The sequence below is a fragment of the Delphinus delphis genome, chromosome 6 (genome assembly GCF_949987515.2).
Source record: "Delphinus delphis chromosome 6, mDelDel1.2, whole genome shotgun sequence".
Taxonomy (NCBI): Eukaryota; Metazoa; Chordata; class Mammalia; order Artiodactyla; family Delphinidae; genus Delphinus; species Delphinus delphis.
In genome coordinates, this window is record NC_082688.1 from 36,290,061 (window position 1) to 36,429,454 (window position 139,394).

The window sequence follows — 139,394 nt, forward strand, 5'->3', positions numbered from 1 at the left end:
ATTTAACCAGTCTCCTGGTGAGAGTTATTTAGGTTATCTCCAATTTTTTAAAGGTGCAATGATCGTAATCGTATATATATCTTTGTACACAGGTATACATGTATGATAGATGACTTGAAGTGGAAGTGAGTCAAAGAGTATGTACATTACAAATTCTGATAGATGTTGCCAAATTGTTCCTCCAACCATTTATACTCTCATCAACAGAGTATGAGAGTTTTCTTCCCCAACACCATCACCATTATTATACATTATCAGTCCTTTTAGCTTTGTAAGATTTGATGGACAAAAAATAATTCCTCTTTGTTTGTTTTCATGTATATTTCCCTAAGTGCTAGTGAGGTTGAGCATCTTTTCAAATATTTATAGAAATATTTCTATTTCCTCTTCTAAGAATTATGTTTTTCTCCCCTGCCTTTTTTCTCCATTAGCTTGCTTATGTTTTGTCACATCTCTGTAGGAATTCTAGATATATATTACAGTTATTAAGCATTTGTCTGTGGTATATGTTGCAAATATTTTTCCCAGTCTTTTGCTCTGAGGAGTTTTAAATTTCTGTTTAATAAAATTTGTCTGGTTTTTCTTGACGACTGAGTCTTTCCCACCCCATGATTATAAACGTATTGTCTGGTGTTTTCTTCTATACTTTTGTAAATGCAGATCTTGAGTCAATCTGGATTTTTTTCTGAGTATGGGATGAGGAAGTGATTCACTTTATTTTTTTTTCCTTATGGTTCCCACTGTCCTAGTACTATTTTTAGAGTAATCTTTCATTTTCCCACTGTTTGGAAATTCCACCTTTATCATACACTAAATTCCTTTGAATACATGGGTCAATTTCTGGACTCTATTCTCTTTCATTAATCCATATGTTTATTTGTTCTCTGACACTCCATTGTTTTAATTACTGTAGTTTTATAGATTGTTTTCATATCTGGTAGGGCAAATTCTCCACCTCATTTTTTTCCTCAATTTCTGTTTTTTGGTTATTTTTGTTTATTTTCTATTCTAGAAGAACTTGATAAGCAGCTTTTCATGTTCAATTAAAAATCTTGTGAAAATTTTCATTGGGCTCCCCACTGAATGTGTAGATTATTGGGGAAGAATCAACATTCTTCCAGTAAGTTTTCCTCATATAAGTCTTGCACAATTTTTATTAGGTTAGTTCCAAGTACTCAGCTGTCTTTGTGGTTCTTGTGAATGGGATTTCTTTTTCCAGTTACATTTTCTTATTCATTATTACTAGGGATTTTGTATCTAGTCACCTCAGTAACCTCTCATTCATTATAATAGTTATTTTATTTGATCCTCTTGGGATAGATAGGTAGACAACCACATAATCTACAAATAATAATAGCTTTAATTCTTACTTTCCAATATTTATATGTCATATTTTTCTTGTTGCACTTGTTACAACCTTCAATGCAATGTGAATAGTGGTGGCAATAGCATGAGAGGTTTTTGTTTCACCATCACATGTGAGGCTTGCTACAGATTTTGGTAGTTGTACTTTAGTGAGTTAAGGAAGTTTCCAGATATCCTACATGACAAAAAGAACTTTTGTCTTGTTTTTTTTTTCAATTAGAAATGGGTGAAGCAAACTCTTTTTCAAAGTCTAATTTATTTAGTTTTTCTTTTTTGTTAATATAACATATTATATCAAAAGACTTCTAAAGCTGGATCATCCTCACAGTCCAGAGACAAACATTATTTGGTCATTTAGGTATTATTCTTTTCATACATAGTTAGATTTTATTTACTAATATTTTATTTAGGATTCTTTAAGTCAATTTCATATTTTGGTTTGTGCCAGCCTGTGCTAGTTCAGTAAATGTGTCAGCCTGTGCTAGGCTATATGCTCCCCATTCTGTTCATTAGTTTTTAAAAACGGCAGTATAGCATGTTCTCTTCCTAAAAATGGGTAACTTTTTTTTTTTTTTTGTCCAAGAGGCTTGTGGGATCTAAGTTCCCCCATCAGGGATTGAACCCCGGCCCCCTCAGTGAAAGCACCGAGTCCTAACAACTGGACCACCAGGGAATTCCCAAAAATGGATTACTCTTATTTTTTTAACTTTTTTTTTATATTGGGGTATACTTGATTAACAATGTTGTGACAGTTTCAGGTATACAGCAAAGTGATTCAGTTATACACATTACATGTATCTATTCTTTTTCAAATTCTTTTCCCATTTAGGTTGTTACATAATATTGAGCAGAGTTCCCTGTGCTATACAGTAGAAAATGGATCACTTTTTTTTTTTTTTTTTTTTTTTTTGCGGCACGCGAGCCTCTCACTGTTATGGCCTCTCCGTTGCGGAGCACAGGCTCCGGATGCGCAGGCTCAGCGGCCACGGCTCACGGGCCCAGCCGCTCCGCAGCATGTGGGATCTTCCCGGACCGGGGCACGAACCTGTGTCCCCTGCATCGGTAGGCGGATTCTCAACCATTGCGCCACCAGGGAAGCCCATGGATCACTTTTAATTTTAGCTTTCCTTAAGTAGAATGTAACGTTATGTGGTAGAAAAGGCTAGGATGGTGATGTGTTCAAATGAACATATATCAATGAAATCAAAATAAGCAGATTATCAGCCTATATCCCTTGCCACCAATCTGGCTGTGGGGTCCCTGAGCACCAAAAGTATAAGGTTCCTCCTTTATAAAATGTAGCAACAGTTTTCTATCCTAATGTAGCTTAGATAAAGTGCAACAATATTGATTTTTCCTTCAATCTCAAGAAACTAAGGGTTCTAAGTATGTTGAGGCCTGTGACTATTAAAGAACCTTAAATCCTCTAGTTTAATCTCTTTTAGTTCTTTCCTCTAAGTAGCATATCAATAAATGTTTTAAATGAACCTGTGTGAAAACAACGTGAAAAGGACTATTGAGATTTTGATTGTAGATTTTTGTTTCTACCTTCAAGAAACTCAGAAGAAAATAATTTTCCTGGTGGAAAATAAAATTATCAGGTAGAATTGTGTATCAAAGACCGGAAAGTAACACTCAGACACTGACTGTCCTACTTTCAAGCTACTGTCCAGAAATACAGGAAGAGTTTAGAGTCATCTTTTTTTTTTCTTCCTTTTCAGAGAGCCGGGGCTGAAGATTTAGTCTGGAAATCAGATGCCTATTTATCACTGCTCTGTGGCAATTAAACCAAGAGAACAAATAGCTGCCCTCCTCATTGATTCGAACAACACGAGGTACGGAGCTTGTGCCACAGGATGGAAATCAATGTGTCTCCTCACCGAGTATTGTGCTTTCCAGGCCCTCATGTAAGTAACTTAGCAATCAATAGACCTTTATCACTGAAATTGCAATCAGGAAAAAAGGAGAAAATGACAAGGAGTAAGAGGAAAGCTTTGGTTTTAAATCTGTCACATCTGCCATTTTTTTCTAATGTCATTTTTTTTACTGCTAACTACTGGTAGTCACTCTCTGGGTGCTATTTGTTTCTCAGTGATGCTTTCACCACATAAAGAGGGTTAGCTTTTACTTTTTGAATCTTCTGCTTCATAAATGTAGTTTATTTCCGGAAATGCAGTGTTTACTGTGACTGTTTTTATTTTTTCCTTTGCTTCTGAAACATACAGAGCTGCCTGGCTTGGAGTACTTTTTCTCCCAGCTATTTACCTATTGACTTACTACATTGGTGAGGGGAGTGCATTTATTTTGAGTTAATTAGTATCTAAGCCAAATTAACTGGAAATTACCATGTTTATCAATATATAAATATGTCATATAGTGTATTATATTATAACAGAGTTTATTTAGCCTAAAATTTTTATTGAGGCATATGGAAATCCAGATGTTTTAGGAAATCATCATTACATTTCAATTTGGTGAGTTTTTAAAAATTTATTTATTTTATGTATTTATTTTTGGCTGCATTGGGTCTTCGTTGCTGCGCATGGGCTTTCTCTAGTTGCGGTGAGCGGGGGCTACTCTTCGTTGCAGTGCGCAGGCTTCTCATTGCGGTGGCTTCTCTTGTTGCTGAGCTCGGGCTCTAGGCACACAGGCTTCAGTAATTGTGGCATGTAGGCTCAGTAGTTGTGGCTCGCCAGCTCTAGAGCACAGGCTCAGGAGTTGTGGTGCACGGGCTTAGTTGCTCCGCGGCATGTGGGATCTTCCTGGACCAGGGCTCGAACCCGTGTCCCCTGCACTGGCAGATGGATTCTTAACCACTGCGCCATCAAGGAAGCCTGGTGATTTTTTTAAAAGGTGTCTATATGTATTCGATTTTAAAATTATTTACAGTTAAGGAATTGGCTTATAAGCACTTTTCAATCAAATGATGTCATTCTTGCACTTATTTTCAACACAGTCTACTTCTAGTTATATCACTAATGAGTAATTTCAATTTGTCTTCTTCAAAGAGAACTTATTATTTTTATTTTTTAGTAGCACTTGTACTTCATTTAAATTCAGGGTCAGATTTTCTGAGCTTCTAGTTGTAACTTCTTTGGGTTTTTTTCCTCATGTCGTCAATGAAGTGTAAGAAATGGTTGTCTCCTAGTTACAAAGGTAATAGTTGCTCTGACTCCCTTTTTTCAAGTGACTGACTTTTTAAAAAATGCACCTTGAAATTACCATTTCATCCATCTGCCTAATATTTGGTGGTTCTCCAACCACATCAACTCTGAAATATTCTGTGCGGCCTTAATGTTACCTTCCAAGGTACTCTCCCACTTAATAATCCAACCATTTTCCCCAATGTTTCTCAACAAAACTTCTCCCACGAGGCTAGTCTCACTCCCTTTTTGTTATCTTCAACCACACTGTGTTCTCATCTAGGAAAATGCTCATTTAAAATGTAAAATAGGCAGATTTCCTGGCAGACTGAGTTTGAAAGAGAAAGGAGGAGAAGTCAGGGATGGCTCACAGGTTACTGGGAGGGTGACAATACCATCACCGATACAGAAGAGGAAGAAGAGGAAAATTCACTGTGGCAAGTTGATTTGAAATGTCTGTGGAACACATCCGAATAAAGGTGTCCTAAAAAGAGCTGGATATTTGGGTTTGGACTGAGAAGACTGGGCTAGACATTCAAATTTAGAAATAATATTAGTGGTTGTTTGTTAAGCCATGCAAGTGGATGAGGTCACACTAAGTGTGTACTAAAATGAGACGAAGGGAAGGCTTAATAGGGAATCCTAGGAAACATTAACTTTTAAGTGGGCATTTGGGGAAGTATAGCAGCCAGAGAGGTTGGAGGTAGGCGGGAAATTGGGAGATGTCATGAAGCCCGGGAAAAAGAAAGTTTTGGGCTTCCCTGGTGGCGCAGTGGTTAAGAATCCTCCTGCCAATGCAGGGGACACGGGTTTGAGCCCTGGTCTGGGAAGATCCCACATGCCGCGGAGCAGCTAAGCCCATGCGCCACAACTACTGAAGCCTGCACACCTAGAGCCCGTGCTCTGCAACAAGAGAAGCCACCGCAATGAGAAGCCCGCGCACCGCAGCAGAGTAGCCCCCGCTCACTGCAACTAGAGAAAGCCTGCGCATGGCAATGAAGACCCAACGCAGCCAAAAATAAATTAATTAATTAAAAAAAAAAAAGAAAGTTTTAAGAATAAAGCAGTGGCCAAAAGTGTAAAGAAGGGGTTGAGAGCATAGAAGCTGGAGGGCAGAAAAGATTATGTGCATGAGCAGTTGGATGAAGTGAGCTGGAAAAGGGGGAACATGGCCAGGAAACACCATGGAATGTTTAACATAAAGTGCAGTAAACTGAAGTCCCTGAGCTTCCACAGAACTTCACTCTCTATGAAATTAAATTAAGTGATGTCTAAGAGTCTGATTGTCTAAGACTTAGATAACTACTATACGTAAAATATTATAAAAAGAGTTCTGAACTGGCCAAGAGTAAAAGTATAACAAACTGGGAGCCGGGAACATTATAAAAATCTGGTGAAACAGGTAGGACAAGAAATGTAGTTGGATGCCTCGGGCTAAGAGTGAGCAGGGTATTTCAAGACAGATATACATTTTATTGAGTGAGTTGTGCCTATCACAAGTCCGTCTCTCCAACCCATATCCCCATGTCCCCAATCTCATGCAAATGTCCTTTAGAGGCTACAAATTCAACATATGCAAATCAGGTCTCACTGTCTTCTCACCTACTCCAGCCCCTCCCCAACCTGCTTCTCCTCTATTTCAGGGAATAGCACTGGAGCCACGCTGTAGACTGAAGTGGAAACCTCTGTCACTCATTCTCTTCCATCGTCATCCCTCCGGTCTCATCTCTGTCATCAAGTTCTGTCCATTCTTTCTCCACCTTCTTTTGATTCCATCTTCTTGCTTTTCATTCCCACCACCACAGCTGCCACTGTATCCAGGTCCTGAAATAGGATTCCTAACTGGCCTACCTTCTTCTAGTCTCTCCTCCTCTTCCCAGTCCACCTCCACAACTCTAAGAAAGCAAATCTGCTCACGTCCCTCCACTGGTTAAAAAAATCTCCCAATTCCAGTGAGGAGAAAGAAGGTCTGACCTCCTTAGCATGACATCATGCGAGGCCCCTGCCAACCTGGCCTTGTCCCCTCACCTTCGCTGCATCGCAGTGACCTTCTGCCTCCACACATCTGTCTTAGAACACCGCGAAGTTTCTCCTTGTTCTTCAACCCACCCGCTCCTTGACGCTTGATTCACTCTAAAGCCTGAGCAAGTCTTGTGCTACTACGATCATAAGCTTGGGTGCTGGAGGAGGGCAGATGGGAGAAGTTGAATATAAGTGATTTGGACCAGCCATAGAGAAAAGAATAGGGGTAGCGGTGCCTCTCTGATGAGAGGTGTGATCCCCCCATTGAACTCAGTGCTTAGTAGACTATATTTCTTTTTTTTTTTCTTTTTTTGTAGTACCCGGGCCTCTCACTGTCGTGGCCTCTCCCATTGCGGTGCACAGCCTCCGGACGCACAGGCTCAGCGGCCATGGCTCACGGGCCCAGCCGCTCCGCAGCATGTGGGATCCTCCCGGACTGGGGCACGAACCCGTGTACCCTGCATCAGTAGGCGGACTCTCACCACTGCGCCACCAGGGAAGCCCTATATTTCTTAAATAAATCACAATTCAAGGGAGACAAGTATACCTAATAGAGCTAACTGCAAGGAATTTATGATCTGATGAGAGAAATAAGACATATAGAATGTGAACTAATGTGATTGACTTTTTCCCATTCATTATAAAACATCGGATTCATTGCTTTACACTCATAAACATATACAGACATTCAAAGATACCAGATAATTAATAATAAGTGTGAAATAAGTAGTCAAGACAAGTCCTACAGGAATTTAGAGGAGGAAGAGATTACTTCGGGATGGGGTGTTCAGATAACGTTTCACAACAGACATAGGACTTGAAGCCTGAGTAGGGTGTACGTAGCAGGAGGAATAGCCTTCTAATTGTGGGGAATGACACAAACAGAGGCAGAGGAGGATGTGTTCACGGCAGAAAGATCTGGGTAGGGAAATAATGTTGGTAAGGACAGGAAGACATCAGGGTGTGATTGTGGTGTCCCTTCGATGCCCAGCTTGATCCCCTAGGCATACTTGCATACTTTACCTATCAGGGAATGGGAACCACTGAAGTTGTTTGTTCTTGTTTTTGTTTTTGCTGCATCGCACGTCATGCGGGATCTTAGTTCTCCACCAGGGATGAACCCGTGCCCTTGCAGCGGAAGCGTGGAGTCTTAACCACTGGACACAATGAATGCAGTCTTTTAAGGAGATTAATCAGGCAATAGTGTGCAGGACAGATTAGAAAAGCAAGGGAATACAGGCCAGAAGAACAAGTGGAAGCAGTTATCTGGGTCTGAGATGCCATAGATTTTGATTCTAAGACTATTGACATGATAGATTTTTTTTTTGAAGATGTTGGGGGTAGGAGTTTATTAATTAATTAATTTATTTTTGCTGTGTTGGGTCTTCGTTTCTGTGCGAGGGCTTTCTCTAGTTGTGGCAAGCTGGGTTCACTCTTCATCGCGGTGCGCAGGCCTCTCACTATCGCGGCCTCTCTTGTTGCGGAGCACAGGCTCCAGACGCGCAGGCTCAGTAGTTGTGGCTCATGGGCCTAGTTGCTCCGCGGCATGTGGGATCCTCCCAGACCAAGGCTCGAACCCGTGTCCCCTGCATTAGCAGGCAGATTCTCAACCACTGCGCCACGAGGGAAGCCCAACATGATAGATTTTTGTAATAAAAAACTCACATTAAACGTATACACTGATTATAAAACAAATCTTTATTTTTAAGTATGTAAAATTACAAAAATGTAGGCATCTTAGAATTAAGGAAATAAGATGAAGATCTGAACTAAGGTGGTGATGGTGGGAATGAGAAGGGAAGAGTAGATGCAACAAGAAAAAACAAATCTTGAAGAATTTGAGAATTTGGATGTTAAAAGTCAGAGAGAGAAGATTAAAATATGACTCCATGGTTTTGAGTCTGAATGAAAGTGCCAAGTTGGTACCATTAAAAGAAATGGGGAAGTCAAGAGGTAAAAGAACCAAACTAAATTTTATGTATTGAGTTGGAGGTGAGGAAATATCTAATAGACAGTTGAAGATATGGGCTTAGAACTAGGAAGAAAGATCAGGCTAGATCTTTCTAGATAATAGATCTTGGATCTATTATCCAAGGAATTAGCTACACACAAGTCGGAATGGAAGGTCTGAGAGTGAATGACATTCTGAAAGGTCAAGCACGTAGAGAACCGGGGCAGAGGTGTAATCGCAAGGGAGTACCCACGTTTCGGGACAGGAAGCAGGGTAAGGAAGAAAAACAGAAATGTTCTGAAAGGTTGAATTAGATTCACTCCATAGTAGGGGCATGAAAGCCACGAGAAGAGGGAGGTTGAAGCCTTATATTCATGCTTAGGATTTACGGGTGCTCATCACGTGCATTTGGGTGTGCCTTAAGCCTTCACACTGGTGTGAAGAAGCCCACTGCAGTATTCCAAAGCAATGCTCGCTTGGGCCCCCACCTTCAGCCTTAGCTGGATGCTGACTACTAACTGTGGGCTATTCCTCAGCTCCAGGAGTTCTCGACCAGTACCTTGGCTGGTTCCTCAGCCTTTGTCGAGCAATCATAAAATTTCTCCAAAGGCTTGTTGCTAGTATCATGTGCAGTTAATCTTAGCCAGATCCTATAAAGTCCCAAAGAACGTACTTCCCACCTAGCTCTTTAATGAGCAGTTATTTAAGAATGTAGTTTTGTTGACCCAACTGGTTTTTTTTTTTTTTTTTTTTTTTTTGCGGTACGCAGGCCTCTCACTGTTGTGGCCTCTCCCGTTGCGGAGCACAGGCTCCGGACACGCAGGTTCAGCGGCCATGGCTCACGGGCCCAGCCACTCCACGGCATGTGGGATCTTCCCGGACCGGGGCACGAACCTATGTCCCCTGCATTGGCAGGCAGACTCTCAACCACTGCGCCACCAGGGAAGCCCCGACCCAACTTTTTATAACAGAGTCAAAGTTAAAGGCAAACTAGTTTTTAGCACTTTACCAGTTCAGCTGGAATAGCTGTGCCAGTTAAACTTTCTGAACCCCTATTAGTCAGGGATGACTTAGTTCTCTCTGTCTTACCTTATTTCCCTAGCAGACAGATAAGAAATAAAATTATTTATTGGTTTAAAATGTGATTCTTTCATAGCCCATAAAAATACATTTAAAAATTGTCCAATGAAGGGCAGTATTTCACAGAAAAAAACACATAGTCATTGAATTTTTTTGTAGTTTTCTTCTATAATTGGGAGAGCTAGCACAGGCATGTCTCACCATCACAGGAGCTCTAAAAAGCTGATTGGCTGACATGATTAGTAATTGGGAATATGAATTGTGATATATGATCCCGAAATACAAATTTCAAAAAGGCTTCTCTTCTTGTCATGAGTATCTTAATCAGGACGTTTGTAAGCATATCTTTCAATCTCATGCTCTTACAAACCTGAAGTTGACCCATACAGTTTAGATTGTTACTGAATTATTTTCACCTAGTGTAAACTTAATCCTCACATGCCTTTCCCAAGAGGAACAGAAGTGCTTTCCCCTCTGTGTAGTGAAGCCTCATCAGTTTAACAGGAGCAATTCTCTCTCTTGTGGGGAAGTGCCCATATGACTTGGCTAGGCTGTAAAACATCTGGCTTATGCAGTCATATCTGGTTTGTAAGATGTGCCTTACCTCTTTATATGCTCAAGAGACTGGCCGTTAAACATGTTGTGGCTGGAGAGTCCGAACCGACAGTCAGGAGCCCGCACGCACCTCGCACCCTGAGACGGCGACGCGCCCCGCACCGCTCCGGGACGACCGGTCACTGGGTCACGCGCCCCGGCCCCGCGCCCCGGCCCCGCCTCTGCCGCTGCTGTGGACCGCGGCCGTGGCGCCAGGGGGAGGCCGCCGGCGAGGAGGCGGCTCCCGCGGGGGCCTCAGTGTGCTAGGCGTCCCCGCCCAGCGTGGGCTCGGTGCAGGAGCTGGCTCAGCGCGCCGCGGTGGTGATGGAGGGAAATGCGCACCCGCCGCGGCGGCAGCAGGGGGCACTCGACAGGAAGGGGGCGGCGGGCGAGGCAGGGGCGCGGGGAGGCGAGCGCCAGCCGCCAGCCGTGGGCCCAGGACCGTGCCCTCCTTGCCCACGGGCCCCGCGCCCAGCGCCGCCGAGGCCGGAGATGAGGCGCCCTATCTGGTGAAGGTGCACCAGGAGTGGGCGGTGAAAGCCGGGAGCTTGAAGAAGAACTCGCTGCTCAGCGTGCGCCTGGGGCCACCCCGCGTTCCCCTCCTGCGGGCGGCTCAAGGAGGACAGCAGGTATATCTTCTTCATGGAGCCCGATGCCAACAGCAGCGGCCGCCTTCCGAGCATCCTTCCCCCCTCTCGAGACGGGCCGGAACCTCAAGAAGGAGGTCTGCCAGGTGCTGTGCAAGCGGTGCGCCTTGCCTCCCCGTTTGGAAGAGATGAAAAGTCAGGAGTCTGCAGCAGATTCGAAACTAGTGCTTCGGTGAGAGACCAGTTCTGAATACTCCTCTCTCAAATTCAAATGGTTCAAGAATGGGAATGAATTAAACCCAAAGAACGAACCACAAAACATCAAGGTACAAAAAAGGCCAGAGAAGTGAGAACTTCGCATTAACAAAGCATCACTGGCTGATTCTGGAGAATGTATGTGCAAAGTGATCAGCAAATTAGGAAATGACAGTGCCTCTGCCAATATCACCATTGTGGACTCAAATGAGATCATCGCTGGCATGTCTCAGCTTCAACTGAGACAACGTGTGTGTCCTCAGAGTCTCCCATTAGAATATCATTATCAACAGAAGGAGCAAATACTTCTTCATCCACATCTACATCTACCACTGGGACAAGCCATCTTGTCAAGCGTGCCAGAAGGAGAAAACTTTCTGTGTGAATTTAGGCAAGTGCTTCATGGTGAAAGACATTTCAAACCCCTCAAGATACTTGTGCAAGTGCCCAAATGAGTTTACTGGTGATCCCTGCCAAAACTACGTAATGGCCAGCTTCTACAGTACGTCCACTCCCTTCCTGTCTCTGCCTGAATAGGAGCATGCCCAGTCGGTGCTGCTTTCTTGTTGCTGCATCTTCTCTCAGATTTCACCTAGAGCTAGATGTGTTTTACCAGGTCTAACATTGACCTCCTCTGCCTGTTGCATGAGAACATTAACAAAAGCAATTGTATTACTTCCTCTGTTCATGCCTAGTTGGCTCTGAGATACTCATAGGTGTGCGAGGCTCCGATGTTCCTGAAATTTATCTTGAATAATGTGATACAAAATGATCGTCTATATCATACAGTACAATGATAATAAAGGCATTTAAAAGTCTCACTTTTATTGATAAAATAAAATCATTCCACTGGACAGTCCATCTTCTTTATAAAATGACCCCATCCTGAAAAGGATGTTTGCTAAGTTGTAACCAGTACACACTTGAAATGATGGTAAGTTCATTTCAGTGTTATTTCTAACAAATAAGCAGAATAAAAAGAAAAAAATAAAAATGTTGTGGCTGAGATATAGAGTGGGCGAGGGGAACAGCTAAGGGAAGGATATTTATTAAACTGAAATATCCAGCTTAATATGGTGATTAATTACTCAGTTTTTTCCATCTATTGATTTCTTCATCATATGGGCTAAGAACAGGAATAGCAAGTTCATGGCACCATCCCTGCCTCTCTTCCACACACACCCCCGCCCCCACCAAAAAAAAAAAAAAAAAAAAAGCCCGCATGGCAGACACCACAATACTCTTTTCCATTGAACTCAGCCTCAGAGTCATTTTCCATGGTTCTCCAGGCAGCCACTACCAGTTGGTTCCAGTGGGGAATTGAAATTATGAGGTTGGGGATTCTTTGTGGCTTACAGTTTTGGTGTTAGTATCTTCTGATTACAAGGAACAGGGAACCTTAAGAAAAAGAGGATTTATTTTAAGGATACACATAGTTTGGAGTCAGAGAGTTGTTCAGGATCCAAGGCAAGTCAGAGACTGGATTCTCACCCTATGGTCCACCTGCTCAACCTCTCATAACATATCTGTGTCTCTGTTTTTAATGTGCCCTCATTTCCCAACTGGCCAATCCTCTTTGTATTCCACAGTCTAAATGCTTCAGAGAGCTAATTTAACATGCTTGGTTAATTACCATTGTGTCTATTACTAAGCGTAGCCTTGGTGCCAGGTTTTGTCATGGGTCATGAATAGGCAGCCCTTGGGTAGGCAGCCCATGGATACTGGTAATGCTTTCTTTATCTTAGTGGTAGTTATCCAGGTGTGTTCACTTCATGAAAATTCAAAATTCAACACATGCTTCTTATGTGCAAGTTTCTTTGCTATATTTTAATAAGTTTATTTTTCTAAAAATAGTTGTGGCAAACTGATCTCATTTTCTTTTTTGAAGGCTTTATCAAACTAGTACATCAGGAGGATGTCATAGACATATATGTTCATCTTAAAGAAGACATCTTTTAAAATTTCCTAAGACCGTATGTGCAGTTCAGAGAGATGTGGGCTGGATAGTAGAAGAGTTATGTGAATTCTTAACTAGTGAAACAACTTATCCAAAAATTGACAATCAAGATCAACCTGAAGATAGGTTTCTGTCATAATGTGTGAGGGTTCTGTTTAGTATAGAGAGGAAATACAGGCTAAGCATGTGGGATCAAGGGCTGGGCTCTTCTGCTTAATAGCTGTTTGACCTTAGGGAATTTTCTTTCCGTGCCTCAGTTTTTCTATCAATAAAATGGGAGTGATAGAGTCTGCATCTTAAGATGGCTTAGAGTACTGAGTGAACACAGTGTTCAGAAAAGTAGGCCACTAATATGCAGGGAGAATTTGTAGAGTGGCAGAGTACTTTATAATTAAATCACCAAGTTAAAGAGCAAGACAAGTCCCTGTTAGAAGAAATGTCCCCAGAGTGGCCAGATGAACATCTATCAGGGATGCTGTAAGGAGGTCCCTTCCTTTAATGAGAAGGTTGGATTAGATGATCTCTCAAGGTCTAGGATTCTTTGTCAGTTTAATTGTTCCCTAAATACTTGAAGTTATAATTCTGCTTATGGAGTAATTCTATAGAATTACTTGCCAAGAGGAGATGGGGTCACCCATAACAAAATGGGCATGCTTTGGAAACATCTGAGGACTTGGAAAGCCAGTAGCTCATCTTTCCAATGTTGGGTGAAAACATGAGAAAGATACATAGCCACAACCTAGAGAAAAACACCGACCTGTAAAACTGAAGAAAGAAGAAAGAAACAGAGATTTGGCTGCTTCGTTTGGTCTTTAAAACGAACACCTGCCTTTACACATCATCTGAAATATACATTAGGCCCAATAGGAATATACACCTTCAGTAATCTGCCAACAATATCAAGGTAACTTCCTTGCTTTGTTTGCAAGAAGTTGTTTGCTAATTTTTTTAAAATCTGATTTTATTATACTACAAAGCCATCAGTACTTTTTTTGCAGCCTGTACAGCCCTCAGATTAAAGCCAAAGGCAATCAAACCAAATGAACAAAACTTAATGACTTGAGGAGTGGCCAAGATGGTGGAGCAGAAAGACCGTGAGCTCACCTCCTCCCAGAGGCACACCAAAATTGCAACTATTTATGGACAAAGTATCCATGAGAGCAACCTGAAGACTAGCAAAAAAGGTCTTTTAAGAGCTGACAGTTACAAAGAAGGAACCACAATGAGAAGGGGAGAAGGGACAGAGATGCAATTAGTCAAGACTCATGCCCACCAGGTAGGTGACACGTGAATGGGAGGATAATTACAATTGCAGAAGTTCTCCCGCAAAAGCAAGGGGTCCAAGCCCCACACTGGGCTTCCCATCCCAGGGATCCTGCACTGGGGAGACAAGCCCCTGGAACATTTGGCTTTGAAGGCCAGTGTAGGGAGACCCAGAGGTCTGTGGGAAATAGAGACTCCACTCTTAAATGGCACACACAAAATTTCACACACTCCAAGACCCAGGGAAGAAGCGGTAATTTGAAAGGAGGCTGGATCAAACCCACTTGCTGACCTTGGAGAGCCTCCTGAAGAGGCAGGAGGCAACTGAAATTCACCCTGGGGACATAGATGCCAGCAGCCGCCATTTTTGGGAGTTCAACCCACCATGAGGACACTGGCACTGGTAAGCACCACTGGAATCCTCCCTCTAGCTTATTAGTGCTGGAACCTACCTGCCCACCAGCCAGTCAGCATCCTCCTAGGAGGCCCCAGGCCAGGTGTCCCAGATGGGCAGGGACACGACCTCACCCACCAGCAGAAAGGACCCCCTGAGGCCCCAGCCCTGCCCCAGGACACACCCTCACCTACCAGATGGCCCAGGACCCAGCCCCACCCAACTAGTGGGCCTGCACCAGCTCTGGAACCTCCAGCCCCTCAGTCAGAGACCCCAGGACCCAGGTCCACCAGTGGGCTGACACTAGCCTTGGGAAGAGGCCTCACCCACCAGTGGGGGGACACCAACCCCATGAACACCAAGACCCTCCAGCCAGCTGTGTCAGGACCCGGTGCATTCACCAGCAAGCTAACACCAACTCCAGGAGCACCAGGGCCCTGGCCCTGCTCACCTGCGGGCCAGCACCAAATCTGCAACCCCTGGCCCCCACAGCCAGAGACCCCAGGACCCATCTCCACCCATTAGTGGGCTAGCAGTAGCCCCAGGACCTGGCCTTGCCCACTAGTGGATGGGCATCAGCCCTGGGACCCCCCTGGGCCCAAACCCCACCCACCAGTGGGCTGACCAAACCCCAGGACCACACAGACCCACTGCCAGCCATGTCAAGACCACACCCACCCATTAGCAGGCCAGCGTCACTCCAGGATGCCCTGGGTCCTGGCCCTGACCAATGGGAGGACAAAAGCAGCTCCAGGACACTTTGGGCCCCTCAGCCATCCATGTTAGGATCCGGCCCCACCAAACAGTGAGCCATCACCAGCGCTGGGTCACCTGGGACCCTCAGCCAGCCATATCAAGAAGCAGCCCCACCCACCAGCGTCCCACACCAGCCCCAGGACACTTCTGGGCCATGGCCCCGCCCATCAGTAGGCCAACACTAGCTCCGGGACCCCCAGCCCAGCATTCAGCCACTCTGGGACCGAGCTCCACCCACCAATGGGCTAGCACTATCCCTGGGACCCCCAGGCGGGATCTGTAGACAGTTGCCTCATGACCTGGGCCTGCCCACTGGTGAGCTGGCACCAGGACCAGGACACCCCTCCCTGTGCAGTCAGCCATGCCAAGACCCAGACTGAACAAAACAGAGCCTTACAACCAACTGGAATGACAACCAGCAACACCTACCAGCATGTCCACAGTAGTCAGCCAACCACAACAGAAGGTCCTAAGCAGCCCACATAAGAGGGCACCCCTAAAGCAAGTAGCTCTGGTAACCACAGGAGAGTGTGCTGCCAGGCCCCATAGGACGTGTCCTGCATAAGGTCACTTCTCCAAGATTGGGAAACATAACCAACCAACTAAATACATAGAAATAAAAACAGGAAATTAGACAAAATGAGGCAACAGAGAAATATATTCCAAATAAAGGAAAAGAAAAAACCTCCAAAGAACTAAGTGAAGTGCAGATAAGCAAATCTACTTGATAGAGAGTTCAAGGCAATGATCATAAAGATGCTCAAAGAAGAGCCTCCTTCTGTCTCTCTCATCCTGTAAGACCCTTGAAACATCCTGCAGGTGGCTCCTATCTTGTGGGAAAGTTATTCACAGAAAATCATATCACCTTGTAAGGCCCTCCTCTGGTCTCAGGGAAGGTATAAAGGAAAGCAGGAGGGGCCGGACAGAGGGGTCAATGGTTGCCTGGAGAGGTGGCTCTTGACAGAACCACAGGTGGGGAGGAAGCTGTGCTAATTAACTGGATCTGGCTCTACAGCTTCCTTGGTCTCCTAAGCCCAGGATGATACCTGCCTCCCTCAGTGTGCTCTGGCTAAGCTTAGAAATGCTTCCTTAGGAGGAGACTGAATAAATTTGAGTTTTGAAGTCAGAGGCCCCAGATCTGAACACCAGTTAAGCCACTTCCTGGCTGGGTGATTCTACCAAGTTAACTTATCCTCTCTGAGTTTCAGTTTTCCCATCTGAAAATGTGTGTAAAATCAGAACCTCTCTCTGTGGATTTTTGGTGAGGATTAAATGAAAAAGTTCTGAGAACTGTGAAAATATAAAATGAGTACTAAATAAATATCATTAGTTGCTGTGGGGGAAAAAAAGATGCTCGAAGAACTTGGGAGAAGAATGAATGAAAAGAGAGAGAAGTTAGAAGTTTTTAACAAAGAGTTAGAAAATATAAAGAAGAACCAAACAGAAGTGAATAATTCAATAACTGAAATTAAAAATATACTAGAAGGAATCAACAGTAGATTAGATAATATAGAGGAACAGATCAGTGATTTGGAAGATAGAGTAATTACTGTCTGAAATTACTGAAACTGAACTGAAAAAAATAATAAAAAGAAATGAGGACAGTTTAAGAAACCTCTGGGACAACATCAAGCATACTAACATTCACATAATAGGGTTTCCAGAAGGAGAAGAGAGAGAGAAGGGGGCAGAGAAATATTTGAAGACATAATAGCTGAAAACGTCCCTTCCTGGGAAAGGGAAAAAGACATCCAGATCCAGGAAGCACAGTGAGTCTCAACATGATCGACTGAAAGAGAACCACACCAAGACACATTGTAATTAAAATGGTGAAAATTAAAGATAAATAGAAAATATTAAAAGCAGCAAGGGAAAAGCAGCAAGTTACATACAAAGGAACTCCTGTAAGGCTATCAGCTGGCTTTTCAGCAGAAACTCTGCAGGCCAGAAGGGAGTGACACAATATATTTAAAATGATGAAAAGGAAAAACCTACAACCAAGAATACTTCACCCAGCAAGACTCTCATTCAGATTTGATGGAGAGATCAAAAGTTTTACAGATAAGCAAAAGTTAAAAGAGTTTGGCATCACCAAACCAGTGTTACAAGAAATGTTAAAGGGACTTCTCTGAGCAAAAAAAGAGAAGGCCACAACTAGGAACATGAAAATTACAAAATGAAAAAGCTCATCAGTAAAGGCAAATAACTACTTTAAATATAATTGGACTAAATGCTCCAATCAAAGACATAGAATGGCTACAAAAACAAGACCCACATATATGCTGCCTACAAAAGACTCAGTTAAGATCTAAAGACACACACAGACTGAAAGTGAGGGGATGGAAAAAGGTATTTTATACAAATAGAAACAAAAATAAAGCCGAGGTAGCAATGTTTATATCAGACCAAATAGACCTTAAAACAAATATCGTAACAAGAGACAAAGAAAGACATTATATAATGATCAAGAGATCAATCCAACAAGAAGATATAACAATTGGAAATATATATAGACTCAGCACAGGAGCATGTATTTACTTATTTTAAAATTTATTTATTTATTATTTTATTTATTTTTGGCTGTGTTGGGTCTTCATTGCTGCACATGGGCTTTCTCTAGTTGCAGTGAGTGGGGGCTACTCTTCATTGCTGTGCACAGGCTTCTCATTGTGGGGGCTTCTCTTGTTGCAGAGCATGGGCTGTAGGCGCGTGGGCTTCAGTTGTTGTGGCACATGGGCTCAGTAGTTGTGGCTAGTCGGCTCTAGAGCACAGGCTCAGGAGTTGTGGCACATGGGCTTAGTTGCTCCGTGGCATGTGGGATCTTCCCAGACCAGGGCTTGAACCCATGTCCCCTGCACTGGCAGGCAGATTCTTAACCACTGTGCCAACAGGGAAGTCCCAGCAGAGGAGAATTTAAATACAAAGAGCAAATATTAATAGACATAAAGGGAGAAATTGACAGTAAAACAATAATAGGGGACTTTAACAACCCACAGATAGCAATGGACAGCTCTTCCAGGGAGAAAATCAATAAGGAAACACTGGCCTTAAACAACACATTAGATTAGGTGGACTTAATAGATATACATAGAACATTTCATCCAAAAGCTGCAGAATACATATTCTTTTCAAGTGCACATGGAATGTTCTCCAGGGTAGATCATATGCTAGGCCACAAAACGAGTCTCAGTAAGTTTAAGAAGATTGAAGTTATATCAAGCCTCTTTCTGATCACAAACCTATGAGACTAGAAATCAACTGTAAGAAAATAAGTACAAAAAACACAAACACATGGAGGCTAAACAAATACTACTAAACAACGAATGGCTCACTGAAGAAATCGAAGAAATAAAAAAAAAATCTGGAGAAAAATGAAAAGACAATGACCCAAAATCTACAAGATGCAGCAAAAGCATTTCTAAGAGGGAAGGTTATGCTGATAAAAGCTTACCTCAGGAAACAAGAAAAATCTCAAATAAACAACCTAAACTTAGACCTAAATGAACTAAAGATCAAACAACACCCAAAGTTAGTAGAAGGAAAGAGATCATAAGGATTTAAGCAGAAATAAATGAAATACAGACTAAAAAACAATAGAAAATATTAATAAAAACTAAGAGCTCATTCTTTGAAAAGAAACAAAATCAATAAACTGTTAGCTGTTTCATCAAGAAAAAAAAAAAAAAGAACCCAAGTCAATAGAATCAGAAATGAAAACAGAGAATTTACAATCAACACCATAGAAATACAAAGGATCATAAGAGATTACTATGAACAATTATATGCCAATAAAATGGACCACCTAGAAGTGTACAGTCTCCCAAGATTGAATCGGGAAGAAATAGAAAATATGAACAGACCAATTACCAGTAATGAAATTGAATCAGCAATTTAAAAAAATTCCAACAAACAAAAGTCCAGGGCCAGATGTTTTCACAGCTGAATTCTACCAAACATTTAGAGAAGAGTTAACATCTGTCCTCCCAAGCTATTTCAAAAAATTGAAGAGGAAGCAACACTCCTGAACTCATTCTGTGAGGCCAGCGTCACCCTGATACCAATACCAGACAAAGATATCACAAAAAAGAAAATTACAGGCCAATATCACTGATAAACATAGATGCAAAAATCCTCAACAAAATATCAGCAAGCCAAATATTAGCAAACCAAACCAAATTCAACAATATATTAGAAGGATTATACACCATGATCAAGTGGGATTTATCCCAGGATGGTTCAAGATCTGCAAATCAATCAATATGATACACTACATTAACAAACTGAAGAATAAAAATCATATGATTATCTCAATAGATGCAGAAAAAGCTTTTGACAAAATTCAACATCCATTTATGATAAAAAACTCTCCAGAAAGTGGATATAAAGGGAATCTACCTCAACATAATAAAGGCCATATATAACAAACCCACAGCTAACATCATACACGTGGTGAAAAGCTGAAAGCATTTCCTCTAAGATTGGGAACAAGAGAAGGATGCCCATTCTCACCACGTTTATTTAACATAGTATTGGAAGTTCTAGCCACATAAATCAGATAGGAAAAAGAAATAAAAGGAAGCCAAATTGGAAAGGAAGAAGTAAAACTGTCACTATTTTCAGACGACATGGTACTATACATAGAAAATCCTAAAGGCACCACCAGAAGACTACTAAAGCTCATCAATTTGAATTTGGTAAAGTTTCAGGATATAAGATTAATATACAGAAATCTGTTGCCATTCTATATGTGAACAGCAAACTATCAGAAAGAGAAATTAAGGAAAACAATCCCATTTACCATCACATCAAAAAGAATAAAATACCTAGGAATAAACCTACCTAAGTAGGTAAAAGACCTGTACTTGATAAGACACTGATGAAAGAAATTGAAGACGACACAGATGGAAAGACACACTGTGTTCATGGATTTGATTTTTTTTTTTGGCTGTGCCACACAGCATGCAGGATCTTAGTTGCCCGACCAGGAATCGAACCTGTGCCCTCTGCAGTGGAAGCGCAGAGTCCTAACCACTGGATCGCCAGGGAATTCCCTGGAAGAATATTGTTAAAAGGACCATACTACCCAAGGCAATATATAAATTCAATGCAAGCCCTATCAAAATACCAATGGTACTTGTCACACAACTAGAACAAAAACTTTTAAAATTTGTATGGAAACACAAAAATACAAACACAAAATAGCCAAAATAATCTTGAGAAAGAACAAAGCTGGAGGAATCATGCTCCCTGACTTCAGACTATACTACAAAGCTACAGTAATCGAAACAGTATGGTACTGGCATAAAAAAACAGACATACAGATCAATGGAACCAAAAAGACAGCCCAGAAATGAACTCATTCTTTTTTTTTAAGATTAAAAAAAAATTATTATTTATTTATTTATGGCTGTGTTGGGTCTTCGTTGCTGTGCGTGGGCTCTCTCTAGTTGCAGTGAGCGGGGGCTAGTCTTCATTGCAGTGTGCAGGCTTCTCATTGCGGTGGCTTCTCTTGTTGCTTCTCTTGTTGCAGAGCATGGGCTCTAGGTGCATGGGCTTCAGTAGTTGTGGCATGCAGGCTCAGTAGTTGTGGCACACAGGCTTAGCTGCTCCACGGCATGTGGGATCTTCCTGGACCAGGGCTCGAACCCACGTCCCCTGCATTGGCAGGCGGATTCTTTTTTTGTTGTTTTTTTGGTTTTTTTTGCGTTACACGGGCCTCTCACTGTTGTGGCCTCTCCCGTTGCAGAGCACAGGCTCCGGACCCGCAGGCCCAGTGGCCATGGCTCACGGGGCCAGCTGCTCCGCGGCACATGGGATCCTCCCGGACCGGGGCACGAACCCGTGTCCCAAACCCGTGTCCCCTGCATTGGCAGGCGGACTCTCAACCACTGTGCCACCAGGGATCCCGGCAGGCAGATTCTTAACCACTGCGCTACCAGGGAAGTCCTCAAGATTTTTTTTGATGTGGACCATTTTTAAAGTCTTTATTGAATTTGTTACAATATTGCTTCTGTTTTATGTTTTGGTTTTTTGGCCGCTAGGCATGTGAGATTTTAGCTCCCCTACCAGGATCAAACCCACATCCCCTGCACTGGAAGACAAAGACCTAACCACTGGACCGCCAGGGAAGTCCATGAACCCACTCTTATATGGGCAATTAGTCTATGACAAAGGAGACAAGAATATATGATGGAGAAAAACAATGTCTTCAATAAATGGTGTTGAGAAAATTGGGCAACTACATGCAGAAGAATCAAATGGGACTACTTTCTCATACCATATAAAAAATAAACTCAAAATGGATTAAAGACTTAAATGTAAGACCTGAAACCATAAACTCCTGAAAGAAAAATAGGCAGTACTCTCTTTGACATTGGTCTTAGCAATACATTTTTTTTTCATATATCTCCAGGCAAGGGCAACAAAAGCAAAAATTTAAAAATGGAACTACATCAAACTATAAAGTTTTGCACAGTGAAGGAAACTATCAGCAAAATTAAAAGGCCATCTACTGAATGGGAGAACCTACTTGCAAATGATATATTCAATAAGGGATTAATATCCAAAATACACAAAGAACTCATACAACTCAACATCGAAGAACAAACAACCCAATTTTAAAATGGCCAGAGATCCTGGATGGACATTTTTCCAAAGAAAACATACAGATGGCCAACAGGCATGTGAAAAGGATCCTGAACTTCACTTGTCATCAGGGAAATGCAAATCAAGACCACAATGAGATATCACATCACATCTGTCAGAATGGTTATTATATAAAAGATAACAAATAACAACTGTTGGCCAGGATGTGGAGAAAAGGGAACCCTCATGCACTTTTGGTGGGAATGTAAATTGGTGCAGCCACTATGGAAAACAGTAAGGAGGTTTCTCAAAAAATTAAAAATAGAGCTACCATATGATCCAGAAATTCTACTTCTGTATATTTATCTGAAGAAAATACTAATTAGAAAAGCTATATGCACCCCTATATTCATTGCAACATTATTTACAATAGCCAAGATATGGAAACAACCTAAGTGCCCATCAAAAGATGAATGATTAAGAAGATGTGATACACACACACACACACACACACACACACACACACACACAGGACTATTACTCAGCCACAAAAAAAAAGAATAACATTTTACCATTTGTGACAACATGAATGGATCAGAGGGTGTTATGCTAAGTGATATAAGTCAGACAGACAAAGACAAATATTGCATAATTTCACTTATTGTAGAATCTAAAAAACAAATGAAAGTGAGCCCATGCACTCTGGAACCCATGTACCACAACTAGAGAGAAGCCTGTGTCGCAACAAAGAGCCCACCTGCCGCAACTAAAATAAAAATAAATAAATAAATAATAAAAATAAATAAATATTTTTTAAAATTTAAAAAATAAAAAACAACATTTTTCCATTTTGAAACAGCGGACTGAACATCTTTTCACACCCCAGAATCTCACTGAAAAGGCAGAAGAAGAAAAAGAAAAATACAATAGAAGATTATCCAGGAATCTAAATACCAAAAACATCCAAATAAAGGAATTTCTCTAAAAAAAACAAAAAAACAAATGAACAAACGTAACAAAACAGAAACAGAGTCATAGATACAGAGAACAAACAGGTGTTGCCAGAGCGAAGGGGGCTGGGGGAGGAGAGAAATAAGTGAGGGAAGATTAAGAGGTACAAACTTTCAGTTACAAAATAAATGAGTCATAGGTATGAAATATACAGCATGAGGAATATAGTCAATAATTAGGTAATATCTTTGTATGGTGACAGATGACAACTAGACTTATCATGGTGATCGTTTTGAAATGTATAGCAATATTGAATCACTATGTTGTATATCAGGAACTAACATAGTGTTATAATTCAATTATCCTTCAAAAACAAACCAACCAACAAACAAACTCATAGAAAAAGAGATCAAATTTATGACTACCAGTGGTGAGGGGAGGGGAAATTAAATGAAGACAGTCAAAAGGTATAAACTTCTAGTTACAGGATAAATAAGTACTAGAGATGTAATGTACAACATGATAAATATAATTAACACTGTTGTATGTTATAAATGAAAGTTGTTAGAAGAGTAAGTCCTAAGAGTTCTCATCACAAGGAAAAATGTATTTTTTTCTATTTCTTTAGTTTTGCATCTATATGAGATGATGGATGTTCACTAAACCTATTGTGGTCATCATTTCATGATGTATGTAAATCAAATCATTGTATTGTACACCTTAAACTTATACAGTGCTGTATGCCAATTATAACTCAGTAAAACTCGGGAAAAGTCAGCAAATTATTATTTAAAGTAAAAATAATTAAAACTTAATGGCTTGAGATTTTTGATATGTATTCATACTGTTAACTAGCAAAGTAACAGAGATCCAGAAATGTAATATTTACCCATAGAAAAGTGATCTTAAAAAGTCAGGAGGGGGCTTCCCTGGTGGCGCAGTGGTTGAGAGTCCGCCTGCCGATGCAGGGGACACGGGCTCGTGCCCCGGTCCGGGAAAATCCCACGTTCCGCGGAGCGGCTGGGCCCGTGAGCCATGGCCGCTGAGCCTGCGCGTCCGGAGCCTGTGCTCCGCAATGGGAGAAGCCACAACAGTGAGAGGCCCGCGTACCGGAAAAAAAAAAAAAAAAAAGTCAGGAGAAAATGCCCCCTACAGCTCCTTGCTACAACTTCATCTCAGGAGAACATAGGAGAAAATCCTAAAAAGGGGTCACTTTATTTAGAGTTAAATGATTCTATGAACACAACCATTCAACTATATATGGAAATATAAAATTCTCAATATTGGTCAAACAAACACAAAATCTCCAAGTGGCTTAATAAGTGTACAAATTCTCAAAATTGTATTTCCTATTATTACCAGTATTTATATTTCTAGTTATTATTTTCCTAGCTATAATCTTAAGCATTAAATATTTTAGTTTTTTTGTTTTTTTTTCATTACGCGGGCCTCTCACTGTTGTAGCCTCTCTCATTGCGGAGCACAGGCTCCAGATGCACAGACTCAGCGGCCATGGCTCGCAGGCCCAGCCGCTCCGCGGCATGCGGGATCTTCCTGGACTGGGGCACGAACCCGTGTCCCCTGCATCGGCAAGCAGACTCTCAACCACTGCGCCACCAGGGAAGCCCAAGCATTAAGTATTTTAGAAACATATTATACTTACAATATACATACAAAAAAGTGCACATATCTTAGGTGGACAATATGAATTTTTACAAACTACACATACCCATGTAATAAGCCCCTAGATAAAAACTGAACATTAACACTGTTTTGAAATTTTTTATTCACTTTCAACAGGAAAAAATTAATGTTCTATTCTGGATACTTGGTGGCATGCCATGTAACTTTAAAAGCAACATACCCATCTTGAACATCTTCTGGGACTTTCTATTTTTTGTTTGTTTGTTTTCACATTTATTTATTTATTTATTTATTCGTTTTGGTGCACAGGCGTCTCTCTAGTTGTGGCTCGCGGGCTCCAGAGCACGCGGGCTAGGTAGTAGTAGCATTTGTGCTCTCTAAATGTGTTGCGTGGGCTCTAGAGTGCGCAGGCTTAGTTGCCCCACAGCATGTGGGATCTTAGTTCCCAGACCAGGGATCAAACTCACGTCCCCTGCATTGTAAGGCGGATGCTTAACAACTGGACCACCAGGGAAGTCCCCCGTCTGGGACTTTCAATATCACTTGTGGTAGACAAAATAATAGCTTTCTAACGATATCCGTGTCCTAATCCCCAGAACCTGTGAATATGTTTCCTTACATACCAAAAGAGTCTTTGCAGGTGTGATTGAATTAAGGATTCTGGGATGGGAAGATTATCTTGAACTATCTGAGTGGATCCAATGTAATAAATTATAAGGGTCTTTTTAAGTAAAAGAGGCAGGCAGGAGAGTCAGAGAAGGAGATGTGACAAGGGAAGCAGATGCCAGAAAGAGCATAAGGCAAGGAATGTGGGTAGCCTCTAGAAAATGGAAAAGGCAAGGAAGCAGATTCTCCCCTGCAGCCTAAGGAAGACAAAACTACTGATACCTTTGTTTTTTTTAATTGAGAAATAATTGACATATAACATTATATTAGGTTCAGGTGTACAACACAAGGGTTTGACATATGTATATCTTATGAAATGATCACCACAATAAATCTAGTTAACATTGATCACCACACATAGTTATAAAATTTTTTTCTTGCGATGATATCTACACTGCTTCTTTGATTTTAGCCCCTCAAAACCCATTTCAGACTCCTAACCTCCAGAACTGGAAGATAATACAATTGTATTTTTAAGCCACTAAGTTTTATGTAACTTGTTACAGCAGCAGTAGGAAACTAATACACCATCTGGAGTATGGTGAATCTGTGTCCAGAATCATATATCTTATTGCCTATCTAATAGCTTCATGTGGCTATCTCATAGGCATCTCAAACCTAACATCACAAATTAAACCTTTATTTTTTAACTCCCCAAACCTGATCACTCCTTCAGCTTTTCTCATCTTGGTAAATGGCACCAATCACCCAACTACTAATGCCAGACATCTGGAAGTCAACCTTGTTTCCTTCGTTTTCTGTCATCGTCTCATACCCAATCTATAATGAAGTTGCAACAATTCTACTTCCAAACTAAATATCATATCGATCCACTTCAAATGAGTTTCACTGCCACCATTTTTTTACAATTACTTTTATTTTATTCTCTTTAATATGGAATGTGTGCATATACTACAAAATACAAAAGATATAAGTAGGAATTCAGTGAAAAGTCTATCTCCTCCCAACCCTTCCAGATGCAATCAGTGGTACCAGGTTGTTTGTATGTGTATGTTTGTGTGTGTGTGTGTGTGTGTGTGTGTGTTATCTTTCAGAGGCTTTTTTTTTTCTCCACTGCTACCATTCTTGACTCTCACCCAATCCCTTCTCCACAGAACAGCCAAAGTGATATTTAAAAAAAGAAATCTCCTGGCACTTCCTTGCACGAAACCCCTTAATGTCTGTCCTTTTGTGGCTGATATGATCTTTTGGTGGCTCCAAGCTAGCTGCAGGGGAACTAACAGTTCACAACTATTCTGCAAATTAAAGCATCATTAACTGAAATACATCAAGTGCAAAAGTTTGATTGGACTTGAAGTTCACTTTATAGCAAGAACCGTCAGTGAATTGTTAGGCTGTTTAAATAGTTTCGCCTGCGATAAATTCTTTAATGGTTGTAAAAAAAATATTTTAATGTTCTGTATCACCAATTCAAAGCTTCTTGTCAATGGTGACTAGGAATTCGAAACGATCATTAGAAAGTCTTCATCAGGAGCTGTGTGAGGCCTTTCCCGACAGTTTCTTGGCCACCTCTGTGCTCCTCCCTGGAGCAGGAAGGCCTGGGTGTTCCCTGCAGGGGAGGCCGAGGCTGAGCTCATTATAAGGATCAGCTGGTCTCTGCCTTGCCTGGGTCATCATCAGCACTCCACTGAGCCCTCTAGCAGACACGGTTCTGGAGTGGCACAGCTTCACTCAGGACAGGGCTCTAGGTCGACCCCGAGACGACCGTATTGTTTTGGTCATGCCTATGAAATGACTGCGTGGCTGGAAGGCGTTAAGAAATTGCATCTCGGGCCCAAGGCCAAAACAATTGCCTCGTGCGGCGCTCGGCTTCCGAACTTTTGCGTGGCACGCAAACGAGCCCCTCAGGGGCGGGACACTGGCCGGCCGCCCGGGGCTGTGCCACGACCACGGAAGGCGCCACCCCGCCCCGGCCTCCTCGCACAGCCAATCGCAGAATTCGTCCCCGCTTACGTAAGGCACGTCGGCAGATTCGGGTGGGAACGCAGGGCGCGCGGGGTGTGCGGGGTTGGGGTCGAGGCGCGTCATCGCCCGCGGGGCCGAGTGGCGGAAGCCAAGGGGGCGGTCTCACGCCAGCCTGCTTTACGGCGTGGCGCTCAGCTCTTGTCCACGAGGCCCGGCGGCGGCAGCGGCAACGCGGGAGGAACGGCGGATCGGCGCCTGGTGAGAACCGCGCGCCCGCCGGGGACTCGGGGGAGGCGGGCTCGGGGAGCGCAGCCTCCGGGCCCGCACCCTGAGGCCTCAGCTCCCCGGCCAGAGGCTCCGCACCCGGCCCGGGCCTGGCTCTGTCTCCCGCGGGCCTGCACGCCAGGGCCGCTCTTTAGTTTCTATGTGGGCTCAGCCTTTGGCCCGTGGAGCAGACGGGTTGAGTGCGGGCTCCGGGCGAATAACCGGGAGTGGGGCGCGGGGTGTTAGAGGGAGGCCAGCTGCACTCCATCCCACCGGCTGTCCTGAAAGATAGCAAGCATCCCGTCACGGAGGTGTGCAGGAGAGGGCGGAGAGCTCCGTGACGGACAAGTGGCCCCGGGGTGTAAAGGGTTGGACTGAAAGATCATCTTGAGGGTCTGCGCCCCACCCTGACTGTATTCTGAGTCTGGGCTTTCTTGGAAGCTTGATATGCGTTTATTTTCCCTCCAAGCCGGAGCACACTTGTAAAAAAGCACGAAAAAGTTTTTTTTTTTTTTTGGAATTCTAATGGAGAAGAGGGGTGGGGTACAGCTTGGCATTTAGAGATAACTGGTTAACCCGGTTGTGGGAGCTCAGGAAGAAGTCACACCAGAGTATAGCTCAGGATAGAGTTGTGAATTTCAGACCCTCCTGATTCCTGTGTCATCCCGTCTGCACTGAGGGAAGAGAGTGATACATCATATGTTCCCTTCATTTCCATGGTGCCTGGCAGGACCAGGCATAAGGAAGGTTCTCACTCATGGGTGTTTATGAAATGAACAGACACAGGCAAACACTGGATATGGGCACTATCTTGAATGCTGATTTGGTGTTTGGTTCTGGTAATTGTTAACTGTGATTTGGGGCAAGTAAATTGGTTTTCACTGTACCTCATTGTGCCCATTTGTGAAATGGGGCTAATAAGATAGGGCTGTGAGGATGAAGTGAGTTAATGCTTGTGAAGCTCTTAACACAGTGCCTGGCAATTGTTTACTTTGATGGTTTCCTCTGCTCAGAGACTGCTTGAGCCAAGTGTTTGTCTTTTTCTATAGTTGAGTGGGACAACAGTATTTATTTTTCTGGACAGGGTCACTCACCTTTTGTCAGTATTAATAATGGTCAGTCTTGAGTTGAGAGAATGCAGGTTCTCAGAGATTGCCAGTGAGATCAAGGTGAAGTTGTATTTTTCGGGTATTTTTCTGGTTTTAGTGGCTCTGGTTACTAACTATTAGGGAATTGAGTGAAATGGATGTAAATATCCAATCCATCTGCTTTCTGAGCTTTAGGCTTTAAGGACTGTGGACAGTGCAGCTTCAGTGTCCATTTAAAAGATTTCTTGTTTTTAATAAAATATTTCAAATATGCTGAAAAGGGGGCTTCCCTGGTGGCACAGTGGTTGAGAGTCCGCCTGCCGTTGCAGGGGACCACGGGTTCATGCCCCGGTCCAAGAAGATCCCACATGCCGCAGAGCGGCTGGGCCCATGAGCCATGGCTGCTGAGCCTGCGCGTCCGGAGCCTGTGCTCCGCAACGGGAGAGGCCACAACAGTGAGAGGCCCGCGTACCGCAAAAAAAAAAAAAAAAAAAAAAAATGCCGAAAAGGACAGAACAATACGACACTCTACCAATCATCAAGATTGAAGACATATTAACATGTTACCATGTTAGTTTCAGACCTCTACTTATGTTATTTTAAAAATGTTTACATAGACAACAAAAACCCTTTAGGCCCTCTTTTCCTTTCCCTTCCCTCCTCCTTCAGACGTAACTACTTTCCTTAGTTGCTGGGTAATTTTATTACAGATCAATAAACAACATACAGTAATGTTTTACATATTTTAAAAAATGGCCCTTTTTTATCTAACTTTTTAGAATTTTCTGTTTTCCTCTAATGTTATGTTTTTGAGGTTTATCAGTATTGACACATTTAGACATAGTCCATTTGTTTTCATTGCTGCCTAGGATTCCAGTGTGTAAAGAAGCTAGTTTTATCTTGTTTTACATTGCACTTTATGCAACTTAAATCCTCCTATCATAGTTTAAGTCCATTATGTCACATTTATTCATTCCATACTGATCATGGAGACTTTGGTTACAGTTCTTAGTATAAAAATAGATCCTTGGGGGGCTCCCCTGGTGGCGCAGTGGTTGAGAGTCCGCCTGCCAATGCAGGGGACACGGGTTCGTGCCCCGGTCCGGGAGGATCCCACATGCCGCGGAGCGGCTGGGCCCGTGAGCCATGGCCGCTGAGCCTGCGCGTCCCGAGCCTGTGCTCCGCAACGGGAGAGGCCACAGCGGTGAGAGGCCCGCGTACCGCAAAAAAAAAAAAAACAAAAATGGATCCTTGGGCATGACATTTTAATGGGTTTTTTTTGTTTTTTGGGGGGGGATCTTCCCAGACCGGGGCACGAACGCGCGTCCCCTGCATCGGCAGGCGGACTCTCAACCACTGCGCCACCAGGGAAGCCCAGGCATGACATTTTATACAGAACAAATAATAATGTATACTAGGCGGAGAAAGAAAATTTGTTAATTTTGTTCCTGGTGCTTCTGTTTGGGAAAGTGAACTGGTAAAGATCTATTATGTGGCCAGGTGTCATGTACTAGATTGTAAGTTCCTAAAAATCAGAGGTGAGGTCTTTCTCAGCTCTCTCAGTTTTTGTTTTGTTTTGTTTTGTTTTTTGGCCATGCCACGTGGCATGTGGGATCTTGGTTCCCCAAGCAGGGATCAAACCCCCGCCCCCTGCATTGGAAGCGTGGAGTCTTAACCACTGGACTGCCAGGGAAGTCCCTCTCAGTTTTCTTTACAGTGCTCTGCACAGAGTCAGTTCTCAATAAGTGTTTGTGACATTGGTCATTTTTACTTCCAGGGCTCTCATAACCCTACATATATTTGAAAAGTTGATGGCCAGCAATTTTCAAAATTGCACTTTTAGGTTTGATATTTCTAATGCCTTTTAACTTTCCCATTTTACCACTTAATTCAGAAACATAATTAAGAGCAGTTAAAAAACAAGGTATGCAACAACAGTGTAGTATAAGTTACTAATTGCATGATACACACTCTATGTATTTATAAAATATATTTGTATTTATATGTGTGAAGAACTGTGTATTTATTTGTATACGCATAGTTTATCTGCAGAAGGATAGATAAGAAACTAGTAATTCTAAGCATTCAGGGAGAAGAACTACATGTCTGGGAACACAGATGAGAAGACGTTTTGCTCTATAGCCTCCTGTGCCTTTTCAGTTTTAAACCATGTGAATGTACTACCTAATAAAAAAAAGTTAAATAAAATTTTTTTTTTTTCTTTTTGCTGTACGCGGGCCTCTCACTGTTGTGGCCTCTCCCGTTATGGAGCACAGGCTCCGGACATGCAGGCCCAGTGGCCATGGCTCATGGGCCCAGCCGCTCCGTGACACGTGGGATCCTCTCGGACTGGGGCACGAACGCGCGTCCCCTGCATCGGCAGGCGGACTCTCAACCACTGCACCCCCAGGGAAGCCCAAGCATTCTCCTCTTAACAAAGGATTTTTACCATTATTATTTTTTTTCCTAAGATTTAACTTTATTCCTTAAAAAAGTTTTGGCCTTAGTAACATTGTTTTATTTTTCATAGTTTGTATATATGGCTACCTTACTTTCAGTTTTGGTATAATAACCTTTGAGTTACTTGGTAAATACTAAACATTTTAGAATTGCCCAATGGAAAGTTTACTATTCTCTTAAAATAAATACAAATTTATCAACCATGAATGATTTGCTTTGCCTCACCCAGCAAATTAAATATCACCAACAATTTATTCAGATGACATTTAATGATGAGTGGGAAAAGATTTATGTACAAGAACACTTAGGACAACTGTTTTTGGAAAAATATTTTTGTCTCTTTGGTTAGGTAGTGCTTAGATCTCACAAATACAACTCACTTGACAGAATGCTCGCTTCACTATCTTACAAATGCTTTCCATTGGGTGGAATTAGCTCTTACTGGAGATTATAAATTCTGAATGGGCCTAATGATGGGCAATTTGTGTGATTATAGAAGTTCTAGCCTACGAGAGATGAGATATCAACAGCAGAAGGCTACTGACGAGATTTCCACTGAGTTTCAGAGTCTGCCCTGATTGAAAAGGCAGCTTCCCTTTTATTGGCATCCTTACTCAAGCTTCTCTGGATTCCTGATTGCAAATTCTAAATATTGATACACTTCCAGAGACATAAGCATTGAGATCAGTCCGTGAAGTGAAATTTTACATTGATATAAGGAAGTTTTAAAAGCTCCTTGAAACATAGCTCTTATCCCTTGCCCCTGGTTTTTACTTTTTGAAAGGAGGGTATAGAATTGTGGGGGGATGGGTGGGCAAAGGAGTTGAGCAATAGTATATGTGTATATTATGGGACCACAGTGCTCAGAGGGAGGCAGCCACGAAGAGGGGTAGAGTAAGGAGGAACTGAGGTTTACGCGAAGGCTTTCCAGAAGAGATGACACTTAGCCTGAGTTTTAAAGGATGAGGAAGAATCCAGGCAAGAGGGAAAGGAAGTTTTAGGTAGAGGAGCTTGCATCTACAAAGGCACAGAAATATGGAGACCCACTGGTTGAACTGCAGGCACTTTGGCATGGCTTTGGTTCAGAGTGAGGATAGTTGTAAGGGGACAAATGGTTGGAAGGATGAACTAGGTCCAGATCAGCAATTTGCAATTTATCCATAGGTGGTATATCCTGTTTAGCAATGTAATCAGATTTATAAACTTTGGAAAGATCACCCTGGAAGTTTTTGGGAGGCAGGGCAAGACTAGAGACAGGCAAACCACTTTGACAGCTGTTAGAATAGCTCTGACCTAAGATCAGGGATTGGACTAGGGGATGTTCTGGTGGGTGGGGATGGAGAGGAGATTGATTTGAAAGATATTCATTCCGGAGGTTGAACTGACAGGACTGAGGAGGTACAGGGTGAGGAGCAGAGAAGACAAGGAATGCAAGGCATTTGGATGAATGGAAGTTCATAACAGAGTTAGAGAATAAGGAAGGAGGAACAGATTTGGAAAAGAAAGTGAGTTCAGTTTGGGACAGTGACTTTGACGTGCCTATGGGACCGGAGATAGCTGGTAGGTATTTGGAGTTGTCAAGTGTGTAGGTACTGGCTATGGATGCTAATGAGGCCTTGAAGGTAGGGGTTTTTGTTTCATCTTACTCATCTTTTCCTTAGCACTAATCACAGTGCTTTGTATATAGTGTGTAGCATGAGGGTGAATAGCTCACATTGCTTATAGGATGTGATCTTGAATGTTGGGGAAGTAATTTCCTCTCTTAAGACTTGTGTTTTTCTCTTTCTGTAAGTGGGGGAGTTGAACTAGATCAGTGGTTCTCAACCAAACTTTCGCTCTAATCTTGTATGTTGGGATCAATTGTGAGGAATGGCAAGTAATTTTTAGTTAATAATAAAGAGCTGATGTTTGCTTGCCTTTTAAATGAGAGTTGATTTATATTAAACTGTTTTTAAATTGCATTCCAGCATGCTTTCTTAAGAGAAAAGGGTGGAGTCATAGTTGGTCTGCTGGAATTTCATAACTTGATATACCAGTGGGTGTGTCACACAGAAGCGGGGTGGAAAAGTTAAGAATCACTATACTAAATGGTGCTTAAGGACTTAAGACGGCAAAATTTTACGTTTGTATCTAGGACCTATCATTCTGATTATAAAGAATTTTTATTTTTTGTGTCTATAATGTCTTTTAAATTTATTTTTTACTGAAGTATAGTTGAACTACAATGTTGTATTAATTACTGCTGTACAGCAAAGTGACTCATTTATACATATACATTCTTTTTCATATTCTTTTGCATTATGGTTTATCATAGGATATTAATTTTTATTTTTGCAACTTCAGGAACTCTATTTTAAGAACCTCTCAAAAAGAAAACAAGTCATGGAGAAGAAGGAGAATAACCGAAAGCTTCGGGTTTGTGTTGCTACTTGCAACCGTGCTGATTATTCTAAACTCGCCCCAATCATGTTTGGCATTAAAATGGAACCTGAGTTCTTTGAACTTGACGTGGTGGTACTTGGCTCTCACCTGATAGATGACTATGGGTAAGATGAAAGCATTTTCTTACGATATTCTTCATTGCAACACGATGTACCGGTGAGAACTTTGGTCTTGGAGCTGTGTGGACCCGGCTTCAAATCCCAATTCTACCACTTAGTTTTTAGGTAGCCTTGGAGAAGTTGCCCAGCATCTCTGAGCCTCAGGTTCCTCAGTTATAAAATGGAGTGAAAACTTGTGTTGTAGGTTATTGTGAAGAATGGAGATAGTGACATAAAGTATCTATACAGGGATGCTGCCTGTTAGATGGTTGGTAAATTATAGCTATTATTATTATTACTTTTATTTGGTATTACATCCAGAAATGCCATTTATAAATATATGTTGTGTGACTATAATGTGATTCTATGTAATCTGTTTTGTGAGTTCTAATGCTAATCCTATATTAAAAATGCATATAAAGTAGTAGATATGGAACAAGATTTTAAAAATCTAATTGATCCACAAGATAAAGTAGAATTTTATAATACCGTTACCATTAATTCTTACTTTGGTGACATTAGGTTTGTTATTGATCACACTCTAAATATGAAAAACGAAACTTGGGAAATCTTTGAGGGAGCAGGTGTATAAACCAAAGGTGAACATTTTGTTACATGTAATAAAGTGGCATTTAGTACACCCTTGTGGCATGAAAACATTAATGCAGCCTCCAAAGTATTAAATATGAAAGAAGCTTGTGTTAAGGTAAAATTGTCTTTTTAAATGTCCTTTAACAATAAGATAATAACAGCAAAAACAAATAAAAACCTGCCCCCCAAAACCAGTTTAGCAATTTGCTCTAAGAAAATACTTTTAAAGACAAGAGAAGAAACTTATGGAGAGCTCAAAAGTTCACAGATTTTTAAAATGTGAAATGAATTCTGGCTGTCTAAGAAAATCCACTTGGGTTTTCTTACATTATTGAACAGAGATAGGACAAAGTAAAGGAGAAATTTTAGCTAGAGCCTGAGGGGAAAGTCTATGTGTGTTCTTTTACTTCTGTGAGAAAAGTTTGGCAGAAGACTAGTCGGGGAGAGGCTTTCAAGGAGATTGTGGTAGGTTTCTTATCTGCCTACCACAGTAATTAAGCGGGGAAGGTAGTATTTGTCAGGTGAGACTGCTGAAATGGAAACTTGACTAGTACTTAATGGAAATGTATGTCTACAGTGCATTCTAGCACAAGAAATTGGTTGCTTCTGGGGAGAAGAACTGGATAACTGGTAAAACAGAAGTGAGAAGTAGCCTTTTCACTGTACAAGCTTTTGTATCTTGAGTTTTGTTTTATTTATCTATTTATTTGTTTATTTATGGCTGTGTTGGGTCTTCGTTGCTGCATGCGGGGCTTCTCTAGTTGCAGCGAGCAGGGGCTACTCTTTGTTGTGGTGTGCGGGCTTCTCATTGCGGTGGTTTCTCTTGTTCCGGAGCACGGGCTCTAGGCGCGCAGGCTTCAGTAGTTGTGGCACGCGAGCTCAGTAGTTGTGGCTCATGGGCTCTAGAGCACAGGCTCAGTAGTTGTGGTGCACGGGCTTAGCTGCTGTGGCATGTCCATTCTAAATGTCATAGTTTGCATCTACTAACCCCAAACTCCCAGTTCATCCCTCTCCCTCCCCCCCCACCCCCTAGGCAACCACAAATCTGTTCTCTATGTTTGTGAGTCTGTTTTTGTCTTGTAGATAGATTCATTTGTGCCATATTTAATTTAATTTAATTTAATTTATTTGGCCACACCATGCGGCTTGTGGGATCTTAGTTCCCCGACCAGAGATTGAACCTGGGCCGTGGCAGTGAAAGTGCCAAGTCCTAACCACTGGACCACCCGGGAGTTCCCTGAATTATCTATTTTTTCTTGATTCAGTTTTGGTGGGCTGTATGTTTCTAGAAAGTTGTCCATTTCTTCTAGGTGGTCAAATTTGTTGGCAAATAATTTTTCATAGTGTCTCTTACGGTTTTTTGTATTTCTGTGGTATCATTTGAGATTTCTCCTTTTTCCTTTCTTATTTTGTTTATTTGGGTTCTCTCTCTTTTTTTCTTGGTGAGCCTGGCCAGAGGTTTGTCAATGTTGTTTACCCTTTCAAAGAACCAACTCTTGGTTGTATTGATTTTTTTCTATTTTTTAATCTCTATTTTATTTATTTCCTCTCTGATCTTTATTATTTCCTTCCTTCTGCTGACTTTAGGTTTTGTTTGTTCTTCTTTTTCTAATACTTTTAGGTGGTAGGTTAGGTTGTTTATTTGAGGTTTTTCTTGTTTTTTTGAGGAAGGCCTGTATTGCTATAAACTTCCCTCTAAGAACTGCTTTTGCTGCATCCCGTAGATTTTGTATGGTTGTGTATTCATTGTCATTTGTCTCACGGTATTTTTAAATTTCCGTTTTGATTTCCTTATTGACTCATTGGTTTTTTAGTAGCATGTTGTTTAGTCTCCATGTAATTGTTTTTTTCTCATTTCTTTTCCTGTGGTTGATTTCTAGTTTCATGCCTTTGTAGTCAGAGAAGATGCTTGAAATAACTTCTATACTTTTAAATTTGTTGAGGTGAGTTGTTTTTTGTTTTTTTAAAATATTTATTTATTTATTTTTGACTGTGTTGGGTCTTTGCGGCCGCACCAAGGCTTTCTCCACTTGCAGTGAGCGGGGGCTACTCTTTGCTGTGGTGCGCGGGCTTCTCATTGCAGTGGCTTCTCTTGTTGTGGAGCACAGGCTCTAGGGGTGTGGGCTGCAGTAGCTGTGGCATGCGGGCTCAGTAGTTGTGGCTCATGGGCTCTAGAGTGCAGGCTCAGTAGCTGTGGCACATGGGCTTAGTTGCTCCACGGCATGTGGGAATCTTCCTGGACTAGGGCTTGAACCCGTGTCCCTTGCATTGACAGGCGGATTCTTAACCACTGTGCCACCAGGGAAGTCCCGAGGGGAGTTTTGTGCCCTAGTATGTGGTCAATCCTAGAGAGTGTTCCATGTGCACTTGAAAAGAATGTGTATTCTGGGTTTTTTGGATGTAAAAACTGTCCTGAAAATATCAGTTAAGTCAAACTTGTTCTATTGTATCATTTAGGATCTCTGTTGCCTTATTGATTTTCTGTGTAGAAGATCTGTGCATTGATGTGAGTGGGGTGTTAAAGGCTCCTACTATAGGGCTTCCCTGGTGGTGCAGTGGTTGAGAGTCCGCCTGCCGATGCAGGGGACACGGGTTCATGCCCCGGTCCGGGAAGATCCCACGTGCCGCGGAGTGGCTGGGCCCATGAGCCATGGCCGCTGAGCCTGCGTGTCTGGAGCCTGTGCTCCGCAACGGGAGGGGCCACAACAGTGAGAGGCCCACGTATCGCAAAAAAAAAACCCAAAAGTCTCCTACTATTATTGTATTCCCATCAGTGTCTTCCTTTATGTCTGTTAATATTTGTTTTAAGTATTTGGGTGCTCCTATGTTAGGTACACATATGTTGACAAGTGTAAAATCCTCTTCTTGTATTGATCCTTTTATCATTATATAGTGTCCTTCTTTATCTTTCTTGATGACCTTTGTTTTAAAGTCTGTTTTGTCTGATATGAGTATTGCAACTCCTGTTTTCTTGTCATTTCTGTTTGCATGAAACATCTTTTTCCATCCCCTCACTTTCAATCGATGTGTGTCCTTTGCCCTAAGGTGGGTCTCTTGTAGGCAGTGTATTGTTGGCCCTTGATTTTTAATCCAGTCTGCCACTCTGTGTCTTTCAATTGGAGCAGTCAGCCCATTGACATTTAAGGTAATTATTCATACATATGTATTTATTGCCATTTTAAACCTTGTTTTCCAGTTGATTCTATGTTTCTTCTTTGTTCCTTTCTTTTTCCTTTAATGGTTTGATGATTTCCTTTTCTTTTATGCTTGTGTTTTCTTCTTTTTGGTTTTGTGAATCTGTTTTATGTTTGTGATTTGTGGTTGCCCTGTTTTTCAAGTATGTTAACCCCTTCCTATATTTGCTTGCTTTAGACTGATAGTCATATAGGATCAGACACATTCTTAAAAAAAAAAAGCAATCTACATTTTCTTACTCTCCTTCCCCACATTTTGTGATTTTGATTTCCTTTTTTACAACTTCACGTTTATCCTTTTGCCGTTCCTTGTGTTTATTGTCACTTTCACAAATAGGCTTTTTAAAAAAAATCTGTATATTGGCTTAAGTGATTTACTTTCCTACTGTGATTTCCTCCTTCCTATATCTTCTTGCTTCTTTTCTATTTAGAGAAGACCTTTCAATATTCCTTTTAGGATAGGTTTAGTATTGCTGTATTCTTTTAGTTTTTGCTTGTCTGAGAAATTCTTTATTTCTTCTCCCAAATGATAATCTTGCTGGGTAGAGTATTCTAGGTTGCAGATTTTTCCCTTTCAAGACTTTGAATGTACTTTGCCACTCCCTACTGGCCTGCAGTGTTTCTGTAGATAAACTAGCTGATAGCTTTATGAGGGTTCCCTTGTAATTAACTCTTTGTTTTTCTCTTGCTGCCTTTAGAATCCTCTCTCTAACTTTTGCCATTTTGTTTTGTTTTGTTTTGTTTTTTGTTTTGCGGTACGGGCCTCTCACTGTTGTGGCCTCTCCCGTTGCGGAGCACAGGCTCCAGACACGCAGGCTCAGCGGCCATGGCTCACGGGCCCAGCCGCTCCGCGGCATGTGGGATCCTCCCGGACCAGGGCACGAACCCGTGTCCCCTGCATCGGCAGGCGGACTCTCAACCACTGCGCCACCAGGGAAGCCCCAACTTTTGCCATTTTTATTATGATATGTCTTGGTGTAGCTCTGTTTGGGTTCATCTTGTTTGGGACCCTCTGTGCTTCCTATATCTGGATATCTGTTTCCTTCTTTAGGTTTGGGAAGTTTTCAGCCATAATTTCTTCAAATACATTTTCAATCCCCTTTTCTCTTTCTTCTTCTTCTGGAATTCCTATTATACATAGATTGGCATGCTGTATATTATCCCATAGGTCTCTTATATTGCTTTCTTCGTTTTTTTGTTGTTGTTGGCTTTCTGTCTGCTGTTTTGATTGGGTAATTTCCATTATTCTATCTTCCAAATCACTTACTCTTTCTTCTGCATTATTCATCCTGCTATTCTTTGCTTTTAGCTTAGCTTTCATCTCGGCAAATGAACTTTCTAATTTTTCTGGGCTCCACCTTATAGTTTTTAGTTCCTTTTTACAGTACTCTGCATTTCTGTGATAGCCTTTCTTAATTCCTTCAGTATTTTCATTACCTCCTTTTTGAACTTGGTGTCTGTTAGACTGAAGAGGTCTGTTTCATTGTTTGTTCTTTCAGGGGAATACTCTTGGTCTTTTAACTGGGAGTGCTTTCTCTCCTTCTTCATTTTGCTTATATTTCTTTTACTCTGTGAGTTTAGGTGGAAAATTATCTACCCTGGTCTTGGAGGGCTATTTATATGTGGCAGCGTCCCTGCATAGCTTGTGTGGATTTAATTTTTTTTGGCGTGAGGGCTGTTTTTAGTTTGGATGCTTGCCATCTCTTTCTTCAGCATGTGCTCACTGTTATCCCCTTGATAGGGGGTGTGCAGGTGTACGGCCCGTGTGCGCTCCTGGGAAGGTGGGGGCAGCGGGTGGCACCTGGTCGAGGGATTCTTGGCAGCAGTGGCAGCAGGCCACGCACGCTCCCAGGAAGGTGGGGGCAGTGACCAGCGCCTGCTCACAGGACCCTCAGTGGCAGCAGCGGTCTGTGCCTGCTTCTAGAGTCTGAGATGGTAGTGGAGGCTCTCGCCTACCCCTGGGGCTCATGTAGGCAGTGCCCTGCTGCTGGCTAGTGTGTGAGCAGAGAAAGAAGCTCCTATGGTGGTCCCGCCCGTCTCCTTGTGTGCCACCCAGCAATGGCACCCTGCCTCTCTGGCGGGCCCAGGCCTTCTCCCATACGACACCCTAGTCCCCTCAGGCTGTCTCCACGCAGCCAACCCCAGTCCTCTCCCCGGGGAGTGACCTCTGAATCCTGAGCCTCAGCTCCCAGCCCCCACCCGGCCCAGCAGACCAGCGTCTCAGGCTGGGGAGTGTCGGGCAGCAGCACTGACATTTGGTGCAGGTCTCTCTCCCTTCTACCCTCCACAGGCCGGTTGCTGCGCTCTCTTCTGAGGCTCTAAAGTTCCCCCTCCCATCCCGGCTGATCTCCCCACCAGTGAGGGGACTTCCCAGTGTGTGGAAACCTTTCCTTTTTTTACTGGTCCTTCCCAGCAGCGCAGGTCCCATCCTGATTCCTTTCTCTCTTTATTTTTCTTTTTTCTTTTGTCCTCCCCAATTACATGATTTTCTTGCCCTTTTGGAAGTCTGAGGTCTTCTGCCAGCATTCAGTAGATGTTTTGTGAGAATCGTTCCACATGTAGATATATTTTGATTTAAACATTTTGATATGTATTTTCTGTAATATCTTCCATAAGATGTTACGGAAAAACCCAAATGAACTTTTTGGCCAATCCCATATTTGTGGAGAAGGTGAACTCCACATCCTACTCCTCCAGTTTGATCCGATCTCAGCACATTTTTTTAAGAGGCTAGGGATGTTTCTAAACATCCTACAGTTCATGGGTCAGCCCTCCACGACAAAGAATCTGTCTGGCCTAAAATGTCAATACTGCTGACATTGAGAGACCTTGCTCTATGGTATTTCCCCCACAGAAACATGAAGAAAATGATGGGAACAATGTTGTATTTTGGTCTGAAAGGTTGGCTTAATCATTAGCTAAGTGACTTGCTCTCCTAGTAAGGTTAATGTCAAATAGGTGGGATTCAAATTCATGCTTAGCAAAATTGCACATGACTTCATGACTCCATGACTTGGTATTTCAGGAATGCTTGAGAATTTTAAAGTCATGCATGCAAAAATCTGCTGTACTTTCTTTTCTGTGTGTGTAAGTAAATAACCTTCTTTCTCTCTCTTCTTTCTCTCTCTCAACACACAGTATTTAACACAGATAGAGTGCCCTGCACTGTGTGCTCAACTGGTGCTCATTGCATTGTGAAGACTTTCCCAGACCAACTAGTTTCTCATTTAGAGAGGGTTAAAAATGACTGTCGTAGACTCAGAAGGATTAATATTCTAATAACTAAAGGAAGTTGTGCTGGATAGAAAGTGAAAATAAAAACAAATTAAGGTGAAAAACTTAGAATAAGACTGTCAAACATGCCAATTAATTGTGGAGGTGGGAGTATCTTCTCTGGAGGAATTGAGTAATTTTTAAGTCTAGTTGACTCTAACAGAATAAGTATCTTCAGCACAATTATGCATAACTTTGGTATCTCAAGACAGCAGATAGTTGGCACTCTTTATGCAGCTGTCTGAGCATTTTTCTGCAGGAAGAGACATGGTAGGGGGACCATCCCAAATGTAAAAGCTGAGGAGAAAACTTAAATCCCTCAAGGATCAGATTCCTTCTGCTATTGGAGAGGTGAAGTTTGAGAACTGCTAATCATATTTCTTTATACTTTTAATATGCAACAGCACAAAGAAAAATAATCAGAAAACAACAACCGATAGATCATTCAACTGATTTTCATCTAAGAATGATGCTTCCAAATTAGAGACAAGGTTATTTAAGAGGAGGAGGAGAGATACTATCAGTAAAGATTAATGAGAAGATTGGTTGTGGTGGTGTGGGTACCATGACAGCCCCTACTGCTGTGAAGAGGTTCAGTTTGGGGACTTAAGACAAATGCACTGGATCAAGTCTAATTTCATTTAGAGATTATATCGGTGGCCTAGTTTTGTTACAGTCCCATAGTTTTTGAAAATGTTCAAGTTTGGCAGCAGTTCAGACTAAATACTTAAAACATGTTTGTTTAATACATGTTTAATACAGAACTTAGTTTAAAAATAAACTCAATATTTCAGTTTAATTCAGGGCTTAGCAAATTCTTCAAGTATATTTGGTGTTATGGGACATAGTGTTTTGTTTTTTGAGATGCTATTTCAAGGGAATTCTGATTCTGGTTCCTGATTCAAACAGTTAGGTATGAACATTCTGTAGGCGGGACAGTCTCAGAATTAAAGCTATGTTGCAATCTTAGAAGAAATACTGGCCAGAGGTTTCCAAATTTGGTAAAAAAACAAACGAAAAAACATCGATGTACAGATCCAGAAAGGTCAACAACCCCTAACAGATAAATACTAAGAAAACTACCTGTAGACAAAATCATAGTCAATTTGCTGAAAACAAGAAAATCTTGAAAGCAACAAGACAAAAATTACATTTCTTACAGGGGAACAATGATATGAATGATAACTAACTAACTCACTGTCTGACAGTGGAGGCCAGAAGACAGTGGAGCATCTTTAATGTGCTCAAAGGGGGAAAAATAACTCCTGTTAACCCAGAATTTTTTATCTGTGAAAATATCTTTCAAAAATAAAGTTGAAGAGAAAAGCTAAGCAAATTATCACCATCAGGTATATACTACAAAAAAATGCTACGGCAGATTCTTCAAACTGAAGAGAAATGATACCTGTTGGGAACTTAGATCTACAGAAAGGAGTGACTAGAAATGGTAAAGTACATGCATATGTATAAAAGAAAGAATGTCTTTAAAAAATAGACCTAATTTTTTAGAACAGTTTTAGCTCTAACAGCAAAATTGAGCAGAAGGTACAGAAGTTTCCTGTATACCTCTCTTCCCCTATACATGCATAGCATCCCCATTATCAACATCCCCTACCACACTTCAGTGGTACGTTTTTTACAATTGATGAACTTCCACTGACACACTGTTATCACCCAAAGTCCATAGTTTACATTAGGATTCAGCTTGGTGGTGTAAGTTCTCTGGGTTTGGACAAATGTATAATGGCATGTATCTACCATTATAGTATCACACAGAGTCATTTCACTGCCCCCCAAGTCTTCTCCTCTACCTATTCATCCCTTCCCCCCAACAGTCTCCTGGCAATCAGTGATGTTTTCACCATTTCCATAGATTTTTGCCTTTTCCAGAATGTCATATAGTTGGAATCACATATTATGTAGCCTCTTCAGATTTGCTTCTTTCATTTAGTAATACGCATTGAAGTTTCCTTCATGTATTTTCATAGCTTGATAGTCATTTCTTTTTTCACTGAATGATATTCCATTGTGTGGATGTATGATAGTTTATTTCTCCATTCCCTTACTGAAGGATATTTTGGTTGCTTCCAAGTTTTGGCAATTATGAATAAAGCTGCTATAAACATTCATTTTGCAGATTTTTGTGTGACATAAGTTTTCCGCTCGTTTAGGTAAACGAAGGAGCATGATTGCTAGATCGTATGGTAAGAGCATGTTTACTTTTGCAATAAACTGCCAAACTGTCTTCCAAAGTGGCTGTATCATTTTGTATTCCCCGCAACAGTGAATGAGAGTTCCTGTTGCTCCACATCCTTGCCAGCATTTAGTGTTGTCAGTGTTCTGGATTTTGGCCATTCTAATAGGTGTGTAGCAGTATCTCGTTTTAATTTGCATTTCCTTGATGACATATAATGTGGAGTATCTTTTCATATGCTTATTTGCTATCCTTATATCATCTTTGGTGAGGTGTATGTTAAGGTCTTAGGCCATTTTTATTTATTTTTAAGTAAATTTATTTTTTTTCATTTTTGGCTGTGTTGGGTCTTCTTCGCTGTGCGCGGGCTTTCTCTAGTTGCGGCGAGCGGGAGCTACTCTTCATTGTGGTGCGCGGGCTTCTCATAGCAGTGGCTTCTCTTGTTACAGAGCATGGGCTCTAGTATGGGCTTCAGTAGTTGTGGCACTCAGGCTCAGTAGTTGTGGCGCGCAGGCTCTAGAGCGCAGGCTCAGTAGTTGTGGCGCACAGGCTTCATTGCTCCGCAGCACATGGGATCTCCCCGGACCAGGGCTCGAACCCATGTCCCCTGCATTGGCAGGCGGATTCTTTTTTTTAAAGTGAAATGTGATTTATTTCAATGTTTTTTTAAATTTATTTTTTAATTTTTGGCTGTGTTGGGTCTTCGTTTCTGTGTGAGGGCTTTCTCTAGTTGTGGTGAGCGGGGGCCAGTCTTCATTGCGGTGCGTGGGCCTCTCACTATCGTGGCCACTTTTGTTGCGGAGCACAGGCTCCAGACGCGCAGGCTCAGTAGTTGTGGCTCACGAGCCTAGTTGCTCTGTGGCATGTGGGATCTTCCCAGACCGGGGCTCGAACCCATGTCCCCTGCATTGCCAGGCAGATTCTCAACCACTGCGCCACCAGGGAAGCCCGGCAGGCGGATTCTTAACCGCTGTGCCACCGGGGAAGCCCTTTAGCCCATTTTTATTTTTATTTTTATTTATTTATTTATTTTTGCAATACGCGGGCCTCTCCCTGCTGTGGCCTCTCCCGTTGCGGAGCACAGGCTCCGGACGTGCAGGCTCAGTGGCCCTGGCTCATGGGCCCAGCCACTCCGCGGCATGTGGGATCTTCCTGGACCGGAGCACGAACCCGCGTCCCCTGCATCAGCAGGCGGACTCTTAACCACTGTGCCACCAGGGAAGCCCCTTTAGCCCATTTTTAAATCGGGTTTTTTATTGTTGAGTTTTAAGCTTAGGGGTCAAACAAGAAATCCTAAGGGAAATTAGAAAATGTTTTGAATTGGATAATAAATATTGCAGTATATCAGACTTCCCTGGTGGTGCAGTGGTTAAGAATCCACCTGCCAATGCAGGGGACATGGGTTCGAGCCCTGGTCGGGGAAGATCCCATGTGCCACAGAGCAACTAAGCCTGTGTGTCACAACTACTGATCCTGCGCTCTAGAGCCCATGAGCCACAACTACTGAAGTCCGTGCACTGAGAGCCCATGCTCCGCGACAAGAGAAGCCACTGCAGTGAGAAGCCTGCGCACTGCAATGAAGAGTAGCCCCTGCTCACTGCAACTAGAGAAAGCCCGTGCACAGCAACGAAGACCCAATGCAGTCAAAAATAAATAAATAAATTTAAATTAAAAACAAATATTACAGTATTTCAAAATTTGTGGGTATAGATTAAGCAGTGCTTATGGGGAAATTTATAGCTTTAAATACTTACGTGAAAAAAGAGAAATTTAGAGTCAAGGATCCATTTCCACTTTAACAAACAGGAAAAAGAAAATTAAGCCCAAAGTAAGTAGAAGGGAGGAACGGTAGAGTGGAAATCAATGAAATGTAAGAGTAGATTAAACAGTAGAGAAAATTAATCGAGGCAAAAGTTATTTCTTTAAAATAATAAAATTGACAAGCTCCTGCAGAACAAGAAAAAGGGAACACAGTATTTACCAATATAGGATAACAAAGAGGATATCATCTTGATGTTACAGCCATTAAAAGAATAGAAGGAGAATATTAGGCCAGTAAATTTGACAGTCAATTTAGATGAAATGGACAAACTCCTTGAAAAACACCACTTACCAAAATTGACAGAAAAAAATAGAAAATCTCGATAGCTCTATATTAAAGAAATTGAATTCATTATCAAACACTTCCTATAAAAATAACTTCCTACCAAGTTGGCTGCACTTTTGAATTCTATCAAACTTTTAAGATCCTATATAAACTTTTTCAGAAAATAGAGGAGCCATGGGACTTCCTAGATTATTTAATAAGGTCAGCATAATCCTGATATCAAAACCTGAGAAAGACATTATAAGAAAATTCAGATCAGTATCCCTCATGAATTAGACATAAAAATTTTAAACAAAAAATTAGCAAATCATATCCAGCAATATACAAAAACAGATAATACGTCATGACCAAGTGGGTTTATCTCAGGAATTCAAGATTGATTTAACATTTGAAAATCAATTAGTGTGATTCACGTATTAACAGAGTAAAGTGGGAAATCAAATGGTACAGATGAACCAGTTTGCAAGGCAGAAATAGAGACACAGATGTAGAGAACAAACTTATGGACACCAAGGGGGGAAAGTGGGGGTGGGATGAATTGGGATATTGGGATTGACATATATACACTAATATGTATAAAATAGATAACTAATGAGAACCTGCTCTATAGCACAGGAAACTCCACTTCACTGTACAGTAGAAACTAACACAACATTGTAAAACAACTATACCCCAATTAAGAAAAAAGGCGGTGGGTGGGGGGACCAACACATTCATCTCAATAGATATTAAAAAAGCATTTGACAAAATTCAACAACTAGTTATGGTAAAACCTTTAGCAAACTTGGAATAGAAAGGAAATTCCTCAGTCTGATAAAGACCACCTGTGAAAAACCTATAGCTAACATAAAATTTGTGCTTTTCTCCAAAGATTGGTAACAAGGTAAGGACATCCACTTTCACCCTTCTCTGTGTACTGCATGTAACAGCCAGTGCAATGAAACGAGATATAAATAAAGGCACAAGATTGTCTTTATTTACAGATGACATCATAGCTTTTGTAGGAAAATCCAAAGGAATCTATAAAATGACTACTAAGGCATCAGTATGATGTATGTAAAGAATCCTTCATGATCTGAGAAAATATAGTGTTAAATGGATTAACTAGATTACAGAATTGTACTATGATGTGTTCTCAACCATGTTGAAATACTATGCATAAAATGGCTAGAAAGAAATCAAAATGGTAATACTGATATTGCCGAGTGGTAGGTTTATGCATGATAATTTTCTGTGTTTTCCAATTTTTAAACAATAAATGTATATTTAGAAAAAAAAGTCGGATCTTTTAAAATCTAGTCATAACAGGCAGGAAACTTTAAGGCATTGAGAATTGCTGTTGTTACTGAAGCATGAAACAGACCTGAAACTGCATTTCACAGCCAATTTAAAAACCTACATTTTCACCCCAGTCAGAATTATGCTGCATTAATGGTAACATACAAAGAGAATTCAGGAGATAATTTCCATCATTCAGAAATTTATATTATAGTGACATGTCAGGTATCCTGGTTCCATACTACTTTTTTTAATGAGCTCTGCTTTTATAAGTAATTTTTTTCTATTAAGTAGCATATTTCTTTTTAAAAATTTATATATATTTTAAAAAAGAAAGAAATAGTTGTGACCACTGTAAAATTTACTCTCTCTTTTCCTGATAAAAACATTCTCCCTCCAATATTTCTCCCTCCAGGTGCTCACTGAAGGGGGCACAAGTGAGACCTCCCAGGTGCGGGATATGTTGATCTGGGTGGTGGCTAGAGGGGTGTTTGTGTAGAAAAATTAATTAAGTGATCTGTATATTTATGGTCTGTGCTTTTATTTTTGTGTGTAAGTTACACTTCAGTTCATTTATTTTAACAAGGAAATTTTGTGAAATCTTTCTCCCTTCAGGGTTAATGTTGATGTTTTTATAGCCCTATACTTAAGAACATGCTCTCACATTGTTATTTCTCTCCTGCTTTAGAAACACATATCGCATGATTGAACAAGATGACTTTGACATTAACACCAGACTACACACAATTGTCAGAGGGGAAGATGAGGCAGCCATGGTGGAGTCAGTGGGCCTGGCCCTTGTGAAGCTACCAGATGTTCTTAACCGCCTGAAGCCTGATATCATGATTGTTCATGGAGACAGGTTTGATGCCCTGGCTCTGGCTACGTCTGCTGCCTTGATGAACATCCGAATCCTTCACATTGAAGGGGGGGAAGTCAGTGGGACCATTGACGACTCTATCAGACACGCTATAACGAAACTGGCTCATTATCATGTGTGCTGCACCCGAAGTGCAGAGCAACACCTGATATCCATGTGTGAGGACCATGATCGCATCTTGTTGGCAGGCTGCCCTTCCTATGACAAACTTCTCTCCGCCAAGAACAAAGACTACATGAGCATCATTCGGATGTGGTTAGGTATGTATCAGACTTCATTCAGTCTAATGGTTGCTTTTGTCCGAAAGTTCGGGTATGCTTCTGTCCTTTGGAAACTACTGTGGGTAGAATGTTCCATTAGCAATCGGAAGGCCAAGGTTTTTAGTTCATAGATCTCGCCCAATGGTATGACTTCACCTCTCTGAGACTCACCTTTTCTATAAAATAGACTTAATGGATTGAATTTTTTAAATGGAATGCTTTTAATCCATTAAATATAATGTTATAGGTGAATATTAGTTACAGGGACCGATCCTGATATATCAAAAAGGAAAAAAAAGCAAGCTATAAAATTATACGTATAATGATACATTTTTATAAAAACAGTAACGTAGAAAGGTCGGTAAGTATGTGCACCAAGTCATTTATAATATTCACTTCTGGTTAGTAGAATTAAGGTTTTTTTCCCTTTATTTTGCTTTTTAGCTCAATGAAACAAATTGTTATTTTTAATTTTAATGCCTTTCTTATGGGCTTGTTGGAATACTCAGATGAGATAATGGATGTTGAAAGCAGTTATAAGGGATTATGATTATTATTAAAAAGCAGAAGTCATAGTTGTACCATTAGAGATTGTTACCTCTGTAAGTAAGCCTTAAGGTCTGAAATCTTCAATGTTCAATGATCTAGATTCCTGGAAATTATTTTTGCTACTCAGAGGCAAAGAAAATAGGTTTACACACAATGTCTATTAGTTAATTTATAGTGAGAGTACTATTTAGAAGGCCAATCAGGACTAATCGTCTATTTAGGTATTTAGGACTTTCCTCTGTGAAGAGGTAGATCTGTTGAATAATGAAGTTAATAGTAAATTAATTTGGTGATTGTGTAATCAAAGTGATTGTGTATATTTTAAATCCAGATCACATTAGAACAGGAAATAAATTGGGTTTTTCTACTATATAAGTTAATCCATTCTATATATTTCTTATCCTTGGACAGATTCATAGCTATCAGGGAACCTGTCAAGATAATGCTGATGGAACAGGCTTCTGTCTCTTCAGTCTCCCCTTTCTGCATGCTTCTAAGTAAACATTCTTGCATTCTGTTCTGATTATAGTGTTAGCTCACTATGTCTTCCGAAAAACTTTGTATTTCTGAAAAACTTGTAATGAATAGAAAATAACCCTTATAAAGCAGAATACAGCAAAATTGTACTTGCAGGGCTTAAGGTTCTCCTTGGAACCTTTTAAGCAGTTTGTGAAAAGAAGAATGACGAAATAGCAAAAACTAGATTTTTTTTTAAACCAGTGGGGGGGAAAAAGACATTGAGCCAAAGCCACCTGTCCCTGGCAATAATACCTTTTGTGCAAAGCCTGTACCTGCTTCTCAACCTGCAATTTCTGACGTTATCCTTCTGCTTATAAGAAAAATAGTATTGAGTCAGCCACTCAGAACATGCAGCTTTGTAACCAGAACATTAATAAATAACAGTCCTAATAAAAATATTAGCAAAGTTAAAAAGACATGTTACATTCCTAATATTGAAAGAAATACCACAGTAAATATAGAACTTTTTGACCCAAAACCAAGTAATGGTACCGTAATGGAAACGGTTGTGTGGAAGGGCTGAAGCTGCTGAGTTCTGGAGACAAAGGCAGATAAATGTCAGAAGTCATACATCGAGGACCAGGTGCAGGCTTTGCACAAAATGTATTATTGCCAGGGATGGGTAGCTCCAGCTCATCGCTCTGTGTTTTCTTTTTCACTGTTCTTTTTTACTACTTTGAACAAAAATTTAGTAATTATATCCCCACCCCACCCCCAGTTTAGAACATGATATGGGACCAGTCATTTTTTAAAATAAAATTTTGGAGCCTGTAGTCTTTTAAATCAAATACTACTGAAGATTCTTAGTAAAAAATTTCTGTTACCATTAAATCATAAAAAGTAACTGCTGGGCTTCCCTGGTGGCACAGTGGTTGAGAGTCCGCCTGCCGATGCAGGGGACACGGGTTTGTGCCCCGGTCCGGGAAGATCCCACATGCCGCGGAGCAGCTGGGCCCGTGAGCCATGGCCGCTGAGCCTGCACGTCTGGAGCCTGTGCTCCGCAGCGAGAGAGGCCACAACAGTGAGAGGCCCATGTACCACACACAAAAAAAATTAATAAATTTAAAAAAGTAACTGCTACTGATTGAATTTGGATTAATGATAAACATAATTCATGATAAAGTTGATCATTAAAATTAATATCACAAATAAATATATTCTTTCATTAAAAATAAGTGAGTAGGGGGCTTCCCTGGTGGCGCAGTGGTTGAGAGTCCGCCTGCCGATGCAGGGGACACAGGTTCGTGCCCCGGTCCGGGAAGGTCCCACATGCCGCGGAGCGGCTGGGCCCGTGAGCCATGGCCGCTGAGCCTGTGCGTCCAGAGCCTGTGCTCCGCAACGGGAGAGGCCACAACAGTGAGAGGCCCACGTACCGCAACAAAAAAAAAAAAAAAAAAAAAAAAAGAGTAGAAGAAAACAACAAAACAAACAAAAAAATAAGTGAGTAGAGCTCATCTTCAGTTTTATAGGATAATATAGGCCCTGTTGCAGAATTCTTTGTGTTATTTGGCATGGCACTGTCCATCCAAATCTTTTACACTTTACATTTTTGCTGAGGAACTGTCCTTGGGATCCCAGCCTGGGGATGAGTGAAGCCTTTCTAGGCCTTTGAACAGAGTTAGAAACACTGGTGGTTTGTTGAATCTGGTGGGCGATAGTGGGGAAATGCCTATGCATTATACGAAATTTATTTCATGCTCAATCAATCTCTAAATGCCCTGATTTGCAACACATTATTACTCATTAATATTGCTGATAATTCATTAGAAACACTAGTTAGAAATTGGGAAGAGTCACATTTTTCTAACGCTTTGAAATATTGTGAACTTTAAGACAATGAAGTCTAGTGTCTACTATTTAAAATTATGTATTTTGTTTGTGGTAGCAAGCACCTTTGTAAAACGTTAAGTTCCCTGAAGAATCCTTGGACTTGTTGCTGTAAGTTCTTATCCTTTGATCCGAATTTGGATGCCCTGCTTAGAATGTGACAAATTGTTTTTTCCTCAGAATTTTAAAACATAGACTTTGGGGTCTTGTTTTTTAGAATTTGCTTCTTCCTCCTTTAAGATTCTTAACTAATGAAGCAATGTGGTTTGATTTTTCTTTAAACAGGTGATGATGTAAAATCTAAAGATTACATTGTTGCACTACAGCACCCTGTGACCACGGACATTAAGCATTCCCTAAAAATGTTTGAACTAACATTGGATGCACTTATCTCATTTAACAAGCGGACCCTAGTTCTGTTTCCAAATATTGATGCAGGTAATTTAACTTGAAAATGAAAGTATGCCACCTACCTTTCCAGTTTTATGTTTCTATTATGTCTTCTTTTGACCGACCTTCCTATCTTGCTCATCTTATCATTGAAGGCCATTCTATTCTGAAATGCATTCTGATTTTCAAAGGATCACCGATTTTGCAGTAGATTGAGGAGTTTGTGATATTATTAAGTCTAGTAGAAACTTAATAGGAAAGAAATAAATACTTAAAAAAAATCTCAAATCTCCATTCTAGTTTCATGTTTAGTCTCTTCCCTCCAGTTTCCATCAACGAGAAAATGCAATAGCCAAAACTATTTTTTTTTTTTTTTAGATTCCATATATATGTGTTAGCATATGGTATTTGTTTTTCTCTTTCTGACTCATTTCACTCTGTATGACAGACTCTAGGGAGGGAGACACAAGAGGGAGGAGATAATGGGGATATATGTATATGTATAGCTGATTTGTTATAAAGCAGAAACTAACACACCATTGTAAAGCAATTATACTCCAATAAAGATGTTAAAAAAAATGCAATAGCCAAGAGATATAAACCTTAGAAGCTGAAAGAGTGTCTCTAGGAAAGTAATGATCCTACTGACTGCAGTAAAATAGCCATTATTTTTATTTCTTGTTCTCTTATTTATGTTAGCTATACCTTAATTTAATCTTGAGCTTAAGCAATTTCGATCTCTAGCTCCCAACCAGTTGATCCTTAAGCCTAACCTGATTGATCACCTACTGGTGGATGGAACCAGTGCTAGTAAGACCTTAGGTTAATGGTAGGGATATATAAATGGGGCCTGATACTGAGGGATTTTCAGATACTGGTTATTATTAGCTGATACCACTCATTGCTGAGCTCTTAGGCATTTTTTGGTAAAGGAGGCAGGATCCCTTCTCTGCAGTGCCAAGATGTCACCATCTTACACTGAAAGAATCCTTCCCTTAGTGTGTCTTGAATAATCTTTTCCGTTAGGGGGAACAAAGTAGGGTGTTAGTAGGAAAAAAACTTTAAGACCCCCAACCCAGATTTCATCCAGGTTATGTATCAATATTTCAAAAACCTTAATATTTATTCTTTTCTAATCCCTTAAATTTTTGCATAAATATTTATAATGTAATTATATCTCTTCTTCAGTATTGTCAGTGATATTGTTTGTAATATACCTTCCTTATTGTATATACTTTAGAATTTGAGATTTTTTACCCCTATGAAAGGAAAGGGTCCCAGGAATGCCTAAATCATGTCTGCCACTCGCCTCTCCTTTTCACAGGGTTTTTGATAAAATATACACAAGGAACAAGAGGGAAATAAGAATCAAGGCATCACTTTCTCATTATCTGACTTAGTGCCCCATTCCCTAATGTAGGCTTTTCTGGAAAACAGGTTTAGTGCCTGTCGTATAGGGCCAAAGAGAAGCCTTCAGTTGAACCCAAATCTGAACCTTGGAATAGTAGCAGCTTCTGGCGTGCCCTGCACTACACGAGTTCTAGGTAATGACTGGCATGTTCTGGCAGGAGAGAAGTGGCCGGGCCTGCTCTAAGGAGTTAGCCCCTGAGTCTGTTGCCTGCCTTGCCATGGAGAAAGTTAAAAGGAGAACACATGCATGCCCAGCTTCTGTTAAATTCGCGGCTCCTGCACACCAGTGGACACAGTGTGGTCGTCGTCCTGCCTTGTAACTGATCAGATTAGCCTCCTTGCCCACCTTGGTCACAGCCACTAGGAAAGGGTGAGTAGAGAGGCAAGCAGAGGGACACTGAATATCGTCTCCCCCTCATACATCTGTAACTTTTCAAAACAAAGTCATGCATGTAAAGTAAAATATCAGCCACAGTTTCAGAATCTGTATTTGCTTAGAGCTTGTTTAGTCCACGTAAGTGGGAGCGCTTGCTGTCCCATCGAGCTGTCGTTACTGTAGATGTGAGCATAGCTGAGGCAGAGGCCCTCTGGTCGGCTTGGTACGTGGAGCCCGAGACCTTTCCATTTAGGAACTCCTGGCTTAAGAGACAGAGACTGTTGGCCTGTCTTGAGCCTCTTAATTGGTAAGGTAAGAGCTTTTACTGGGGTGTTAGTATTTGCTTTGTGGAGTGCTGTTTGAAGAGACCCACTGCTGCTGTTTAAAGTTTCTAGACGAGTTGAAACACAGGGCTGACCAGATGTTTTGGATGTTCATCATTCATGAAAAGATCAGTAATTAAAAGGACTGTTTCCCTAATAACTGTTATGAGTTTTTATGAGGGATATTTCTTTAAGTGGGGCTATACTTGCCGATGAAAATTGTTCCTTTATCTCGTAAACCATTTAACAGTTGGTTCTTTTCATTTTCACAGGGAGCAAAGAAATGGTTCGAGTGATGCGGAAGAAGGGCATTGAGCATCATCCCAATTTTCGTGCAGTTAAACATGTCCCATTTGACCAGTTTATACAGCTGGTTGCCCATGCTGGTTGTATGATTGGGAACAGCAGCTGTGGGGTACGAGAGGTTGGAGCTTTTGGAACACCTGTGATCAACCTAGGAACACGTCAGATTGGAAGAGAAACAGGTATTTACCTTTGCTTATATTTCAACTGACTAAGCTTAATACATTTGTATGAGTTATTATAAAGTATGCACGTATCAGTGCTGGCATGTGTGTTTATCAGTAAGTGAGTGAAGGAGGTTAATGACCAATTGTAGCTGAAACCTATAGGTAGCACACATTGATTACCATATTTTTTATTGTCTTTGTAATATCAGAGCTAAGAGTTTCTTAGTTAATTATGGTCTTTGATGGCTGTGTTTCAGAGAGAATGTGGTTGAATGTGTTATATGAATGCCAGTCTTTCGTTTTCCTGTGCCCAGTAAAATGAAGAAGGGAATCAACAATAATTCTTACACTTTTGGTTTGAGTAGTGGGGGTGTTCTTTCCTGATACGGAGTACCCTGAGGACGGAATAATTTGGGAGTGGGTAGAATTAAGAGTTCTCTAATGGCCATGTTAAGTTTGAGATGCCTATTAGATATGAGTGGAGATGGCAGGTTGGCAGCTATGTTGTTCCAGGGAGAGTTGAAGTTGAAGATACAAATTTGAGAGTGATGGCGTATAGATGGTGTTTAGTTAGGATATCAGTTCAGCTGCTGTAACAGAGAGACCCAAAATAAGAGTGCCTCAAATAAGTTAGATTTTCTTTGTTTCTCACTGTAAGTCATCAGAGACTTAGCCTCCATCTATCTTCTTGATGGTTGCTCCATCTCTTGCTGTCAAGTGCACATTTTAGCCACTGGGAAAGGAGGAGAGGGGAAGATGTCCTTCCCTCTAAAAGCACAACTTGGAAGTTGCAAGTATTTCTTCATACATCCTATCAGAATGTCGTCACATGGCCACATCCAGCTGCAAGGGTAGCTGAAGAATACATATAGCCTTTAGCTGGGTGATTAGATGCCAAGCTAAAAATTCTGCCACTGTACAAAGGATATTGAGGATAATGACACACTGTGCCAGAAATGGTATTTAAAACCAAGGGATGAAATGAGATTACCCAGGGGGAACATGTAAATAGGGAAGAGAATGGAGCCTAGGACCAAACTCTGGAGCCCTTCTGATGAGGAGGGAAGGGCCAGGAGGGAAGACTGAAAAGGAACTGCCAGAAAACCGGGAGTGTGATATTATTAAAGCCCAGAAAAGAAAGGGTTTCAAGGAGATGGTGTTGAATGATGCTGAGAGTTCAAATAAGATGTGAACATTGGATTTGGTACCAGGGTCTTCTAGCAAAAGCAGTCTGTCCTGGGACTTCCCTGGTGGCGCAGTGGTTAAGAATCTACCTGCCAAGGCAGGGGACACGGGTTCGATCCCTGGTCCAGGAAGATCCCACATGCCGCAGAGCAACTAAGCCCGTGCACCACAACTACTGAGCCTGTGCTCTAGAGCCCGCGAGCCACAACTACTGAGCCTGCATGCAACAACTGCTGAAGTCTGCACGCCTAGAGCCTGTGCTCCACAACAAGAGAAGCCACCGCAATGAGAAGCCTGCGCACCGCAACGAAGAGCAGCCCCCGCTCACCTCAACTAGAGAAAGCCTGCCTGCAGCAACAAAGACCCAATGCAGCCAAAAATAAATAAATTTATTTAAAAAAAAGATTTCTCTTAAAAAAAAAAGGCAGTCCTTTCTGCCACCACACTTACACAAACACATGCCCCTCTATCCTTTCCTTCTTACCTTCTTTACATTGGAGGGTGTGGGGTCACCCCTGCCTGTCCACTGCTCTGCCTTCTACCTGTGTTCTAAATCCCCACCCCTCTTGGCTTCTCAAGGACGTTTCTCTTCCATGTATCTTTAGCCTCCTCGGCATTTAAACATGCCTAAGTCTCTGGTATCTTCAAAACAAAACAGTACAAAACAACCTCTCCCCAGCCACCACCCTTATGCTTTTCTCCTCTTCATAGCCAAGTCTATTGAAAAAACATGTCATTGTCACTGTATTTACTCCCTCAAATTGGTCAGAAAATGTATGGAAAGGAAGTGACTGCATCAACAGCTGACTGGCCAGTTGACTAACTGGCAACCTGGCCTGACCAGTTGATCCCACAACTGGCTGAGTAGATGTAAGGTAGGACAGATGGAAAGAGTGGACACGCTGGATGAACAGATGAGTGGCAAGTGGATACTGGATTAATTACCTTATTTATTCCAGTAAACAAACAAGAGCTTGATTTATTCTCTTTGGGAATAAAGGAACCTACGGCCCCTTACTTATCTGATATATGGAGATCTTGCTGAGAGTGCTTTAAAAGGTATAAAGTAGAAAAGTTCGTCTCTCTAATAGAAGACTTGTTTGAAGCCTTCTGGGTTATAGGGCTACTTATGAGCACGACACACTGCTCATTTCTATATTCTTTGGTTTCTCCCACTTCCGAATCGCTATACGGCACTGGATTTACCTAGGGGAGAATGTCCTTCATGTCCGGGATGCTGATACCCAAGACAAAATATTGCAAGCGCTGCACCTTCAGTTTGGTAAACAGTACCCTTGGTGAGTGTATACTTTTAAAGTGATTTAAAACAGGAGCTGTTTTGGGCACCATTTTCAAGCTGTGTAGTCGCCCTAATGGTGCTCTCATTCTGCACCCTTAGAGGTCCCTATCTGCTGGTGAGACAGGGCTTGCTAATCTACCCCCTGTTACTCTACCAAGGGTTCCAGTGGAGAATAATTTGTCTCAGTTAATACAGCACTTCTGCTAGGAACTACTGCTTTAGCCTATTTTGAATTTCTGTAAGTATTAGAAAGTAATGTAACGATTTTCTTTAAAAATAGTATAGTTCAGCATTTTAATTTAGACTATCCTTTCTGTTTCAAATTAATCAGATTTTCCTTTATTTGATTCTTTTTTTCTGAAAATAATTTTTTCCTTACAAAAGTAAAGATGAAAACCAAAAAAGCAAAAAAAATTTTTTTACTGTCCCAAACTATGATATATTCTGAAATTGGCTTAACAAAGATAATTTTTCTTTGATCTTACAGGCAATTTGTTAATGATATCTCAGGAGGAAATAGTTGTATTGCAATCAACAATGGTTTTAGATATTCTATTGATAATATGAAGGTATTTAGTTAGAGTGTGGCTGAAGAGATCCAGATGTTGTTATTTTAAAAGAAGAAGCCCAAACTATTTATTACCCGAAATTTCAGATTCCAATAATACTGTGTCCTCAATATAATTTAATATGTACAAGAGAAACAATTTAATTGACTTTTTGGACATTGCAGTTCAAAGATATATGGGGATGGAAATGCTGTTCCGAGGATTTTGAAGTTTCTCAAATCTATTGATCTTCAAGAGCCACTACAAAAGAAATTCTGTTTTCCTCCTGTGAAGGATAACATCTCCCAAGATATTGACCATATTCTTGAAACTCTAAGTGCCTTGGCTGTTGATCTTGGTGGGACGAACCTCCGAGTTGCAATAGTCAGCATGAAGGTAAAATAACTCCTAAGGTTTTAACTTTATATCCCATACGAGTAGTTGATTTTTAAAAAGTGTGGTTGGAAGGTAGGACTAGAAACATACACAAGAGCTTGTAATCATTTGCCCACAGTATTGACTTTTGGTTCCATTACAATGTGTGTCTCACTATTTTACTAATCACTAACATTTTTTTTTTTTTTCCTGGTATGCGGGCCTCTCACTGTTGTGGCCTCTCCCGTTGCGGAGCACAGGCTCCGGACGCGCAGACTCAGCGGCCATGGCTCACGGGCCCAGCTGCTCTGCGGCATGTGGGATCTTCCTGGACTGGGGCACGAACCCATGTCCCCTGCATCGGCAGGCGGACTCTCAACCACTGCGCCACCAGGGAAGCCCTCACTAACATTTTAAAGAAGTAAAGTTCTCAGGGAATCCAAGTTAGTAGACTTGAGTTGACAATGGGAGACCCATTAGGCATCAGAGAGAGCATCTGCCACCCAGGAGACCTGATATTCTATACTTGGTAACAGCTTGGAGCATGGAGTATGTTGATTACTCTCACTACCCAGGGGAGGGCGTCTGCAAATGGTGAGGGGAATTGCTTCTCCTCTAGATCATGATTTCAGTTGCATACAGCATACCTTCAATCTCTTAACCAAACCATCACCACAGTGTTGACAGAACCTTTATAAAACACCAAACTGTCCATGTTAAAATGATCTCTGGGGCTTCCCTGGTGGCGCAGTGGTTGAGAGTCCGCCTGCCGATGCAGGGGACACAGGTTTGTGCCCCGGTCCGGGAAGATCCCACATGCCGCAGAGCAGCTGTGAGCCATGGCCGCTGAGCCTGCGCGTCCGGAGCCTGTGCTCCGCAACGGGAGAGGCCACAACAGTGAGAGGTCCGTGTACCGCAAAAAAAAAAAAAAAAAAAAAAAGATCTCTGATGACTTAACAAGGAAGAATAAACCTAACAGAAAAATCTTTGTTTGAAGCATTGTAGATGTGTGAAGTTTCAGGAATCCATGAGAAATACAGAGGACTTTAAACACAAAGTTGTTTAGATCAAATAAAAGCAAAACAAAACATAATTTTAGTGAAGACAAAGACCTCCTTTATAAATACTCTTTAAAAAGTATTAATAGAAAAATATTTTCTTAACATAAAGATATATTCCATATCAGTGGTGAACACCCTCTGTAGCGGCATTTCTAGAGGTATTCCTATTAAAATCAAGTGGAAAAGAAGGATGTTTTCTGCACCATTTAACATAATTCTCAAAGTTAGGAAGGGAATAAAGCAAGGAACGAATAGCAAAAATGGCGATTGTGGACAGGGTAAAACAAAAAATGTTATTTATAGACAATATGAATAAACCAACAAGCTTGTAGAATAACACAATTGAGTAAAATGGCTAGATATGATAAATATATAAATATCAATACCTTTTTACTTATATGAAATTGTAGGTAAAGATTTGAATTTTTCTGTAGGTGATTATTTGTCAACCCTGATTGCACATTAGTGTTACCTGGAAGCTTTAGAAAATATATGGATGCCTGGCTCCCACCCCAGACTAGTTAGATGCCAGTCTCTGGGGGTAGGGACTAGGCATCAATATTTGTTCAAAGCTGCCCAGGTGATTCTGATGCACAGTGAAGGCGGAGAAGCACAACTAGGTTTATTTTTAATGACAGTCATTAGTGACAGCTTTAACCCTTGTAAATGGACAAAAATCCATTAATAACAGAAGAATGGAAAAAGTGATCCTATTTAGAACAACAGAACTTATAAAATAAAGTCTTCTGGTTTCCTAAACCAGAAAACTATATGATCTATAAAAAGAAAATCTAAAAACTTTAAAATATAAAGGCTTGAAAATTATCCTGGTTAGGAGTGCTGAGTATTTTTTAAATGTCAGCACTTTCCAAATTGAATTATGAGTTTAACATAATTCTAGTCAATTTCAGTGAGGCTTTTTAAAGTTTAACCACATTATTCTGAAATTTACTTAAAATAATACACAAGTGAGAAGAGCAAAGAAATTTAAAAACAAGAATAATTAGGAGGGACTGTCCCTGATTGGTATTAAAACATATCACTAAGCACAGTAATTTAAACATCATGGTTCCATACCATTATTGACTTCAGTTATGGCAGATGATTAAAGCTTAATGACTTAGGATATTTATTTAGTTGCTTCAGTATTTAAACAAGGAAATTTTGTCAACCTGAAAGAGTTAAAAATGACCTTCTAATGACGATTCAGATTAGCCAACATTCACCTTATGTTTAAGAGAGGGCCCATCTGGTTGGCTGTGGAGTTGTCATTGCTTCAACGGCCACATGCTAGGTTGTCTTCCCAGGAAACTACCTGAGTGTATCCCAGGGCTGGCCCAAGCCAGACAGTGGATCCCTTCCCCAGCAGTCATCTGACTCTGCAGTACTGTCCTAGAGTAATGTCTGATTTATTGTGAAAAAGGTCAAAGATTCAGTGTATGCTCCTTAGCTGAGACCCATGAGACAGATCTGTTTTTTCTCTTTCAGGGTGAAATAGTTAAGAAGTATACTCAGTTCAATCCTAAAACCTATGAAGAGAGGATTAATTTAATCCTACAGATGTGTGTAGAAGCTGCAGCAGAAGCTGTAAAACTGAACTGCAGAATTTTGGGAGTAGGTGAGATTGTAAATTACATACCTAAGCAATGTTCATTTTAATGTACAGTTTGCTGAGTTCTGATGCATGATGGAACATCAGGTCACTGTCTGCCCTGTGTGTAGATGGTTCCAGGTCCTGTCTGTGGGCCCCAAGCATGGGGCCTTCCTGGGACCCCAACAAACATTGTGAGAGAAGCATTGATGGAACTGTCAACCTATGGGGAGCCACAGATTTAGCTCAGAACTGCCTTACATTTCCTTGCAGTCCTTGGTAATGTTTGTTTTAGGAGATCTTGGGTGAATTAGTGTTCCAAGCCCAGAAAGTCAGCACACTTTTCTGAGATTGCTCATTAGAATCATTTTCCTTGTGTTTGTGGTGGAGCCCAGGCATTTCCACAGGTGGCCGTGTAAATCCTCGGGAAGGAATTGTGCTGCATTCAACCAAACTGATTCAAGAGTGGAACTCTGTGGATCTCAGGACCCCCCTGTCTGACACTTTGCATCTCCCCGTATGGGTAGACAATGATGGCAACTGTGCTGCCCTTGCAGAAAGGAAATTTGGCCAAGGAAAGGGCCTTGAAAACTTTGTGACACTTATCACAGGCACAGGTAAGAGGAGTAGAGACGGCTGCTTCAGGAGCTAGGGTGTGTGTTGGGGCACGTGCCTTTACCACTCAGCCAGGCAGTTTACAAGTCAGCTTTCACCTTCACTTCCTGCTTGAGTAGAGTCTGAAGGTGAGAGTGAGGGCCCGCCCAGGTCTTTTCTGAGCATGTGCCCCGCCCTGTGCATGCATTGGCCTTCTAACTTCCCAGGAATCGTCTGAGCTATTCAAAGCCCTTATTCCCCAAAGCTTCTCATTGCTCATTCTCCAGGATTTCCTCCTACTCTCTTTGGTTAGTATATTGTTTGTCACAACTGTTGTCCATTGCCCTAGGCAGTAGAGACTAATAACTATATTTTGCCTTTAAATGTTTTTGGTGAGTGCCCCCTGGATAGCCCCCTCAGCCCTGGGAAAGTTCTGGGGTAGGTGAGATAAAGGCAAGCCCTTTGAGCTGGTCCTCTGGGAGCCACCAAGCAGGTCAAAACAAACCACCACAATTCTTTGAGAAGAAGGTTCATTCTGCTCTCTCCATATTGCCATCTGTACTGGCAATGTAGGCTATTATTCTAGGCCATCGCCAAGCTGGGGGGTGAGGGGTGGGTGTGATGGGACCAGAAAATGCCAGAAATCTCTTACTAAGATTCAGCCGGTTTTTTCTTGATTAATTGTTCCCCTGGTTGTTGTAAGGTTTTGGTTAGTTTCCAGAATTCCAAAAAACTCGATTCTGACAGTTTTTGCCAGTTTGTTCATTGCTTTAGTGAAGGGATGGGCTTTTGGAGTTCCCTACTCTGCCACTTTTGCTGATGTCTCAATTTGTTTTTTTTTGTTTTGTTTTGTTTTGTTTTATTTTGTGGTACGCGGGCCTCTCACTGTTGTGGCCTCTCCCGTTGCGGAGCACAGGCTCTGGACGCGCAGGCTCAGCGGCCATGGCTCACGGGCCCAGCTGCTCCGCGGCATGTGGGATCTTCCCAGAACTGGGGCACGAACCTGTGTCCCCTGCATCGGCAGGCGGACTCTCAACCACTGCGCCACCAGGGAAGCCCCCAATTTTTTTTTTAAATGAGAAGACGGGCTCAGGTAGTCAGTGTTCGAGGCAGCACTTGGTCCCACATATGCCTAACTTCAAACCGTGCGTGCTCTTTTTTTCGTTTTTAATTAGGGTATAGCTGTTTTACAATGTTGTGTTAGTTTCTACTGTACAGTGGAGTTCCCTGCGCTATCCTAATATGTATAAAACCGTGTGTGCTCTTAAACTCCACGTTATACTACCTCCCTAATGCTGAGCTCATGCACTTCTCTTAGTCTCGGACACAGTTTTAGCAAGCTTGGATATCATTTCCTAGTTCAGAGCAGTAATAACCTGCAAATTAGAGGAGTGAGGGTTGATGAGTAGGTGCCACAAGAAGTAAGAGATGGCAGGACAACTCTAAAATGCAGACCCTATTAAAGCAAAACGCCCTTTACCCCTTACTAGCTCCTCAACTCCATAACAAAAAGTACTCATCGATATTCAAAATTATTGAATCATAGATTTTTAGACATGGTGGCATTATGAAGAGGCAAAACCATGTTTCATATTCTCTGTTTAAGAAAGCAGGTGGGGGCTTCCCTGGTGGCACAGTGGTTGAGAGTCTGCCTGCCGATGCAGGGGACGCGGGTTCGTGCCCCGGTCCGGGAAGATCCCACATGCCGTGGAGCGGCTGGGCCCATGAGCCATGGCCGCTGGGCCTGTGCGTCCGGAGCCTGTGCTCCGCAACGGGAGAGGCCACAACAGTGAGAGAGGCCCGCGTACTGCAAAAAAAAAAAAAAAAAAAAAAGCAGGTAGTGTATGAAACCTTTCAGAAAGATTGTCTTATCTTGGGTTTCTCCCACAGCAGAGCCTGAGACAAGGAGTTCAGTGTGGGTATTTTATTTTGGAGGTGATCCTGAGAAGCAGGAGTGAGGGAGTGGGAAGAGTGGGACAGAGCAGGGGAGCCATTAGAGGATGTATTATCAAAGTTGCCTTGAGGACAGTGGGGGTTGAAATCTACCCAGAGTTGTCCACTTAATCTGCTGGCTCCTGTCTCTCCTTGGTTGACAGCTGCTTCTGGGCAACTGTGTGTGCATGGCTACTAGGCTCTTACTTGAGTGTTGGAGAAGGCCTTGGTGAGAACCAAGTTGAAATCATAGTGAGCCAAGCAAATGCAACACAGGGCATTGGAGGATCAGCTAAAAATATTTCCATACAAAATGATTCCAGGTAAAGCTTTGGTACTTAGTAAATTTCAGCTATCTAGGAAAGTAGGCACCATATAGAACCTCACATTCCAAAGCTTTGCTAAACAGAGGAGGCGTTGCCATAGCAGTTTTCTGTTTCAGGTGCAGAGCCACTTCAGTGATTGTCATCTCTCACTATAGGAATTGGCGGGGGGATCATCCATCAGCATGAACTGATCCATGGCAGCTCCTTCTGCGCTGCAGAGCTTGGCCACATTGTGGTGTCCCTGGATGGGCCTGACTGTTCCTGTGGAAGCCATGGGTGTATTGAAGCATATGCCTCTGGAATGGCCTTGCAGAGGGAAGCAAAAAAGCTACATGATGGTCGGTTTCTTTCACCTGAGGAATTAAATAGCCAAATGGTAGACAAGTACTTCAAAGTAGATATTCCAAAGAGAGCTGAACGCTGACACCAGAACTTTTAACCTTTTCACTCCCTAGAGGAAAATCAGGGCTCCACATACTGCAGCTCAAAGTCTTCTTGGTCCTGACCCGTATTAATACCTTTCCTCTCCAGCACTGGGAGGGCCGGGGTCTTGAGCTCCAGGATAGCAGGGGAGATGTCTTTCATTTTTGCCTTCTCAGCCCCTAGCACAGGTTGGGTACTTAATAGAGATTTTAATGGAGAATTAAATGGATGAACATATTACAGTTTTTCAACTGAGAGGTTTATTTGAATTACACCTATTTCTGGACATGTTATTAATGTCAGGATGGTTTCTAGTCTAATTCAAGAGGGAGTCGTTTAATATCATTACAACATGGTGTGTCAAGTGGAATGAGAACGATGGCCAAGGAACATAGATGCATATAGGAAGGACACCAGTGTTCCCTCCCCGCCCTCTCCATACAGGGAAGGGAGCGTTAGGGTGCTGTCCTGGGAGTTGAGAGTCAAGAGGGTAAACAGAATTATTGAGGCAAGTTTGGATGAGCCAGGGAGCATTTCCAAGCATAGGAAACAGTGGTGTTGGTGCATAAGGGCAAGGCAGGGTATAGTGTAGCAAGAGGTAAGCCAGGACCAGCAGCTAATGGAAAAACCACTGAAAAATTTTAGGGTAAAGACATAGATCCAAATTTTAGATTCTTCACCACACTTTTTTTTTCTAGCGGGAAAATGGTAGTTGAATGGAGGTTGGCTTTAAGGGGGACAGTTCTAGAGTGACTTCCAGTTTTCTGGGTGGACACCTTTGGGGGTGGGGACATGAGAGGAGGAACAGGGCTTGGCAGAAGCTGACGGTTGGGAACCAGTGGGACATGCAGGTGGGAGCGTGCAGGAGGCAGCTGGCTGCAGGGGTCTGATGCTCAGGAGAGGGGACAGGACTGAAGTCAGGATTTGGAATCATGGGCACTGAGGTGGCCATTAAACCTGTGAATGAGACTTGCAGTGAGATGAAAGTCCAGGGTGGAATCCTGTGAAATGTCAGCACTTGAGGGCAGGGAGGAAAACCAGGAAAGGGTAAAGTCACAGGAACCAAAAAGGGAGTGTTTCAGGGAGGGTAGTGGGTAGTGTCAAGTGCTGAGTAAGAGGAAACCAGAAAGTTAATTGGCTTTGACCCTGAGGAAGGACATCATTTGAAGCCCTGAAAACAGTGTTTATTTTTCAGTCTCATTTTTATCAACACCCCCCCCCCACTAAGGAGCCTAAATGTTTAGACAATTTTTTCTAATCATTCAACCCCATGAAACTTTAATACCACAGATACATTGTTTATCTGTTGTTACTGTCTGTATAAAAAGAGTAAGAATTTTTTTGCCCACAAGAACCAGTTTTTGCCCCCATGGGGGTAAATGCATATCTTAAAGAAGTTCAGTCAAGTGGGAGCAGAAGCCTAACTACCCTGAGTAGGAGCAGAAGTGAGGGTTGAGAACGCAGGAGGGGAAGGGTGGAGGAGCCCTTACAAAAAGGCCCCTGGGGAGAGAGGGAGAGATGAGCTGTGAAGCCCTGGTGGAGGGGCGAGAGAGGGAGAGCAGCGGGATTTGCGAACACAGACCTGTTTATAAGCCGGGGCAGAGGAGTAAGGGAGTTCTACCTGGAGGCATCCTTTATCTGAGAGGTCAGAAATGGGGAAATCTCTTGGTAGAGGGAGCTGGGATAGACGGTCTGAGGAGATGAAGGCTGAGAAGGGCAATGAACGGGAATGGGAGAGAGTGGCCAGAGCAGCTGTGAGGGCCCCTGGAAGACAGGAGACCACCACTTGGTGTCTAGGTAACCGTCTGCTTGGTTGGGATTTTCTCCCATCAGAGCCCAAGTAATAGCAGATGAGGAAGGAGTTTGAATCTGGGTTGGTGGCTGGCAGTGTGAGGGGCAGAAAGTCAAGGACTACAGATAACTACAGAAATATCTACCATTCATTTAGCATTTACTCTGGCCAGCACTTAACTTGAGTACTTAAGTCCATTTTCTCATTTAATCCCTAAAGGGATCCTGCTAGGGTAGGTATCATTACCCCAGTCTTAGAAGAGAAACACGTGGAGGTGACATGGGCAGGGTAGTGCAGCCCGTGGTGGTAGAGCTGACAGCTGAACCCAGGTCTGTCCGTTTCTGAGGTGCTGTGCCTTCCTGCCACTGTGGGTCACTGGCAAATAATGCAGCCTTGCATCTGGCATAGATAAGGGAGGAGATGAATGCAGAGGAGTTCTGGTAATTTTGGGGAAAAAAAACACTTCAAGATTGTTTAATATGGAAGGGGGAAGTGAAGGAGGCTCTGGTCAGAGTTGAGGATTTCCAGTTAGAGAAGTTCTGGATGATGTATAAGCAGGCAGCAAAGCCCTCTGGCAAATGTATATGGATATTTACGAATGATAAAAAGCTTTGCAAATGTGAAAAGAGATTATCATCTTCCCACTTGGAGGCTTGCCGCCCACAGGCATAATTATGAGCTTGGCCTTCCGAAGCTCATGAATGACTGCTTCTCCTTCTCACCTCTGCTCAAACAGAAGACCAGCTCTTGGTGGAAGGGATGTCAGTGCCAAAAGACGAAGCTGTGGGCGCACTCCATCTCATCCAAGCTGCGAAACTTGGCAATGCAAAGGCCCAGAGCATCTTGAGAACAGGTGAGCACGCGGGTCTGGGCAGCTCTGACAGCCCAGGGCTCCGACAAATGCCCAGCCCTCAGGACCAGTGCAGAGGTAATTTTCCTACTTACTGTTCAAGGTATTTGGCAGTGTTGCCTTTTTAAACAGGTTTTTGTTTTGTTTTACAACTATGAAAAAACTACTTGTTCATTTTCTGGAAATTTAGAGAAATACAGGAGAGTAAGAAAAAGTATCTTTTAGTTTTACTGTTCAGAGATATCAACTATTAACATTTCCTTCCAGTCTATTTTTTTTTTACATAGTTGAGATCATATAGTATAGTATATGTACAGTTTTATACCCAGCTCTTTTCATTTCAAAGTATCACATAATCATTTTTTCATATTAAGGATAAATCATATAAACAGCTTTAAAAGTACTGCTTCCATGAGGTAGTGTGAACGAACTATTCCTGGCTGGTGCTCTTCTCCACCTTCCTCTTTGACTTTGGATTTGGCTCTCTCCCCGAAAACTTGTTTTTAATTTTTGTTTTCCTGTAGCTGGAACAGCGTTGGGTCTTGCGGTTGTGAACATCCTCCACACTATGAATCCTTCCCTTGTGATCCTCTCTGGAGTCCTAGCCAGTCACTATATCCACACTGTCAAAGACGTCATCCGCCAGCAAGCCTTGTCCTCGGTTCAGGACGTGGACGTGGTGGTTTCGGATTTGGTGGAACCCGCCCTGCTCGGCGCGGCCAGCATGGTTCTGGACTACACGACTCGCAGGATCTACTAGTCCTCCGAAGAGTGGACGTGGACCGAGATTCAAGAGCTCCTTGGCAGAATCAGGTTGTCTTCTAGATGAGCATTTCTTAAAAGGCAAATTTGGTATTTCAATTTATTTGGCAGGTGACTTTGGCAGAGTTTTTGCTTTTAGTCTCTTCCAGAGTCACTTTTCCCAACCCGTTTTTGTAGATGCTGCTCCTTGTGCGGTCATTTCAGCTCAAACCTTGTCACAATCTTCTGTGCCAAAAGGAGCTACAGTAGTAGCCGAGGAAGCCTTAGGACTCTGCTTACTAGATGTACCACTTAGACCTGCAGGCCTTGCTTGGGGTGTGACCTTGATACTGGAGTTTGGATTATTAATCCTTCCTCCTCTGACCCTAAGTTCAGAACACAGAAAGGGATCCAGTCAGGGAACAGAAGGAAATCTCACCATGAAGGGCTTAAGTAAAACCTTTTTAAAGCAGTTTTATTGAGGTATTTTTTAAAGTGCACAACTTGGTTGAGTTTTGACATATATATACCTATGAAACCATGGCCACGATCAGGACATCAGGTGTATGTATCTCTCACCCCCAAACATTACTTGTTGAAAGATGTTATTTGCTATTACTCTCTCAGAATCTTGAGCAACTTTAGATCAGGGATCTGAATTACAGTGGCCTTAGTGACCTTGTCCTTATCTTCTTAAGGCCAGCTGAGAAGCCACTAGGACTTACAGCCTCTGAAAGATTAACCATCCCAGAAGGATCCTTGCTACTGACAAGCAGACACCTCTCCCTTCAATAGCTTTTCATACTATGTTGAATATGACCCTGGAGTGTTGATTAAGGCAGTGTTTGTTGTGTGTCATACCTAGAGCCCACATCTGTGAAATCTGGATTCTGGCTAAATAAGATTCCACGCTCGAATTGGTGTCAAGATAACAAAGGCCAAGGTTCTTGCTATTAATTTCAACCTGGAAGAAATACTGATAGCCACCATTTATTAAGTGCCTACTGTGTGCCAGGCTCTGAACTTGGTGCTTCATATGCATTATTCTAAATTCTCACAACCAGTAAGGTAGGTGTTTTAATTCCCATTTTATAGAACCCCAAACTAAGTCAAGTGGTGTGCCTAAAGCCACGTGGCTAATGAGTCTTAAAGACAGGGTTTGACCCGGGTCCCTCTGTGTTTTTTCTGCTAAGCCACACAAACCTCTCTTCATATCAAAAACTTCCAAAGTGCAAATATATTCTAATTTATTCCAGGCTACCAAGAGCTTTCACAAGAATATCTTATTAGCAAATGAATCGATTCATCCTTGACACTATCTCTCAGTGGTGAATTTAATAAAATATTCCTGTATGCTGTGGTAATTTTGCCAGTACAGTATTTGGTCTAGTGACAGGTTTTTATGGGTACTTTTAGATGACCTTAAAAAGGACATGCATATGTTTTTCAGATTGTTTATTATTTTAGGAAAACCTGAAGGTTTCTACAGCATTATTTCTGTGTTCACATATAAAATGAAGGAATCAAGTTTGCATTTGAATTACTTCCTTCCTGGTGGGTTAATGTGAAAAGCTAGGTTGGCTGATTCTTAGAACTCTGTCAGCTCTGAAATAATCTCCAGGTCCTGGTTGATTCCTGGGAAGGAAGCTAGTTGGCTTGGCCATCAGTGTCTGGGGCGGGTCGGTATACCGTGAAGGGGCATCAGCTGTTCTTTGATAAAACCTACAACCACTGCATACACCAGACAGTTGCACTGCTACCAAGTTTCATACCAAATATTTGGAAGGATGGTATTGAATCTAAAACCAAATCTTAGTTTTTATTAAATTCATGGAAAGGCTAATATATTCCAACATAATTATTACATATAGCTAAATGATCACATCTTAATTTATTTTAATGTAAATATTTTTATTTTACTGTTCTGAGCCAAATTCTAAAAAAATAAATGTATTTCCTTGTGGAAATCCTGCCATTTCTGTATTTTGTTTTGTTCTTAATTAGCTCATTAGCTAAAAGCATTCCCCTTCCCAAAAGAGATTTGTTGTGCTCCTTACTTTCTGAAGGTCATATAACTTCTTTAAGGCATTTAATATTGATTTAACAACCACCCCACCAAAAAACTTTGTTAATAGAAAGCAGTTATATAACTTTAAAATATATATTGCAAAATGATCACCACACTGTCTAGCTAATATCGTCACAATACATAGTTAAGAGTTTTTTTCCCTTGTTAAGATCTACTTTCATAGCAACTTTCAAATATGCCATATAGTATTATCAACTATAGTCGCCATGCTGTACATTACATCCCCCTGACTTATAACTGGAAGTTTGTACCTTTTGACCCTCTTCACCCACTCCCCACCTCCCAACCCCCCACCTGTGGCAACCACCAATCTGTTCTCTCTGAGCTTGGTTTTGTTTTTTTAACATTCTACATATAAGTGAGATCATACGGTATTTGTCTTTCTCAGTCTGATTTATTTCACTTAGCATAATGCCCTCAAGGTCTAGCCATGTTTCACAAATGGCAAGATTTCATTTTTTTTCTAATGGCTGAATACTATTCTGTCATATATATTTACACATTTTATTTATCCATTCATCCACTGATGGACACTTAGGTTGTTTCCATTACCTTGGCTATGTAAATAATGCTGCATGTAAGAGTGCATATATCTTTTTGAGTTAATGTTTGTGTTTTCTTCAGATAAATACCCAGAACTGGAATTGCTGGATCATATGGGAATTTCATTATAATTTTTTGAGGAACCTCCATTCTGTTTTCCATAGTGGCTGCACCAGTTTACATTCCCACCAGCAGTGCACAAGGGTTCCCTTTCTCCACCTCCTCTCCAACACTTATTTGTCTTTTTGATAACAGCTATTCTAAGAAATGTGAGGTGGTATCTCATTGTGGTTTTGATTTTCATTTTCCCTGGTGATTAGTGATGTTGAGCACCTTTTCATTTACCCATTGGCCAGCTGTTTGGCTTCTTGGATAAATGTCTATTCAAATCCTCTTATTTTTAAATTGGATTGTTTTTATGCTATTGAGTTGTATGAATTCTTCACATATTTTGGATATGAACCCTTCACTGTATGTATGATTTGCAAATATTTTCTCCCTTTTAGTAGGCTGTCTTTTCGTTTTGTCGATGGTTTCTTTTGCTGTGCAGAAGCTTTTTAGTTTGATGTAGTCCCAGTTATTTTTGCTCTTGTTGCCTTTGCTTTTGGCATCAAATCCAAAAAAATCATCACAAGACTGATGTCAGGGAGCTTATACTGCCTGTGTCTTCTAGGATTTTTATGGTTTCAGGCCTTATAGTCAAGTCTTTAATCCATTTTGAGTTTATTAATTTTTCCAATCCATGAGCTTGGGGTCTGTCTTTAGTTTCTTTCATCGGTGTCTGATACTTTTCAGTGTACAGTTTTTTCACCTCCTTGGTTATACTTATTCCTAGGTGTTCTATTCTTTTTGATGTAATTGTAAACGGGACTGTTCTCTTTCTGATAGTTCGTTATTAGTGTACAGAAATGCAACAAATTTCTGTATACTAATTTTGTATCTTACAACGTAATTCATTTATTAGTAGTTATTAGTAACAGGTTTTTGGTGGAGTCTTTAGGGTTTTTTATATATAAAATCATGTAATCTGCAAATAGTGACAGTTTTATTTCTTCCTTTCCAACGTGGATGCCTTTTATTTTCTTGCCTAAGCGCTCTGGCTAGTACTTCCAATAATACTATGTTGAATCCATTTAAAATTTGACATAAAAATCAAAGTGGTCCCAAGAAAGAGGTTTGAAACTAAATACTGAGCACTCACTGAGTTTCTGAACCAACTCCTTCCTTTTTATGAAGCCCCATGTGAGTAATGTAGGCATTAGAAACAATCCAAAGCTACTACTGCCACCTCAAAACTTAAGAGGCTTACACGGTAATCATTTTCTCTCATGGTTTCTGTGGGTCAGGAATTTTGGAAAGGCTTTACCTGGCAATTCCGACTCAGGGCATCAGATGCACGTGCAGTTAGACAGTGGCTGGAGCTGGAATAGGAGGTTGGAATAGGGCTGGCCATGCATCTCTCTTTGCTTGTAGTTTCCAGGTCTCTCCACGTTGGTTGATTTGGGCTTCCTCATAGCATGGTGGCTTCAGGATTGTAGAACTTTTTACATGGTGGCTCAAGGACTACCAGCTTGTGTGTTCCAACAAACCAGCCGTAAGCTGTGTTGCCTTTTACAACCTAGCCTTGGATGCATATAGCATTACTTTTGTCATATTATCCAGTCACCTCTTGATTTCGAGAAAGTCAGACTTTACTGACATCTGATTAACGGCCACATCCACCCTCAAGAAGCCCATCCTGTGTGGGAGGCAAGACAAGTCCAAATGACACCAAGACAATATCAAAAGGTAAGCTGTTGCACGTAGAGGGCCATGGGAGCTCAGGGGAAAGGAAAGGCATTACGGAGGTGGCCTTTCAGCTAGTTCTTAAACCAGATTTCAACATTTTCAAGGGCATTAAGCAAGGCCCAGGAGCAACTAATGGTTGGTGAACAACAGCAAGTGATTGCTTGATTGCAAGCAGAGGTGGCTAAAGGGGAGGAATAGCAAAGAGGCCAGAAATGCGGGCCAGATCAAGGAATGCCCAACTAAGACGCTTGGAGAGGGGAAGGTAGGCAGAAAAGTAAATGTTCCTCTCCCTTCCAGACATAATTACCATAGGAGAGATGGTGGACTTTCCTTCTCGGCAATGGCAAGACCTACCCCTGCTCCACCTCCTGAATGTGGCATTACATCAATCTCCAACTTGGACTAGTATCAGGTAACCATTAGTAGCAGATTTCTGAAATACAGCTTTATCAGTCACTCGAACCATCACCTAAAATGTGACAGGTTCTGAGAGCAAATAATGAATGTGTTGATGCCTGAATGGAACACAGTCTCCTACAGGCACCTATTGTGTGGATCAGTGTGGTCCAGAACATTCTATGATGATGTAAATGTTCTATAATCTGCCCTGTGCAGTCCGAATGCTACCTAACTACATGTGGCCACAGAGCATATGAAATGGAGCTAGGGGCTAGAATTGTATTTTTAATTCTGATTGACTTAAATAGCCACCTGTGGCTACTGTACTGGCCAGCAAGGTCTAGATGAAGGACTTGACAATAGAAATATTAGCAAAGTGCTAAGGATGGCACAGATCCCAGTGTGTGCTACAGGGATTCCGAGTTAATGGGGCCAGCCACATTCATGCCATCCTGACTCAGGTTTACTGGCTGAATCCAGAGGAGTAAGGGTCTCACTAGCTTTATTTCCCAGAGAGACCCCTGCTGAAATATACTATCCAAGATCCTACGGTAAGGGACCGTGACAAACAAGAGCCACCTGGGAGAAAATGTCTAGGGTGGTGTGGGGATTCAAAGCTCTTATCTTTGGTGGGCAATAAGGGGTTAACTTTTAGCCAAGGAACTCCCTTTTCAATGGAAACTTCCACAGACTCCTACTATAGACAACAGACTCCTACTATAGACAATAGAAACTCAGAGCTATTTTAGTTCAAGGCAGGGGTTGGCACCCAGTGGCTGTGCCTCAGCCCTAGAAAGGATAAAAGGAAATTCCTCACCAACCTCACTCCCAACTGCAGCATATCTTGTGGTCAATAATGAAGCTTCATGTTTGTTTATTGTCTGAAACAGAAATTTATTCTCAGAGTAACGCACGAAAGCATAGGTTGAGGCTGCCATTGGGAGGCTTCCCCTCCCTTCCTCCGCCACCTCCCCTCCTCTTTGAATGCCAGGGACAACACAGTTGAAGGAAACATGCAATCACAAACAATGATCAACTCTAAAGACAAAAGGTTTGGTCCAAAAGAACTCAACATAATTAATCCAATTACCGTGAAGAGCTTCACTGAGTAGGATTAAGATATTGCAGATGTAGTGTTTCCACAGGGCGGCTCTTCAGTGCACCAGGGGGGCCTGCTTGAGGGAGATGAGGACAGAACGCATGCGGGAGACATCTTTGGCCTGCTTGCTGGACTTGGGGTTAAAGTCACACAGCCGGGCCACCCGCTCCCACTCAGTGCCTGGGGACGACTCTTCAATGTCATTTACAAAGGCTTCTTCTGCTGCCCTGGAAGCAACAAAAGATGTTGGTTTAATGTAGAATCCTTGGTAGCTACCTGGCAGCTGCCCTGTTATGAAAGCAACTGCCTCTTTATGCCTGACTTGATGGCATTCTGGTTTTCCAAAGAGTAACAGCCCCTGGCCCAGGTCAGACTCGGGAGCATACACATGGCCAGCTTTCCTAGGCACAGGGGGCCCGGACTGCTGTGTAAAATGTTGGAATACAGGTGTTTGGTTCAGGACTCACTCTCTCTGTTGATACAGAGAATTTAAAAAGCCAGTCCTTAGCCAGCTACTCACCGCCTTCATTAGCAAGGGCAAAGCAGCAGGCTGGCCAAGAACTTGAACAGCAGTTTATGTTGGGCTGTACTGAGTTTCAAGTAAATTTAGAGACCTCCAAAGAAGCCCACAGGTCACTGCACAATAGCCTCTGGATTTATTCCTAAGGCTGGAGAGAAATAGGGCAGCTCAAAAGGAATTCAAGACAAAGCTCCCATGCTAGCAGGCACTAGAGACTAAAGCCATTCTGGAAGGGGTTTGTTAGGACATTCTCCTCAGCCAAAAGTTTGCCATTTTCCCTCCAGCCGGGTACCATGGGCCTCTTGGGGCACTCTGGCAGGGGTGGGCGCCCAATGGCTGAGAGCCAAGCAGTGTGAACTACTTTTTGGTAGGATGCTGCTCCAACATTTTTTCACACCAAGGTCAGCCCATCCCCAGCTGGGAGCTAACTTGTAGGAGCTACAGCCTAAAAGGACAATGCTAAGAGGAGGGAAGACACACTACTTCATCTACTCCAACAGGCATCACAGGCAAAGCGAAAGCAATGGAGATGACTGGTCTGTGGGGACAGAGGGGTGGCACTCTCACAGGGATGGCCGTGGCAAACACCGCTGAAGCCCAGAGCCACTACAACACTGCGACTTCATGGCACACACAGGGGCAGTGAGAAAGGTTTACTTAACTGTTCTAGGCTGTAGCAAGGATGGTTTATGTTTGTGCTTAAAGGTGAAGAGAAGAAAAGAAATAAGAAAAACTTTAGGTCAGATACAGAAAATGAGAATGAGCTCAATGCAGATGGTCAGTAAGCTAGACATGCCCTTGCCACTCTGTACTCTTGGGGACGTGCGGCTGGCTTTGCTGGGCCACCCTGCTGCCCAGCAAACCCAGACTTGACTTTTCCAGTCTCCATTTCTACTCCAGAGAGAATGTGCAAAAAGTAAATCCAACACCACCTGTAAGTCCAGCATTTCACAAGTCTCATTGCAAATGCACCCACGGGCCCAGGAAACCCAGCTCTATCTCCTAACGGGATGAAGGGCTCAAGGTCATGCACCGTAAGAGGCTCTACAGACCTGAGCCTGTTGTCTAGTCTTCCCACAAGTTCCTCACTTCCTTCATTCCACCCTCATCTCCCTTACATCAAAAGGCTAGTCCTAATTTTCAAGGAGGAAACAAGCAATTCAGCAATACTGCTTTGACAACAGAAATCCTTAAACCAAAACAAAACAACACTTTTCCAGAGAGGTTGCAGTTTTCTTTAGCAGGAAAAGCCACAGTGGCCTGTGTCATACAGCTCTGGCTATCTCAACCTCAAAGCTGGGGGTCTCTTTATGCCAGAGTGGGGGACAGGGCATCAGAAGCTGGCCACTAAACAACAATTTCTGGTAGGAGACCACAGAGGAACAATTACAGACCCCACGGGAGACTGCCCCCTCTGCTGACTCTTCTGCCCCAACCCCACATTCTTCAAAGGAACCCAGTGTAGAAAATGCTGCTTGCACTGGTTCCTAACCCAGGGCTTCTTCCCCCTCCCCAGGTGGGGACACTCCCCCTTCCCACCTGGGGCAGGGAGGCAGCAGTGGCAGCAGCAACAAGAGGTCAGAGCCCTCCCCAGTCCCAAAGCCTTCCCAGACGAGATCACGAATGACTCACATTTTGAAAGTGAGTTAGCTTCCTTCCCTCCAAACCCCAAAATGAAAAATGGCAACCAGAGTTGCAGGGAGTCGTGGTTCTGTGAGACAATCAATGGAACATTCCCGCAGCTTATCAACTCTTAGGCAGCCCCCACAGTGCCAGTTTGAAATAATTTTAAAAGCAAAGCAACTTGTGACATAAAAGGAGCATTAACTATAAACAAAAAGTAGGAACAATCAAGACAAGAAAAGGAATTAGTTTTGCAACATACACATAACCAATCACGTCAGCGAAGGGTTGTTTGTAGAAAGCTTCATCTGCCACCCTAGACAGCAAGAGGTCCAAAAGGCAGGCAAGCAGGCAGGAAAAAAGAGAGAACATTGAGAAGCAGAAACATCTCAAATCCACAATAGAGGCACGACTGTGCTCTGGGGAGCTGCTCCCAAGGCTCCATCCTAACTGAGTGAGGCTTCCAGCACCAGACACTCCAGCAGGTGAGGCTTCCTACTGGCCTTCCCCGCGGGATTCTCCAGGGTAAGTGCTGCCAGCTTCATCCCCAGGCCTTACCCCAGCAACCACCAGCATTTCCTAGGTACCCACTTATGGGCTGAGCCCTCTGATAGACATTGTGTCCATTTCATCCTCAACCCCAAACAACCCAGGACGCTGCGTGTTCTCCCCGCACTTTACAGATGACGTGATAGGGAAGGGAGGCCTCGAGATGAAGCAACCTGTTTGGCAACAAGTAGCAACAAGGGTGGCAGAACTCACAACCAAGGCGGTCTGGCTCTTTTCACTGTAAGTTACTGCTGCTCCCCAGCTGGTGTGCGCTCGGGAGGCCACGCCTCCTTCCCGCCAGCCTCAGTAAACACCACGGGGCACAAACGCTGCCAGACACCAGGAACGCTAGGGCCCAAAGCCAGCTTAATCTTGGATTATCCGACTACTGCTTCCCCACACTGACTAGCTGGGACCAACTGCCAGTATCCTGGGAACATAGATGGTCATTTCAAAATGCCCACCTTTGAAAAAAGAGGAGCTGGAGGCAAGCAGTGAGAAGACCTGCAGACAAGGGTCCTGGCTCTGGCGTACTGTGTGTCCCTGAACACAACTGTCAGTCCGCTCAGTCCCTGCCAGACTCGACTGCTTTGACAACGTACAGCCCAGAAGCCAGAACTTCGTCCCCCGTTCACTCTCACATGGGAATGGACCAAAATGGCAACTCTGGGACAAGAAGGAAAGGGGGGCAAGCTGGGTGGACAAGTTCACAAAGCAGGGGACAGGCTGAATCCCTGGGCCCAGCCAGCCCCCCTCATCCAGCATGGGTGGGCAGGGAACCTCCCTCAATGAGTCTTACCCTCTCCTTTACCCAGTGGGTTTGGGGCACAGGAGTGGGAGGAACCCTTTAAGGACAGTCATGCCTGGTCATTAACCTAAGCTCCCATATTTATTTGAAGGGAAATCCTAGTAATTTTATTTTTAAACTCACATACCCTTGCTTCTCTCCCATTCTGGTTTATACATAGGAGGTGTTTTGTGGAAATTTAAAGAAAGCAAAAAGAACAGCCTGATTGTAACTCCAAATAAGTCAGCAGGAAAACAGAGTAGTTTGTGGGCACAATGAGTGGGAGGGAAAGGAAAGGCAGGCCAGCTTGTAAACCCATAATCCTTTTAGTTTACACACAGGGCTAAACCTAGTCAATTTCAACTTGTGCTTGCCTCTGCTGGGAGAGAATAAAGGTTTAATGACTCCTGTTCAAAGCATTACTGAGACAACAAAAGCTTGCTGTCAGGCTTTTGCTCCTTTGCAGCTAGCCCGAGAGGAAGGAGCTGTTGGTGACAGGACAGCACAGCTCCATCGAGGCTACAGCCCCAGAACAAAAGGGAAACCACACACGAAAACTCAGCTGGCCCTTCCACCTACTTAGAGCGGACTGAAAGCAGCAATCCTCAGGCAAGGCAGGAAGGGGACTCCACACCTGGAGGGTCAGCCTGGTTTTACCAAGTACTTCGGAGCAGATGCACGGCCTGAGGCAACTCGCCAAGGTAAATAGGGCCTCACAGGGTTCCTGCACCAAGCACCCATCCATCCTTCTTTAGAAATCTGAACTTGCATCTGGGGGAAATCATCCTGAATGAGCACAGGATTAAGGAACCTGGACCTGTCAGCACTTCAAACTGACCACAATCTCACAGCAGAAGCCCCGGCAGCTAACGCTACTACCCTCAGCAACTCAACCCCGACCAGAGGGCCGCCCCACCATACTTGTCACAAAACTTCAAATGGAACCTGACAGGCACGCATGCCCCATAGGAAGGTGGCCAGGACAGAGGCTCGAGGCAGTGACAGAACCAAGAATGGGCAACGGGAGACAGGTAGTCGAAGGCTGCTGCACAAACAGTCCATCTGTTCTGCCGTAGCCGCCCCACGACAGCAGAAACTGTCTGGCAAAGAGGTTAGCTCCCTCTCTTCTGGCAGATTTCCACTTAAGAGCTGCCAGAGACAAGGGTACTTAAACCCACTCCTGCCTCTGAGAACAAGGACCCAAGGCTCTTTACCATGAAAATTACAAACAGCCCCAGGCCGAGTCTAACCTATCTTTTACACTTAAGTGGGTGGAGTGACTATGAAGTGAAAGCCAGTTCCCAGTCTCCAGTCTCACAGGGGAAGCAAGCCCATCGGCCTGTGCCCAGGTGAGCAGTGCTGCCCCCATCTCTCTTTCTGAGCTGCTTCCAAGTGGACTCTGAGCACGGAGCATTTAAAGACCACAGCTGCTGGTCGGTGGTGAAGGAGAATGACTGCTTACTCCCTACAACTACTTAACCTTCAGTAAGTGAGTAAATCCTGAAAAGAGCATTTTTAAAAAGTCAACTCAAGATTTTCTTAGACACAGATAATAAGCACCCAGAGAACCCTTAATTCTGAAGTCACTGTGTTGGAAAATCTTGGCTACCTAATGACGAAACACACATCCCTACTACTGGACCCTTTGGGGAGCAGCCCTCAGAGGCAGGGGATGCGACATGACTGAGTCTATAATCACCTCCAAAGTACTGAGATCCTGGAATAGTCCTGAAAGTGGCCTTTCATTCCAGGGTTACATTTTTTACACGTGGACTTGATCCCGTGAGATGACACTTCCTTCTGCAGAATCATACCATTACAGGCAGCGCATACTAACCAAACTCTCAGCTGCAGAGCTAGACTCACTACAACTAGTGTGGCAAAAAAACAGGCTGAATTACTCACAAGATCCAAGAGACTTGTAACCCTTACGTTTCAAGTATATTTTTGAAAACCTGCAAAGACATTTCACACTAAAAGACGCGGCAGCTGAAAACCTACACTGGCTGGTGGAAACGGACCTGATTTTGTCTTGGCAAACGAGCTGTTCTAGAAGCAGTACGGACTGACCTGTTATTCGCTTTCGTCTTCTGTAGCTGCTCGTCCTGCCTCGCATACCACTCATCCAGCTCCTTTATTGCTTTTTCTTTCCACTCTGCTTCCTGCTTCCGAGAATTGGCATCTTTGAAGGGAAGGAAAAGAAAGACGATACAAATGAGGCGAAATGCAAATTGAAGTCCGCTTCACCGTGTATTTGGGCTTATTAATCTCATGCTGTGTGCAGGCGCATGTGTGTGTTGGAGGGAGAACACTCGGGAGGGAAGATAAAATTCTCTTTTCCCTGATTGTATGTCCAGCTCTCGATCTCAGCAATTCTATCCAAAGTGTTTCACCACCATTTATCCCAGTCCACCTACACGTTAGTGGATCACTAGTTTGGGGTTTTTTTTTTGAGGTGGGGGAGAGGTGGAAATACTGACTTTTAATTTTAAAAAAGGCTTTTGGGACACCAACTGGGGAAAAAGCAATTACAGGTGATTCTTTAATGATGCTGCCAGTTCAGGGTGGACTATTCATATTAAATAATCTTTTAATAAAATCTCCTCACAAACTATATTCCACACAGGTTGGACAATTAATGGTAGATGCACATCTATGAAGCAAGGAGCTATGAGAAAAATTATCAGAGGTAGAGATGATTCCAGAAGCAGGAAACAGTAGGGTATAGATGGAATTGAGGGGAGCACAAAATATCTACTCCCGCTTAGGCCACAGAGCGAGTCTGTGGCAGAGCTAGGGCAGAACTAAAGGAGAAACTCCAATGCGGAGAACTGTGGGGGGAGAGGTGAGGGTCGTCATTAACAGCTATCCAAAAGGTTCTAGGTGAGAGAGAAAAAGCACACCTAGCAGGTGTGCCAGATTGGGTTCTCACCCACAAAGTTTCTCAGGACTAAATACGAGTTTCCCTAAGATACTAAAAGAAACTTGTCAGTAAATGGTAGAGAGAAGGAAATACAGGTCATACTTTTGCCACAGTTGACACCGGAAGTCACCCTAATACCTAAACTTTAAGCACATTCTTAAGGATGTCCTCTCTGGCAGGTGTTTTACAGACATCTCATTTAATCTTTACAACAATCCCAAGAAGGTAAACTAGTCCCATATTCAGCAGTGAGAAAAGCTACAGCTCCGCAAGTTTGAGTAACGTTCCCAAAGGTTATAATAAGTGGCAGAGCCAAGATTCACACCCAGGTCTGACTCTAAAGCTCACACATTCTTACTTCACTGTGCTGCCTCCAAAGAGAGGGACGAGGGACGGAAAGAGAGGCAGGCCCAGCAACAGTCACAGATGTGACCAGCAGATGGGCATCAGTGATCCAGAGCCCAACCTGTAATGAGTGTCCTTGAGGAGCAAAGTACAAAGCAAACAACTTCTTGAAGGGAAGAAAGTAAGCATTCAGGGGCAATTTTAGGCCCTTTGCAAGAAAGGTCTTGTAGTAACAACCTGCAGAAGACTTTGTAACTACTAGAAGTAACTTGGTAGCAGCTAGAAACTCCCGCAAACTTTCAGATTATAAAGAACTTTTTACCCTGTTATCTAACTTATCAGAAGGTGACATACTGGCTCAGGAGGAGAATTATTTCACTCAAATTTTCCACTGATGACTCAAGTATACACAGTAAACTTGTGATGTGTGTCTGTCCATGGCATTAAGTGTATGTGGAATGGAGGGTGCTGTGATGCAGGGAGAGATGCCGTGGGCCGATGGTGCCCTGTGGACAAGAAACTGAAAAAACTTTAAAGAATAAGGTCTCCTTTTCAGGAGTTGTGAAATTACTTCCAAAGAATTACTTTTTGATTGGAGAGTATTTTCTTTCTGTATAGTCTAATGATCATTTTACTGCATAAAATAGTTCCTTTAAATCGTCTTCTTTTATAAATTTATGAAGTGACACTGGCAATAAGAATTTAGAATTCTTAAACACTTAGCTTGATGGAACAAAGATCCAAGCTGTAATACAGCGTCTCTGAATCTGGGAGGGAGAAGGGAGAGGAGAGGGTGAAAAATCCTCTTAGAGAGCAGGGTACACTGACAGCTGTCTTCTCTGGCCATACGCATTAATGTTCACAGAAAATTATTGGAAAACGTAGCACACAGCTAAGCTTAAGACCATGGACATTGCTTCTCTATTTTTAGCATCTTGCACTTTCTCACAGTTCTTGCAACAGAAAAATGTGAAACTGCAGAAACACCTAATTCACGGACCAGTTTAATTCGATTCTACTGGAATGCGAGGCCAAATGTTTGACTTCCCTCAGGAAGGCAACATGAGTTAAGAAAATAGCACTTCATGGAATATTCCCAAAGGGCCCAATTTGATAACTGAAAAAGAAAATGACATTTTTCCAGACACCAAAGTGTATGCTCCTCCATGGAGAAGACAACTTTGCTAAACTTTGGGGAAAGAGAAAAGATAAAGCTGGGTTCTGCATCATGAAAAAGACTCCAGTAGTACTAATACCTGCTAAGTCTTGCCTCTAAGTCTACTCAGAAGAGATGCTCAAAGAAGAACAAGCAAGGACCAAGGCTGTCTGCACCATGAATACCTATCTTCATCTTTCTAAAGCTGCACTATCCAGTACAGTGGCTACTAGCCTCATGTGGCCATTTAAATTTATTAAAATTAAATAAAATTTAAAACTCAGTTTCTCAGACATAATAGCCACATACAGTTAGTGGCTACCATACAGAACAGCACAGATATAGAACATTTCCATCATCAAAGAAACTACTATTGGATACTGCTGTAAAGGTTAAACGTAAGTGTGCCCTCTGTTCTGAAAGCCACAGAAACTGGGCTGGAGAGACACTAATTGGCTGTATTATCTGGGTCAATTCCTTTCCTATTTCTAGGTGTCCTTTCCTATTTCTACACCATCTAAGTCATGTTTTCACTAGTTCAGCGATTCTCAAGAAGGAATAATAATGCTGACACTGTGGTAACACAGAAGCATGTTGCTATTTCTAGTTGTACAATAAAATATTTAGGCATGATGTATGTGGTGGTGTCTATATCTTAAAGTGAATCAGGAAAAAAATTATGTGTATATTCACAATACACATATAAATGTATGCACATGTTGAGTGTATAAAACATACACATACATGCCTCATTTATACAAAGACAACCCAATATGGCAAAATGTTCATTACTGAATCTGGAGGAAGGGGCACACATGTTTGTTTTACTCTATTCTGTGTCTGAAATTTTAATAAAAAATTGAGAAAAGAATACCCTCTGGATAACACCCCCCCCCCCACCTCTGCCACACCTTTCCAACCCACGTGTACAGATACCAAGTCTCTCCCGATCTTGACCAATAGCTGACACTCCATGGAGAAGGCTCTTCAGCAAAGGCCAGGCTGGCTAGCACTGATTCTCAGGCTCAGCCTGCCCCTCAAGATGGCGTACACTAAATGCAATGCGGCTGAAGGGATGGGTATGGATTCTGAAGCAGAGCAGACTTAAGCTGAAATTCTGACTCCACCACTTATAGCCGTGGTGATCCAAAAACTTACTCTTCCTCTGATCCTCACTTTCCTCACCCACAAAAAGTAAAAACTTACAGGAATATTAGGGTAAGAAAACCAAATTGTACATATTACCTAACATCTTTCACATTTTCCTCTCAAGCATTACTTTAAATCCAGCCTTCAAATGGTAAATGGACTGTGCAGTCCCTCACATGGATATGATACCTTCAGGTTTACAAAGCACTCTCATAAATACCATCTCAGACTACCCTTGGGGTTAATAACACTGATCTTACTTCACAGATGAAACAGATTCTGTAAGGTTTGAGCAACCAAGTGCCCACAGCTGATAAGTTACCGCTGAGCCTGGAGCCCAGTCTTTCACTCCAAGTCCAAGGCTCTTTCCACAGCACCACTCTGCCCTTCCTGAGAGGAGAGATGCACTGTGGCTCTCCGGGCTGCCCGAATCCCCACACAGCGGCCTGTGATTAAGCATCTCCATGTGGTGGCCTTGTGACCTTGTTGGGAAAGATACCTTCCCCAAAACTGTACAAGAACATTATGGCTAATTCATGTTAAAAAGGGATAAAAGTAGAGTCAAGGTCAACTATTCCACTGAAAACAGATACCCAAAGACAGAAAGGGATTCCTTACCAAGGGCTTCCAAGCGTTCCGTTTGCTCTTCTCTCCATTTACGGATACTTTCAGGCTCTGACTGCAATCGATCCACTTGTGAAATAGCTGCATAACTGTCTGTTGGCCCATTACTCTCCTTAACACAAAACACAGTTGTGCTCTATCAGTACCAAAACCTCCTCCCAGAAATGCGCTTCACCCAGGTTAGAACCGCTGTTTATGTGCAACACTGATGGCTGTGGTAAATGTAAAGGATTACCTTACGAGCACCACCACCACCTTACGTGCCAATAGGGAGCTTTCAACATTATGCACTCAATCCTTGCAATCCACAAGGGAGCCTGAGTAGTTCTTATCCTGTTAATAAATGGGACTTGAGTGGGAGATGGGAAAGCTGGGGAAGTGAGTAATGGACTTACTAGGAAACAGTGTGATCAGTTTTATTTTCCTTACTTGACACAGAGATTGTGATATCTTCAAAGTAACAAAGGTAAATACACAGCACGGCAAGGCCTAGAATCTGACACTTCTAAATGTTATTATACAATACAGGGAAAAGTACACTTCATACCACCTAATCAAAATATAGTGAATTCTAGGAAAAAGAGAGTCCAAAAGAAAATGTATAGTTACTACAGTCACACCAAAGAAAATAAAAAGGCAGGCCAATGTGAGTCACAGCGTATGGGGAGGGGAGGGAGACACACAGGTTCTTTATAGTGGTTAAGATTTGGAAGCTAATAAATAAATTGATAAAGATTCAAAAAGAATCTAATCTTTATAGAATTATCTCACCTACTGAACTAGGGAATATTACCAGCTTAACCAGACTATAAACAAAGATGGAAAGAAAATTATTTACAGTAGTATTAGTAACTAACTTATTGTTAGTACTTTCCATGTTTCAGCCACATAAAAGCTTTATCTCCCAAACACCTTACAAGTCAAATTTTTATTCCCATGTCAGCAGTTGGGGGATTAAACTGAGGCGCAGAGAAATGACATGTCCAAATTCACAGCTAGTAAGGGATAAAGCCAGGACTGAACCCCATTCCATCTCACTCTAAAGACCAAGCTCTAAACCAGGGACTGGAAACTATAGCCAGCTCAGCCACCTGTTTTTGTAATTAAATTTTACTGAAACAGAGCTATGCCCATTCGTTTACATACTGTCTACAGATGCCTTCATGTTACAGCAACAGAATAGGTTGACAGAGACCTTATGACCCACAAAGCTTAAAATGTTTACTATCTGGTCCTTTACAGCAAAAGTTAGTCCACCTTTGGCTTAAACCAATTAGACTAATCTCATCCTTCCTGACAGTTAACTGGTTGAAGGGTGAGCAGAAACCCAGGCAGAAGCAAAGCACCACGCTATTTCCCCAGGCTACAGTGATTACTTCCATCTGGTCAAGAGGGAAACACAGGACTTTTGTTGAGTGGTTGGGAGAAACCTCCATGTTGTTCTAGATAGTATGACATGCACATGTGAGACCCGGAAGTGCTGTAGCCATTCTGCCACCGTGAAAGAGTATAAAACTGCACACTCAGCTGGCAGAACCAGAGTCCTAGAGGAACTGAGTCGGAATCCAGGTCCGAGGACCCCTAGCCTATCTCAGAGTTCTTTCAATTATATGAGCTAGTGAATTCTCTCTATTTAAGCCAATGCAAGTTGGGCTGGTGACCAAAAACTCAGTGATACAGAGGGAAAATAATGGTAGTTGTCACAAATACCAGCCACCCCCCACCCTCAAGACAATCTAAAAGCTGAAAAGTTCCAATGCTGCCCCACCACATACTACCTTTGTTACTTTTAGACTCCTGGTTTAACCTCTGTATGCCTCAGTTTATTCATCTGTAAATGGGAATAACAATAGTTCAGGTCCCTCAGATTGTTGTGAGAATTAAAGAAAATTCAATATAAACAGTGCTTGACACTACATGGCACAGTGTTTAAATCAGCCACCGGGGCTTCCCTAATGGCACAGTGGCTGAGAGTCTGCCTGCCGATGCAGGGGACACGGGTTCGTGCCCCGGTCCAGGAAGATCCCACATGCCGTGGAGAGGCTAGGCCGTGAGCCATGGCCGCTGAGCCTGCGCGTCCGGAGCCTGTGCTCTGCTGCGGGAGAGGCCACAACAGTGAGAGGCCCGTGTACCGCAAAAAAAAAAAAAAAAAAAAATCAGCCACCACTGCCACTGCCACCACCACTGCCATCATCATGAAGGGTCATTTCTTGAGAATAAAGTTGGTAACACTAGGGTCAGGTCAATCACATTTTAAAAGACTACTCTATCAATGTTACCTCTCTTCAAATCCTTCCACTTTGGCAGGTAACATACCAGTAACTAATACATCCAGGAAAGTCAAAGGAGTGGGATCCTTTCCAGGTCAGTCAATTCAAATCACAGGAAAGGAAGACTCTCAACACTATCATGCATCATAATCAGAGTACTCTGTACCTGGTAGTATTCGCCATTCATGATTCCTTCAACAGCATCTGCAAGACATAAGATTTCAATCTGTCAATCAGGGCTGGTCATATGCTGGGCCAAAGGGTTACAGAGTATGACACAGTGCTGTAAGTACTCTAAGTTACTATCCCTGTGCTAGATAAACAATGGACAACTTTCTATTTAATGAAATCAAGATGTGCTTACACAAATGACTTCACCAAAATGTGGACAAATCTGTCCAAAAGCTTTTGATAATTGTCTTCTGGCTTAGAGATAACACTTAGAAGCCCGGCAGAAGAGCCTCACAGAGCAACAGTTTCGCTATCAAAGTTCTAAAGAAGGCAAAGGATAAGGGTGGCCCGGAATCCTTCACAGCGAGCAGAGATATGCAGCTTCATATTTAAACCAAGGTGCTTTCTTGGGGTCAGGACTCTCCATCCTTTGGCTAGAACAGGTTTGGCACCTGAGGGTCTACACTTGCGACTTCTTACTAATTCCTCTAGTCTACTTGGAATTAGTCCAGAACAGTAAGCGTTGGGCATACCAAATTAAATTAGTGTTTTCAAGGATGCAAGTTACAAAAACTCAAATTGTATACAATCTGATCTTATTGGCACAATTAATTGTTCATGAGCTAAATGAGAAAGTCCATCTCAGAAATATGAAAAATGTCTAAGACTCAGAGATTATCAATCCATACAGTTCAAAATGGTGGTCCACAGGCTGAACATATTTTATTTAAAATACAAAGCACTAAATCAGGAAATTTCACAAAATCAGGATTCCCAGTGTGTGTGTGTGGGTGTGCAGACAGAAGATCTGGCAACACTGGGCCTGCATTCCTAAATGAAGGCAGGCTTTACGTGCAGCATGCTCTGGACAATTTGCCAGTCCCCACTAGCCCCATTTTTTTTTTTTTAACCCATTCTGTGTGTCACTAATTCAGTTACCTGACTGGCCCAATAAGCATGTGTTTCTAACCCACGCCCTGACCCAACAGCCGCCACTGATACAGCCTGTACCAGGCTGCACACCAGCCCTTTGGAGTGGCTGCTCTGCCTCCCCTTGAAAGCTTCAATACAGGCACCATAAAAATGCAGCGTCCACCTACATATTCTACGTATTCTCTATCTGTTGGCTGACCCGTATTTACTGCCTACTATGTAGGACTTATAGTATTATGTCCAATTGTTTTCAAACTATGATGACCATGTTATTGCATGGGATGGGAGAGGGAAGAGGAGAAAAGAGATGAACCTAAAAGATATAAGAACCCAAGTAGTAAAAGGAATGCAGAGCAGCTAGTGTGGGCCACCATCACAAGGCCCTCAGAAACATCAGAGGTTTTCCTAGAAGCCAGAGGCAGGGTGCTCTCAGTCGCATTCTTTCCTTTGAACAGGCAAAGATTTCATCAAACCACTCCAGTTTTCTTGGTTCCTAACTAATTAAACCCAACTTGAACCGCCTATTTTCCAAATCAACCTCGTTCTCTTGCTTCTCCCAACTACCCTCCTCTTAGCTTTGGGAGTACTGAAAACTTTCATTTCCCCAGCATGCCTCCCTGATACCAAAACATTGTTTTAAAAAAAAAGGAAAATGGAGACAGAAGAAAATGCCACATAATTTCATTACTCAGCCTATTGGTTTCTATTTTTTTACTTTATCTAATGCATACACATAAAATTTCTTCCCGCAAAATGACTCCTATAACAGATGCTTTTTAGTAATCCATTCATCTATATCATTAAATTCTCAACTTTTTTAGTATGAAAACACCTACTACTTACTGCTTCCAATGTGCCAGGCACAATGTTAAACACTTTCTATACATTAAGTTTAATCCTCACAACAAATCTGTATGTATCAGCACTTCACAAACGACCTTAAAATACATGTAGGGTTGGTTCCTTGAGAGGTAAGTAAGGTGTTCTTGAAGGGGCAGATAACTAATGACAGTATTTTCACTCTTAAATTTATTTTTTATGTTTAAGATATATAAGAAAAACATTAAATGCATGTATCATGAGATAATCAGCATTTAAAAAGTGGTGCAATACCTGGGCAAGCAAGAAGTCAGAGGAAGGATCATCAGATAACCTGAGGCATGAAGACAAACCACAGGATCTAAGCACTTACCAACCCATCACAGCTCTGATCCATGTTTCACTTGCTGGTTATCTATCAATCATTTCAACATATTTCTCGTACTTTTCTTAATTTCCTTACTTGTTTTACTCCTATGCTTTATTTATAAAAGTACAAAAATGAGTTTCTTGTAGTTTTTGTTAGTGGCTTTTTTCTACTTTAAGCTGTTCCTGTGCCACCTATCCCTATCATTTTTAAAATATTCTATCAAGTTTTGAAAATGTAAATTTAGCAAAAAACTAATAAAAGTATTTGCAGGGGGCATATTCAATCCTTCCTCAGCAATAAATTTCTTGACATAGAACTGATGGATCACAGAATATATATTCTAAAGACCTCTAAACACCAGACATTTGCTCCCTTTGGTCCACCATTTGTATTTCCAGCATCGCCAAGAGTGCCCCATTTTTCAGACCTTCATTGCTACTAGAGACTGAGTTTTAGCGTGTTTTAAAATTTTTGCTAATCTGATAGCAGGAAAAAAAACCTTCAGGTGGCTTTGTTGTGCCAGTCTTCTGTGAGGTGATCACCTGACATTTGATTTTCTTCTTTACTAAACTGCCTGAGTTTTGCCCATTTTTCTGCAATCTTTTGATTTCTAAGTATTCTTTCTGTATTATTTGTTTTCTCACATTGCAAATATTTTCCCCATTATCTTTTTGTATGGTTTACAATAGTTAATGCCTAGAACTACTTAACTTGTATGAGACACTATCAGGTTTTTTTTCCTTTATGATTTCTCTGTCTGCATTTATGATGAAGGCCTTTCCTACTCTAAGATAAACATTCACTTTTCTTCTACTTAAAAAAGAAAAAAAAAGCCTCTCTTTAATCCACCTGGAATTTATTTTTTTTGAGTAAAATTTAAAAAGTGAGATACGGGACACGGGTTCGAGCCCTGGTCCGGGAAGATCCCACATGCTGCGGAGCAACTAAGCCCATGTGCCACAACTACTGAGCCTGCGCTCTAGAGCCCGAGAGCCACAACTGCTGAAGCCCGCATGCCTAGAGCCCATGCTCCACAACAAGAGAAGCCACCACAATAAGAAGCCTGTGCACCGCAACAAAGAGTAGCCCCTGCTCACCACAACTAGAGAAAGCCCATGTGCAGCAACGAAGACCCAACGCAGCCATAAATAAGTAAGTAAATACTATTTTAAAAAGTGAGATAATTTTAAATCTTCGGGCCTACAATGGCTAGTCTGGCCAGGCCTACGTTTTGGTTAATATATTACAACTAACACACCAACTATCCAGTTAATATTTATTTCAACCCAGGGCCACTGTCAGTAGGAGAGACCTTGGTCACTACCCCAGACACAACATCAGAAGCAATTCTCATCCCATAGCTCTTTCTAAGTCGCATGTTGCCTGTCCTTTAGGTCTGAAGACTCATCCAGACTCACTGGCAAGTGCTTTGAGCTTTTATTAGTTACTGTACTACTGTACTGACATTCAACTGGCTCAAATCAAAGGATCATCTGTTGCTATAGAAACATGTAGAAGAAAGGCCACGCAGGGCCTTGATTTATTAGGACAACTAAGCTAACCAACTTGATGCCCCAGAAGGAAACTTTCTAGGGCATCTCTAGAACTCCAGACACAAACAAGGGCCAGAATAAGTTTCCAGAGATGAAAGACTCTTTATCCCAAACCCACCTTCAACTTCCCATGTTCCCCAACCAATGGAAGTCAAGCAGACCTGGGTCTGAATTCCTGTGGAGTCATGCATTAGCTTGCCACTTTAGGAACCTGGCTTAACTTCCACAACCATCAGTTCTCACCTGAAACAGGATGACACTACCACTCTGCCTGCAGTTACTGCATGGATCTGAAAGTACACAGAGAACCTGGGGCACAGCAAATGTGCAGTATCACTAAGGATCATGCATGCAATTTCCCCGAACTTCCCTCTGCTACCAAGAAAATTACTCTCCACCTCCAGAAAGCTTTCCTTTATGTACCTCTCTTCCTTTGATGAGTGCCTCACTGCCATACTCTCTCAGTAGCTCCTTAATCACCTCTCTTAGCCTCCTCCATCCTCAGCCCTCATGATTGAGGGCTTTTCCTCGGCTCTAGACTCGAGCTGCCTCTTTCCTGACCGTTTGTTCTTACTCAGTATCCCCAAGCCACTTCACTCAGCTGGTTACCTCCCACCTCTAAACTAATGTTCTTCTCCGGATGTCCTAACAACTGAGGGCGCCATCCAAGGCTCAGGCCTAGCCCCTCCTCCATGGGAGTCTTCCCCAAGGCTGGGAGAGTTTAGGTATGTTCCTCTCTCCTCTCTCCTGCCTATATATCTCTGTACGGTAACACATCAGATACAGAGCTCCCTCGTAAAAGCTGTGTCTTCAGCACACCCCAAAGCCTATAGGCTTTGTAACACCTTTCTCACCTCACTCCCAAGTAATAATAGGCAGGGACTGTGTGTAGTCATAACATACCAGGTTCTGTGTGTAAGCACTTTATGGGTGCTCTCCAATATAATCCTAGCAATCCTGTGTGGTGAGTATCCGCACCTTTTACAGAGAAGAAAACTGAGGCAGGGCAGTGGCAGCGATGGTTATGTAAGTTGTCTGAGACCACAAAGCTAAACTCACATTCAAGCAGTCTAGGACAGCACAGAATCTTAACCCCTAGAGAGAGAGAAGAAAAGAGAAAAAGAAAGAAGATAAAGTGTCCAACTAGTGCTCTAATCCTCAAAGGAAGTGCTGAGCATTGCACTATTTTTTTTCTGACCACTGCACTATTACCAACCTCAACTACACTGTCAGAGATCTAGCTTTAAGTCACTAAATGCTTAGTTCACTAAGAAAGTCCTTCCTAGGAACTAAGTCAGCAATTATCCCTTCCTTCCCTTTGCTGAAAGCTTGATGCAGAAGGGATCTGTGTGTCCAGCTCTATTCTTTCCCTTTTACCCCTCCCATCACCAAGATCTGCTGGTTCTATACAGGACCCCTGTACCTGACATTTTTGCACATTCCTTTGTACCTACTGTGTGCCGGACACCCTGCTAGGCACCAGGGATACAACAGTGAGCAAGAGTCAACACTGTCCTTCAATCAGGACAGTCTTCTATGAGTCCTGATACCCCCAACTGTCCTCCCCAGGGCAACCACAACTGCCTTTCAGAAATGACAATCTCTTATTCCACGCCACCCCTGCTTAAACAACTGCAACAGACTATGGCACAGTCTAAGGTGGGGGGACTTGGCGCTCAGCTATTAACTTGCCCTTTTTTCTTAAGCAAGTCGTTTCTCTGCAGGACTCAGTTTTCTCCTTCTATTCAATGAGTGAGATAAACGAAGGATCTAAAAATATTACCATTCTCAGGCAAATGCTGAAGACCTCCCGACAACAACAAAGAAACCCTAATCACCAAAGCCAAATTCATTTTCCGGCCACAGCCTAGTTCAGCCCAACCTGCTTGCTATAAATTGCATTTTCAGGTATACTACCCATTCTCCTGTAGATTCTTATTGGGCAACTGATTTGCTCAGGAGGCAGCACGATGTAGTATAAAAATTCAGGCTGCAAACTAGCGGTCTCCCCACCCCCACTCCCCAAATAGGTTCTGCTTGGCTGAAGACTTGAGATTTCGGAGTCCGAACGGTTTTACGAAGACCACTCACTATTCTAGTGCACCAAAGCCGCAGTCTCCAATACTCCTTATTACCTCACAGCCCGCATGTTTCTCTCATTTATGTTACCTGCCTGGCCCCTTAAGGTCTGAGTTTAGGGTAGCATAAACACCTCTATCTGTCCCACCTGTACCTTGTTCTCCCTTAGCTGGAAAGTTTTTTAAAGAAATGAAAAGCCGCGTCCCGTTTCTTCTAGCTCATTTCCTACTTCCCTATACGATTAAAAAGGTCTCTTAGACTCATCCTTTCCTCCTACCGCCACAATCCAAAGCACTGCACACAGGTAAGGCATTCAGAAGTCAGACTGGCAGCCTGCCACGTGCTCGCTTTCTCTTTTTTGCTGGAGCTTGGCTGGGGAAAGGCCACACTACTTTTTCCCTTCACCTCATGGAAGACCGATCCAGGCTAATCTCAGGTTCTGCTTAAGCAACACTGCCTACCAAAGCTCTTCCCAGAGGAAGGAGAGCTCCAGAAGTCCTAGCAGTGATACCTTCCACAAGCGGTAAAACTCTTGCCCTCTTTGGCCACAGTTTCTCCAGGGCTAGACCATCTTTCTCGCGTTCCCTATTCATTCCTCCTTCCCCCACCCCAACATTCTGTACACCTTAAGTGCTGAAACACTGAACTGCATTGCCATTTTCGTTTCTGTCTCGAAAACGATACCACGATTCTTTTTTTTTTTTTCCCGGCCTTCCTTCCTACTAACTGGTCTGTGTTAGGCTCAGACTGGCCTGTAAGTCTGGCCAAAGTGCGCCAATGCGGCTGTGCCTCTGAGGCCAGGCTCAAGGCACAGCAAATGCTCAATGAAAGATACCTGCATTGAACGGGCTTCTTCGGGCTCCTCAGCTTATCCTATTTTCTTGACTTTTTCCCCCGCCCGTGCCCGGGAGCGCTCAAACACATTCACAGAACGGACCAGGCTTGCCGAGCCTGCGTTTCTGCATGACTGAGCCGGGGTCCCGTTTCCTTTTTGCTTCACCTCTCGCTCAGCGAGGTACAAGACTTACACGGAGCTTCTCAGACCCGCTCCGGGCCGAGTTTCCGGACAAGTGCTCCCGCCCCGAACGCGCCCGCACTCACCCGGACCCCCCGGCGGCTCGCCGTGCGGCTGGGGCCCGTGGGCGCCGCCGTCCAGGATAGCGAAGGCCTCGTCGTTCTCTATGCCCGCAATCTCGCTCTCCTGCTGCGCCAAAAAGGCCGCGGCAGGGTCCTCTTCGCCGGCCACTCCGTTCCCCAGCGCGGGGCCGCTAGCGTGGGCGCCGAACGGATCTAACTCAGCCATGGCGGGCAGTTCAACAGCACGGTCACCGACGTTGAGAGACACACCAACCGACCAGCCAACTCCGCGCCCGGCAGCGGCCGCTGTGGTGGCGACGGATATCAAGCGGGAGGAGGGAGAAGACGGAAGCGGAAACCCTGCCCCAATATCCGGTCGGTCTGGGCTGTGTTGGAGAGCCGAAAAGGTAATAACCAATCAGAGGACAGAAGTGGTTCAAGAGCTAACCAATCAGCCGGAGGAGGGTTGGGCCCCCGAGTGAAGCTCGTGACTCGGGAAACACCTGCGAGGAGGGTGCCGAGGACGGCCGGCCCCCGGCAGGCGGAAGTGCTGCGTGACTTAAAGCAGCTTTGCCTGACCCGCCTTTGTGGCTGGACCGACCCGGGACCGCCACCTCACAGAGGACTCTGAACCGGGAAGTGAGGTGAAGTTAGGGCGGCGATGATTGGCCGATTGCAGAAGAGTCAAGCCACTTAGGCTTTCTGAATCTCAGTTTCCTCATTTGTAAAATGGGAACAAGAATACTGCACTATCTCCCTCCCAGGATTACTGGGAAAACTGACTCCTTTTACGGCTGTGTACTGGCTTTCTAAAAAAATTTTTGTTAACCCATTGACCCAGTCTGGGTTGTTTTCTCCCCTAGAGCCGCCTGACTTAAATGTAATCAATTCAAATATACTCTGACATTTCTCCCCTATAGTATTGTTATAAAAAGGCGAATATATCTCCTTATACAAAGCCCTTTTGCAGCCAGTACTCTTTTCAGAGCTCGACAGAAGTTTCTAGGGCTGAAAAATTCCTTAAGGATCATCGGGTTCGTAGGGAAGCTGAGGCCCCCATGAGGGGTCAGTCCCACAGGGAGTCAGTGGCCAAGAGGAACCCTGGTCTCCTGGGCAATCCCGAATGGTACTAGCCACAACATCTTATATGTGCGCACCCTTCCCACCTAAGGACAGCAGGAACTTGCTTAGAAAACAAAGTGCTGTCAGTATTTCTTTTAAATCAGGGACATGTTAATAACATGGCTAGTTAATTTTGTCTACACCCTAGGGAGGATAATCCAGTGATTCCAGTTTCTCGTGCGCATGTTGAGGAGGGGCATATCCACTGGCCAAAAGAAGGACCTTTCTCCTTCACCACCACCACCCTAAAAAGTCGAAAACAGAAACAAACCAAAAGAACCAGCCAGAGGTCAAAGTTGCCTCCAGAGGTAGTCAGCAAGGGACAAGAAAGTGGGTCCTAAAAATATACACTAATCTTTGTTGACACAAAAGGGTAATTGCTTCCTTAAAGCATGTATTTACCTTTAAAGTCGTTTAAAGTATGAAGTGTAGGAAAGTTTTGAAGAAAATCATTTAAGAAATTTAAAATTTTAGGGCCTGCACCTGACTCAGTTTCCCCCCTCTTTTTGTTTTAATGCTCATCCCTAACATAAATGGACTCATCCCTAACAGAAATTGGCAACAATGCATGAAGTAGTTTCACATTCCTCTTCTCTTTGAAACAATATATCCTGCCCCTGTTAGGAGGATAAGGGACGGGGACTACCCTGAGAGGGCCCAAGGAAGACAACTTTTGGTTGCTCACAGCAGTAGTAGCTGAGGGACAGAGAGCATTCTCTCGGGGGCAAGCGCATAACTCTGGGGAAGCTGTCCTGAGAGTCACTTGCTAGAGGGGGCACCATCTCTCATCATGCAAAATCAGCAAGTGTTTATTCACTAAATTGAGGAAATCAGCTCGTCGTTTAGGGATGACTTCACAGGGGAGGTGGCTTGGAGTTCAGTTATGATATTTGGGTAAGGTTTAGAAGAGTTACTCCTGGCGCCCTAATGTTACAATTGTGCAAGGTTTCATAGCTTGGCATGTCTGGGGGACAGAGAGTAAATTAGTTTGGCTGGGCCTGAAGGGCTTAAGTAGAGGAATAATTGAAGGTAAATATGGAGACATATGCTGGGGTCTTGAATGCAGTCCATGCTAAAGAGGCTTATTAGCAATAGGAAATTATGGAAGGTTCCAGAAAAAGGAATGCTTTGATCAAAGTGCTGCTTAGGAGGTTAATCTGATCCCTGGGTGCAGGATGGATGGGAACAGAGGCTGTGGGAAAGAAGTTGAGGAATGGCATGATGAAGGTCCAGGCAGGGCAGTGATGTGGACTTCGATGATCTGGGGAGCACTGATGGGAAGTCCCTACCTACCACAAGAGGTAGGGACTGGGAGAGTTGCAGGGGGAAAGGATGAGATCATAAATCATACCTGAAATCACCAAAGCCACTAGTTTATGCTCTCTGGGGGAGTTCCAGTAATTGCCAGGAGACAGAGAAGATGATTTAGGTGATATCCAGAAGGTGGCTAGAAGTATACACAAGGAGGGGAGCTCCTGGCTGGAGTGGGAGAGATGGGGAGAGGGAAGTACTGGGTGACACAGCTGGGAAGAACCCTTGGTTCTAGGGAGAGGCAGAGATTGGACTGTGCAGGGTCTTTCCTCAGCACTCTGCCAGAGCCAGACCAAGGGCCACACAGTGACATCTGATGGGTCTTGGTTGAGAGGTTAAGACACAGACCCTACTCTCTAAAGCCAAAAAGTATCTGATCCAGAAGAAGAGTGGTAAGAAATGCATACAAATTACTCTAAGATAGGTGCAAATGGTGATGTGGTATGGGTGTGGAGAGGGCAGTGGTGAGCAAGCAAGAACTGAAAAGACGGAAGGGAGGCAAGTCACATTTGGTTGAGAAGTCCTAGAAGAGTTTCATACAGGAGATAAGTGCAGTGTCTATCTCTCATAGCTTGACATGTTTGGGGGACAGAGAGTAAATTAGTTTGGCTGGGCCTGAAGGGCTTACTAGAGGAATAATTGAAGGTAGATCTGCTGGGGTGAGGGCAGGGGCCATGTATGCCTTACTTATCTTTGTATTCTTAGGGTCTAGCATTATACCTGGCACATAGCAAGTGTTCAATAAACATTTGTTGCTGGAATGGAGTGGCATTTGAGATGGATCTCAAAGGAGAAGGGTTGTGAGATATATATGATGGAGAGGAAGAAAGGCAGGCTGTGCTCTGGGAAGTGATTTGGCTAGGTGATGGAAGATCAGGAAAGTAAATGGATACAGCTGAAGAAAGTGTGTTGGAGTCAAATCATGGAGCACTTGAGAGCCCAGGTGAGGATTATTACTACATTTGCAGAAGCTGTGGGGAGCCTTTGACAGATCTTACCTGGCCAATGACTCTGTCAGAACCCTGTTCTGGAAGAATCTTCTGGCAGCTCAGGCAGTTAGCATGGCAGAGAGTTCTAAAAACAGGGAGGACAGTTAGGAAAGACTGCTGCAGGGGTTCAGGAGGGAGATGCAGGGGGCCAAGGATGATATTCTAGGAAACAGCAGTGGGCTCAGGTGGAAGGAAAATAATGGAGGTAATATACATAATATAATACTTGTAAGTAATAGCAGAGAGAGGAGGCACAGAGAGAGAGAGGAGATTCACAGATAACTTTTATAGCTTGTGAAACCATGAACAGAAATAGCCACAACAGGAAAAGCCGGTTGTGTGGAATGGAAGGAGATGAGGCAAATGAAGAGTTCAGTGTGGACATATTGAGCATGAGGGACCTGTGGGATATTCAGGAAACATTCCAAAGGATATTGGAAATCTAAGTCTGAAGTTCAGGAGAGAGGAGGATCTAATTCCAGCAATGGTGGGCAAGTTGTTCTGGGCCAACTCTTCTGCTGAAAACAGCTAGAAGATCTGGGCAAAAAGTTTTAAAAATCTCTTTGAAGGCATCAGAGGACTACCAAAGCAGTGAGGAATTGTGGGCCAAAGTTCTAGAAGGGAAGGGAAGCCAAGAAAAGTGAGCCTAACATTTGGAGCCATTTTTCCTCTCAAGGAGACTGTTAGTTGTAAAAGCAGAGGCTGAGAAGCTGAATAGTTGAGGGCCTACCAAGAAGAAGGGGCCCTGATAAATGTACCAGGCTTTTTGTTGGGACCCCAAAGGGCTACCTATTAGGAATAAAGGGGGAAAAGGCCTTGACTGAATAAAATCGATCCAGGCTTTCTAGTGCCCTTACCTTAGAGCTGCCTGCCAAAAGCAAGAGTAAATTCTGACAGAAGAAAATTTCATCCAAAAATAAATAAGCACGAAAAGACAAAACATGTTCAGAAATATTTTCAAGGACAGGCATACGATAGAAATTCCAGAGGATTCAGATAATGGAGTTATCAGACCTAGACTTTAAACTAGCTATGATTAAAGACTTCAAGGAATTAAAATAATGAGAATTTCAGCAGTTCAAAATTTTGAGAACTAAAATTTACAGTATCTGATATTAAGAGTTCAATGGAGAGGTTTAATAGTAGATTAGACATAGCTGAAAAGAGAATTAGTGAACCAGAAGACAGAGCAGAAAAATATCCAAGCAGAAACAGAATCAAAAGGATGAAAACCACAGAAAAGAGCATAAAAAACATGGGATATGAGGGACAGGTTTTATAATGTAATTTTAGCAAGGAGAGGACTTCCCTGGTGGTGCAGTGGTTAAGAATCTGCCTGCCAATGCATGGGACACAGGTTCAAGCCCTGGTCTGGGAAGATCCCACATGCCGCAGAGCAACTAAGCCCGTGCGCCACAACTACTGAGCCTGTGCTCTAGAGCCCGTGAGCCACAATTACTGAGCCCGCATGCCACGCCCACTGAAGCCCGCACGCCTAGAGCCTGTGCTCCACAACAAGAGAAGCCACCACAATGAGAAGCCCACGCACCACAACAAAGAGTAGCCCCCCGCTCACTACAACTAGAGAAAGCCCACATGCAGCAACGAAGACCCAACACAGCCAAAAATAAAAAGCTAAATTAATTAATTTAAAAAAAATTCAGCAAGGAGAGTAGAGAAAGAATGGAGCAATGTTGGAAGAGAAAATGGCTAAGAATTTCCCAAAATTGGTAAAGGAAATCAAACCACAGATTTAAGAGAATCACCATGAACTCCAAACAAGATAAAAAGAAAAAAAACCAAAAACGCTCCCTAAAAGAACTGTTTAAAATCTACATGCCTCTTGTGCATTTTAAAATTGACATCTAATTTTTTTCATAACTTAATTAGTTGTAAGGGATATAATTTCTCATATCTTGTAATAGTGATCCTTTCAAATAAAATCGTTGCATTGCTCTTTTAAATGTATCTGGTAGCATCTAAATACCATAGTGATTTGATACTCACCATAATCCATTAAAAAATGATAAAGCTTTTCATTAATATTAAATTTCAGATTCTTACTTTTTCTCCATAACACATACTACCATTCCAACACTTGCCCCTATCATACTTCCTGGTAACAAAAATATGTAATATAATTAATTTTAAAATATCCTATGACCATAAGGCTCTGAATGTTAAAATTTTGTTTTGCATTGACATCATTATTAGTAGTATACATTTAACCAAAGCAACAAAATATACCAGAAAATTTTATAAATAATTACTAAATATAAAAAGTAAAATTTTATTAGAACTTCATGTCTTAAAGATCTTGATGGGCTTGTATTATCTATTGTGTAATTAGAATTTAGTACCTTAAAATAACAAACATTTATTATTTCACATAGTTTTTGAGGGTCAGGAATCTGAGGGGCATCTCTCATGAGGTTGTCTCACATGGCTGTTGTCAGGAAGTGTCAGTTCCTTGCCACATGGGCCTCTCCAAAAGTTTGCTCATGACACAGAAGTTGACATCCCCCAGAGTGAGTAATCCAAGAAAGAAAGAATGACCAAGACAGAGGCATGGTATCTTTTTAATAACTTTATTGAGGTAAAATTCACATACCATACAATTAACCCATTTAAAGTATACAATTCAGTGGCTTTTAGTATAGTCACAGAACTGTGCATATATCACTACTATCAATTTTAGAACCTTTTTATTACCCCCCAAAAGAAACTTTGTACTTTCAGTCTCCACTTCTCACTACTCTCAAATCCCCCAGCTCTAGGCAACAACTAATTTTCTATTTTCTGTCTCTGTAGAGTTGCCTATTGTGGACATTTCATAAAAATGGAATTATACAACATGTGGTCTTTTGTGACTGGCTTCTTTCATTTAGCATAATGTTTTCAAGGTTCATCCATGTTATAGCATGTGTGAGTACTTCATGCCTTTTTATGGCTTAATAATATTCCACTATATGGATATACTACATTTATTTATTTATGCGTGGAGCATTTGGGTTATTTCCACTTCTTAACTATTATGTATGATACTGCTATGAACATTCATGTACAAGTTTTTGTGTGCATACATGTTTTTATTTCTCTTGAGTATGTATACCTAGGAATGAAATTAATGGGTATGTATACCCAGTATATATATTACTGGGTCATATGATAACTGCATGTTTAATCATTTGAGAAATTGCCAGACTGTTTTCCAAAGTGGTTGTACTATTTTACATTCCCACCAACATTGTTTGAGGGTTCCAGTTTTTCCACATTCTCACTAATATTTCTTATCTGTTTTTTTTTAAGTTATTATAACCATCCTAGTGGGTATGAAGTGGCATCTCATTGTGGTTTTGATTTGTATTTCACTGATGGCTAATGATATTGAGCATCTTTTCATGTGCATGTTGGCTATGTGTGTATCTTCTTTGAGGAAACGTATTCAGATCCTTTGCCCATCTTTAAATTGCTTTTTTTCCCTTTTATTACTGAGTTGTAAGACTTCCTTATATATTCTAATACAGGTTCCTTGTCATATATGTGCTTTTCAAATATTTTTTCCATTTGTGTCTTTTCACTTTCTTGATGGTGTCCTTTGAGGCACAAAAGTTTTTAATTTTTATGATGGTTCTTTATGTTTTTGGTAATATCTAAGAAACTACTGGCTATCCAAGGTCATAAAGGTACCTATGTGAGACTGACAAAAGTTTTTTAAAAATTCAAATCAGGAATAAAAATAGGATCACTGAAGAGTCTAAAGACATTATAAAGATCATAAAAGTATATACAGACAATTGTATGTTAATAAATTTGAAAATGTAAATGAAATAGAGAAATTCCTAGAAAATACAACTTAAAAATAACACGAGGAGAAATAGAACTGAATATTCCTATAACTAGTAAAAACATCTTAATAAAACACTTCAAAGAAAATTTCATTTGGCTTCATTAGTGAAAATTCCAGTCTTCACAAATTCTTCCAGAGAATTTTAAAAAGGAGAATACACTTCTTAACTCGTTTTATGGGAAGCATAATCTTGATACAAAACCCAACAAAGACAGTAAGAGAAAGGAAAATTATAGGCGAAGTCATTCATGAATATAGTTGAAAAGACCCTGAGTGGGAGTAGGATGGAGTAAGCACATCCCTCTTGGTCTTTCCCACTGAATGCAGCTATAAAACCTAGCCAGAATAAATGGAGCAGAAGCTATCTGAGGACTCTGAAAAGGACTCTGGCAAATTGGGGAAGACCGAAATATGGAGCTCTGAACTGGCAACGAGCTCACCATTTTTTATCCTCTGGTCCTCTGCCACTTGACTGCAGACATAGGCACAGCTATGAAAATGCATGGCAGAGTGGGCTAAGTAAAGCTCTAGCTTTTACTTTACTCTGGCTGGCGAATCAAAAAGAGTAACCCTGGGGAACTGAAGAGTACAAGGGAGATCATAGAGAGTGAGGAGCTTGGGAGAGTGACACCATAAAAAATTGTTTACAAATTCCTGGGCTCAGCCCTTACCTGTAGTTTGGTTGATCTGGTCTTAGTCGGCATATAAAAGACTTACAGAACTGAATTTACCATCATCCAGGTCCCAGACTGGCCACTGGGTTGTGCAAACATGGGACAGATCCAAATACCACTGCAAAATCCTTGAAGATTGAAATGAAATCCTAACCACAGCTCACAACAGGTCAGTTGGAACTTATGTCCTGAAACTAATTAGGTCAATTGCATACTAATACAAAAACATCAACATTCTTCATAGGATTTAAATAAGACTCAAGTCTCATGTCATGGTATTCAAAATATTTATGATACAATCTAGAATTACTTGGCATATGAATAACCAGGAAAATCTCAACTCACAAATAAAAAGTCAATCAACACATGTCAATGCCAAGATGACTTAGATATTGGCATTATCTGACAAAATCTTTACATCAGCTATTATAAAAATGCTGTAACAAATAACTGTAAACACCCTTGGAACAAATGGAAAACTAGAAAGTTTCAGTAAAGAAATGGAAAATATAAAGAATAACAAAATGGAAATGTTTGAACTGGAAGATTTTAAAAACAAACTTAAAAACTCACTGGATAGACTCCAAAACAAAATGGAGATGACAGAGGTAAGAGTTATTGAACATGAAGATTGATCAGTAGATATTAGTCTGAACAGTGAGGGAAAAAAAGAAAAAAGCTGACAAGAGCCCCAGGGACTTGTGGAACCACAACAAAAAGTCCAACATTCGTTCCATCAGACTCCTAGAAAGAGAAAGGGTGCAGAGCTGGAAAAAATATTTGAAATAATAAGAGCTGAAAACTCGCCAAATTTGGCAAAGACATAAATCTACAGATTCAAAAAGCTCAGTGAATCCCAAACAAAATAAAGCCAAAGAAATTTATATCTAGACTCATGATAAAACAGCTGAAAGCTAAAGAAAATAAAAAATCTTGAAAGCAGCCAGACAAAAATAACACATTACTGAAAAGGGAACAATGACTTGAATGAATGTTGAATTCTCATCAGAAACCATGAAGGCCAGAGGAAGTGGCACAACATTTTTGGAAAAAAGAACTATCAAGCTAGAATTTTATATCCAGTGAGAATATTTCACCTTCAGTGAATATTTCATGAAGATTTCATAAAGATAAAGTGATTCTCAGGAGGAAAAGTAAGAGAATTCATGGCCAGCTGACATGTTCCAAAAGAAGTGCTAATGAAAGTTTTTCAGAGAAAAGGGAAATGACACCAAAAGGAAACTTGAAACATCAGGAATGAAGAAAGAGTGACAGAAATGATAAATATCTAGGTACATACAATAGATTATTATTTTTCTCTTGAGTTTTTTAAAATATGCTTGATATTTGAAAGCAAAAAAACAACAGTGTCTGATGGGGTTTTCAGTGTTTGTAGGTGTAATATATAAGACAACTATAATATAAAGAAGGGAAGTAAAAGGATCTATATGGCAGTAAGGTTTTTATATTCCACTTGAAGTAGGAAAGTATTAATTTAAAAAAGACTATTGGGAAAGGTGGGAGGGAGGGATAAATAAGGAGTTTGGGATTAACATATACACAGTACTATATATAAAACAGATAATCAACAAGGACCTACTATATAGCACAGGGAACTCTACTCAATATTATGTAATAACCTAAATGGGAAAAGAATCTGAAAAAGAATAAAATATATGTATATGTATAACTGAATCACTTTGCTGTATACCTGAAAGTAACACAGCATTATAAATCAACCATACTCCAATATAAAATAAAAAAAAATTTTAAAGACTACTAAGTTCAGTATGTACATTGTAATCCCTAAAGCAACCATAAAGCCTTTATACAAAGAGATATAGTCAAAACACAATAAATTAAGATGGGATACTAAAAAATTTTTCAAATAACCCAAAGGAAGGCAGATGAATGAAAGAGGGAAAAGGGGGAAAAAATAAAAAGACCTAAATCCAAATGTATCGATCAATTGCATTAAATGTATTTTAAACACACCAATGGAAAAAAAACCAGAGGTGGTTAGAACGAATAACAAAACAGGAACCAATTGTATTCTGCCTATAAGAAACTCACTTCAAATATAATAATATAGATAGATTCAAAATAAAATGATGAAAAAAGATATATCATGCAAACACTCATGTCAGACAAAGTAGACTCAAAGCAAGGAGAATTACAAAGGATAAAGGCATATATTACATAATGATAAAAGGATCAATTCACCAAGAAAACATTACAATTCTAAATATGTATGTAAAGCAACAACAATCTCAAAATACATGAAGCAAAAAGTGACAGAAGTGAAAGGAGAAACACAAATCCACAATTATAGTTGGAAAAAGTACAATGTATGTTCTCTGATTGTAATGGAATTAATGTAGATATCGCAAACAGAGCGATATTAGGAAAATTCCAAACCTTTGGAAATTAAACAACACACTTCTAAATAACTCAAAGTCTCAAGGGGAATTGGAAAATATTTTGAACTGAATAAGTGAAAATACAACATATAGAATTTGTGGGATGTAGTTTTTAGAGTGAAATTTATAGTATTAAATGCTTATATTCGAAAAGAAGAGAGGTCTCAAGTAACTAATCTAAGTTTCCACCTAAGAAACTAGAAAAAGAAGAGCAAAATAAACTCAAAGCAAGCAGAAAGAAAGAAATAATAAGAGTATAAACCCATAAAACTGAAAACTGAAAAATAGAAAATTAATGAAATTAAAAGCTGGCTCTTTGAAAAAATTCAATAAATCTCTCACAAGACTGGCAAGAAAAGATAGAGGACATAAATTACCACTGTCACAGAATGAAAGGCCTGGCAAACATTAAAAGGATAATAAGAGAATATTATGAACAACTCCATGCACATAAATTTGACAATTTAAGTGAAATGGACAAATTCCTGAAAGCCATAAGCTACTCAAACTCACCAAAGATGACATAGATACCCTAAATAGTCCTATAACTATCTAAGAAATTGAATTTGTAGCTTAAAACCTTTCATGAAAATAAACCTCCAGACCAGATGGCATTGCTGGCCAGTTCAACTAAATATTTAAAAGAGTAAGACAAATTCTACACAATGTCTCCAGGGGAAAGAAAAAAGAGAGAAATACACAATATCGTAAATCAACTATATTTCAATAAAAAGTTTTTAAAAAGAGAGAGAGAGAAAAAGGAGCACTTCCCAACTCATTTTATGGGGCAAGCATTACTCTGATGCCAAAAGTAGACAAAGGTAGTACCAAAAAAGAAAAGAAAACTGTAGATCAACATCCCCTAAGAACAGAGATGCAAAAATCCTACAGAATGTTAGCAAACTGAATCTAGCAACATATAAAAAGAACAATATATCATGACAAAATGTAGCTTATCCCAGGATGCAAAGCTGGTTCAATATTTGCAAAATAAATCATTGTAATCCACCACATTCACAGTCTAATGACTAAAACTCACATAATTATATTAATTCACACAGAAAAAATATTTGACAAAATTCAACATTCATTTTTTATAAAATCTCAGCAAACTAGGAATGGAGCAGAACTTCCTCAGCCTGATAAAGGACATCTATGAAAAACCTATTTAATGGTGAAAGACTCAATGCTCTCCCCCTAGGATCAGGGATAAGTCAAGGATGTTCCCACTCATCATTCCTATTCAACATTGTACTGGAAGTCCTAGCCAGCACAGCAAGACAAGAAAAAGACATAAAAGGCATACAGATTAGAGAGGAAGAAATAAGTGTGTCCTTATTTGTAGATGACATGATTGTCTACATAGAAAATTTCAAGAAATCTACCCAATAAACTCCTAAAATAAGTGAGTTTAGCAAAGTTGCAAGGTATATGGTCGACACACAAAAATCAATTGTATTTCTATATAGTACTAGCAGTGTATTATTAGAAACTAAAAAATTGAAAATACCGTTTATAATAGCTCCATATGATAACTTTACAAATAAAAACCTGAGTGAATATATAGTGGATGGAATCTGGTAATATTTTAAAGAAATTATATAATTACTGAGGCTAATAATTATATAAATGTATATTGTATTTTATATAAAAATATATATGTAATATGTCATAGGCAAGTTAGGTTTATCCCAGGAATGGATGGATGGTTTTACATTGACAAATTAATAAAAGTGAATTGTCCTAAAACAAGGAAAATACATGCTCATTTCAATAGATTCAGAAAAATATTTGATAATTCAACATCTATCACAATAAAATCTTTTAGCAACTTGGAATAGAGGGAACTTCCTTAAAAAAAACCAAGTCATTATTTATACATGATATAATTGTGTATATGGAAACTATGGAAATATCTCCAAATAAATTATTACAAATTCTTTCTATATTCTGGATGCAAGTCCTTTGCCAGATAGGTGATTTGCAAATATTTTCTTCAATATGTGGCTTGTCTTTTCATCCCCTTAACAGTGCCTTTCCCAGAGCAAAAGTTTTTCATTTTGATGAGGTCCAATTTACCAATTTTTAAATGGATCATGCTTTTGGTGTCATATTTAAGAAATCTTTGCTTAACCCCCAGGTACAAAGATTTTGTCCATGTTTTCTTCCAGAAGTTTTGTAGTTTTACATTTTACATTTAGAGCTGTGATTCATATTGAGCGGAGAGAAGATATTTACCACATGTACAACTGATAAAGGGCTCACATCTAGAATATCTAAACATCTCCTACAATCTGCTAAATACATAATGAATATACAGAAATCAACTGTATTTCTATAGACTATAAAAAGAGGAAATGGATTTTTAAAAGAATACTATGTATTTTTAAAAGAATATAATATACATAACTATATATATTTTAATAATATTTGTTAATTTTAAAACATCAAGTACCTAGGAATAAATCTAACAAAAGTTGTGTAAGACCTCTACAAAGTATAAAACTTTAAGAGGAATTAAAGAAGGCTCACCAAAATGGAAACATACCAAGTCCGTGAATTTTAAAAACTGATATTCTAAATATATGAAAATTTCCTAAATTGATCTGTAAATTCATTGCAATCACAACCAAAATCCCAAAAGTTTTTTTGGGGGGGATCTTGACAAATGAATTCTAAACTGTATAGGATATGTTAAAGCTATAGAAATGGAGGCTGTGGTATTGGCATAAGGTCAGACGGATAGACTAATGGAATAAGAGAGCTCATAAGCATGTCCACCCACGTATGGACATGTGATTTACAACGAAGGTGGCACTGCAGAGAAGTGGGAAAATTGGTACTGGGACAATTATATATCCATATGGGATATTCGTGTCCTCTGGGTAGAGAATGGTTTCCTCAAGTATCACGAGCAGTAACTAAAAATGAAAAGACAAATCAGACTAACTAAAATTAAAATATACCATTATGAGTGAAAGGGCAAGCCACAGAGTGGAAGAAGATATTTACCACATTTGAAACTGGTAAAGGACTCATATCCAGTATATATTAAGAATTCCAACAAGTCAAAAAGAGAAAATAGTCAACCAAATAGAAAAAAGCAAAGATTTCACAAAAGAGGAAATCCAAATGTCCAATAAACATTAAAAGGTGCTTAACCTATAATTATCAATCAAGAGAATGCAAATTAAAACTGCATGGAGATAATACTTCATAATCTGATCGGCGATAATAAAAGTCGGACAATACCAAGTACTGGCAAGCATGTAGAAACAACAGGACTTCTCATGTACTGCTGATGGCAATGTAAATTGGCACAATCACTTTGCAAAATAGTTTGGCATTATCTAGAAATGAAGACAGCAATTCCACTGCTAGGTATATGTCCCAGATGAACTTGAGTACACGTGCACCAAGATACATTTACAAGAATAGCATTGCCTGTAATTGTCCAAACTGGAAACAACCCAGATGTCCATCAACGGGAAACTGGATAAATGAAAGGATACGTTCATATGACAGAAAACTATACAGAAGAGGGATGGGAAGAACTACACCTACATAACAACATGGATCAACTGTGAAAACAATTTGACTGAAAGAAGCCAGACACAAAATAATTCACACTGTACAATTCTCTTATGTAAACTTCAAGGACAGGCTAAACTAATCTGTTTATTAGAAAGGCTTACTTAGATGGTAAACTATATAGAAAAGCAAGGAAGGCATTATCATAAAGGTCAGAGGGGAGAGAAGGGATATAATCAGGAAGGGGGCCACATAGGAGACTTTTGAGGTATTGGCAATATTCTATTTCTTGAACTCAATAGTGGTTACATGGATATTTAAATTCGTTAAGCTATACAATTATGTATTTTCACTTTTCTATGTGTGTTATATCCCTAATAAAAAAGGTTTTAAATGTTTCTTACAAGTCTGAATTAAAGCATTCTAATAATAAAATTTTTTAAATTTATTTTTGGCCACACTGCACGGCATGTGGGATCTTAGTTTCCCGACCAGGGATCAGACCCATGCCCCCGGCACTGGAAGCACAGAGTCTTAACCACTGGACCACTAGGGAAGTCCCAAATATTGTTTTGATTTTTTAAATTTTAATTGTAATTTTTTTGGCCATGCTGCACACTTGAGGGATCTCAGTTCACCGACCAGGGATTGAACCCGGGCCCTCAGCAGTGAAAGGGCGGAGTCCTAACCACTGGAGTGCCAAGGAATTCCCAATAAGCATTCTAACTTACAGTTGATATATTTACTTTTGCTCAAAGATGTAACACTGTTCTTTTGAAAGTAAACGTGGGGGACTTCCCTGGTGGTGCAGTGGTTAAGAATTCACCTGCCAATGCAGGGGACATGGGTTCGAGCCCTGGTCCGGAAAGATCCCACATGCCACGGAGCAACTAAGCCCGTGTGCCACAACTACAGAGCTTGCACTGTAGAGCCCGCGAGCCACAACTATTGAGCCCATGAGCCACAACTACTGAAGCCCGCGTGCCTGGAGCCCGCCCTGCAACAAGAGAAGCCACCGCAATGAGAAGCCCGCGCACAGCGACGAAAACCCAATGCAGCCCAAAATAAATTAATTAAATAATAAATTTTTTAAAAATTTTTTTAAAAAGTAAGTAAATGTGGAACTTTTTATGTCATCCTTTAAATGCTACCAAATATGCAAATAGACCCAGGAGAATGGGAGTGCTTTCTTAATACTGAGAATGGTGAAAATGCAGAGAGGACATGCTTGGTAGTGGATATTTTCTAACATACTTTTTAAAATCTTAAATATTCTAAGATAGATGGCTAGGTAGGAAGGCATAGAGACTTGTCATGATTCTGTGGCCTGAATGAAATAATACATAGAGACTTGTCATGATTCTGTGGACTGAATGAAATAATGCACTACAACTGTCATGTTTCTGAGCCATGCTATCTTTGTTTCGACTTCACAGAACTCTTCCTCAAGAGTAATACTTTCTCTCCTAACAGTTGAGCACAGAAGAGGCAAGGTTATTAAACAACTGTAATCAAAAATAAGCCCCTGAAAAGATACCCAGCATCATTAGACATCAGGGCAATACAAATCAAAACCACAATGAGATGTTACTTTCTCCCACTAGGATGACTATATTTGGGAAGACAGATAATAAAAAGTGCTGGTGAGGGCTTCCCTGGTGGCGCAGTGGTTGAGAGTCCGCCTGCCGATGCAGGGAACACGGGTTCGTGCCCCAGTCCGGGAAGATCCCACATGCCGCAGAACGGCTGGGCCCGTGAGCCATGGCCGCTGAGCCTGTGCGCCCGGAGCCTGTGCTCCACAACGGGAGAGGCCACAACAGTGAAAGGCCCACGTACCGCAAAAAAAAAAAAAAAAATCACTAAAAAATTAGAACCCTAATACATTGTAGGTGGGAATGTAAAATGATGCAGCTCCTCTGGGAAACAGTCTGGCAGTTCCTCAAATGGTTAAACATAGAGTTAAAATTTGATCTAAAAATTCTATTCCCATGTATATACCCAAGAGAAATGAAAACATATGTGAACACAAAACCTTGTACACAAATGTTCATAGAGCACTATTCTTATAGCCAAGAAGTGGAAACAACCCAAATGTCCATCAACTAACTGATAAACGGATACATAAAATGTGGTATAACCTCACAATGGAATAGTATTCAGCCGTAAGAAGGAATGAAGTACTGGCACATGCCACGACATGGATGACCCTTGAAAACCTTATGCTAAGTGAGAGCTAGAAAAAAGGTCGTATTTTATATGAAATGTCTAGAATAGGCTAATCCATAGAGACAGAAAGTAGCTTAGTGGTTGCCAGGGGCTGGGAAAATGAGGGGGTTGGAGTGTTACAGGTAACGGGTACAAGGTTTCTTTTTGGAGCAATGAAAATGTTCTAAAATTGATTGTGGCAATGATTGTACAACTCTGTGAATATATAAAAGCCATTGAATTCTACACTTTAAATTAGTGAATTGTAGTATATGAATTACACCTCAATAAAGCTTTTAAAAATATGTCATCGTACCATTGTGCTATTTAACATTTCTGAAAAACCCAACTTGGACCAAAATACCCCAGTTTCTAACACCAGATTTCACACCTTAGCAGAAACACTGTCTAGAAAAGCCAGAAAAATACAATAAACCCTTCTTTGGATATTGGTGTCTTGATGAAAGGAGTCTTTGCCGACACTTCACTGACACCAGTTTATACCCTTATGTGGCATCCGGGGAAGTGCATCCTGGGAAGATTTGGGATGGTTAAAGTTTGCTCTGTGTGTGTGTATGTAAAATGTTTGACAGATAATTTTGAAAGGGAAGATGGGAAAAGGGAGCTAGAATGAAATCTCCACCACAGGTGTATTCTCAGATCAATTTTAGGAAAAAGTTGAGGATCTGGAAACTGATTCCCTTAAAACTATGAATGTCTGAATTTCCCTTGGAAAGACTTCATGTACCCCAGTTTGAAGACCTGGATTGCAGTACAAAAGTCATGTCTTTCAAGACCATAATCTCTGCTATGAATTGCTAAAGTTCCCCTAGCAACAAAAGAATTGGACTCTGATTCCTACATTCAGCTGTGTCAGCCTCCTCAAGGTGATAAACCCGGATGCTTCAGCCTCATGGTCTAATTTTAACGTGGGAAGGAGGAAGGAAAGGCCACATTGGTTAATATATCAAATTATAATCCCACTATGCTAAACATCTCCCATTTTAGCAAGCACTCTAGTGATTCTGCTGCAGATGGGAGTGCCCAATACTGTCCAGTACTGCAAGGAAAAGAAAGAATGCTGAGAAAAAGACAGAGGACAGTGTCATCAGGAGACAGTTTGGTGGCATGTTGGGAACCGAAGCCAGACTGAGTGGGTTAGAGATTGGTCTGGAGCCAGAGAGCAGAAGCAACATTTAGGAAGCTCAGCTGAGGAGAGATATGCACAGATAGCAAGAGGCGGACCTCAGAACTGAGGAGGGTTTGTTTTCAGAGAAGGAGAACCTTGATAGGAGAACCTTTATGGGATGAAGAGAAGACATCAGGAAGGGGATGTGGAGAGAGATGGGCACTGGGGAGCCTGAAAAGTTGTTAGGTCACAGAATGGAGAGACAGGGAGGGGGGCTTCCCTGGTGGCGTAGTGGTATAAGAATCCGCCTGTCAGTGCAGGGGACATGGGTTCGAGCCCTGGTCTGGGAAGATCCCACATGCCACGGAGCAACTAAGCCCGTGCGCCACAACTACTGAGCCCGTCCACAACTACTGAGCCCATGAGCCACAACTACTGAAGCCCGCGTGCCTAGAGCCCGTGCTCCACAACAAGAGAAGCCACCGCAATGAGAAGCCCGCGCACCACAACAAGAGTAGTCCCTGCTCACCGCAACTAGAGAAAGCCCGCGCGCAGCAACGAAGACCCAACGCAGCCAAAAATAAATAAATAAAAATTAAAATAAATAAATTTATTTAAAAAAAAAGAGAGACAGGGAGGGGTCAGCTTTGAATCATGGAAGGACACCTCTTCCTCTGAGGTGCAGAAAAGAAGCAGAAGCTCTGGGGGATAACGGATTGTTTATGGTGCTAGGTAACTTGACCTCTATTTCTTTGGAGTTCTGGTGGCAGAACGAGAGGTAAGTGGCTGAGAAGAAAGAGAAAGGAAGGGCCGGGCCCCAGGACACCAGAGAAGGTTGGAGAATCAGCACTAGGGAATGGCATCTGGTGTCATAAGAGGTGACTCTGAGGTCAGCCAAGCCTGCTGGGGTGCTGACGGGGCAGCTGGGCTTAGCTGCGTGGGTCTCTAAGACCCTGTTCTTCCAGCTGGGGGACGCATTGAAGTGAGTAGAGGCGGGGGCTGCCCAGGATTGGAGAAGTGAGAAACGTGGGAGAAGTTCCAGGGGAGAGCGTGTCAGCTGTGACGTCCAAGGTCCTGGCCTGCAAGGGGTAAAGTAAGACTTGGGCAGAGGGGTAGGCTTTGAAGAGGGAGGCCACCTGTCAGCGAAGTCAGGAAGATGCTTCGAGGCAGGTGGAGTAGGACTGAGTGGGAAAAGGCAGGGGATGGAGCAGATTTGAACCATGAGGATATGTAAAGTATCCTGCACTGTATAATACAGTCGCCACTAGCTTTGTGGGGCTTTATGTATGTAGTGAGTCCAAAATGAGCCATGCTGTAAGTGTAATACACACTGGCACAGGGACCTGCACAGAGAGGCCTCAGTGACTGATGTGTGTGTGTGTGAACTGATGAGTGGACAAGTAAATTCATGAATGAACGAGTGAATGGGTGAATGAGGATTATATATAGTGTTTGAGGACGTCCATCGTTGAGTCAGTTTCTTCTAAATTGTTGAGGATTATACGCAAGTACACGAATGAAAGGTAAGAGGGAGTTAGAATTGAGGAGAGCTCACTAAGACTTTGAGGTAGGGAGTCTCAAAGAACATTTTATGGAACCTAACTTAATATAAAGACCCAAGAACCTAGACCCTTGCCTCACTCCTCTTTTTTTTTCTTTTTAAAAAGTACTCCCACAGCACTTTAATATATGCCAGGGACTGTCCTAGGCATTTTGCACATCACATCACCCTGTTAGGGAGGCGCTCTTATTGTCCCCCTTTTACAGATAAGGGAACTAAGGCACAGAGATGTCAATAGCTTTCCCAGGATTACCCAGTAAGTGATGGAACTGGTATTTGAACCAGGCCATCTGTCCCCAGTGTCCAGACCCCTAACTGCTACACCATCCTGTCTCTCATCCCGTCACCTTATTGCCAATCTTCTCTCCAACAGAGATGCAGTTTCCTTTTTCTCTCGCATTACTCACCTCTCTTCCACCCCCAGCTCCTCAGAACTTGTATTCCTGGAGAAAGTTCCCAATGAACCTTGTTTACTGGAAACAATTGTAAGTAAACCCCCAACTTTCCCACAAATGAGACACAAACACACCATAGCTGCGTGGCCAAACACAACAGCCAAGTAACCCTGCCTCCCCTCCCATCCCAACCCCACTCCCTTTGCCTGCATCCCTGAGCCTGGCTCACACTGCCTTCCCTCTCCCCAGTCCGGGAGGCTCCTCTCCCAGACCTGAGATTGGCCCTCCCCTGCCTTCCTAGGCAGACTCAAGGGAAATGAGTGTTGGAGGAGTCTGAGGCTTCACAACTCTAAGTAAATGCTTTAACTGTCAGTCTAGCAGATGCCCGCAAGGTGACTACAGGGGTATAGAATAGGGGGCCTTCCAGACATCACCTTGGCCAGTGCCTGGGAGATGCCTCAATCTCACCCACCAGGGATTCCCTTCCAGTCTCTGCTTGGATCTCTCCAGTGACGGAGTAGCCCTGAATTTCCACCTACTGGGAGCCACTACCCAGGAGATGCCTTGATCCCACACATCAGGGACTCTTCCAGCCTCAGCTTGGATCCCTCCAGTGACAGAGTGGCCGTGAATTTCCCCCCACTGGGGGTAGCTGTAGCCCAGCATCTCCACCTTTAGGGCCAAACAAAGACTAAGAAGGAACCAACAGGCCATCTTCTTCTCTTTCTCGCTCTCATTAAATTGTGAATAATAATGCATTTACTTATTCTCCCACTTAAAAAGCCATTTAAATCCTTTGAAGAATCTTGCAAGGTAGCTTGGCTAGACAGCAGGCAGGACAGTCCAGGGCCTCTGGTGGGGGGGCCAGGGTCTTCCACTCACCTGCGTTTTGGTCCAGCATGTAGGCGTTTGGACTGATGGTGTAGTCCTTTGTCTGGACATCACTGGCTGTGGTGACACCTCCACATACAAACACCTTGTTGTCTCCAATGGAGCATATAGCATGGGACACATCCAAGGGGCAGTTGTTGGGCAAGAGAGGCACTAAGGTAGTTGTCTTGTTGGCCTTTATCTTCTGCAGGTTGATTTCCACACTCTGCCGGTGGCTGTACACGCAGAGGATGTTGTCCTGATGAAAAGAGAGCAGGGGCCGGTGGTTGAACTCAATGGGGAAGGTGATACACTGGACCACGTCCCCAGAGTTGGTGTCAAAGCAGTCCACCACCCCGACCCGGGAGATGTAGCCCTTAACCAAGCACCGCCCAGTGACAATGTACAGGTTCCGGTCACCCTTGGTGATCACGGCTGTGCCGTCCATAGGGATGCTCATCTTCCCTGCCAGGTACCAGGCCTCCTTGCGCTCATCATAGCGATAGATGTTAGAGACATACCTCCTTGGGGCAATGCTCCCACCCACTGAGTACACTGTCCCCCCGCAGGTCACCATGGTGTGGAAGACAAGCCCAATTGGCAGGTCGGGCAACTTGGTCCAGGAGTTGTCATCCATGTCATACCGCCAAGCCGTCTTCAGCCCTGAAATCTGCTCAGTGGTACCACCAGAGATGTAGATGTAGCGACCAGCAGAGGTGGCACTAAGTGCTGCTGCCCGATAGGGCATTTCTGAGAGCTTCAACCACAGGTTCTCCTGAATGATATAAGCAAACACTCCATCGTTGAACTTGCCGTGGGCCTTTTGGCCACCTAGGATGACCACCGAATCAAGCAGGGCCCCTTTCCGCTGGTAGCTCAGCAGGCTGGTTGGCCTCTCCTGCCTGCGGTCCACAAGGACACTCTCAATCAGGGTTGCGTGGGCTGAGCTGTCCTCCATGCCCGTCAGCTTGTTGCTGGCAGACATCAGCGTCTTGTTGGAGACAGCATTAAGATTGATGTAATTGAAGAACTTCTTGAAATACTTCTCCCGCTCATCCTTCTGGAAGTATACCCAATTGATGAGTGCATTGAGAGCCTGGTCCTCATTGAGCACATGCAAGTTTTCATCTCGGAGCAGGCGGCTGAAGACGACAGGTGGACAGCGCATGAACTGCATGGAGGCCTCAGGACTGGCCCAGTAGTGGAAGTTGTCGCGAATGCCAGAGTAGGCCAAGTCTGATATCTCTTTGAGCTCAAAAAACTCAGCCAAGAAGAGGTAGCGCAAGCAGTTGGCACGGCGGATGGACTTAATCAGGAAGTCACTGCAGTGAATTCGAAGGCGTGGTGTGTTGAAATACTGGGCCCCACGAAGCAGCTCCTCCACATTCTTCTCTGAGATTACCACCCTTCCGCTGTAGAAGTAGTCCAGGAGCTGGTCCACCGTGGTCGGACTCAGGTAGTTGGGGTCAATGGTGATAAAGAGCTCATCAGTGGTCTTCATGTCGTGGTTGGAGATGAGACTCTTCACCAGTGGAGAGACCGCGGCCAGCACGTTGCGATGTGCAAAGAAGACATGGTGGTCCACAGTCAGGGCCATGTCCCAGTACTCTTTGCGCTTTCTCTGTTTGTTCAGGTTCTGAAGCACGAAGCTATTGTAGTTTTTCTCGGTGAACTCCAATTTCATGGCGCCTCTTGCTGGCTGAGGCAGAAGATCTGCAGCAGGTACTGGAGAACAGACTTTCTCAGGCCTTTGGGATTCAGACTGATGGTTGTTTGCAGAGCAGTTGATCAGGGAGGAGTGGGGGTGGGAGAGAGGATGATGTCACAGAGTGGATGAGGTCATCACAATGCAGGGCCCCCAGAGGCCTTTCTCAGAGGCACAGGGCTTTTCTCCCCTCTGATGGCCCTGAGCTGCCAAGGCCAGATGTCCTGCGAGGGCCTAGTGTCAGGGCCGAGAACTCAGGAGGAAACTCAGAGATGGGTCACAACTCCCACCTGGGACCTTCAACCTCAGTTCAGGGCTGCTTCCGGAATGTCAGAGCCAGTTTGGGCAGGGATGGTGTGGAGAGGGTTAGGAAGGCCGGGGGTGGGGGGGAAGGAAAGGGATTATTAGATCATCTAGAAGAATGTACATTGTACAGGAGGGAAACTGAGGCCCAGAGAAGAGAAGGGACTTGCCCAAGATCACATAGTCAGTTGGAAGCAGAGCAGGGCCTGGAACCCAGGCCTTCTATAATGTAGGATTTTTCCCACCCTTCCAGGATGCTCAGCTTTCCTCTGTCTCTGATTCTCAAGCCCCAAAGCACATTCCTCTGCCAGGGCTCCTGGATATCAGAGAAGAAAAGCTCTGTCCTTTGGCTTCTGACCTTTGTGGTTACAGATACCATTCTTTATAAAATAGAGGGAGAGGCAGAGGCCACTCTCAGGAGCAGGGACACAGGAGTAAGCTGCATACTGGGGGGGGGCCTTCAAAGCCCTGATTATTTCAGTTCCACCGAAAACTGAGACATTCTCTCCACATTTCCAAGTCTCTAGCTTGTAAAATATTGGGGGTTGTGATGGGTCTGCTCTCTCCATCAAGTGTGGACTTCTCTCTAAACCTCAGTTTCCTCCTCTGTGAGATGGGAATAATAATAGTACCCGCTTCAAAGACTAATAAGAGGGCTTCCCTGGTGGCGCAGTGGTTGAGGGTCCGTCTGCCAGTGCAGGGAACACGGGTTCGAGCCCTGGTCCGGGAGGATCCCACATGCCGCGGAGCAACGAAGCCCGTGCGCCACAACTATTGAGCCTGAGCACCCTAGATCCCGTGCTGCGCAACAAGAGAAGCCACCGCGATAAGAAGCCCGCGCACCGCAACAAAAAGTAGCCCCCCCCCCCCCCCCCCGCTCACCACAACTAGAGAAAGCCCACGCACAGCAACGAAAACCCAACGCAGCCAAAAATAAATAAGTTAATTAATTTAAAAAAAAGATTAATACGAGTTTACAAGAGAAAAGGACTAGAAGTGTTAAGCACAGTGTTTGCCTCGTAACAAACCTTCAATAGTTGCTAGCCGCCATTACTTTAATATTACACCAGTTCGCCAAACTCTGGCGTCCCTGGCTGGCTGCTCCCTTCGAAAACCCTTGTGGTGGTTCCCAGTTTGCAGTGGTTGGGAAGTCTGCAATCCCCATCCCCTCCGGCCGGGCTCCATGCGCTCCCTCGGCCACGCGGTGACGCTAGAGGGTCATCTCCCGCCTGGGAGCGGCGCACCGCCCCCACCCCCTCCTCCCTGTAGCCGGGCCTCCTACAATCAACACAAAACGCAACTGTGCCCATTTTCCAGAAGGGGGCATTGAGCCCCAGACTGCGGGCGCAGGGCCGGGCGGCCAGAGAGGAGCCATCCAGACCGGGCGTCCCCCTCGGCGCCCCGCGGGGTGGGGTGCTCGCGGGCTCGGCCAGCTCTCACGTCCACTGCACTCCCCGCCTCCGAGCGGGCGTGGGTCCCTCGGGGTTCTCGAGGCGCGGCTGTACCCAGGAGGGGATAAGGACCAGTCGGAGCCTCCCACGGAGGAGGGCCGGCTCCTGCGGGCCCCACCCGGACCAGCCTTTGGGGGCCCCCAGGAAGGGGCTCAACACGCAGACCCTGGCGGCCTTGGCGTGGTCGTGCAGAGAGGACCTGGCCTCGGGCCGCGTCCTTGATCTCCTCCAACCTGGGCCCTGAGCCCCAGTCCTGACCCTCAGGCCGTCCTTAGCGTCCCTGCTAGGAAAACTGCCATTGCAGCCTGGGGAATGTGAGCCTGCCAGGTCTTTCCCTCCCTGGTGTAGTCAAGTTCTCCTTATCATTCACTGTCTCCCCCTCATCCTTTCATTCCAGACCTGGCTTTTTCTTAATTCGAAAATTATTTTAAAGTACCTACCTTTTAATGCTGAATTTGTTCACCTTGATGTCTTCAGGGTTAGAGGCACTCAGTCTCTGGAGATATGTGTCTGCACAGGACTAAGACTTTCTGTTTTCCCCAAAGGAACAAAGCTTGGCTTTCAGCCCCTCCACAGACTAGCTGTGTGGCTGAGGTGAGTTCCACCTGGTCCGTTCTCTCCCTGTGAAGATAATTGAGCTTTAATTGCTTCTCCAGCTCTGATCTCTGGAGAGGGGCGGCGAGAGGCAGCGGTGACTCAGGCAGAGGAGGATGAGGTCTCTTGGTGCTGCTGTCAGACCCTTGTCACTCCCATTGGCTTCCAGGCCTGCCCACCCAGGGTCAGGCCCTGGTGCTTCACCACTCCTTTGTCCGCACACCCACTTTGGTGGAGGAGGTGGCCATGCCCCTCTGTTTTTGTTTCAGGTCCCAGAACACCATGGAGGGAAGGTCTTTCATCAGATGCTTCCTTCCAGTTAAGAAAGTTGGGCTTATGGGCTGTCATGGAGACCTGAGAGCATCCAGTAGACTTAACTCCATGTGCCAGACCTTGTACAGATGGACAAACTGGGGACCAGAGGGGGGAAGGGGCTCATCCAACTCAGTTCGCAGAGCTAGGGCTGGGAGCCAGGGTTCCCAGCTCCTTCCTCTGCCCTCTGGCTGCAAAGGAGAGCCGGCAATCTGGCTTGTCTTCTTCTCCTGTTGAACTTGTGGGAGTTGCCATCTTTAAGAAATCCATTAAAGAAGTTAGACTTGTGCCCACCCGCTCAGCCAGCTTTGTTGTCTGGCTTGTCTTCAGCCTGGAAATCTCCCCTGGTCAGCTTGTTCCTTACTCCAGCCAACTGAGGAAACAGACTCCAGCCTAAAGAGGCTGGCAGCCTGCCAGTGTCCACCACCTCGTTATGTATGTGTGTATTGGGTAGAGTGTGTCCCTAGGAGCCCCAGGAAATTCAATGACTGGTCATTAAGTTTGTGTTGTTCGTGGTAGCTGCCCAGGTGTGGCCAGAATAAGACCTCATCTCAAGGCCCTCAGCTGGGTCTCTTTACTCCATCCATCCTCAGCTTCCTGCCCAGCTCAGCATTTTCTGTTCACGGAAACTCCCTAAGGGAGGGGACTCTAATATTCTAATCTTCTGGGGACCATCAGCTGATATATCAACTTGTTGGGAAGCCCTGAAGAAAATGAAGGGTATGTTTTAAAGATACAGATTTGGCCTGGAACTAGAAAGGTCAAGAAGAGTCTTTCCGTATTTCCACCTGTTTTATACCTCTGACAACTGGCTTTCTCACTTCTATATATTTCCAACTCATAACAGGGCTTGCACACAGCTTTGGCTTGCCGTGGCCTTAATTCAAACTCGTGGCATCCGTATTTTTTCAGTTCCACTGGTAAATTCACTCCATATTTCTTGGCTCAAATTCCCAGTCCATGGCCAGCCTAGGGATTGGCTGCCCTTGGATCACATGTCCACTCTAGACCAGTCAGCTGTGTGATGGTAGGTCACGTGATTCAAAACATAGACACCTAAGGAGCACGGTCTACAAGGGAGAGGTTGGAGGTATTCAGAATCTTGAGTTACCTAAGATGGGAACTCAGAGTTATGGATTACCTTAGTCACTGATACAGAATCAGGCATGAATCACATGGGAGTAAGATATTACACAAACAAAAAAGATTTTATCAATATCCCTGGGTGAAATGAAGGGCACAGAATGAGCCTGTGTTCACAGTGCCACAGAGACCTTCAAAGACTGGCCTGCACAGACTCCCAGCCCTGCCTATCTCACCACCTGGAGATGCCACAGTTTCAGGGACACACAGCTTGGCACCTGGGTTGGTCCCTCCCACATGGACCATGTGAAGTCGTTATTCAAGAGGGCTTTGTGTAGTTTGAGGCAAAACACAGAACTAAATTAGCGACGCTAAGCCCCCGCATGGGAGACATCTTCCTGCAACATTTGGGCCTGTCACACATTCCTGGAGGGAGCAGCAACACAGCTGCAGCCACAGCTGCCAGGAACACGCCCCGGGCTCCCACCCTGTGCGCTGGGGGGAGGGCAGAGGCTGGAGGGCTTCCTCCGGGGGCCCTGAGTGAGCTCACCCTCACCCCCACGCTCACTGACTTCATCCTCCAAGGCTGCTTGGCCAAGAGCCCAGGCGGTGTGAGGGGCTTTCTCCCAGAACAGGCCCTAGGCCACCAGGCTGAGTGGGGGATGGGTGAATCGCAGGCCTAGCCCAGCTCCCTGGAAACCAAGGTGGTGCTGGGGGGCGTATTGAACTCTGAAACGCCCGTGGATTTTAAGAAAAAAGGGAGGGTGGTGGGTGGGCAAGGGGCGGTGGAAGGTAGAAAAATGCAAGGAAGTAAAGCTTTTTTCTCCATTTGTTCTTTGGCAATCCCACCAGAGAATTCCAGGAGGAGTGCAGATGACATCATGGCTTACAACGGAGAAATCTCAGTAATTCTGTGAAATGGAGCCCCTGCCTACCCCGTGTTTCCGATGGAAGCTGCTTTATATTTATGTGTTTAAAGCTGTATCTTGTGTCACATTTAATGAGGGTTTAATATTCTTAAATATCTACCAAAAGTAGATTACAATGCATGAAGGTCACATAAAATGAACTTCATTTTCTCAGCATCACAAACATTTGGAATACAGAAAGTCCAGGGATGGATATTATAAGTAAGGAAGGTACAAAAGGAGTTTGCTTAAAAAATTCTTTTAAAGTTTAAAAATTGATTCCCCCCCGCCAAAGTCCAAATAATTGTAGTCTAGGGAACCATCAAGGTAAAGGCTTCATATGCTCATTTCTTTGGTAAGAATGAATTCATGCAGAACTGTAAAACCGAGTGTGTGCTCAAGAGACTCACAGCATCACACGAGCAAGCACATACACCCACAGGGACAGACACACAGCTGAGTTTTTGTTGTTCTAGGCACTTCAAATCCAAGTTCTTACGTCTGCCACCTGCCCGTTACATTGGCCAAATTACTTCTTTGGAGGCAGGACATTTTCTTCAAAGAAGCCCTGGTTGACGACATTCCCTGCTGGGAAGTATCTAGCCACCACGAAGGAGGACCCATCACCTGCAGATGCCTTCCCCACTCCCATCTTCTTTGTATTCTTCCATACCATGGCAGTGAAATGTCCTGTAGGGGAGCAGTCATGGGGAGAGGGAAACAGATTAGTTAGCAAAGCCTGGAGAATGATGTTGCAAGGGACTCTTGAACCCCTGTGCCGTCCTACCATGCTGTGAGAGGCTTGATCTTCAGCCACCAATCAGAGGGAGGAGACACAAAACACGGACCAATTTTCTAATGCATCGGGTCCTCTCAGTCAGCCACAAAGACCCTACTCATCTCACTCTCTGATGCCCAAAGGTTTCATGGTCTCCCAGAGATCATGGCAAAGCCCAGAGACCCCAACAATTAGGATGCCACCCTACCTGGCACCTGCTTCCACCCCTCCCCCCGAACTGTACTCTTCAAGGTCACCAATGATCTCCATGTTCCTTCCCAATGGTCACCTTTTGTCTTCATCTTACTTGATATCTCAGGAACATTAATGGAGTCGACTCTTCCGCTTTTCAAAGGACTCTCCTCTTTTGGTTTCCTCTCTTGGCATTCCTCCCATGTCACTGCCTCTTCCTCTTCCTCCTCTATCTCACTTGTGAATATTAGAGGACCCGCATTTCCCAAGGCTCAATCCTGGGCTCTCTTATCTTTTCTTTTTGCACTCTTCAGGCGATTTCATCTTTCCCTGGCTCCCAAATTTCTTTCTCCAGCCCAAATCTCTCCTCTGTGTTCCAAACACAACTACTTACTTGACATTTCCACTTGGATGAGTCACAGGCCTCTCAAATTTAACCTGCCCAAACCTCACTCTTGATTTTGGTCCCTCCCATTTCCATGTCTGGTACCTCTGCGCACAAAATCCTCAGGGTGGCTCTGTATTCCTCCCTCCTGCTCATTTCCTCACAACAACCCATCATTCAATCCTGAAGAATCGGAAGGGTAAACTGTGACAAAGTGAGAGAGTGGCATGGACATATATACACTACCAAACGTAAAATAGATAGCTAGTGGGAAGCAGCCGCATAGCACAGGGAGATCAGCTGGGTGCTTTGTGATCGCCTAGAGGGGTGGGATAGGGAGGGTGGGAGGGAGGGAGACGCAAGAGGGAAGAGATATGGGAACGTATGTATATGTATAACTGATTCACTTTGTTATAAAGCAGAAACTAACACACCATTGTAAAGCAATTATACTCCAATAAAGATGTTAAAAAAAAAATCCTGAAGAATCTAACTCCAAAATACATCTCTAGTCCATCCACTCCCCAAACTGTGGTCTCAACCGCAAACTTTTCTCACTTGGGACCACTGCAACAGCCTTCGCCTGGCTCTCCAGAAGCCACCCTTGCTGCCTCAATTCACTTTCCACTGACATAGCCAGAGTGATCATTTTGAGACATAAGTCATATCTGTTTACTTCTCTGCTTAAAAATCCTTCCATTGTTTAGTCGTACCTAAAACGAGAGTGAATGCTTTGCCCCAGTGGCCTCGTTTCCATTCCTTGAACACATCCGGTTATTTCTGACTATAAAGCCTTTGCACACACTGGCCGCTGTATGCAACGCTCTTCTGATGACCAGCGTTTTCTTGTCCCTTAGGTGTCAGCCCAAATGTCACTTTTTCAGGGGCTTCCCTGGTGGCACAGTGGTTGAGAGTCAGCCTGCCGATGCAGGGGACACGGTTTCGTGCCCCGGTCCGGGAGGATCCCACATGCCGCGGAGCGGCTGGGCCCATGAGCCATGGCCACTGAGCCTGCGCGTCCGGAGCCTGTGCTCCACAACGGGAGAGGCCACAACAGTGAGAGGCCCGCGTACCACAAAAAAAAAAAAAAAAAAAAAAAAGTCACTTTTTCAGAGAGGCCTTTCACAATCACTCTTATTTCCTGAACACCTCCCTCCCCTGAGTCTTATTGCACCATTTTCCCCCTCGTATCATTCTTACCATTTGCAATGGTGTATCTGATTATTTGCTAATTGTTTGGCTCCTTCACTAGGCCATGAGCCCCACATGGGCAGGAACCAAATTGATTTATTCATCAAAGTACATGCAGTGCCCTGGCACAGCCTGACACATGGAAAATGTAAAATAAACCTTTGTTGAATGAATGAATGGAATGCATGAGTGAATGAATGAAAAGCATATGGAAGAACCATCTTGGACTAAGTTCTGCCACCACTGGAAATGCAGGCTTTCTACAGTTTGAGCTCTTTGAGACCTTGACAAGTTAGAGCCTCCTTCAGTTCCCTCTGCTCTGAGCCAAATAGCCCAGTTCCTTCTCAAGCTACTGCCTGCCCCTCCAGGTGCTTCTGTGGCTTGCCAAAGCTTCCCAGCATCATTCTCTCACTGTTCAGGCTGCCTGCCCCTCACTCACTGGTATTTTCAAACTGCTAACATAGCTTAGCTTCTAACTCCCCTCCTGCTTTGGGGTCAAAGAGCTGATGCTGTAACATACTCTTTGCTCAATGACCATAAATTCTCATCTCCTGGGAGTAGAGACTGGGAGTTCATCCTTTGCACCTTTCTCATAGAGATCCTTTGACAGGTCAATGGGATATTTACTGCCATGTCACAGAATGGCATTCATTTTCGAAAACAACCCCAAAGATATTATATTTCCTCTTTGAGGGCAGGCACCATATCTGTCTTATTGACCATTGGGCTTGGCACATAGTAGATGCCCAATTAATATCTGATGAAGAAAGGAAGAGACAGAGGGAAGGAGGAAAATTGTGACCAGAGTAGCTAAGCTTCCAGTGGCTGGTTAGGAAAGAAAGAGGGCAACTGCTTTATACCTATTAAGATGGAAATTATTTAATAAACAAAACCAAATAACAAATGTTGATGAGGATGGGGAGAAATTGGATCCCTTTTGCTTTGCTGATGGGAATGTAAGATGGTGCAGCCACTGTGGGAGACAGTACGGCAGTTCCTAAAATAATTAAATACAGAATTACCATATAATCTGGTAATTCCACTTCTAGGCATACACCCAAAAGAACTGAAAGCAGAACTCAAATATTTGTACACCAGTGTTCATGGCAATATTATTCACAACAGCCAAAAGGGGGAAAGAAAACAACTGCCCGTCGACAGATGAATGGATAAACAAAATGTTGTATGTATACACAATGGAATATTACTCAGCTTTAAAAAAGAAATAAAATTCCAACATATGCTACAACATGGATGAACCTTGAGGGTATTATGCTAAGTGAAATAAGCCAGACACAAAAGGATAAATATTGTAGGATTCTTACCTATATAGGTAGAATAGTCAAATTCATGGAGACAGAAAGTAGAATAGTAGCTACCAAGGCTTGGGCTGGGGGTGGTAGGAAAGGATAAGAGTTATTGTTTAATGGGTTTAGAGTTTCAATTTGGGATGATGAAAAAGTTCAGCAGATGGATGGGGGTGATGAGTGCACAGCGACATGAATGTACTTAATCCCACTGAACTGTATGCTTAAAAATGGTTAAAACGGTAAATTTATGTTAAGTGTATTTCACCACAAAATAAAGAAAGAAAGAGAAAGAAAGAGGAAGAAAGAAGGAAGGAAAGAGACAGGCTGGTACCCACACTCTTCCATTCAGGGAAGAGACAGAGTTGATATTTCCCATTGTGTCTTGTATTTGGTAAGGACTAAATAAACCATCATTAATTAAATTGTGTTTTTTCCCCCTATAAATGAACTCCATTTTTATAATTTTGAAATTTAGGTATAGTTTATTTCTTTGTCTACATCCCTAAAAGATTTGAGTTTATTAAATTCTTTATGAAAATAAGCAAACATAAACACTAATCAGTAGGGTTGATGTGATACAATCAAAGCAAGAATTAAAAGAAAACAAACACTAAGTACGATTATGCATCCTGACCACTTATCCTTAACCTCATGTTAACTGCTGCTCGATACACTTTGATTCTCACCTCAGAAAAGAAGAAACACTACCTTCCAATTCACCCTTGGTCCTTACACTTTTTTTGTTTTTTGGGTCCTTACATTTTTGAGTCACATTTCTTTCCCATCTCCAGGCTGTCAGCAGGTGTCACTGCTTCTATAGACTGTCTTGTTTTTTCTTCTTCTTTTCTCTTTTGTTTTTTCTAATTTGGCCACACCATGAGGCATGTGGGATCTTAGTTCCCCAACCAGGGACTGAACCCAAGCCCCTTGCATTGGAAGCATGGAGTCTTAACCACTGGACTGCCAGAGAAGTCCCTTAGACTGTCTTTTCATTAAGGCTCAGGCCCTTTTTCATACAAGGCTTTTCTCCAAGAGACCACATGCTTTGGCCACTGACCCACCCACTCTCTCTGTCACCCAGACAAGGAAGAGCTGCCATTTATCCACTGGTTGCCAAGAAAATAATTACAGACACCACATGCGCACCAGCAGTGTGAATGCCCGTGGAAGCCTATTCCAAATCGATGAGACTAAGTAATGCTTCTTCTGACTGGAGAGGTTTCTGTCTGCGGAGATAATTAAGCCTGGGTATTTAGAGATGAATTAAAGGACACAACTTCCTTAGCAACCATCAGATACACACTGGTTTCTAACCCTAAACTACTAACAGCTTCCTTCTTTTTCTTTTTTTTTTCCTAAAGGGATCACATCCTCTTTCCTGCTATGGACCCAAACTTCCTAGAATATGCATTTGAAAAACAAGTTGAGTAAGTTACAGTACATCCTTGCAAGAGAATAATGCATAAGAATGAGGAATCTCTTTCTGTATTGATATGGAACAATCTCTGCCAAGCTGCTGTGTGGACAAAGCAAGTGCAAAACAGATCATCTATCTGACACCAGAGTATAAAAAAGGGAAAAGGGAGCATTTACACAACTGCTGGTTCAGAACATCTCTAGAATGATCCACAAGAAACTGGTATTACTGGTTGGGAGGGAAAGCGCTGGAGGCCAGGAACGGAAGGAAGACTTTCCACCTTATACAGCTTGCAAATTTCATGTCATATAAAAGTATTATTTATTCAGAATAAACAAAGCCTACTCATTAAAAGAAAACATAAAGGGACTGCAGGAAGCTATTTTTCTCCGCTCAGCACAAAGCATAGAACTGTGTCCTTCATCACAAGACTTTGACGCAGGTGGGGTGCGGTAGGGACAGATTATAGGATATTTCAAAGGCCTTTGCACCTGCAACATGGACTCAGGTCAGGGAACCCCTGAACCATGGTGCAGCAAGAAGCAGCTCTGGGGGAGGCTGACTCATGGGGGATGGGCCTGAGCATCTTTAAGGGTCTTGCGAGCCCCGCTTATATCACCACCCAAAGCTGTGCTCCTGTCTGAGGATCAGGCTCTGTGTGACCCAGGCATCGTCCACTGGCACCTGGGATGGCATAGGGCCTGGAGGCTCTGGGGTTTTCCTCTTTAGGGCTGGGAGATGTGGGGCAACAGACAGGATCACAGTGGGTCAGTGGTCACGGAAAGTTGAGTCCCATCTCCAGTTCTGACACTTGAGAGATTCCCACCTTGGAGCAGGGGCCATGTAAAAAGCATCAGATTGAGGACAGAAGGTAAACAGGAGTCTCTTCCCCTTTCTGGGCCTCAGTTTCTCTTCTGCAAACGGGTGGAATAAAGCCCCACCTTCAAATGGTGTTGCAGGGTTACGTGGCCATGGAGGCAGAGATGCTTTTCACTGTCAAGTGGCGTGCACACACGAGCAACGCCAATCACTTGCTCTGACACATGTCTGATTGCCCAAGAATCTTGCTCAACGGAAAAGGACGTCCAGACGCTGTGAAATAAAACGTCTTCTGGACACTGATCTTTATGAAAAGAAAACCAGGTTCTGCCTACACGTCCTTAATCACTGGTAGGAGGTTGTCACTGTTCCCTCCCTCACCTCTCAAATCTAATTGCCACAGAACCAGCAATTCTCACTCAGGGCCTGACAGTGGCCTCCTTGTCCTGCCCCGCAGGGCAGACGCTTCTACCTCTCCCCACACGACTGCAAGAACCCCTGCCCAAAGGGGTGAGCACAAACCACAGGAAACGGTGACTGGCTCTGAGAACATGTCACTTCCTGCTTCTGAAGAAGTCTCCGGGGGTAAGAAGCCATAAGTGGCTCCATCCATGGGTGGGATGGGGTGGGGCAGAGGAATGGGGGGTGGACAGAGAACCCCCTTTCCAGTTTCCCTGGTGCCTTCTGGTCAGAGAAATGCACAGCCCCTTCCAACCCATCCTGGGCCCTGGGTGCATGTGAGTCGGTCCTGAGGAAAGACAGGAGCCTGGTGACTGCTGCTGAGGGGCGGGGGGAGCCCAGAGCTCGGAGCGGCTGCCCGGGGCTTAGTAAGCTAACCATTTACTGCTCACCGGGGAGGCCTACGCAAAGGCTGATGGTCCCTGGCCAGTCCCCTGCATCTAAATACTGGCTCTCAGAACGTCCCATAGAGGCCTCTGCCTTGTCCCTCTCCCTTGGGGACAGGGAAGAACAGGGAGTCGACCCTAGTTCACACAACTAATAGTGCCAGAGCTGAGACTAGATCCAAGCTTTCTGCATTCCAGGCCCTCCTGAATGACAAACTCGAGTATAAAGGTGAAGGGAGAATGCCTGGGAGGCTGTGAGGAGTGAGGTGCAGAGAGGAAGGATGTGAGGGTGTGGGGGGAGGAGGGAGCTCAGACCAGAAGAGCCAGCAGCTTGGCCGTTTTCTCAACGGCCCCAGGAAGCCACTGGCAGCTTAAGCAGGAGAGCAGCGTGGGCAGAAAGGGTCTTAGAATATTCTGGCCGCTGGGGAGCAGGCTGGAGCAGAAGCGGGATGACAGGTTAAAAGCGCTGAGGCATCACTCCTGGAGAGAAACACTCAGCGACCTTTGAAATCCACAGCCTCCTTATATCACACTCCAGTCAGGTGAAGAGCTTTGAGCTGGTGGGACAGGAATCGGCAGCTTGGGTGCTCTTGGATGGAGTGTGTGTGTGTGTGTGTGTGTGTGTGTGTGTGTGTGTGTGTGTGTGTGTGTGTGTGTGTGTGTGTGTGTGTGTGTGTGTTGGGGAAAGAGGGTTTTGCCCTCTGGGCAAAGTCAAACCACAGAAATATGGAAGAGGTGAAACAGGAGGGAAATAATTGATTTTCAGAGGGTTAGCTCCTCTCTGAAGTCAGACCCAAACTGCAACCCAGCCCAGGGCCGGGTCGCTGGTGTGACCATGTCACTCACCTGTCCCGGAAGTGAAGCCAGGCTGCTGAAAGTTGTAGTTCTTTATTTCACTGTACCATCTATCAGCCACCTCCTTTCCTGTATGGCAAAGAAAGTTTAAAACTCAGCAGCAAAATCAACCAACTCCCTATTCCTTCCATCTCCTCCCATTAACCCCAAAGCACCCATCCCACAGTTAGACGTCTCATAAAGCACCAACGAGCTGACATGGGGACTCCTGCCCATGAGCACATCCAGGCTGCAGGGAGGGCCTTGTTAGGGGTTGGAAAGAGCCCTGGCCTGAGGTCAGGGGACCAGCATCTGTGTCCCTGCCCTGACACTAATTCACTGTGTAATCCTGGGCAAGGCCTGCCCCGTTCTGTACAATCGGGTTGAATGCAACGTACTCCAAGGGCTTCTAATGATGCTCTGAGTTTCCGGGAGACCACACCTTCATCCCACCGCAAGTCTGGCTCCTGAAACACCCACAGGAGGAAATGTAATTGGGCCGGTGGGTCAGGGTCTCCACTGCAGGCAGAAGGGTACTCCCCTGGAGCATCCACTGGTCACAGCATTTCCCTGGGAGCGGCTGATCTCAGGGCCAGAGAGCTAGGAGCCTCGGACCTCAGAGCAGTAAGTCCTGAACTTGAATGAGTGCACCGATCACCTGGGGCTCTTGTTAGAATGCAGATTCTGACTTTGGAAGATCTAGGGTGGAGCCCTGAGTCTGCATTTCTAACAAGTTCCCAGGTGCCGCTGCTCATCCGTGGACCACACTTTGAGGAGCAAGTCCTTCGAGAACAGTGGCTACACAGCGGCCGCAGCTGGGGAGCTGTTCAAAATTACTGATGCCTGGGGCCTGCCACAGGCTGACTGTATCAGGGTCTCCGGAGGAGAGATCCAGGCACTAGTATTTTTTGAAAGCTCCACAAAAGATCCCAGTGTGTAGCCAGGGTGGGGAACCACTGCCCTAGAGATGTCCTACCCAACCCCTCTCTGTAGAGATGGGGAAACTGGGGCCAGGGAAGGTAGCAGATTTGCTCAAAGCCACACAGGGAGCCAGCGCGAGGAGCCCTGTCTCCTGCCGGCTCTCTCCCACCCCTCTCCCTTCTCCCTGCCAAGGCCCACAGTCTGAGCCTGGGGAGGGGCTGCGGGCCTCAGGCTCCTGCTTTCCCGGGGAGCAAGTGCACACTTCTCCTGGAGGGACTCTGCCTCAGGGAAACCAAGAGGACTCCCAGGGCCTCCCCGGGGAACTCCCAGGAATGTGAGGCCAGGGAGGGAGCAGTCATTCTCCCGAGGGAGTTTGGAGAAAGCTTCAGAGCACGAGGTAGCTCTCTCCAGCATTTTTCCTAAAAAGCCACCACAGCCTCGTCAGAGCCAGGAAGCTCAAGAATGTTTGGTCAGTGTGGTGGGATCACCATTCCAGGCTGTGACCTTGGATGAGAAATTGTCTTTCCCATTATTATTACTTTTTCCAGCACGGAAAAAAACTCTATTGCATTTTTTCTCGTGAAGAAAGTTAATACACAAGCACTGTAAATATTTTCAGAAAAACGTGAGGAACGTAAAATCCTTCTGAGGCTGGGGATGCTTCAGGGCCTGCAGGGTCAGGCTGAGACTCAGCACAGAAACGGTCTGTCTCCCCGCCCTCACTCCTCTGCTGGGAGCTCTTCTGGAAGGGGGGTGGGGCTGGGCAGTCTGACTCATCTCTGTGTCCCTGGCAGCCAGCACAGGCCTGGCCCTGAGCTGGCCATCGGAGACCTTGTGGTGAGCTGCAGTCAGCTCCTGGGAGCAGACAGACAGCTCTGGGGTTCTCTTCCCTTTTTCTGGGCCTGTGGCTGCATCACGGCGACAGCACCACGGAGGGCGCTGGGGCCAGGAGGGGCGTGCACGCTGGATGTCCTAGGCCCGGCTCAGGCAGGAGCGGGGGAGCCGAGAAACGACTCACCTGTCTGATCGTAGGATGCCCACGCCAGGTTCTCCCCGCACTGGCCACGACTGGACTCCGGGCTGTGCTTGAGGATCCTCGTGCTGGCCAGGGCCTCTGAATACCTGCCGGAGTCCACGGTGCTTCCTTAGAGCGAGTACGGCCCAGGGAAGCCCCCGGAGTAGGAGCCCTAACCTGGTGTGGCTGAACTTCCTTCCCTGCCCTGGGCTCGCCGAGGCCATCAGGGGCATCACACCTGCAACTCCTCTAAGCCCCCACTCCAGTCCCATTTCACAGAGGAGCACACTGAGGCTCAGAGGAACAATGGAACCTGCCTGGGTAAGTGGCTGAGTGGTTATTCAAGTCTGGCTGTATTTGCCCCCCAACCCACGTCCCTCCTGCCTTCCAGAGCCCATCTGGGACTGCAGCAGGGGCAGCACCGGGAAGGGCCCGAGTTGCCCGGGGCCCCGGGGGGACTCACTGCTGAGCCTCCCGGTTGAGCTTCTTGCAGAGCTTCAGCGGGGCGACGCCATGCTGCTTCCGGTACTCATTGTGGGCCTTCAGGACCTCGTCATTAAACTGCTTGGAAGCTGCAATGATTTCAAGATGGAGACTGTCTCAGCGTGGAGAAAAGAGCCACGGAAAGTATGCCAGCAGGCTTCAGAGCAAAGCCCAGCTCAAACCTCAGCCCACGTGCCCAGGCTGCTGCCCCGGTCTCTGCACACTGATGCCCCCTGGACTACGCAGGGCCCCATGGGGCATGTTAGGCATTTGGATCTTTATCCAAGGCAATGGGAAGCGACTGAATGGGGGCGGGGAGTGAGCTGAGGAGAGCTGTGTTTCTGGAAGACCCTGCTGGCTGCTGAGTGGGGGATGGGCTGGAGGTGCAGAGCAGATGGTGGGAGGCAGGACAGGAAGCAGCAGGACTTCTGCAAGAAAATGTTTGAAGGAGACTGGGTAGCTCAGAGCGGACCTACAGTGCATGGTCAGGGGGACTAGCAAGGGCTGGAGGTGGGAGCCCAGAGAGAACAGGCCTGGCTGGGGTTGAGGGGTGCCTGCACTGTCCCGAGAGAGAGGGACAGATGAAGAGAAGAGGACCAACCAGGGTAGGACAGCATTGGGAAGCAGAGAGAGGGGAGAGTGTGGGAAACAACGCGGTGGTGGGGTGGGATCAGCTGGGCTCAGGCTTGCAGGTGAGGGAAGAGGTGGAGCTTGTGTCCAACTGGGTCACAACCTCAGAAAAAGCAAGGCCAAGAAGTGGTGAAGCCAAGGGCAGGCCAGGTCAGTAGTGGACAGAGGTCCCTTCAATTCGGATCTGAAATGGAACCCCATCCATCCCACATCCTCCATCCATCTCTCCACCACTCATCCATCCACCTATTGATTCATGATCTAAGCATCAACGTCCAACCACCCATCCATCATCCATCCAACCCCAGCCCATCCCTCTGTACATCTGCTCTCTGAGTGCCTCCTCTGGGCGAGGTCCCATATTGTACGCTGGGGGTCCAGAGACAAATCAGCCGTGTCCTGCCCTCAAAGAGCTCACACACAGAAGGGAGACAGCCTTGTAAACAGACACTAGCCAACAGTGCGGTAGGGCCAAGGTGCGGGTGAGCACAGGTCAAGAGGAACTCAGAGAAAAGCAGCCTAACACGGTCTGGGAGACCAGGAAGGCGACCCCTGATTTGAGGCCCCACAGAGGTCTGGACAGGAGCCGGCCAGGCTAAGATTGTGAAGGCGCAGAGCGCAGCCTTAGGAATCTGGGAGTCCCCCTTCTCCCCCCCCCACCCCCCCTCCACCATGGAAACGGCGGGTGAGCTGGGTGAATTATGAGCGATGGCCACAGAGGGTCCACAACACTGAGCTAGTCCCCTCTGGCGGGAGCCTGCCCCTGAGGCCTGGCCATGGGCAGGGAGGGTGTAAACCAGAGGATGAAAGAAGCACCCCTCTGTCCACTAGCCTAGGTCACCTTCACCAGCCACCTTTCTCCTCCTCTGCTGTCTTCCCCCAGAGGCCGTGGAGATGAAGCAGCAGGGGTCCTCTTCCCCTCCCTCAGCCAGATCCCTCAGGTCTCCTGGGCCTTCAGATAGAATCCCACTGGGCCTCTGAGGGGATGTGAGGGAAGAAGACCCAGGGCTTGCCCTCCGGAGCTTTGGGCTAGACACCAACCCAGCAGAGGGAAGGAAACTGCAGGCTATGCCAGTGGTGGTCGAGCTTTCCAAGGGGTTTCCAAAATATTGGACAGCGAGTGGTCCTGACCTCAAACATTCCAGGGCCCGGCAGGGCAGTCCAGTGGGGTCCAGTCACAGTAATGTGGAGTGAGACAGGGACAGGGGTGGGAGAGGGGTGCTGAATGCCAGGATCTGGGAGATCTGGGTTGACAGGCAGAGATGGGGAGATGCTGTGACAAAGGCGTGGAGGTGAAAACCCTGATGATGGTAACTGGGCACAAGGCAGAGGGTGGAGCTACCACCTGAAGTCTCAGGCCTCTGTGGCCAAGAGGCCGGCCAAGCCCTTGTTGGAACGAAAGACAAGGATTTGGGGTTTACTGGAGGGAGGGGGAAAAGGGAAGATGCTGTCTAATGGGTATAGAGTTTCAGATCTACAAGATGGAAAAGTTCTGGAGATCTGTTTTACAGCAATGTGAATATACTTTACACTACACTAAAAAATGGTTAAGATGGTAAATTCTATGTCATGTGTTTTTTACAATTAAAAAAAAAAGATGTTGGGTTTAGCATGTTCCTGTGGATAATGGAGTCACAGAGGCTTTTAAAGAACATCTCAGGGGCTTCGCTGGTGGCGCAGTGGTTGAGAGTCCACCTGCCGATGCAGGGGACGCGGGTTCGTGCCCCGGTCCGGGAAGATCCCACATGCCGCGGAGCGGCTGGGCCCGTGAGCCATGGCCGCTGAGCCTGCGCGTCCGGAGCCTGTGCTCCGCAACGGGAGAGGCCACAACAGTGAGAGGCCCACGTACCGAAAAAAAAAAACCCAGAATATCTCAGGTGCAAGTGGCAGGAACCACAACAACTCACGGGAACCGCACTGGGGCCTCGCTGACAACACGCTAAAGAGTCAGCTGGGTGGCGTGGCAGCCAGAAACCCACGGGCTCCGGGGCGATGTGTTGCACAAGCCAGTGTCCAGCTGGAATGCTTCACCCAGCCCAGGCCCCACCTTGCATTAGAGGCAGTGAGAATCTGAAGTGTGTTCAGAGATGGTGATGAGGTGAAGGAGGGGCTGGATAGGTGGTCTTATAAGGGATGGTTGCAAGTACAGAAGAAGATCAGACTTTGGAAGACACCGTAGAGGGCCCTGCTGAATTCTGGGGCCGCACAGGGCAGAGCTGGGGCCAGTGGGTGGAAAAGCCAGGATGACAGATTTCAGCTCAGCCTAAGAAAGATCTTTCTCTCCATGAACGCTTTCTGAAGACTGAAAAGGCTACCTCGCAAGGTAGTGAGCTCTCCAGCACTGGGGACAAACAAGCAGGTGATGCCTCTCAGAGGGATTCAGGCACTGAAGACCCAGTCAGATGACCTTTAAGTCCCTTCCAACCCTGAGATCCCATAAGGTCCCATCAGGGTAGGGGTGAGAGGAGGCAAGATGACCGACTGACCCCAAACTTCCAGGAGTTCATAGCTTGTCTAACAAGTGATCAAGGTAAGTGTATGTGTCCATGCAAGGGCAGGTGTGGATACACACAAAGTGGCAGAAGGTCTCTATCTGAGTGACAGACCTGGCCAGGCCCATACTAATATCCCTTCCAGCTCCTATGTCCCAGGCAGGCCACGGTGGGACACTACGGGAGATGCATGGGACTGAGTGGCATGGGCAATGGTGACCACAGATGTATCAGGGAAGGCTCCCTGGAGGAGGTAATGAGGAGGCAAAAGCGCAGAAAGGGCCAGTGTGGAAAGGACCTGGTGTATCCCGGGGCTGTGTGGAGGAGGTGGAGATAGGGGAATGGGTGGGTCGCTAAGGTGAAGCCCATTTAAAGACAGCTCTGAGTGCTGGGGTGAGATACACTGGACTCTGGAGTGCTCAGGCCCTGCAGTCTCCTTGGCAGAGGGGACATAAGGCTGCTAAAAACTAGGTCACTGCACTCCCAGAACGTGGGAAGTAGTGAAACAAAAGTGAAAGTTCCTGCTCCCAACCTAAGCTTGTAGCCCAGAAGCTGAAGCCAGTCATTGATCCCAGCAGAGCCAGTGCCCTGGGCCAGGGTTCCTAGGAAGGGGTCAGGAGGGGTGCCCTCTCTCCCTGCCCCTGGCTGGGAGGCCTGGCGGCCCCATGACCACACCTCTGGCTGACTCACTGGTCCCCTCTCACCACGGCAGCCAGTCCCAGTCCAGGCGGCCCCTGTGAGCAGAACCTCAACCTCAGGGAAGCAAGATACCACTGATGACCGCACCCAGAAAGAGGCACACCTCACTTCTGTAGAGAAACCTGAGAGCAGATAAACATAAGGAAAAAAGGAGTCAGAGAAAACCCACCCATCCCTGCCTGATGCAGGGAGAGCCCTCAGAGCCACCCCATGGTTGTGGGGGGAGAAGAAGGGAGGGATTATGCCCTCATTTTGTGGGAGGGTAAACTGAGGCTCAGAAGTCACACAGCCTCAGGGTACCAGCCTGGAATGAAGGAGGACCTTTCTTCTGCTCGATGGCCAGTCATTCTAGGTGCCAGGCCTGTGCAAGATCTGATTTACTTCTCACCACCATTGTGGGAGCTTCCACTACTGTACCCATTTTTCGGATGAGGAAACTGAGGCTCAAGAAGGAAATAACCTGTCCACATTCCTACAACTGGTCCAGAGGTAGGCCCACGAGGAGAGAAACCCTGCCCTTAACCCCACCCCACCCCAAGGGTCACGAGACAGAGGAAATCATTGAGAAGAGAAAGATAGGGCCACCAGTCTGAGGAGGAGGATCAGCCTAGTGGGGTTGGCAGCCGCCTTCAGATCTCTGAGGGGAAAGAAGAGGAAGAAGGAAGAAGAGAAAAGAACTAAGATTTCTCAAGAGCCTCCTCTGTGCCAAGGCCTTTATAGACAGACCGTCGTGAGGGGCCCCAGAGGAAAATCAGGGGCTGTGGAGTAGAAGCTCCAGGGGGCAGACCTGGGGCTTAAGGCCAGAGCTGTTGAAAGGTGGAAGGGGCTGCCTGGGCCTGGCTCCTGCGGCTGAGGGAAGGCGGCTGGCCGGGGCGGTCTCTGCCGCTTGGAGGGTGCAGGCATCTTGGGTGGGGCTGGACTGGGGGCTCTTGAAGGTTCTTTAGGGCAGAGCTTCTAACTGTTGAATAAAGAATCTAAGGAGGTCCGTGCCCCTCCTCCCTCACAGCTGGTGGCTGCGACGGGCTCCTCCCTCAGCATCCATCCTCTTCGGAGGCCTCCCAGAGCCCAGCTGACTCATTTCTCAACCCTCGCCAGACTCCCCACCAGAGAGGCCCAGGACCGTCAGGGGCCAAGGCAGGAATTATGGACAGGCCCCTCTGGTCCCCTGGCAAGAGGCTAGAAGGCCTTTGGGGCAAAGCTGGTTTTGTTTGGTCCCCTGGCAAGAGGCTAGAAAGCCTTTGGGGCAAAGCTGGTTTTGCTAGTTTATCAGGAAGAAAGAATAAAAAGTTGATTAAAAAAACAAACATATGGGCTTCCCTGGTGGCACAGTGGTTGAGAGTCCGCCTGCCGATGCAGGGGACACGGGTTCATGCCCCGGTCCGGGAAGATCCCACATGTCACGGAGCGGCTGGGCCCGTGAGCCATGGCCGCTGAGCCTGCGTGTCTGGAGCCTGTGCTCCGCAACGGGAGAGGCCACAACAGTGAGAGGCCCGCGTACCGCAAAAAGAAAAACAAAAACAAAAAAAACCCAAACAAACATATATACACTAATATGTATAAAATAGATAACTAATAAGAACCTCTGTACAAAAAATAAATAAAATTCAAAAAACAAACAAAAAAGCAATGAGTTCCAGATGAGTAGCTCTTTTCAGCTTGGGTTCCAGGAAATTCAAGAGGCAAATCCCAGCTCTGCCTTTTACTAGCTGGGTGACCTTGGACAAGTTGCTTCATCCCTCTGTGCCTCATTGACTCCATATACAAAATGGGGATAACAGTATTCACCTCACAGGGTTGTTGTGAGAATTAAATAAATTAATATTCGTAAATGCTTTGGAACAGATCTGGAGCAAAGTGAACAACTATAGTTCAACTAAATGTCAGCTATAATTATTATCATTACTGTTGGGCAGAGGAGCCTTTAGCCTCCTAAAGGAGGCTGAAGTCCAAAGTTCCTCCTGGCCTTGGGGGAAACTGCTCCCATCAGATCCCTTCCCAGATTTTAACAGGAGCAGGGCTGCTGGTATTTAACCTGGCCTTGATGACCTCTTTCAGTACCTCTGAGCTCAGATATTTACTGAGTAGGTGAGCACAAGAACAAATGAATGAGATTCTCACACCATCACTGGGTAACCCTGAGGACAGGATTCTTCTCATTACAGAGGAGGAAACTTTGGTCTTTAGGAGGACATGTGAATTGCCCGAGGTCACACAGTGAGTCCACATTAGAGCCAGATCTAAGAATGTCCCTCCTTTGCCCCGGATCTCACACACTTTCCACCTTACATACATCTTCCTTTCCCTAAGCAAGAATGACAAGGATGTCCCAGTGTATCGGCTGCCCCTTTGTGATGGGCAATAGTCACTGAAGGGCTGAAGAAGCCAGGGTAGAGAGAGCGCTTGCTCTCACCAGCAGACAGGTGGTCCCCTCTCCAGCCCTGCCTGCCGCCACTCAGGCCTGCCCGCCAGCACTGGGCAAGTCCCTGCCCAGTGCCAGGGCCCTGCTTCCCCACCTGTGTGAGAAGGAAGGATGACATCTGTGGTTTTCAAAATAGCTTCAAGGCAGGGAAACCCTTTCTTTGAAACTTTCTTTGGAATCAACAGATGAAAATGGTACTGCTGGGACTGACCTGGCCACATGGCCTCCCCCTGCAGAGGTGTGAGGGCCCTTGCTCAGTAGAAAATTCGGATTAGTTGGTCCCTGAAGGTCTTTCTGCTCTGATAACCTCTGGGGCTGGGAGATGTGGGTCAAGGGATAAGAAGATTCTTAGAGACAATTAGAGGGTGTGTGGATGTCCCTAAGGGCCAGAGTCCAGGCTGAGAAACAGGATGACAAGTGGTCATTGTGGTAGAGGGGACAGCACCCAGCTGGGAAGTCAGAGAGCTGGGTACAAATCCTAGTTTGTCTACTTATTGGTCAGGGTGTGAGCTTGGGCGAAGTACTCAACCTCTGTAAATCTATTCAGCTGATAACAACTGCCTCACAGTGCTGTTACGAAAGTTAGTAACACATGTGAAATACCCAGCTCCAAGCCTGGCACACAGCAGGAGCAGAATAATTGGTGATCACTCTTATTAGGGACTATATGAGAGGCTTTCACTGAGCCCCAGGCCATTGCCTTTCTCTGCCCAGCTGCAAACTGAAGCCCAGCAGGGAGACCAGGGCCAGTGGCCGGACCTGGAAGTCTCTGAACACTGGGCCAAGTGACTCCTGGAATTTAAGCTGTTTTGGTTATGTGACACTTTTCCAGCAATGCCCGCTACCCCAACAGCTCTGGGGTATATCTGAGGTTGAAGATTAAAAAGAGATGGGCTCCTATATAGGGATGAGGAAACTGAGGCCCAGAAGAGGCAGGCTCCTTATGAGAGTCTTTGTGGAACCACAGAAAGCCCCTGGGTGGATACACGTCTGTGATGCCGCCTGTCTTTTGGGCACAGACAGCCTCAGGCTGGCAGCCCGGAACATCAAGGTTTGGGCCCGTGTCACCCAGAAAAGTCATTTTCTCTTGGGGTCCCTTAGGGGAGCCAGATGCTATCCAGGGGGCTCAGAGTCTTCGGGGCGGGGTGGGGGGAGAGAAATAAAATGCATGTGGCTAAGGGCCAGCATTCTGAAAGGTCCCTGGGTATATGTGGAGGGTGGGCATGGGAAGGGGGGTGGAAACTGCCTGAACCACCTCTAACCTGTCTTCCACCACCATCCTGCTGGACTCTGCACCTCCAGTCCTGGAAGGTGTCATCACCTTCCTGCACCCAGATTCATACCGCTGACCTTTCCTTCTTATTCACAGCAAGTTAATCACCAAGTCTGCTCGAGGCTACCATTTCAAAAATCCATCCCCGCTTCCTCTCCAGTCCCTTAGATGTCTCTGTCATCTCTTGCCTGAGGAACTGCAGCAGCCTCTCCCTGACCCCCATCTCCACCCTCTTCCCATCTGATCCGCCCTCCACCCTGGAACAGCTCTAGTCCTGCGGCTTTGAGATCGATGCTTTTCAATGGTCCCCCCAGGTCCCATCGGAAAAAGTCCAAAGTTCCAAGACACTCTGGGGTCTGACCACCTCTTCCAGGAGCCTTCACTGGACGCTTGGGCAGAGATTCTCCCCTCCCCTGAGCTCCCACTTCTCTTCACCTGTACCTGTCTTGTGGCTTAGATCACTTTCCACCTCTTACTGGAGCCATGTGGTGCCTGTCTATCCCCCCAATCCGCTTTATGGTGCATTTCATAATCCACATGAACACTCCTGAGGGCAGGGGCCATGCCCTCCGCAGCACTGGGTCCACAGCTTGGTACAGAGCTCATAGATGGTGGAATGGAAGGATGAGAGGGAGGGAAGGATGGAGGGAGGGAGAGAGGGGGAGAGGGATGAATGAACAAATAGAAGATAGGCACCCAGCAGTTCTGGAAAACTGTTTCTTAGGGAAGAAGCCAGAAACAACTGATTAAAATGTAGCTGTAGAGAATTTGTGGATTTTCTCCTAATCTATAGAGAAAGGAACTGATTTCCCAAGTAGGGATCTCAAAGTGCCCTCTCACATCTTCCATGCTCGTGTCCCCGCCCTCCTCTCCCCACACCCGCCACCTATCACATTCTTCTTTAACTGCAAGTCACCTTTCCATACTGTAAAAGACCCTGGGGATGATATAGGCCATCCTCCTTGTATAGATGAGGAAACTGAGGCACAGAGAAGGAAAGGGCTTTGATTGAGATCACACAGCAAGTGATTAGCAGAGTCAGGGCTGAAAGCCAGACCTGTAACTACAGATAAGGGCAGGTTAGGACCAATGCCAGAGAAAACTACTTACTCCCAACACTGGTACCTCGTAAGTCCAGATCTTGAGGACAGGTTCAAGAAGAGACCTAGCCTTACCCATCTGAGGCTGACAATCTCAACTTCCCATGAAGCAGGACTTTTGAACTCTGTTCAAAAGCTGTTCATTAAAAAAGCCTCCTGTGAGGCAGGAACTATGCTGAGATAGACATGGTTCCTGGCTGCCAAAAGTGAGGAGTCTGTGGGAAACAGATCTTTGGCTGGGTAGTGTCCCAACCTGACTGCTGGGAGGGCTGCAACAAAGAAGACACCAGGTGGGGAAATCGGGGTGGGCTCCCAGCACAGGAGTTGAGCCTAGAAAGACGGGGAGGATTTTCAACTTCACCGAAGTGGGAGAGGTGGAGTGCTGGTGGTGGTGGTGAGCGCTGGGAAAGGGAACCCAGCGGAAGAGCTATGCCCAGAGCACAGCTGAGTGCAGGGGGAGGAAAGGGGCTGAAGAATGTGTACTCTTTTCACCTGCAGACAATGGGATGGAAGGTGTTAGGGAATGACGGCACTTCACCGGGACAGCCACCTGGTGAGGATGGGCCGCGACAGGTCAGAGAGAAAGGGGAAGCCGTTGTTGGCAACCGTGTGTAGCCTGACTGAGTCTGGCACCGGGTAGGGGTGGAGGGGCACTTAAAGGAGGAGAGACAACGACCGAAGAAAAGGATGCTCAGAGCTGTCTTTCGGAGGGTTGGTCGGGGCAAGCTGTTTTGCAGGAAGAGAGGCTGTCACAGTTCTGTGGCTTTTTCCAACTCTAACCCTGTCCTGAAACAAAGCAAAAGCCACGCCTTGGCCGGACGCTGAGCGCTAATCCCATCAGCGCCTGGAAGCCCTCCCTGACGCAATCTCTGGCTCGCAGACAGGAGGACCCTCCCTCGGTCTCGCCTTCCTCCCTCTCTCCCGAGGGCCCGACGGCCACCCCGGCTTCCTGGCTGCCCCGGAAATCGCCCGCGTCGCGAGCCCCTCCATCCCGCACCCAGTGGTCCCGGAGCGCGGCCGGAACCGTGTCGCCCCGGCGGAGGCTGTCGACCCGCTCCCCGGGGATCCAGCCCACCACGGGAAGAGTGACAGTGAAGACCCCGGAGCCTGGGGCTCCGAGCCATCCCCGCACCCCGGCCCGGCTAGCACGGCGAGCTCACCTGATTTGCCCATGGCAGGCTCTGCGCGCTCTTCGGCTCCCGCTGCGCTGCGCTGCGCTCCCTGCCGGCCCCGCGCCGCTCCGAGAGCCGAGGAGGAGGCCGGGCGGCTGCAGCTCCTCCCCCGGCGCGGCCCGGCCCCCGCCTTATAAGGCAGCGGCAGCTGCAGGAGGAGGCGCCTGGGGCCACACCGCCGGCTGCCTGGAGGAGGCACCGCGCGCCTTCTCGCCCTGCTCCCGAGAACTTGCCCCGAGTGGGGACCCCAGCGACCGCTCAGGGCTCTCCAGGTGCGGACGGGGAGCCCAGGGCGTACTGGATACCTGTCCCTCTGGGGACACTGAATGGGGATGCAGAGGGAAGCCCACGCCTCTCACCCTGTTCCTGGTAGATGCTCAGCAACTGATGCGCTACGGGGACCGCGGGGCTCACAGTCGAGGTGTGAGGGTCGCTTCCGACCCGCGTCACCAGGGGTCGGTGCTCTTCCCGCCGCGGCCTGACCCCCACAAACCCCTAAGGCCCCGAGCATGCCGCCTTCCCCTCCCCAGTGACCCCGGGCTCCGAAGGGCATCTTCGTCCTCTCCCCAGCACACACCCTCTGGTGCGAGTCCAGGTGGGAGACGGGCACTCCCCAACCCTCCTGCGTGGCCGTCCCAGGGAGGCTCCTGCAGCCCCGCTCTGACCTGTCCTCTTGTCCCTCGTTGCCTGTCACACCAAGCCAAATCCCCCACCCCTGAAGTCAAACTAGACTTTTTTGCGGGGTTGGGAGGGCTCGCCAAGCGGCTTGCGGGATCTTAGTTCCCAGACCAGGGATCCAACCCGGCCTGGCAGCGAAAGCGCTGAGTCCTAACCACTGGACCGCCAGGGAATTCCCCAAAGTAGACTTTTTGATATTCCTCAAACACGTTCTGAGATTCCTCGCCTCCTTGCCTTCCTCAGGCTGTTCTGTCAGCATGGGCTGCTGGCCCATCTCTGACCATTCAAGTCCTACCCTTCCCTCAGGGCATAGGGGTCCCTTCAACTTCCAGAGGTCCTGACCTTTTCTGGCCTTGGGGCAGTGGTCAGTACATACCTAGCACTGGGGAGACTTGGTCTCAGTCACAGCCCCATCCCGTGTGAGAAGAGTGGGGAATAAAGACATAGCCTGGGGCACCTGTGTGAGATTCCCCAGAGTAACTCCTTATTGGGGAAGGGGCTCAGTAAACCCTAATTGAAGGAAGCTAATTTTAAGACCTTTCAATAAGTGGGCACTGAAGTGAACTGACTTATTATGAGGGTAGACCTTTTTTTTTTTTTCTTTTTTTTTGGGGGCTGTGTTGGGTCTTCGTTGCTGCACGCGGGCTTTCTCTAGTTGTGACAAGCGGGGGGCTACTCTTCGTTGCGGTGCACGGACTTCTCATTGCAGAGCACGGGCTCTAGGTGCGCAGGCTTCAGTAGTTGCGGCATGCAGGCTCCGTAGTTGTGGTGCACGGGCTTAGTTTGCTCTGCAGCATGTGGGATCTTCCCAGACCAGGGCTCAAGCCTATGTCCCCTACATTGGCAGGCGGATTCTTAACCACTGCGCCACCAGGGAAGTCCCTTAAGGGTAGACTTTTTAACACCAGGGGCTTCAAATATCCAGTAGGGCAAGGCTGGGCACTGCCCTCTTTATTCCCTCCCCTACGTCTGGCAAATACATTTACTGTAGTTTCATACTTTCAAACAGCATCAGAGGGGACCAAGTTGCTGCCCACTCTAAATCCAAAGAGACTTCCCGTGCTAGGTGGGGGTCTAATTCCCTCTGTTCAATTCCTCTCCCATTTTGCCAACAGATCCCCACTGAAATGACCAAATGAACCCAGTAGGAAGAATTCCATGTCACCTCTAGAATCTCTAGAAGGTGGTTTCCATGGTAAACAAAACTTCAAGGTGGTGCATGGGCTGAGAGAGCTGAGCACAGTGGAGCCACTCACTGCACGCAGCCAGAAGCCCTTGTGGGGACCAAGTTTCACTCACATCTCCTTGTATAGAGTTGAGGGCTAGAGGTGAGAGCCTGAGAATGGGTGGGGGACAGGATCCTAAGTAGTGGCATCTTTGGAGTCTGTGCAGGGTGGGATGCTGTGGGCTTTAGAGCTGGCTTTAGCAGCAGGCACGGGGAAGGGACAGTGTGCTGAATGTCAGTGCCAAAGTTGACCCCCTACCAAGGGCCCTGGGCTGGTTGGAGGGGGAGTCGCTGCCTAGCTGGCCCCAGAGAAAAGAGATATGGCAACAAAAGTCATACAGAAAGAGTGTTTGACCCAAGTTATTTTTTGTTTGTTTTATGTCCTAT

The 139,394-nt window shown here is 44.1% G+C and overlaps 4 protein-coding genes and 1 pseudogene across 10 annotated transcripts; 2 read left to right on the plus strand and 3 right to left on the minus strand.

The window, feature by feature from the left end:
• The first annotated feature begins 3,105 nt into the window (after positions 1 to 3,105).
• Positions 3,106 to 65,871, plus strand: GNE (glucosamine (UDP-N-acetyl)-2-epimerase/N-acetylmannosamine kinase). Of its 3 annotated transcripts, none has more exons than XM_060014511.2 (12): positions 3,167 to 3,272; positions 33,295 to 33,497; positions 46,817 to 47,268; positions 50,449 to 50,601; positions 52,935 to 53,147; positions 55,528 to 55,615; positions 56,351 to 56,561; positions 59,090 to 59,219; positions 59,588 to 59,809; positions 62,200 to 62,382; positions 64,996 to 65,112; positions 65,634 to 65,871. In XM_060014511.2, the coding sequence occupies exons 1-12, from the start codon at positions 3,222 to 3,224 to the stop codon at positions 65,867 to 65,869; spliced, it is 2,259 nt and encodes a 752-aa protein (XP_059870494.1). In that variant the 5' UTR covers positions 3,167 to 3,221; the 3' UTR covers positions 65,870 to 65,871. The 3 variants fall into 3 exon arrangements, with proteins under 3 accessions (XP_059870495.1, XP_059870494.1, XP_059870496.1); XM_060014513.2 differs by lacking the exon at positions 3,167 to 3,272 and adding an exon at positions 27,292 to 27,397; XM_060014512.2 differs by lacking the exon at positions 33,295 to 33,497 and having other exon boundaries at positions 3,106 to 3,272.
• On the plus strand, positions 10,174 to 11,892 carry LOC132426829 (pro-neuregulin-2, membrane-bound isoform-like; annotated as a pseudogene).
• A 5,653-nt stretch (positions 65,872 to 71,524) lies between the features above and the next one.
• CLTA (clathrin light chain A) lies at positions 71,525 to 91,064 on the minus strand. 4 transcript variants are annotated; one of them, XM_060014519.1, is made up of 7 exons: positions 90,741 to 91,064; positions 83,881 to 83,918; positions 81,439 to 81,556; positions 77,318 to 77,429; positions 74,174 to 74,227; positions 72,951 to 72,986; positions 71,525 to 71,995 (listed from the first exon to the last, which is right to left on the minus strand). In XM_060014519.1, the coding sequence occupies exons 1-7, from the start codon at positions 90,940 to 90,942 to the stop codon at positions 71,824 to 71,826; spliced, it is 732 nt and encodes a 243-aa protein (XP_059870502.1). In that variant the 5' UTR covers positions 90,943 to 91,064; the 3' UTR covers positions 71,525 to 71,823. The 4 variants fall into 4 exon arrangements, with proteins under 4 accessions (XP_059870502.1, XP_059870504.1, XP_059870503.1 ...); XM_060014521.1 differs by lacking the exon at positions 74,174 to 74,227; XM_060014520.1 differs by lacking the exon at positions 72,951 to 72,986.
• A 19,626-nt stretch (positions 91,065 to 110,690) lies between these two features.
• Positions 110,691 to 112,457, minus strand: CCIN (calicin). The gene has a single exon (XM_060013390.1). The coding sequence runs from the start codon at positions 112,455 to 112,457 to the stop codon at positions 110,691 to 110,693; it is 1,767 nt and encodes a 588-aa protein (XP_059869373.1).
• A 4,722-nt stretch (positions 112,458 to 117,179) lies between these two features.
• GLIPR2 (GLI pathogenesis related 2) lies at positions 117,180 to 137,178 on the minus strand. 2 transcript variants are annotated; one of them, XM_060013391.1, is made up of 5 exons: positions 137,093 to 137,178; positions 127,300 to 127,408; positions 126,840 to 126,943; positions 124,913 to 124,990; positions 117,202 to 117,819 (listed from the first exon to the last, which is right to left on the minus strand). In XM_060013391.1, exons 1-5 carry the CDS (start codon positions 137,103 to 137,105, stop codon positions 117,659 to 117,661), a joined length of 465 nt encoding a protein of 154 aa, XP_059869374.1. In that variant the 5' UTR covers positions 137,106 to 137,178; the 3' UTR covers positions 117,202 to 117,658. The 2 variants fall into 2 exon arrangements, with proteins under 2 accessions (XP_059869375.1, XP_059869374.1); XM_060013392.2 differs by lacking the exons at positions 124,913 to 124,990; positions 126,840 to 126,943 and having other exon boundaries at positions 117,180 to 117,819.
• Positions 137,179 to 139,394: the final 2,216 nt, after the last annotated feature.

Coding starts and splice junctions, on each gene's coding strand:
- GNE (XM_060014511.2), top strand. CDS start 3,222: ATGGAAATCAATGTGTCTCCTCACCGAGTATTGTGCTTTCCAGGCCCT. Junction 56,562..59,089: donor TTGCAATAGTCAGCATGAAG/GTAAAATAACTC, acceptor TTTCTCTTTCAG/GGTGAAATAGTTAAGAAGTA. Junction 62,383..64,995: donor AGCAAAAAAGCTACATGATG/GTCGGTTTCTTT, acceptor CTGCTCAAACAG/AAGACCAGCTCTTGGTGGAA.
- CLTA (XM_060014519.1), bottom strand. CDS start 90,942: ATGGCTGAGTTAGATCCGTTCGGCGCCCACGCTAGCGGCCCCGCGCTG. Junction 83,919..90,740: donor CGAGCCGCCGGGGGGTCCGG/GTGAGTGCGGGC, acceptor TATGTCTTGCAG/ATGCTGTTGAAGGAATCATG. Junction 74,228..77,317: donor AAGACGAAAGCGAATAACAG/GTCAGTCCGTAC, acceptor CTTGCTGTCTAG/GGTGGCAGATGAAGCTTTCT.
- CCIN (XM_060013390.1), bottom strand. CDS start 112,457: ATGAAATTGGAGTTCACCGAGAAAAACTACAATAGCTTCGTGCTTCAG.
- GLIPR2 (XM_060013391.1), bottom strand. Junction 126,944..127,299: donor CTCAACCGGGAGGCTCAGCA/GTGAGTCCCCCC, acceptor GGACTCCGGCAG/GTATTCAGAGGCCCTGGCCA. Junction 124,991..126,839: donor GGCATCCTACGATCAGACAG/GTGAGTCGTTTC, acceptor TTTGCCATACAG/GAAAGGAGGTGGCTGATAGA.